This window comes from Giraffa tippelskirchi, chromosome 4 (assembly GCF_054371585.1).
Source record: "Giraffa tippelskirchi isolate mGirTip1 chromosome 4, T2T-mGirTip1v1.2.pri, whole genome shotgun sequence".
NCBI lineage: Eukaryota > Metazoa > Chordata > Mammalia > Artiodactyla > Giraffidae > Giraffa > Giraffa tippelskirchi.
Window position 1 is genome coordinate 128,810,073 of NC_137278.1, and position 139,838 is coordinate 128,949,910.

General features: G+C 47.5%; 7 protein-coding genes and 1 pseudogene across 10 annotated transcripts in view; 7 read left to right on the forward strand and 1 right to left on the reverse strand.

The window, feature by feature from the left end:
• Positions 1–2,950, forward strand: part of KRT79 (keratin 79) — a 10,951-nt gene extending 8,001 nt beyond the window's left edge. Inside the window, exons 6-9 of the mRNA XM_081587351.1 lie at positions 51–176; positions 1,106–1,326; positions 2,027–2,061; positions 2,292–2,950. Coding sequence (XP_081443477.1) covers positions 51–176; positions 1,106–1,326; positions 2,027–2,061; positions 2,292–2,497 — 588 coding nt within the window. The 3' untranslated portion in view covers positions 2,498–2,950. The remainder of the gene's footprint in view (positions 1–50; positions 177–1,105; positions 1,327–2,026; positions 2,062–2,291) is intronic.
• A 6,515-nt stretch (positions 2,951–9,465) lies between these two features.
• KRT4 (keratin 4) lies at positions 9,466–18,457 on the forward strand. Of its 3 annotated transcripts, none has more exons than XM_081587347.1 (10): positions 9,466–9,686; positions 11,146–11,657; positions 13,295–13,509; positions 14,983–15,043; positions 15,374–15,469; positions 16,026–16,190; positions 16,448–16,573; positions 17,129–17,349; positions 17,601–17,635; positions 17,744–18,457. In XM_081587347.1, the coding sequence occupies exons 1-10, from the start codon at positions 9,659–9,661 to the stop codon at positions 17,980–17,982; spliced, it is 1,698 nt and encodes a 565-aa protein (XP_081443473.1). In that variant the 5' UTR covers positions 9,466–9,658; the 3' UTR covers positions 17,983–18,457. The 3 variants fall into 3 exon arrangements, with proteins under 3 accessions (XP_081443473.1, XP_081443472.1, XP_081443475.1); XM_081587346.1 differs by having other exon boundaries at positions 9,636–9,774; XM_081587349.1 differs by lacking the exon at positions 9,466–9,686 and having other exon boundaries at positions 11,148–11,657; positions 16,448–16,579; positions 17,135–17,349.
• Positions 11,631–94,076, forward strand: LOC145544438 (keratin, type II cytoskeletal 3-like). Its single transcript, XM_081587354.1, has 9 exons — positions 11,631–11,657; positions 87,487–87,707; positions 88,594–88,654; positions 89,431–89,526; positions 89,725–89,889; positions 90,964–91,089; positions 91,678–91,898; positions 92,940–92,974; positions 93,312–94,076. The coding sequence occupies exons 2-9, from the start codon at positions 87,676–87,678 to the stop codon at positions 93,629–93,631; spliced, it is 1,056 nt and encodes a 351-aa protein (XP_081443480.1). The 5' UTR covers positions 11,631–11,657; positions 87,487–87,675; the 3' UTR covers positions 93,632–94,076.
• Positions 30,354–36,360, forward strand: KRT3 (keratin 3). Its single transcript, XM_081587345.1, has 9 exons — positions 30,354–30,983; positions 32,021–32,241; positions 32,788–32,848; positions 33,180–33,275; positions 33,558–33,722; positions 34,136–34,261; positions 34,573–34,793; positions 35,142–35,176; positions 35,657–36,360. The coding sequence occupies exons 1-9, from the start codon at positions 30,354–30,356 to the stop codon at positions 35,971–35,973; spliced, it is 1,872 nt and encodes a 623-aa protein (XP_081443471.1). The 3' UTR covers positions 35,974–36,360.
• On the forward strand, positions 45,991–58,753 carry LOC145544435 (keratin, type II cytoskeletal 2 oral-like). Its single transcript, XM_081587350.1, has 9 exons — positions 45,991–50,406; positions 51,480–51,706; positions 52,825–52,885; positions 53,596–53,691; positions 54,503–54,667; positions 54,775–54,900; positions 55,552–55,772; positions 57,413–57,447; positions 57,853–58,753. The coding sequence occupies exons 1-9, from the start codon at positions 49,861–49,863 to the stop codon at positions 58,194–58,196; spliced, it is 1,821 nt and encodes a 606-aa protein (XP_081443476.1). The 5' UTR covers positions 45,991–49,860; the 3' UTR covers positions 58,197–58,753.
• LOC145545646 (ADP-ribosylation factor-like protein 2-binding protein pseudogene) lies at positions 63,441–63,936 on the reverse strand (annotated as a pseudogene).
• Positions 94,077–101,560: 7,484 nt separating the features above from the next.
• Positions 101,561–115,825, forward strand: LOC145503667 (keratin, type II cytoskeletal 1b-like). Its single transcript, XM_081483687.1, has 9 exons — positions 101,561–102,127; positions 107,684–107,898; positions 109,133–109,193; positions 109,695–109,790; positions 110,754–110,918; positions 112,625–112,750; positions 112,867–113,087; positions 113,482–113,516; positions 113,964–115,825. The coding sequence occupies exons 1-9, from the start codon at positions 101,561–101,563 to the stop codon at positions 114,284–114,286; spliced, it is 1,809 nt and encodes a 602-aa protein (XP_081339813.1). The 3' UTR covers positions 114,287–115,825.
• Positions 115,826–124,285: 8,460 nt separating this feature from the next.
• KRT1 (keratin 1) lies at positions 124,286–130,434 on the forward strand. 2 transcript variants are annotated; one of them, XM_081588504.1, is made up of 10 exons: positions 124,286–124,921; positions 126,298–126,512; positions 126,825–126,885; positions 127,263–127,358; positions 127,529–127,693; positions 127,825–127,950; positions 128,504–128,724; positions 129,453–129,487; positions 129,596–129,733; positions 129,782–130,434. In XM_081588504.1, the coding sequence occupies exons 1-10, from the start codon at positions 124,343–124,345 to the stop codon at positions 129,964–129,966; spliced, it is 1,821 nt and encodes a 606-aa protein (XP_081444630.1). In that variant the 5' UTR covers positions 124,286–124,342; the 3' UTR covers positions 129,967–130,434. The 2 variants fall into 2 exon arrangements, with proteins under 2 accessions (XP_081444630.1, XP_081444629.1); XM_081588503.1 differs by having other exon boundaries at positions 129,596–130,434.
• The last annotated feature ends 9,404 nt before the right edge of the window (positions 130,435–139,838 follow it).

Genomic DNA, 139,838 nt, shown 5'->3' on the forward strand with positions numbered 1-139,838 from the left:
GGTGGGCCTGGAATGATTTGACAGCTCACTGCCATTTCTTTGGTCTCCAGTATGAGGAACTGCAGGTGACTGCTGGGAAGCATGGGGACCACCTGAGGGACACCAAGAATGAGATCGCTGAGCTCACCCGCACTGTGCAGAGGCTGCAGGGGGAGGCAGATGCAGTCAGGAAGCAGGTGAGCCTCTGGTGGGGGGCCTGAGAGTCAGGCCTGGGTGTTGGCAGAGGTGTGCTCAGGGTTGAGGCCTGTTCTCCTCATGGATGGGATACGCTCAAATGCTGGACCAATAAGATCAAGAAGCTCCTCTTACAGGAGAGGAAACTGAGGCTCAGAGAGGGACAGGGACTTGCCCAAGTTCACACAGCATATTAGTGGTTGAGTAGCCCCTTCCAAGGAGATTGATCCCATCTCCAGAAGGTCAGAGCAGGAGTCTGAGCATTCAAGAGTCCAGGTCACAGTTGCTGACTTCATCTAAGGCATGGGCTCCTCCTAAGAGGGAATGAAGCATTTGATTAATGGTGAGCTTGTATGATTTATTTTATCTCTTTGTGGCACTGGGGTGAGTTGCAGAAGGAAGGTTTTTTTTTTTTTAAGATTTCTTTCTTTCTTTTATTTTTGGGTGGGTCTTTGTTGCTGCATTTGGGCTTTCTCTAGTTGTAGTGAGCAGGGACTACTCTTCATTGCGGTGCATGGGCTTCTCATTGCGGTGGCTTCTCTTGTTGTGGAACACGGGTTCTAGAGTGCTCAGGCTTGGTAGTTGTGGCACAAGGGCTTAGCTGTTCCTCAGCGCGTGTGATTTTCCCAGACCAGGAATCAAATCCACGTCCTCTGCATTGCAAGGCGGACTCTTAACCACTGAACCACCAGCAAAGCCCCCAGGAGGGTCTTAAGATTAGACTTCAGTAAGAACTTTCCCAGTGGGGCTACATGACCTTGTTAGTATAGTATCACCTCCTCTCTCAGAGGAATATTTCTCTTTTCCTTCATTCTCAGTTGGTTGGGGCGGCAGTCAGGGGAGCTGGGGATGGCGATGTCTGGTTTAAGGGCAGAGAGATGGATGCAATGACCCTGGAGGGTGTGCCCAATACCTCTCATGCCCTGGGCAGTGCCAGCAGCTGCAGACAGCCATCGCGGATGCAGAACAGTGCGGGGAGCTGGCATTAAAAGATGCTCAGAAGAAATTGGGGGACCTGGATGCTGCCCTGTATCAGGCCAAGGAGGACCTGGCTCGGCTGCTGCGTGACTACCAGGCGCTCATGAATGTTAAGCTGGCCCTGGATGTGGAAATTGCCACCTATCACAAGCTGCTGGAGAGTGAGGAGAGCAGGTGGGTGCCCCCCTCTTCCCCTTCCTGATTCTGAGGGCTCCCAGCCCTGCCCTGTGGGAGATCCCATGTAGTTGGTTCTTGTGCCAAGGGTAGAAGGGTAAGGGAGCAACCATGGAGCTGGGCTCGTAACTCATCACATGAGGCTCTCCTGCTTGTGTTCAGCGCCTCACTGTGTGTCTCCTTGGCTGGCACTACCATCAGTAATCCTGATGGTGTCTGCCAACAGTGGACAGGGTTTTCTTTTCCAACACCCGATTCTGACCCTAGTAGAAGCTTTGAAAAAAAATTCATCATCTCTGTTCTTGTGGAAGGCATGAGATGCAGAGAAAGTCATCTTAGCCAGAAAGCGGGCAGCTCTGTTGTGGAGTGGGTTTTGTTTCCCATCCCATCGGAGCAGGGGTTGCTGTTTATGGTCCAAGTGTGGAGGGAGGAGAGGGCAGAAGAAGGATGGAGCTGCCTGGCCTACTGAATCTCTGCTTTCTCTGCTACACTGGCTTTAGGACCTGGCAGAAGGGTGCCTGGCCCAGGGCAGCACTGGGCCAAGGTTTGATCCCCTGGTTTTGTCATGTGGCCCCAGCTCCTGAGAGTCTCAAGGCCCACTGGGTTGATCTATTGCAAAGACAGTGAGAGGGAGAGAGAGGGTTTTCACTTGGGCTCCTGGGACCACTGATCCTTCGCCTGGCCTGTCTGTTTCCCCCAGGATGTCTGGAGAATGTCCCAGTGCTGTCAGCATTTGTGAGTATTTTGCTGCCCCAGGCCCGCCCCCAGTCCTCTGCTCAGTCCGTTCAATCTGTCCTTGAGCCCTGGAGACAGGTTTGGGGGGGTGTCCCAGAGAATGAGCTCCCTGCCCCGGTTTCCTAGGGCACCACTGTCTGAGTTCATTCCTATCACTCACTGATGTCTGGAAGCCCTGGATTCTCTCCTGACATGGCTGCCCCGCCTCACCCAGGCCCTTTCTCTTGCAGCGGTGACGGGCAACTCCACCACTGTGTGCGGAGGCGGCACGGCTGGCTTCGGGGGTGGCATCTCCCTGGGTGGGGGTGGGGGGGCCAGCAAGGGCAGATTCAGCACAAATGCAGGCTACAGCACTGTCAAGGGAGGGCCTGTCTCTGGGGGCACCTCCATCCTGCGGAAGACCACCACGGTCAAGACGTCCAGCCAGAGGTATTAGCTGCTGTCTTGCAAGTCGGGGCCCCTGTACTTCTCTCCCCACTCCCCATCCTCAGGAGCAGGAATAGCCCCAGGACCACTGACCCAGGGTACAGGCATGCCAGACTGCACATGGGATCTGCATTTTGGGAAGGGCTCAAATCTACCCAGGTTTCCTCTTTGGTTCTGCAACAGGATGGGAGGGGTGGTTAAGGCCACCAGTTTGCGGGATGTGTTTGGATGATTTGGGGATGATATTTTGACCACGGAGAGGAGGTTGGATTTCCCCAGGCCATCTCGGCTTCTCTCACCTCTTCTGCTCATCTGCTCTGGGCTCAGGTCAGGCTGAAGGAGGATAAAGGAAAGTCAGAAGTGGTCTCCCGTCTCCCACCAGACCACCCCCTCCCTGAATCTACTTACATCTCCCTCCCCTGTCTGTGCTGTGATGTATCTCAATAAATGGCAATTGCAGCTAGCTGTCTGGGGCTTGTCTGTCCTGCCCAGAGAACAGAAACTGGCAACTGATTAACTCAGTGATGGTTAGGCAGCAACAACCACATGCTCACATTATCTCAATCATGCTAAAAGCACATTAGTTCAGTACCATCACCACCGTAGGCTTTGGCTCTTACTCTTCTCCTGGAGAAAGCTGGAGGGACTATGTAAGTAGCTCACAGCAGGACCCAGCTCCTGGCAGCTGTCTATTGCCCAGCCCCTCCCCTAATGCTACTGCCAACTCTGCTGGGCAGGCAGCATGTGTTCAGTGGAGAGGTCTTGGGCTTCACAGTAGGTTTAAATCCCAACTCTACCACTTATTAGCTGTGTGACCTTGGGGAAATTACTTAGCCTCTTTAGGCCTCACTTTCCTCCTTTGTAAGGGGACAACAGAAGATGAGACAGAGGATGGTTGGATGGCATCACTGACTCGATGGACATGAGTTTGAGCAAACTCTGGGAGCTGGTGATGGACAGGGAAGCCTGGCGTGTTGCAGTCCATGGGGTCTCAGAATCAGACATGACTGAGCAACTGAACTTTCTCCTTTGTAAAAACGGGTGTGATGGAAATGTGTGTAAAGCTTCTGGCTTAGAAGAGCCTTGGCAGGAACTACTTCCCTTACCTCTGGCTTCTGGTTCCCAGCTCATCATCTTGGAGTGAGATGATTTCTCTTTCAGCCCTCACATAAAAACCCACATTTTCCTGCCAATAACAGAATATATGTTCTTCTCAAGTACACATGGAGCATTTTCTGGGATGAATCCTGTGTTAGGCCACAAAATAAATCTTGGAAGGCATCTATGCTCACCACTATATCACCAATGCTGCACATAAAACAAGTCTTGGCAAATTCAAGAAAACTTAAATAATATAAAGCGTATTTGCTGACCACAAAGTATGAAACTAGAAACCAATAACAGAAGGAAAAGTGGAAAATTAATGAGTACATGGCAATTAAACAGTACATTCCAAACAACAACTCCAGTAATCAATAGATCAAAGAAGAAATTTAAAAATGGAAATAAAAAAGTATCTGGAGACAAATGAAAATGGAAACACAACATACCAAAACTTATGAGATGCAGCAAGAGAAGTTCTAAGAGGGAAATTGATAGCTACAAACTCATGTATTGAGAAAATAGAAAGAACCCAAATAAACATCTTAACTTTACACCTCAGGGAACTAGAAAAAGAGCAGAGTAAGTCCAAATTTAGAAGAAGGAAGGAAATAATAAAGATTAGAGCAGAAGTAAATTAAACAGGAAACAGGAAAATAATAGAAAAGACAAAACTCCCTGAGAGTTGGATCTTTGAAGAGGTAAACAAAATTGACAACCTTTAGCTAGACCAACCCAGGAAAAAAGAGAAGGCCCAAATCAATGAAATTATTAAAGAAAGAGGAGACATTACAACTGATACCACAAAAACACATAGGATCAGACTTCCTGGTGGAACAGTGTGTAAGAATCTGCCTGCCAGTGCAGGGGACATGGATTGGATCCCTGGTCTGGGTAGATTCCACATGCTGCAGAGCAGCTAAGCCTGTGTGCCACAACTACTGAGCCCACGTGCTGCAACTTTTGAAGCCCATGTGTCTAGAGCCTGTGCTCCACAACAAGAGAAGCCACTGCAATGAGAAGCTCACACACCACAATGAAGAGTAGCCCCCGCTTGTCACAACTCGATAAATCTCGTGCAAAGCAACGAAGACCCAGCTCAGTCAAAAATAAATAAATAAAATTACAAAAAAATGCATAGGATCATAAGAGGTTGTTATGAACAACTATATGCCAATAAACTGGACAACCTAGAAGAAAGGGATAAATTCTTGGATATATATCACCTACCAAGACTGAATCAGGAACAAACTGGAAATCTGAACCAATCAATTACCAATAAGGCTATTGAATCAGTAATTAAAAGTCTCCCAACAGGGAAGATTCCAGGACCAGATGGCTTCATTGGTAAATTTTTTAGCAAATATTAAAGAAGAATTAACGCCAACGCTTCTCAGACTTCTCCAAACCCCAAAGAGAAGGAAAAACTCCCAAACTCATTTCATGGGATTAGCATCAAAGCCAGATAAGTACACTACAAGGAAAGAAAACTACAGACCAATATCCCTGATGATTATAGATACAAAAAAATTCCCAACAAAATACTAGAAAACTGAATTCCACAGCACATTAAAAGGACAATACACCATGATCAAGTGGGATTCATCCCTGGGATGCAAGTTTGGCTCAACATACACAAATCAATAAGTGTGATACATTAACAGAATAAAAAAATAAAAAAATCATATGATCATCTCTATGTGTGTGCTTTGTCTAAGTCTCTTCAGTCATGCCTGACTCTTTGCGACCCTATGGACTGTAGCCCGCCAGGCTCCTTAGTCCATGGGATTCTCCAGGCAAGAATACTGGAGTGTGCTGCCATGCCCTCCTCCATGGCATCTTCCTGACCCAGGGGTCTGCATCATCATCAGGGTCTTTTCCAATGAGTCAGTTCTTCGCATGAGGTGGCCAAAGTACTAGACTTTTAGCTTTAGCATCAGTCCTTCCAGTGGATATTCAGGACTGATTTCCTTTAGGATTGACAGTCTGTGCCATCAGGAAGCTTCCATAATAAGCCTCTTATCCTTATCTGTCAGACAGAATGAAAACCACAATCACAGAAAACTAATCAAACTGATCACATGGACCACAGCCTTGTCTAACCCAATGAAACTATGAGCCATGCTGTGTAGGCTCGGGCGGGTCATGGTGGAGACTTCTGACACAACGTGATGCACTGGAGAAGAGAATGGCAAACCACTTCAGTATTCTTGCCTTGAGAACCCCATGAACAATATGAAAAGGCAAAAAGATATGAAATTATATTTAGGACTTAAGAAATAGAAACAGTTTCATCATATAACAAAACTCAAAGATTATACCATGGGTCAGGAAGATCCACTAAGGACAATGTGTTATGTTACTTAGAAATACTTGTGTAAATCTGGGAACGGCCCAGACACAGGGGTTTCCAGGCTGAATTTCTAGACTCAGGACCCCAGGGGCTGCTCTCAAGGGGTCTGGGAGAGGCCAGCAGGCAAGAAGGTTCACAGTTCCTTCCTTTGCACCAATCAGAGCATCTCCTCTTTTACCTGTTTTACAAATGGGGCTGTGCGTTTGTTTTTGATGACAAGAATGGTTTTGCTGCCAGAACATGTTGGGTTACCCCTGCTGACACATGCCTGGGGGGCAGGGGAGACCAGAAATGCTCTCCGCCTCTGGGAAAGGGGAGACTTTGTGCACAGACCCTGCTTCCCTATTCTAAGGGCTCCCCACCCTCTCTCTGCCCTCACTGTCCCCATCCCGGAATGCTGACTGTAGAGTTTCTGTAGAGTCCTTCTGTCCTTTCTGTAGAGTTTCTGATCCCCAAATTGGCTCTGGCTCCCCACGGAATGACTCAGGGGTGGCCACAGCTGGGTGGCTGAACAAGGTGAGGGCATCAACCCAGTCAGGGCAGGTGGGGGTGCTTTCCCACACCACACACCAGGTTTGGGGCTAAGAATAAAAGACTTGGGATCCCTGTAATCCCAGGACTGAGTGCCAGGGCTTGCCTCCCTCACCCACAAAGCCCCAGGCAAACACACCCTCTGCTCTGCTCCACACCCCTGTCAGCTGCTCATCCCTCTTTGACAAGATGGGGAACAGCTGCCAGTTGAGGAAGGGTCACAAGGACAAGAGCGGAAGCTGTGGAGGTGGGGCAGGAACTGGATTTTAGCTGTTGTTGCCAGGTAGAGTCACCTGGTCCAGTTTCCTGCCTCTGGCCCAGGGCTGCAGGAGGCATCCTTCCCTTTTTCACAGATGGAAACTCTTCTTTGCCTTTCTCTCTCAGGGGAAAGGGCTCTCTTGTACACTGAGGGCATGCTGCCTTGAGTTTTTCAGGCTATAGTCCGAGGCTTTTGTGAACTTCTGGGAATTCTGACTTTATAATGAGCCACAGAATAGGGCTCTAGTTAGAACTTTCTTTCTATTTGGTTTGGATTCATTGTAGGATTTGTCATTTAACTAGTTTGGACTTAGTTGGAGGACACAGAATCGGCCCCCCAGGACAGGGTCCTATCTTATTGGGTACTTGTAAGGACAGGGCCACATGATCCGATCAACATTCCTTGGCAAAAGCAAGGACAGAACGTTTAGCGTGTTGGCCGAGACCTGTGGCTGCTTTGGTGGACCACAAGCTATGGGTCAAAGTTCCGTATAATTGTTTTTCCTGCAGATTCTGATATAAACCATTGGGGTGTAGAGATCAAGGTCACAGGCTTTGAAGTTAGATGGACAGGGCTGGCCATCTACCTCCACCACTTACTAGCTGTGTGATCTTAGTCAAATTACATAACCTCTCTCAACCTTGGTTGTCTGTAGCTCTAAACAGCCTGGCGACCCCCTTTAGCTGGGTTGTTGTGAGGAAGGGAATTCTTACATGAAAAGCACTCAGCGTTCAGCACATGATGGCAGTTCTCTGGGAGAGTGACTGCTACCTGGAAAGCCAAGCAGCCTTTCCCTCATCTTTCTGTCTGAGGGATGACCTCTGCCTTAACTTAGGATTTGCGTGACGAGAAGTACCTCCATTGAAGATCCATGGTTTGGGTGTCCCACAGGCACAAAATAAGATTGATTATATATTATAGATTATTTCCCTTAAAGTCCCTTCCACCTCCATCGGCTTTCTGTTTTAGACACACCTTAAGGACACAGCATTCTCTTGTATTGGGGTGTCAGAACTATAGACTATAAGACGCAATGGACACATCACAAGACACCATGGGGTTACATCTCTGGGGAGGAAAACCCTCCTCCAAGCCTACAAAAGTCCTCACCAACCCCTAGGGGCAGCCAGGAGGATGGAGCCATGAGTGGGAGGTGAGGCAGGTGAGGGGTCTGAGCCCTGGGTCCTGCCCCTTCCCACCCTCGGGGCAGAAAAGCAGACAATCAGACCCCAGCTCCCCAAGAGGGTGGCTCCAGGTGTTTCCTGCTCCTTTAGCTACAGCTTCAGCCATGCCCACTAGGGTGGAAATTGGTAAACCCTGGGATACTTGCGCACTCAGAGCCCCCTTGACCTGAACTGTTGCTTCAAGGTTTGCTCAGGTGCCCAATTCTGGATTGACTGCTGCACAAATTAGACAAATTGACTTTATATCAGGCAGGATGGTATGCGTGAGAGGACAGGGAGGGCAGAGCCTTTGGGACTAGACTGATGTCAGTTGGGGTCCTAGCTCCATCACTGTGTGACCCTGGGGTTTACTTCACCTCCCCAGGGTCTCCCAAGTCATTATTTGTAAGCACGGTTGTGATGCTGACTACAGAGAGCTTCTAGGAAGATTATATGATCACATGTATATAAAGCAGTCAGCACAGAGCCTGGCACAAAGCTGGCACTCCATAAATACTCACTGAGAGGATGAAAGGATGTCCAGCCCTGACCCTCACAGGAGATGGTCCTGGCTCTAAAATGCTCACCTACTACAGGTGGATGGACCATGGCTCGGGCTTTCTCCAGTGGACCTGTGATGGAGCCCCGGTGGAGGGGGGTGTCTCCTATCCTCCCTGCCATAGCCCTTCCATCCACTCATTTACTTAGAGGCCATCTGGGCAGGTGCATAGAGAGCCCAGCAAAGGCAGAGGTAGATGGGGACAGAGGGTGAGGTGTGGATGAGAAGTCGAGGAAGAGGAGGGCAGGGAGAGGCAATGAAGGTGGGGGTGGGAAGAGAGGAGCTGGCTGGAAGAGAGAGCTCCCAGCCAGTCCAGTCTTCCTGCAGCCTGGTTCCCATGACTTGGATCCATGCAGCACCTTCTCATCCCATGGGCCTCCTCACAGTCTCTTTGCATGGAAAGGGCTGCTCATTTTTTTTTTTTTTAATTATTTTTGGCTGCGCTGGGTCTGTGTTGCTGTGAGGGCTTTCTCCAGTTGCAGCAAGTGGGGGCTACTCTTCTTTGCAGTGTGAGGGTTTCTCATTGTGATGGCTTCTCTTGTTGCGGAGCCTGGACTCTAGAGTGCAGGCTCAGTAGTCGTGGCTCACGGGCTTAGTTGCTCTGTGGCATGGCGGATTGTCTTGGACCAGGGATCGAACCCATGTTCTCTGCATTGGCAGGTGGATTCTTAGCCCCTGGACCTCCAGGGAAGTCTAGGGCTGCTCGTTTTTGCAGTAGCCAGCTTTCATTTGGTCAGGGTCAGCTCGGGCCTGTGGGAATCATGCAGGCCCTCATCACTGCCATTCCCCAGATTCAGGATAGCAGTCTCATTAGGGATTGAGAAGAGAGATGAAAATTCATCTGATTTTTCCTCAAAAGTGACAACACCAAAGCCTGGGCAGGATGTAAGAATGAATGTCTCCAGACCTACTGTGTACCAGGCACTGTAGGTACATCATCGCATGATCTATGAGATCATCTATGATCTATGGGTTCTGTGAGGTTAAGTGACCTGCCCAAGGCTGCACAGCCAGTTAGTAGCAACAGGTGGGATTTGAACATAGATCCACTGCACTCAGTGGGAAAGACTTTAAGTTTGAGCTTAAAACTAGGGTATTATATTTGAAAACATTGCTCTGAGAAGGGGCTCAGGTTTCATTATTCTGCCAAAGGGATTCCCCATCACCCCATTGTTCCAGCTCCTGCCCAGAATGCTGAGACTGTTATGGGAAAACAGAACATGGCCTGTCCTGGTGAGCCAAGCGAATAACTGGGCAGCAAGTGGAGTAGCACGGCACACACAATCAGGACCCAGCCTGGAGAATGCTGACTTAGAATCTGGTAAATGCAGGCTGGAGTCCCAGGAAGGAATGTAAGTCCGGAGAGCCCGAGGCAGAGTCACCTGTATTTCGCCTCCAGCTCCATGCCTGGCAGATAGTAGGTTTTCAATAACTGTGTATCAAGTCAAGCTGAGTCTTTTTAAAAACTATTTATTTATTTTTGGCTGCCCTGGGTCTTTGTTGCTGTGCACAAGCTTTCTCTAGTTACAGAGAGCTGGGGCTACTCTTTGTTGGGGTGCGTGGGATTCTCATTGCAGTGGTTTCTCTTGTCGCGGAGCATGGGCTCTAGGGCATGTGGGCTTCAGTAGCTGCAGTGCATGGACTCGAGAGCTCGGGCTCAGTAATTGTGGTGCCCAGGCTTGTAGTCTGGTGGTATGTGGGATCTCCCTGGACCAGGGATCAAACCCATGTCCCCTGCAATGGCAGGTGGATTCTTAACCACTGTACCACCAAGGAAGTCCCAAGCTGAGTCCTGATCTACAGGCTTGGAAGTCTAGAAGGCTGGACTATGGATTTCCCCTTTTGTATATATATATGTGTGTGTGTGTGTGTGTGTTAGTTGCTTAGTCGTGTCTGACTCTATGTGATCCCATGGACTGTAGCCCACCAGGCTTCTCTGTCCATGGGATTCTCCAGGCAAGAATACTGGAGTGGATTTCCATGTCCTCCTCCAGGGGATCTTCCTGACCCAGGGGTTGAACCTGGGTCTCCTGCATTGCAGGTGGACTCTTTACCATCTGAGACACCAGGGATGCCCTTTTTGGGGCCAAGTGCACACAGAGGAATAGTAATGCTAGTGACAAATATACGTGCAGTCTCTGACAGGTTACAAAGCCCTCATTCCTTGTAATCTCAGGATCTTGACAGAAGGTGAAGGCAAATATTTGTATTGTTTCCAATTTATGGGTGAAGCAACTGAGCACCAGAGAATGGCTTGCTGCAGGTTTGCAGAGTGTGCATTTGAAGTCAGGCTCTCAGGTTCCAAATTCTGTGGAGTGAGCTACAGAGCGACGGTTGTCTTGTCTGGAGCAGGGAGGCCCCTGGAGGCTGGTGAGATTAGAGTGCAGTGTCGGGTGGGGGGGTGGTTGTGACCCAGGAGGCCCTGGGACACTGGTTCAGCTTCTCGGGGAAGAGAGTGTGCCCTCCGAATGACTTCTGTAGGTGTGTTTGTGACATGTTCAGCAGGTGCAAGAAGGATGGGCCAGTGCCAAAGGCCAAGCCCAGAGATGTTTCAGATTTTTCCCTTTATGCCCCTGAAACCAAGCCCTGCTCTCCAGCACATATAAGAGACCCAGGCTGGTGTTGCTGCAGTCAGTGACCTGGCCCTTCTCGCTTCTCCTTGACAACTCTGAGCTTGCTCTTCTCTCTCCAGTCATGATCGCCAGACAACAGTGTGTCCGAGGCGGGCCCCGTGGCTTTAGCTGTGGCTCGGCCATCGTAGGTGGGGTCAAGAAGGCTGCTTTCAGCTCGGTCTCCATGTCTGGGGGTGCAGGCCGCTGCTCCTCTGGGGTCTTTGGCAGCAGAAGCCTCTACAACCTCGGGGGGAACAAGAGCATCTCCATCAGCATGGCCGGGTGCCGGCAGGGTGCCGGCTTCGGGGCTGCAGGTGGCTTTGGGGCTGCTGGAGGTTTTGGGGCTGCTGGAGGTTTTGGCTCTGGTTTTGGTGCCGGCGGCTTTGGCGGTGGATTCGGGGGCTCCTTCAGTGGACGAGGTGGTGCTGGCTTCCCGGTCTGCCCTGCTGGAGGGATTCAGGAGGTCACCATTAACCAGAGCCTGCTGACCCCACTCCACGTGGAGATTGACCCTGAGATCCAGAAGGTCCGGACTGAAGAGCGCGAGCAGATCAAGCTCCTCAACAACAAGTTTGCCTCCTTCATCGACAAGGTGAGTGGCCCCTTGGTCAGATAAGGTGGTAGAAGCCAGGGTTTCTGAGTCCCAGCATCTCATACCTAAGCCTGCTGTAGACTTGGGAAACCTGTGAATTTCTCTGGGCCTCTGTTTCCTACCCAGTTAAGGAGAACCATTACTCTTTCTCTTTTGTCCTGTGGCTGGTGGGAAAATAGGCTGCTCAAAGCAGTTCAATGTTTGAATTTCCCTGAGGTTGCTATGTGCTTCTGGGCAAATCATTCAACTTTTCTGGGCCCAGTCACCCCAGCTATAAAGTGGGTTATTCGTTTCTCTGCTTTTTCTCTAGATTTTGGTTTCAGAAATTACATGGTTAATAATATAGTCAATTCATTCTAGTTAATATGATTGCTTAACTACTGGCACTTCTGATTTTGGAGCAGAAGAAAACCAGGCTGCTTTCTCAAATGAGAAAGGGACTGACTCCAGTGATAGATTCCAGGTCCCATGAGGACCTCAGAAGGTCATTGCGTCCATCCTCCTGACTCTGGGCAAAATTGCTCATTTTGGGGTCTTTTTGAAGAGGGGGTGGGCCGAATCTCTGTCTCTCTCTCTTTTTTTTTTTGTAGTCTACTTTCCTTCTCCATGCAAGGTCTAGAGGTTCAAGACTTTTACGCTGTATGCTATGTTTATGTGTGATGGATGATAGCAAACTGATTAGTTCCAGAGAGTCACTAATCCAAAGATGAATGATTGAATGGATGGGTGTAACACATTTGGCCCAGGGTGCCCTGGTTCTCTGTTCAATGAAGTCTTAGTTCTCTTAGATGAATGGGGCAAGAATGAATGATCTTGGAGTAGATTGAATGGGAATATTTGTTCTTGCTAGCTTGAAGAAATCCCTAGTAGCTTAAAAGGGCTACTTTCATTGTGACTCTAGGACCTACAGATGTAAAAGTAAGACTGACCGTTGGGTGCTTACTTGTCTTATCTCCCATCATCGGTTTAAGTTCAAATCATGATCAGTCACCCTTATGTGCTTTCTTTTCTATTCTGAGGCACATAAAGTGGAAATGTCATGCTACACCTTGGTTTATCTGGCTAGATCTCTTCCTAGAGGGAAAGTTCAAGGAAGTTCCCTTGTAGGACTGAGTCTATGAGACTCAGAATATGTCTAGGGCTTGATCTTAAACATTTTATATGCCATCGTGCACAGGTTCACAGGAACACACGAGGTCCATTTATAAGAAAGCTTGTTTAAAAACATCTTCAGGGAGTTTATCACATTGGGTGAGGTCACATTGAATGCAATAGGACCTAGGCTCTGGTTGTATTTCCTGAATTTGTTTTATTATTTCATAGAAGTCCATTGTTCTTCTCAGCAACTCTTCCTAGGGCTACTGGACCCCTGTGGTCCAGTTGTTCTTGCTGCACAGTCAGGCCCCGATGTGTGGGCTCTGCTCTGTTCTTCCCAACACATGTGACCTACTTGTTTCTGTGGAGGGGGGTTGCTATATTGACTCCAGCAGATGGTGCCTGAAGTTGTAAGGTGGTGGCCTTACTCCAACGGCTCTTGGGCTGCCTGGTTGGCTTGGATTGACTGGGTTGGTGTGGTCCAGCCCTCCTGCCAGAGTTTCAGGCTCTCATCAGTTGATTGGTGCCTTTGTTAAATACAGGTGCGGTTCTTAGAGCAGCAGAACAAGGTGCTAGAGACCAAGTGGAAACTCCTCCAGCAGCAGACGACTACCACATCTGTCAAAAACCTTGAACCCTTCTTTGAGGCTTACATCAATGCCCTGAGGAAGCAGGTGGATACCTTAGCCAATGACAAAGGACGCCTGCAGTCTGAGCTGAAGATCATGCAGGACAGCGTGGAGGACTACAAGACCAAGTATGTAGGGAGAGAACGCCATCCAACAAACCTATCTGAGTATGCCCTAGACCCTAGGCTCCTCTTCAGTCATTTAGAATCTCAGGCTCAGAAGAGACCCTGAAGAGTCAGGGACGACCTCCAGTCTGTTCTCCTGCATCTACATGGTCACTTTTTAAAATAGGATGACATCAACTCTAAGTTGCCCCAAACAGCAAATGAGTGATAGATTTAGGGAGCTGGGCTTGACATATACCAAACAGATGAAAAGTTACACAGCAGGGTGAGAAGAATACAGGCTGTAAAGAGAGATGGACCTGCTTGGCATACTGATTCCTCCACTTACTAAGCTGTGTGATCTTGGCTGACTTGCTTAACCTCTCTGAATCTTGGTTTTCTTCATCTTTATTATTATTTATTGGCAGCACTGTGCAGACTGTGGGATCTTAGTTTCCTGACCTAGGATCAAACCCATGCCCCCCGCAGAGGGAGTGCAGAGTCTTAACCAGTGGACCGCCAAGGAAGTCCTTCTTCATCTTTATTTTATTTATTTATTTTTTAAAATAAATTTATTTATTTTAGTTGGGGGCTAATTACTTTACAATATTGTAGGAGTTTTTGCCATACAGTGAGATGAATCAGCCATGGGTTTACATGTGTTCCCCTTCCTGGACCCCCCTTCCACCTCCCTCCACACTCCATCCCTCTGGGTCATCCCATTGCCCCAGCCCTGAGCATTTGTCTCATGCATCGAACATGGAATGGTGTTATGTTTCACATATGATAATATACATGTTTCAATGCTATTCTCCCAGAACGTCCCACCCTCACCTTCTCCCTCAGAGTCCATAAGACTGTTCTATGCATCTGTGTCTCTTATTCTGTCTCGCATATAGGGTTATCGTTACCATTTTTCAAATTCTCTTCTTCATCTTTAAAATGGGAATAATAGTTCCACCTTATAGGTTGTGAGAATTAAATGTCATTAAATGAGATAGAGAAAGCAGGTAGCATAATGCTGGGCATACAATGAACATTGAATGCATAGTAGCTCTTATTATGCTCATTATGGGATGAAACTGAGAAAAATACCAGCTCCCTCTCTCAATTCACTCTCATACTAAAGAAAGAGAACTGGAGCATTGGCAACTCTTCTAAGAATTCAGTCCACCTAATGGCCAAAGGACAGCTCTTCTACTGAAATTAAAATCAACCAGATCATGCTTATTCTCCTCCTCACATCTTACCTCTTGCAAACAATCTTTTAAAAATTTAGTTTTCACTTGTCTGAATAAACTAGAATCTAGACTGGTATCTCAAACAAGGTCATTACTCAGCAAATGTAAATGAAATTAATATCTGCATGAACATGGGAAAACGTAGCCAATTAGATGGAGTTTTTCCAATAGATGTTTGAAAACCAGCAGGAAAGAGTGAGAAACACTAGCTCCCTGTGGAGCTATTGTCTTTTCTTTCTCATCTTCCCACTCCCAGGTATGAAGATGAAATCAACAAACGCACAACTGCTGAAAATGACTTTGTGGTCCTCAAGAAGGTGAGGGTTGAAGGAGGGTAGGGATGTGCTTCCAATTCTCTCAGGAGTGGTCTTTGGCTTGAATCATGGGTTTGGTTCATCCTGACCGTCTCTCCCCCACCGCCCCTTCCTTGGTACTCTCCAGATCTCATTGAACTAGGAATTAAGGCTGTGAAAAAAGCCCATGTGGATAATTAACTTCCATGTCTGCAGGTGGCTTTAGGGGCAGGACAGGCCAAATAAGGTGAGGCCCTCACCACCTCACCTGGTGCTACCTTTTTGTGTCACATAATGCCCCCTGCCCCTCACTGGAATGCTTGTACCTTGTCTCTTATCCTCCCTTCTCTGCAGGATGTGGATGCTGCCTACATGAACAAGGTGGAACTGGAGGCCAAGGTGGATGCCCTCAACGATGAGATCAACTTCCTGAGGGTCCTCTATGCTGCGGTGAGGACTCCATCTCCAATCCCCTCCATTCAGGGAAGGCCTCCACCTATGAGGCTGCTGGCTGGAATTCACAGTCCTTTGAAAGAACTCCAACTCCCTTCAGGGCCATGGGCTCTCAGCAAGGTCATGGATAGAAAAGGTTGAAGTGAGAGATTCAACTGAAACCGAGAGGTTCTCTAAACCAGAGGTTGTCTTAGAGGATTAGATCTAAAGTTTGCATGGGATAGAAGTGATTGCCGACTAGCATTTCCCCAGTGAGATAGATCGTTATCTTCCCTTCCATGCCAACATACTTGAGCCCCCTTACCTGGAGTGACTTGTGGCCCCCAGGGAGCAGGGAAGACTACAGGTGTTGCTCTTCTGTCCTGAGATGTCACCAACCACTTGATTTCTACATGGAAATTTACCCTCCTCCTCTTCTGTACACTTTGGGAATGCCAAGTCGGCTCCCATCTGAGCCTGTGGCATGGCCGTTTCCATGATGATGGTGGGTCTCTGGTGTCAGAGATTAGGGAAGACCCTCCGGTAGGCCTGATATGAGACATTTTCCCTGCAGGAGCTGTCCCAGATGCAGACCCAGGTCAGTGACACGTCTGTGGTCCTATCCATGGACAACAACCGCAACCTGGATCTGGACAGCATCATTGCTGAGGTCCGGGCCCAGTATGAGGAGATTGCCCAGAGGAGCAAGGCTGAGGCTGAGGCCCTGTACCAGACCAAGGTGAGTGCTGGGGGTTTCTCCGGAGTTGAGGGTGGCTTCTGGGGCTCTGCTTTTGATGTCTGTGAGCAAGCCATCATCAGCTCAAGCCCAAGAGAGGTCAGAGGTAAACTGATTCTTCTGGGCATCACTGATCCTGGTCTGCCTGGAGATTACATGACATTTTGTATTACCCTTGCCACCTGTGGCTATTTCTGCTGAGTTCATTGGAGGATAGACCACACTCAAACAGCCCTGACCCTTGCTTCCCTGGGTCTCAGGTCCAGCAGCTCCAGACCTCAGTGGACCAACATGGAGACAGCCTGAGGAACACCAAGAATGAGATTTCAGAGCTTAACAGGTTGATCCAGAGGCTGCGGGCTGAGATCGAGAATGTCAAGAAGCAGGTAGGTGTCACCTCTACCTGAGAGCCTCACTACAGGGCCAGGGGCCCAAGACATGTCTCCAGAGTAGACAAGCAGACAAGGCATCAGGCTGGAAGATCTTGAGCTGGTCTGCAGGGGATTTGTAGCTCTTTGCATAAGGAAATGGCAACCCACTCCAGTATTCTTGCCTGGGAAATCCCATGGACAGAGGAGCTGGCGGGCTACAGTTCATGGGGTGGCAAAGAGTCGGACACGACTTAGTTACTGAAAACGAACAAGTCATACCCAAATCTTTTCAGCAGTAACCTAGTTAACATGATATGATACCTCAGTAAATAAGGTTTCTTGGCTCTTTTTCATTGGTTTTATTCATTTTTGTTGAATCAATCAGGTGAGGGCATTGGTGGACTCTAGCAGGAGTGAATAAAATGCAAGAGTCAGGGAAGGTGGGGAGAAGGACAGACAGAATCCTAACATCCTAAGCCAAGTAAAGTGGCTACAGGAGAGGGGACAGATTTCGAGGTCTTGACAACAGGCCCCTAATGACTGACTGCCTGTCCTTGCTGTTGTCTTCAGTGCCAGACTCTGCAGGGATCTGTGGCCGATGCAGAGCAGCGTGGGGAGGTGGCTCTAAAAGATGCCTACAGCAAGCGCACAGAGCTAGAGGCTGCCCTGCAGAAGGCCAAGGAGGAGCTGGCCCGGGTGCTGCGAGAGTACCAGGAGCTCATGAGCGTCAAGCTGGCCCTGGACATCGAGATCGCCACCTACCGCAAGCTGCTGGAGGGCGAGGAGTGCCGGTGAGTGGGGAAGGCAGGGTGGGAACAGGGGAAATGGAGAGGGTCCAGAGCCATGGCCAGTCCAGGACGCCTCTGCTGCACTGCTTGCTTCAGTGCTGGTGTGTAATGAACCCGGATGCTATTACATGACAGATTCACAGTCAAGCCTCAATTTGGTTGCTTAACAAGAGGGAGGGTGCTTGCCACCGGCTTGTTGAATGAAGCATGGCTTCAGGCTTGCCGAGGTTCACTGCTCTTTCTCTCCCCTACAGAATGTCTGGAGAATGCCAGAGTGCTGTGAGCATCTGTAAGTACTGTCTGCTCCCTGCTGTGGCCATTTGTTCACCCTGGTTTGGGGTGAGATTCCTGGTACCAATGGTGTTGGAGTAACCTTGTCCTTGCCTTTTTCCCGCAGCTGTGGTTGGTGGTGCTGCCAGCGCAGGAGGCCTCAGTGGAGGGTTAGGAGGCAGTTCTGGATTTGGCCTGGGCTCTAGCTCCAGCGCAGGAGGCCTCGGTGGAGGGTTAGGAGGCAGCTCTGGATTTGGCCTGGGTTCTGGCTCCGGAAGTGGCTTTGGATTCGGTGGTGGCATCGGCGGCAGTTCCAGCGGCAAGATCATCTCTACCACCACCGTGACCAAGAAGTCCTTCCGATAAAGGAGACGGGGGCCCTGCAGCCCTCTGCAGCCAGCCTGTCCAGCCCTGGTGTCTCTGCTTCCTTCACCCCCACCTCCACTCTCCTTTCCTGGGGCTCGTCTCACCAGTGTCACCTCAGTGCTAGGACATGGACTCTGCTCTCTTAGAGTTTGGTAGTTTCCCCCTGATTTTTTGGCTTGTGATCCAGCTGGAATGGGAGAGGTGTCGGCTGACTCTTTACCTCCCATGGAGAGAGGAGAATCCAACCAGGTGCCTCATCTCCAGGATTATCATGGTCATATGTCCCCTCCCAGCCCACCGCTGCCTCCTACCAGACCCCACGTCTCCCTCTACATCAGGACAAAACTCCTTCTCCATCACTGGGCAGCAACCTACCCTGCAAGGTTGGGACAAGAACCCCTGAGTACCCTGTCCACTCTTCTCCTTCCCTTTATCCATCTTTGGTGAATCTTCAATAAAACACCTTTGACATTCATCTTTGAGCAGTTGTGTTGTTCCTTGGGCGAAGTCCCCAGAATTGTGGTGAAAGGGAAAGAGACCGGGGCCCAAGGGATCTGTCTGTCTCTATTAAGGTCATCCGCTAATATCTCAGATCTCTTCTCTTAAATTGCCCAGATTATTGGGAGAGAAGTGTGGTGTGTGGAGCCTGAAGGTTGCCTACAGAATAGGAGCACAGACTCAAAACAGCCAACAGTTGTACAGGCAAGCAGGGCAGTGCCATCTCAGTGCTGAGACCCAGGTGGGAAGGGGTGCAAGTGTGGAGGCGTGGGGCGTAGGGCAGGTATGGGGTCAGGCAGTCGGGTCTCCACTGAATACAGAACAAGAGGTTATGGCGCTTATGGAGAGTTTATGTTCAGCGTCTAGCAAGGCCTCCCTGTCTTCACCGAACTCCAGGCACCGGCTCTCCCTCCAGGTCAGCAAGGCTTTCAGGAACTTGTTGGCATAATCAACAAGGTCACGGTTGTTGGATGGAGCCGTGAAAGCATGTTGCTCTAATAGAGCTCTCGTGCTGAGCTCACTTGCCTCTGTCCTCAGGTGACTCTGTCAGGGTTATCTGAATGGCTGCCCCTGTGTGGTGGGAGAGTAGGGGCAGTAGAAGGTGCCTGACTGGGGCCAGCCCTGGAGGTTCTGGTTGGACAATCGGAGGTGGGGGTCTGGGTATATAGCCTCTGTGGACCCTTTGTTTCTGGACCGATTCCATGATGCCTGAAGCATTACCACCTTCCCTTCTTCAGCAGAAGCTCCCGTGTGCGGTCTGACCTGTATCCTTCTTGCTGTGTTTGCAGATTGCACTCCCCCCACCCCCGCCGGGCTGTCAGTTGGTGCCTCCCACCCTCCATTGCCAGGGAGTGTCTGCAGACCCCAATCGTTCCGCATGGTGCCTCCCACGGGCCCTTACTGTGTGCAGACGGAGGGCACACAGTTTGTCCAGGCCGATCTCTGCTCACAGGCAGGCTTAGGGAGCAGGGCAGAGCAATGAAGGGTGCACCTCAGGGGCTTGTGCTCCCTGGCGGGGGCCTCCTGCCAGGAACAGCCGCTCCCTGGGCTGGCTGGCTGCTCCTTCACAAGTTAATCTCCGCATTGTCTTGGGGCTCACACCGTGGGCAGAGCAGGAAGTCTTGGACTTCTTCCCCTCACTGCACCCCTCCCCTGGGAGGATGCTGAATAGGCCTTTTCGCCGAGTTTCTGGGGTGGAAGGAGGAGTCAAGGGTTGAAAGCAGGGGAGGGGCTTCTCAAGTTCACCCACCAGGAAGCTGCAGGTCACAGTGAGCCACACCAGAAGTTGAAACCCAGAAGCCTGGCAGATTAATGCCTTTCTTGTGCTCTGAGTGGGCGGGAGCACAGGCGTGTCACTGCGGGGCCTCTCAGGGCCTCCTCAGTTGAATTTGACGACTTGCAAAGTTAGATTGTAGAGGAGACATGTACGTGTGTATCTTAGCGTAAACATATTTGCATTTGCAGGCAAGCAGCTACGCAGGTGTGTTTTTTAAATTTATTTAAGAAGACTCCTGTTTAACATAAAAGAGCCGCTCAGGGAGGTGGCTGAGGGACCTGTGACCCCCTTTGTGGCCCCCTCAGGATTCGGTGCTAGGACAAAGGGAAGGGTAGGCGGAGAGAAAAAGGTGCCACTTTAGCACCAGCTCCATCTTTCACTGTGTTGAAGATTGAGACTCAGCAGTAGACTCTTCCTCCCAAGTTGGTGAGGTGGTGGAAGGGGACATGTAGGTGAACTGACAGAGGGCAGGACTCTAATCTTTTCTAAGAGGCAACCCTTTCTTCTAGGAAGTCCCCTGGGAGCCGTTCCACCCTCTTGGCTCACCCTGCTGCTCGGTCTCCCTTAGGCCTCCTGGGGCCTCCTTCTGATCACACTCCCTTCCCTGCATACTGTTCCAAGGCCTGCAGCCTTTCTCTCATCAGACTTGGAGCTTTCTGTCTGAAAATCCACAATCTGAGGACTTCAGCTGGACAGGCATCACTGCGGGACTCTCTCCCTTGGGGAGGACATAGTTTCATGTGACTGTGGGCTCATGAGTATGGGGGTTGTTGGGGAGGCAGACATGCTAATTTCAGACTTCCCATACTTTCATGAGAGTGGTAACAGCAATGGTGTATGTGTTAGTTGCTCAGTCGTTTCTGACTCTTTGCGACCCTATATACTGTAGCCTGTCAGGCGCCTCTGTCTATGGAATTCTCCAGGCAGGAATACTGGAGTGGGTTGCCATTCCCTTCTCCAGGGGATCTTGCCGACCCAGGCTTCGAACCTGGGTGTCCTGGATTGCAGGCATATTCTTTTCCATTTGAGCTACAGGGAAGCAAGCTGCTACTGCTAAGTCGCTTCAGTCGTGTCCGACTCTGTGCGACCCCATAGACGGCAGCCCATCAAGCTCCGCCGTCCCTGGGATTCTCCAGGCAAGAACACTGGAGTGGGTTGCCATTTCTTTCTCCAATGCATGAAAGTGAAAAGTGAAAGTGAAGTCGCTTAGTCGTGTCCGACTCTTCGCCACCCCATGGACTGCAGCCTACCAGGCTCCTCCATCCATGGGATTTTCCAGGCAAGAGTACTGGAGTGGGGTGCCATTGCCTTGAAGCAAGAGCAATGGTAAATGTGAACAATGAAGCTCTGAAATCACAGGCAAGAAGCATTCAGCTTTTAAAAAGAAATATTTTATTATTTGGCTGTTCCAGGTCTTAATTTTGGCATGACAACTCTTAGCTGTGGCATGTGGACTCCCATTTGTGGCATGTGGGATCTAGTTCCCCAACTAGCTATTGAACCCAGGCCCTTTGCATTGGGAGTATAGAGTCTCAACCACTGGATCCCCAGGGAAGTCCCAGAAGCATTCACTTTTGCCAAGAGAATCAAGGGAGGCTTCCTGGAGGAGGTGACCCCTGAGATTAATCTTGAAGCCTGAGAAGGAGTTAACCAGGTGAAAGGGTTGTGGACCTGGAGTTGGGGTGAGGGGCTCAGGGAGGTAGGGTGCTCTAGGCAGTAAGAATACCAGAGTAGAGGCAGGGAAGCGAGGCACCATGCAGCATGTATAAGAACCCACAGCAGCTTGACATCACGCCGAATTAGGAACAGAGAGTGGTGGGAGGGAGGCTGGAAAGCAAGGCCCAGGCCAGGCATGGAGAATGGTGGTTTGGCCCATGATCTGATTTGTACGGGGCTTTGGGTTTGTGTTCCAAGACTAGGCAAGCTCAGAACAAGGCTTGTCTGAGACAGCAGGTCTGAAAGAGACAGAGGGAACTCTGGGGCACCTGCCTTTAGGGAGTGGCCTTTAGGCCCAGGACATGCTTTGGACTCCTGTCTGGGAATGGCCACTTCTGCATCTCACTGCCCTTCCACGTGGCTGTCAGGCTAAGCCTTGTGATGCTCCACCTCCCTCCCCAGTCTTGTTTACCAGGAGGAAATGTTCTTTGCTGTCATTCCCTTGTCTTCTGTCTTCCCCATAGTGATAGTCATTTCTTCAATATTTGTTGAGCATTTGCTTTATGCCAGAGACTGAATCACTATTCCTAAATCTCCTTCGATAACTTACATGGTATCTCATGGTCACCTTATTTCCTCTCATGATCACAGCCTCTGCTTTATGTCCAGCTGGACTCCCTGAAATTCTGCAGTGAAGAGAGAAAGAGCCATGCTTTTAAAAAATCATCATACTGAAAAATCAATTTAAATTTCCCTTTGACTTTCTCTACCCCATGTTAAATGATTGCTTAATGTTTTTTCCTCCTCCTCTTTTTTCCTTTTGTTTCAATCAATTTATTTACTAAATTCCCATTTTTGTTTTGAATTTCCCAGCAAGGACAAGATGTGATTTCTGCTATTTATAACTTTTGGTTTGAGGAGACACACCAGACTAACAAGATTCAGCACAATTATGGTGGAGAGCTCCTATTACACAGAGGAATCTTTCATAAATAAAAGGCTCTATAGGGCGAATCTCGTGTTCAGTTTTTTTTTTTAATTAATTTTTATTGGAGTATATTTGCTTTGCCTCCAGTTTCACTGTCCTGTTGATTGTCGCTGGAATGCTCTGTCGCTGCTGGCCCTTCAGTTTCCTCTTCTAGCAGAAGGTAGAAGTGAGCTGCTTAAAAGCAGAAGGCGGGTTTCTGTTTTGTAAGGTAAGGAAGGTGGAGTAGGTCTCATCAGTTCCCCCTTGACCCCTAGAATCTATCCACAAAGCAGCCGGACTCATTTGTTTAAAAGTCACCTTGTGGCCCACCTTTGCTGAAACCCTTCAATGGCTTCGCCTCTCAGAGTAAAAGCAAGTCTTAGCATGTCAAAGCCACATGTGTGATTGGATTCTACTCCCCCCCAACTCCACCGCCCCCAGCCCCAGAGCTCATCTCTGATGCCTGTTCTCCTCCCTCACTCTGCTTCAGCTCTGCTGGTCCCCTGCTGCTCCACAACACACTCCTCACCTGTCTGCCTCAAGGCCTTTGCACATGCGGTTTCCTCTGCCCAGCACACCCTTTCCTCAGGTGTCTTCACGTCCTTGCCACCTCACTGTGCTCAGCTGTCTGCTCAGACGACTCTCAATGAAATAGCACCCTTCTCATGTCTACCCACCTTTTTTTCTGCTGCCTTTATTTTATAGCACTTTTCACAGCCTGGTATAACGTGTACTTACTTCTTTTAGTAAGTACTTCTTTTAGTTGTATTTCTTCCGACATTAGAAAATACTGTTGAATTTCCAGGAACTGTCCTTAGCTGTGTTGGGTCTTGGTTGTGGCCTGTGGGATCTTTGCTGAATCATGTGGGGTTTTTCTCTAGTTGTGGCATGCAGTCTCAGTAGTTGCTGTGCAAGGGCTTAGTTGCTCTGTGGCATGTGGGATCTTAGTTCCCCGACCAGGGATTGAACCCGTGTCCCCTGCATGGCAAGGTGGATTCTTAACCCCTGGGCCACCAGGGAAGCCCCTGTATTTACTGCTTTACTGTCAGTTTGTTGCTGGCATGTGAGCTCTCGAAGAGCAGGAACTTCATCACTGCATTCATGGTGCCTGAAAACAGTGACTGGAAAATGGCAAGTGTTCAATAAAGATTCATAGTCCCAGGGAAGGCTGATTGGGGCTGATGCTCTGCATCTGAGAAAGAAGAACATGAAGTCAAAAACATGAAGAAAATAAAGTGCTTGGGTCATCACAGGAGCAGTCAATTCACTGAATCGACCTGTGATTTGTCCAGAGCAACAGAAGATTCTATATTATCATATTAGGACAGAAGTACACTCCAAAGTGACATAAAATGACCAATACAAAGTAATAACCAGGGTCCCCCGAGTACTAACAATGTCTAGGCAGCATTCTTCGTGTTTGCCATACATTGTTTAATTCAACCCTCACAACAGCTATGGAAGATTAATCTGTTATTTCCATTTGACAGATGAGGAAACTTAGGTTCTAGAAGGTTTACTGTGTGATCTTGCCTGAGATCCCACAGTAAGTGAGTAAGAGGCAGAGCCAGGATTCAAACCCAGGACGGCCTGACTTACATGATAAAGTCCACGTCTAACCCCTCCACCGGCTCAGGATTGACAGAAGCCTACTGCTAAAGAAGGGCAGGGAATCTTCATCTGCTGGAAGAAGCAGTGCCCACATCACAGACAGTAGGTGTCCCCCTAATAGTTTCAGTGCACCTTATACCATCCCTGATTTTAAAAAATTGAAGTATAGTTAGTTTACAATGTTGTGTTACTTTCAAGTGTACAGAAAAATGATTCAGAGTCTTTTCCATTATAGGTTATTACCCACCTCTGATTATTTTATCTTATTTAGATACCATGATTTTAAGAGCAAAATGGAGTGAAGAGAAACCATGTGTCCTGAAGATCGGGAGAAGCAATTGGGGATATTTAACTGAGAGGACAGTTTCTGGAAATTCAATAGTATTTTCTAATGTTGGAAGAAAATACAGAAACCAAGGAAGCTAGTCTGTGTGACTCTGAAAGGCCAGATGAGAGCAAATCCATTTCACTTCAGGTCACATTGAAGGCCTGCTAGGACCAGATGCTGATGGACAACAGAGGCAAGGAAGACTGGCTGTGACAGCAGTGTAGAGGGTCACAGTCCAGCAGGGCATTTCAGCTGGGGACCGTGAGCCCTGTCTAAAGGACAGAGCTGTCCAACAGAGGAAGAGTCTGGTTGGCAGGAGTTTGAGACCAGAGGCTGACAGGCCTCAGTTAGGATGGCTGCTGTGTTATTGTCAGGGTTCTGAGCATCCACATGTGCACAAACATTTGTAGATTGAATAAACAGTATCTGCTAAGTTGCTTCAGTTGTGTGTGACTCTTTGTGACCCCATGGACTGTAGCCTCCCAGGCTCCTCTGTCTATGGGATTTTCTAGGCAAGAATACCAGAGTGGGTTGCCATTTCCTCCTCCAGGGGATCTTCCTGACCCAAGGATTGAAACTGAATCTCTTATGTCTCCTGCATTGGCAGGTGGGTTCATTACCACCAGTGCCACCTGGGAATAAACAGTATGTCTTCCTATATATGTGTTACCATTTTCAAATGTATGTGATTATAAGATGCAGTTTTATTTAAAAGTATTGCTGAATTCATAGTAAAAAAAAAAAATACATTCTCAAAAGATACTGAAAATGTAAGTTTTGAAGGTCAGGATCATTCCTGATGTTCAAAGGGGCCTTCAGTTCCAGAGAGGGTTGGGTTCCAAATTCACTGATCCCATGAAGAGGAGTCCAGTTCCCACTGGATCAGAAGGCATTAAAACTAGATCTAAGAAGATCTTCTTTAGGTCAGGATGGTGCCTGGCTGGCCTAGGCAAGCAAGAAGATTTGACGAATTGCCTTCCATGGGCATCCTGAATAGGAGAGGCTGCTTGTGTGCGTGTGTATGTGTGTATTTGTGTATGCGGGACTGTCCTGAGGTAGAGGCATGGACTGGCTAGCCTCTTGGCTACAGAGCCCTATGAGGCTTTGATGTTATACATTGCAACACAGTGACTCACTCTTTTCTCTAGGGAGAAGGTACTTAGGCTACTTACTTAAGCTTCATAATCCGGGTGCTGAAATGAGTGTAAGCCAACTCTGATTTCTCAAAATGTTTATTAGGTCCCTCAAGCCTGGAGGGCTGGGCCCAACCATCAAGAATTTCAACTCATGGACTGCTTCCTCCTCTTCTATCATTTGCACCCCTGGTGACTCTCCAATCAGAATCCACACCCTTGTCCTGCTAATGGACTCCCGACCCCTATTTTACTCCCCGTCCCCTAGTGGACAATGTCTTCTCTGCAATCCCGGGTGCAGAATAATAGACTAAACACACTTTGCTGTGAAGCAGAAATTAACACAACCTTGTAAATCAACTATACTTCAATTAAAAAAAGAAAATAGATTAAACTCTTTTTCCCATTTCTTCTACCACCTGTTGGAGAGTTTCCAGATCTGATGACAATGGTGGTTGTGACTTTCCTTCTCAAAGATCCCTCTTCAAGGTAATTCACTTGGAGGAATGACAAATGTGACTTAGGATCAGTGGACTCTATTTGACCCAGTGTGGGGCAGAAAGGTACCTTGCTTCACTTCAGGCCCCATACCTGGTCATGCAGCAGTCTCATTCTCTTTGGCACAAAAGGCAGGCCCTCCATCCTGTCTCACCCACGTCCCCTACATCTTCTACAATCTCATCCTGCTCTAGCCAGGCCTGTCTCATCTCTGTATTTATCACCACTCATATTTGCATATATGAGCATCCATTCTGCCTGAGATGTAAACAGAAAATAATTTATTAAAGCACATTGTTGCTCATGGCCTCTCTGGGGGTTCTGCAGCTTGGAACCACATCCAGCCACCCCTAGAGGCTGCTCTGGAGCAAACATTTTGACCATTGCTGCTGTACCTGTGATGCTCCGGGGAAGTAACAAAACTTCACCTCTGTCCGTGCGTGCAGGTGTGCTCAGTCACTTCAGTTATGTCCAACTCTTTGCGACCCCATGGAGTGTAGCCTGCCAGGCCCCTCTGTCCATGGGATTCTCCAGGTAAGTATACAGGATTGGGTTGCCACACCCTCCTCCAGGGGATTTTCCCAACCTAGGAATTGAACTTGTGTCTCTTGAATCTCCTGCACTGCAGGCAGATTCTTCACCTCAGAGCCACTGGGGAAGCCGCCACCTCTGTCCATCAGGACTCAGATGTCTCCATCAGAATCTAGGTCTCACAAGGGTGTCTCTCATTGAAAGGTTCCAGGCCACAGGCCTGGCTTCTAGCTGTAAAGGAGTCTGGGAATGTGTTTCCTGGATTTTACTCTAAGAAGGTGGGGATCTCACTGTGGGAAATGACCAAAATGAAGGGAAGACATTGAAAGATGTTGTGTAGCCACAGATGACAAAAGTCTACCCAGGTCACCAGATCCTGAACCCAACCATGCTTGCTTTCATGCTGAGCCTTGGCTCATGACCAATTGGGTTGGAACGTCTTTCCTTCTGTCTAGCAAATTCTGCCCTGCTTGAAAGTTTCAGCTCATGTCTCTTCCTGAAGCCTTACCATGCAATTCCCCTTTTTCATTGCATTTCTGATTCTCCATACTCTCAAAACATCTCTAACTTGGGACTTAGTTTTGCACAGTCTTATAATGTTTGGCTTTTCTGCACTGCAAGTTCTTTGGAAACCATTCTTTTTACCACATAGTGATCCGGAGAGTCCATGCTTGGTAAACACATCTCTTATTTGTTCATGGATTTCTCTTTTTTGGGCCAGAAGCTGAGGCCTGCTTCCTCTCACCTCATCATGGAGTTGATGTGGTTCTAGCTATCTGGCCCCATGCTGTTCTCGAATTTCCCTGGGGAATCTCAATGGTTAATTAGCAAATGGAATCATTACTTCATTGGGTTGATTCTTTTGACAGGTATGAAAGCTGAAATTCTCCATATGATTTGCAAACAAAAATAGCTAAAATTAACAGTGAACACTGAACACTTACACTGTGCTAGGTACTTTCCGGACATGACAGTGACTATGAGAGAGGTACTTTTAGCAACTTAATTTTACAGATGAGAAAACCAAGGCACAGAGAAGTTAATGAATTTCCATACAGACACACAGAGACAAAGCTGATATTCAAAAACTGGGACTGTTTCATAGAGAACAGACTTGTGGTTGCCAAGGGGGAGGGGGCAGGGGAGAGATGGATTGGAAGGTTGGGGTTAGTACATGTAAACTATCATATGTAGAATGGATAAACAGTAAAGTCCTACTGTACATCACAGGGAACTATATTCAATATCTTGTGATAAATTATAATGCAAAAAAAGAATTTTAAAAAGAATGTATATATATGTATAGGTGAATCACTTTACTATACAGCAGAAATTAACACAACATTATAGATCAACTATACTTAAATTAAAAAAAATGAAATCAAAGCTGGGTCTGTTTGGTTCTAAAGTGCATACACTTAAACACTAAGAGAGAAAAAAGTATGACCTAATTTTTGCTATACGTTTCACAAAACTCATCCATCTATTATCCTATGAGAACCAGAAGGGTAGAGACTACTGACCATCTTTATCGGTTAAAAATGCTGACACACACAGAATTTAAATAGCCTTGGTCATGGTTAGTCATGGGGAGAGGCTGGCTGGTCCAGCTCTCAGTTTGGTTCATTCTTTAAACTCTGGTTCCTTTGAGGGAGCAAAGCTGAGGAGGGTGTGTGTACAGCCACCCTCTAGGCCTTGAGCTAATTTCTCCTGCCAATAATCCTTGGGTAGCAGTTGTGGAAGATCAGGGGTGTAAGTCAGACCTGCTGCAGAGGGAATCTCAGTACTGGGTAGGAGGCAAATTATGTGACTCAAAGGGCCAGTCCACTTAAACGTGATTCTGTGACAGATTCTTCAACTGATTCTTGATACTGTGATTATATAGCCTTTTTTTTTTTTTTTTGCTGGAGAGGAGATGGCACTCATTTGCACATATATTTTCTTAAACCTGAACACCAAATTCAAGAGGTCTGGATTCTTTATGTTGAGACCTTCTCTGTTAGCTTGGACTACCTTATGTAAAGAAAGAAAGTGAAAGTCACACAGTCGTGTCTGACTCTGTGATCCCATGGACTGTAGCCTACCAGGCTCCTCTGTCCTTGGAATTCTCTAGGCAAGAGTACTGGAGTGGGTTGCCATTTCCTTCTCCAGGGCTTTATGTAATGGGATTTCAATTAACCTTTGACTAGTTTTATTTGGCTGTAATCCAGCAAACAGGCTTAATTCATTCATCAATTGTTCCATTGAGTGACTGATCATTCACTCAACCAACCAACCTTTAGGAGCATATATTATTGGCAAAGTGCTGTGCTAAGAATCAGAGGGTCCAGTATTTTGACAAGACTGTAAGCTCCTGAAAAGTTTATGGTTTTATTCCACGGAAGGGACCACGATGTTGCAGAGCCTGGAGGTAAGGAAGTAGGGAGAGGACACGTGGGAGAATCAGGCCACTGAAAAGAGTATCACTTTCTCTGCACGTGGGCCACCCCCAGCCCAGCCCAGTGAGTGCTGAAGAATCCACCGTCCTTCTCTCCTTCCCCCCATTCTGAGGAGGCTCCTGCCAAGGCCACAGAGGCCATACCCATGGCAGGGCCATCTGTGCAGCAGACAGAAGGAAAAAGTCTTGTGCTGGAGCGATCCATGGCTGACTTGGCAGGCTCCAAACCTGCGCAGAAAGGCTTTCCTCTTGAACAAGACAAGCCCAGTCCCTAAGCCTCTGAAAAACTTTAGACTGGCAGATTCTCAGGTTTTCAGAGTCAGACACGTGTGGCAGTGCTGCCAGCCCTGCTGGGAGTGGGGGTGGGGGTGGGTGTCTTGACACTGAGGTCACAGACCCCCCAGGAGCACTTGTTCCCTTCACCACAGAATGGTTCCTGTGTCTGTCTCCGGTGGCTCATCCAGTGCCTGACACGAGTTAGGTCATCTGTCAATAGGTGTCACATTGGTGTTATAATTGATGTTTGAATTTCCAGTCACCTGGGACTTGGACAGAAACCAGGCAAGTGCCAAAAATGGGGGAAGCAAGAAAGGAAGCTTTAGAGATGTTCTGAAGGTAGGGAATAGTGTATGGCTTTCCTGGGAAGTTTTTGAAATGAACTGGCTTGTTGAATTTTGCTGATGGCTTATCAAACACACAGTGTTAATTCCTTCCTCTTTTTCAAGAAGAGTCATGAATCCAAATGCTGCAGCCTCCTGAACCACAGCTTAGGAGACATGGGGAACCCAGGAGGCAGCTTTGTGATGGTTCTGGTCTTTGTTTCCAGGAAGGGAAGAGGAGAGGTCATCAATTCATCCTCAAATCCGGCATAGAGCTGGGCACACAGTGGGTGCTCTGTGGCCATGTGCATTCTGTGAAGTAGACTGTGTCACCCCTCCTGTTGAGATATTTCCCTGAGCCCTTGGATGGGCTTCACTGTCTCCACCACCCAGACAACCAGAACCACTCCAACCCTCCTTTCACTCCATCCTTTCCAGAGCTGAGCCCTGCTCTGGTAGGACCCAGGACAGCTGGCCAGTAGACAGATTAGTGTGCCTCCTGGGTCCTGCCAGACAAAGCTAGGAGGTGGCTATGCCCAAGCACGGGGCCAAGTCAGGCACCTCTCCCTGCCAGGTAAGCCTGCCACCTTAGCACTTTCACCATTTCAGATTATTTTTAAGGTGTGTTTAGTAGCCTAGAACTAATATTGCCTGGAAGGCAAACCCAACCCATGACTACTTGAGATTAATTATCTCTCCTTCCTTTGAGCGCAGCAGCCTCCTAGATGTATATAAAGGGATTTATCCCGCACAGGTCTTCAGTTTGCTTCTCTCTTCCTCTGGCTCTGAGTGGCCCTGCTTAACTCTTGCACTTTCCCTTCACCGACTTTGCTCACCATGAACAGACAAGTCCACAAGACATCTGGCGGTGGGAGCCAGGGCTTCTCAGGCCACTCTGCCGTGGTCTCTGGCAGTAGCAGGATGAGCTGTGTGGCCCGCTCTGGGGGAGCCGGCGGAGGGGCCTATGGGTTCCGGAGCAGAGCAGGTGGCTTTGGCAGTCGCAGCCTCTACAATCTGGGTGGCAATAAGAGCATCTCCATCAGCATGGCTGGCGGCTCTCGGGCTGGTGGCTTTGGAGGAGGGCGCAGCTGCTATGTCAGTGGCTTTGGGAGTGGTTATGGAGGTGGCTTTGGTGGTGGCAGAGGAATGGGAGGTGGTTTTGGAGGAGCTGGTGGCTTTGGTGGGGCTGGTGGCTTCGGAGGAGCTGGTGGCTTTGGTGGGGCTGGTGGCTTTGGAGGAGCTGGTGGCTTTGGTGGGGCTGGTGGCTTTGGTGGACTCGGTGGCTTTGGTGGCCCTGGTGGCTTTGGCCCAGGTGGCTTCCCTGGGGGAATTCAGGAAGTGACTGTCAACCAGAGCCTCCTGCAGCCCCTCAATGTGGAGATCGATCCCCAGATTGGGCAAGTAAAGACCCAAGAGCGGGAGCAGATCAAGACCCTCAACAACAAGTTTGCCTCTTTCATCGACAAGGTGAGGAAGCCCTGATGCAGCCCCCATTCCTAGGTTGGGGACTTTGAGTTTGATATTTACATACAGTGTTTAGGATCAATCTGGAGTGGTCCAGGCTGGAGGGAAAGGGTTAGGCAGCATTTTTGGCTCTTATGAGGATGTTCAGGGCTGATGAACCTGCCCACTTGGTCATGTGATTGGGAAAGATGATGGTCCCCTATTTGGACCCCCACATCCCCAAGTCCTGCTTGTCTGCCTCTTTGCTCAAGACTTCCACCTGTTGCCTTATCCAGCCTGGGCACGTAGTGCTGGCAGGGCAGGGCGGGGGTCATAACCTCTGACAGGCAAGGGTCTGACCCAGAACTGGGGGCTATTCAAACATGAGTTGCCTTCTGGGGCTTTCCAGGAGGCCTCGTCTCTCTATGGCGATGTGCCAGGCAAAGGAGGCAGGTACCCTAGAGAAGGAATTCAAGAGGCTCAAGGGGGAACCTGAGTCCCAAGGGGCTGCTGAGACCCTAGAAACTCAGTCTGCACCCCAATTAACCTCATCGGGAAGAGGAGGGTGCTCGGGGACCTCCAGAGCAGGGTAGCTCACACTGGCTGTCTCTCTCCTGTCAAAACGATCACTAGCATTTCAACTATGTGAGTTCCTAGCCATTCACATCCTTAGAAGTGAATATCAGTGGGGTGTCAATGGTGTCTTAGATGGAAACAATGCTGTTGAGGTTTAAGCACCTTCTTGCGGTATGCTCTGTGTTTTTGTAATTGGGCTAGAATCATGAAGTCCCCAGGAATACTGAAGGGTCAAGTCTCTCACTTCCAGGCAGGGGTTACTTCCAGTTTCCCCTCCCATTTCTCCTGCTTCTGTAAAGAAGCCATATTGCATCTTCAATGGCCTGACTGCTGTGATGGTCTGTCTGTACCCTCTCCAGCCACAGCGGGAGCTTTCTTAGGCCTTTGTACTGGGAAATGGGGAGATGCAGACACCCAGTTCTGCCCAAGGCAAGACCCTTCTGCTCCAAGCACTGCCTGAGTTTGCTTCTCCCAATGCATTTCAGGTACGGTTCCTGGAGCAACAGAACAAGGTCCTGGAGACCAAGTGGAGTCTGCTCCAGCAGCAGGGCACACATCCCATCACAGGCACCAACAACCTCGAGCCCCTTTTTGAGAACTACATCAGCTCCCTGCGAAGCTACCTGGACAGCATTCAGGGGGAGAGAGGCCGCCTGGACTCAGAGCTGAGGAACATGCAGGACCTAGTGGAAGACTTTAAGAAGAAGTGAGTGACAGGCGCAGGTCGGAAGATGCTGTGGGCCACCCTGTCTTGGAATCCCAGCTTTCACTGCTTTCCCCTTGCCCACTGAGAGGGCTGTCACTTAGCCCACTTTCCTATATCTTCATGGAGGACAGTTTGGTTCATTGGGTTCCTCTTCACCTTCTTTCCTGAAGGATAGTCCTTCACAAAGAAAATTAGAAGGCTAGAGCTGAAGAAGCACTTTCTCATGAGCCAGGCTGGGGAAGATCCTGGTTGTAGGATCTGAAGGATGCTGGGACAACTCACAGGGTGGTGACCAAACATCCAGTCTACTGGGAATGGAGGGGTTTCCCAGCACTTGGAACTTGCCGTGTTAAAACCAGACAGTCTGCCTGAATGAATGGGAATGGTTGGTCCTTCTAACTAACAGGGGGACAGTGAGAGGGTGTGTTTTAAGAGGGGTGGGAGAGGGACAGAGGACAGAACAGAGGTACTTTCAGAGTTCGAGAGAACAGTGGCATTTATGACTACCTTATACTCCAAACAGTGATTTCTTTTTAACTCTTACAGATATGAGGATGAGATCAACAAGCGCACAGCTGCTGAGAATGAATTTGTGACCCTGAAGAAGGTAAGGGCTGTAGTGTGGGGTTTCTAGGGCTTGTAGGCACTGGTTTCCAGCTGGGCTGGGGGGAATCCTTATTCCACTGCCACAGAGCTGCCAAGTTCAGGCAGTTGGGACCAAAAATAAAAGCCAAGTGCATCTTAGTCTGGAGAGATGCCTCAAGAAGTCAGTTCACTCATTTTTTAGCTTTTGAGTAGGACTGAACTTCTGCCATCCCCTTGATGTGAATCCTTCATGTGGAGGCCAGCCTCGGACAAGTACTGGTCTTGCTGCGGCTGCAGCTTGCTGTGCATTTCTTGGAGGAATAAGGCCTTATGTGTTTATCTGTCTTTCTCAGGATGTGGACGCTGCCTACATGAACAAAGTGGAGCTTCAGGCCAAGGTGGATGCCTTAACAGATGAGATCAATTTCTTGACGACCCTCTATGATATGGTGAGGATGTTTCCTACTAGGAGGGGGCAAGAGGGAGGGTGAGATATTTTCAGATTTGATAGGTAGGGCTCAGGAAGACTGAGCCTTGAGATAAGGCCTCTTATTGGGGCTCCCCAGGAGGAACTGCAAGCATGGGGTCACTGAGAGGCTGGCAGGCAGGGCAGAGCCGATCCACCTTCTGAGCTGACTCAGCAGATGGGTCCGTTGATCAGGAGTCTCTTGGGGCTTCTGTGTGCTGGCTGCAGAGGCCCCAACAGTGACTAGGCCCCTCTGCATTGGCAGGAGCTGTCCCAGATGCAGAGCCATGTCAGTGACACGTCCGTGGTCCTGTCCATGGACAACAACCGCAGCCTGGACCTGGACAGCATCATTGCCGAGGTCAAGGCCCAGTATGAGGAGATCGCCCAGAGGAGCAAGGCCGAGGCCGAGGCCCTGTACCAGACCAAGGTGAGAGCCAGGCACCTCTCAGAGGATTCACTGAAGGTCCCAGGGAGGCTGTGGTCCATGGGATGGCTGGGTGGTAGCCATTGGGTGGCCCCTCTCAATTCTCCTCTCGGGAGACATCCTGTCAAGGTTGTTCAATTGCAGAAAGTGCTGCCCCCTAGGGGGAAGTGGTTCCACTGTCCCCTGCCAGACCACATGGGACCCACTCCAGCTTGCTCAGGGATTTCGGGGTGGGAGAATCTTCTACAGCAAACCAGATGTTCTGTTCCCTACTGCCTCAGAGATGTCCCTGCAGAAACATAATTCAATGCATTTAAACACAAGTGCTTACTAACTACCTTGAGTTTGGCTGGATGACATTAGGGATGAGCCAGGCAAAGCTGCATCAACACCTGACCATCCCTTCTATTCTCCAGTTGGGAGAACTGCAGATCACAGCTGGCAGGCATGGGGATGACCTGAAGAGCACCAAGAGTGAGATCTCAGAGCTCAACCGGATGATTCAGAGGCTGCGCGCTGAGATCGAGAATGTCAAGAAGCAGGTAGGACAGCCACGAATGCTGGTGTCTAGGCTGACGGGTGAGGGGTGGGGGCTAGGATCTCAGGACTCCTAGTCTGGGGGAGGGGACTTCTGGGGTTATCTCAGGCAGCACTGGCCTTCAAGGAGTTCAAAGACAAAGCCAGTTTAGATGGCTGGTAAGCCACAGTCATCCATCTGTCTTCTGTGCATGAAGACAGACAGAGGTGCTAACGAAGGGGTGAGGTTGACTGACTTGCTCTGGGATAATCTAGTCTAAGACTCAGAGAACCCTCCTACTGGGCTCATGGTTCCTCCTCCCTCCCCCTGCTCCAGATCGCTAAACTACAGACAGCCATTGCTGAAGCTGAGCAGCGTGGGGAGCTGGCCCTCAAGGATGCTAATGCCAAGCTCCAAGAGCTACAGGCCGCCCTTCAGCAGGCCAAGGATGACCTGGCTCGGCTGCTGCGCGACTACCAGGAGCTGATGAATGTCAAACTGGCCCTGGACGTGGAGATCGCCACCTACCGCAAGCTACTGGAGGGCGAGGAGTGCAGGTAGGCCTCTTACTGCCATCTCCCTGCTTCTCCTGCCCCAAGTCACAGGCTGAGGGCCAGATAAGTGACCAAGGGAATGGGGAGGAGGCCTGTTATAGAGAGAGGCCCCCACATTGCACAGGACTTATAGGCAACCACTTGCCTTTGCCAGTTCACGCCCTCCATAGATGGCCAAGTGCATAGGTAACCAGTGCGCATAGGGGTTCTGTGTTGGCCCATGAACAGTGGAGAAAGAGTACTGATGTGCCAGGCTGCTGAATTCTGTTCTGGTTGTTGTCACCTTCATTCATGGACTTGTTGGAAATTTGCTTTGCGACTGAGCTAGCCTTCTCTTGCTTTCTCATACAGGATGTCTGGAGAGTGCCCGAGTGCTGTTAGCATCTGTAAGTAGCCAAAGAAACCACACAGTGAGAACTGGTTCTGAAATATCTGTACTAATTCAAGGCGATAGTACCTAATTAAAACAATGTTTCCATGGCGGTTGGAGGCGTTTCCTGGGGGGCAGAAGGGGCAGCAGATATGCTTTGGTAATGATTCTGGGCTCAGAGCACTATTAATAGTACTGTATGGAGGGTGGGGGGATATCTAATAGGGAGCTTGTTAATGGGAGGAGAAATTCTGGATCATCTCCTTGGGGGGGTCTTCAAGAGTTGACAGTACGTAGGTAGAAGGAAACATTGGAAAATTCAAACTGACTTAACACTGTGGAGGTGAACACCTCACCACATCAGAACGCAAAACAGTGATCATCAGGTTCAAAGCTGCCTTGATCGCCTCCCAATCATCCTGGGCCTAGGGGATCGTTATGATATAGGGAGGTGGTGGCCGGGAGCTGATCGCTGTTCCTGTGGTCTCCCCTGCAGCCGTGGTCAGCAGCAGCAGCACCACCTCCGCCTCCGCGGGTGGTTTCGGAGGCGGATACGGCGGTGGCGTCGGCGTGGGAGGCGGCGCAGGCAGCGGCTTCGGCCGGGCGGGCGGCAGCGGCTTCGGCGGAGGTAGCGGATTCAGTGGCAGCAGCGGATTCGGCGGCAGCAGCGGCGGATTCGGCGGCAGCAGCGGCGGATTCGGCTCTGGCTCCGGGGGTCGCTCTGGGGTCAGCGGTGGAGGCTTCAGCAGCTCTGGCAGCAGCCGGGGCGGCAGCGTCAGGTTCTCCCAGTCCTCCCAGCGCACCTCCAAATAAAATACTGCGCAGGGCACCGCAGCCGCCCCAGCGCCGCCCGTCGTTCCCATCCGCTCTTCAGTTCTCACGTCTGCAGCCTCCTCAGCGCCCTCCCACCCCCCTGCCTCTTCCCACTCCAGTCCCCGCCGGCAGCCGCTTTTTGGGGCTAAAAGACGGGGCCTCTTGTCCTTCAAGCATCCAGATTCCGGAATAAGAACAGCCAGGAGAATTTCAGACTCTCTTTCTGGCCCCAGCCTGAGCCTGTGATTGTCTAGATGTGGCCTCAGCCACCATCTTCGCTGCCCTTGGGGCCTCCTCCCGGGGTGCAATGGTCACCACAGTTCTGATGTATATAACACACAGGTCCCTCTGCCCATCCGTTCTGTCGCCAATAAAGTGCATTGTGTTTAAGTCTGGCCTCTGAGTCCCTCTGGATGCCTTTCTCCCCCACTGAACTGACTTTTTCCATCCTGTCCCATGTGGGCCGTCCCTTATACAGGATGGCTGAGTACTACTCTGAAACCCAGACAGTTACTCTCTATTGTCCATCGTATGGGATCTGAATGGGCGAGATCTGGTTGTTCCTTTATTCTCTGAGCACTGGGACGACTGAGCGGCTGGGAGAGGTGGGAGTGGGGAGTGGGGAGGGGGAGGATGGGGCCACACTCCAGGAGCCTGGCGGGGAGTTCTTGGTGGAGTCCCAAGCGTGCAGACATTCCTTCTCCAGTTTGGGGGAACCTAAGAGGGCCTTGAGGTGCTTGGGGACAGATTTCTTTCCTTGGTGCTGGTCCCCATTCCAGCTGACCCCCTGAAACCTTTCTGCCTATCAAGGTGCACCTGGGAAGGTGTGAGCTGAAAGAACCCCAGGGCTACTTCCCAACGGCCACCTGTTTCAAAGTCTGACCCACAACCCGCCGCCCTCTCCCCCTCCAACACACACACAAAGGGTTCCACGTTCATTGAATCTTTCGTCTTTGGAGCACCTATTAGAGGTTCTGAGAAGTCTTGTAGGAAAGAATTACCTGTTATCTGTAACCCAGAATTTTCTACACTCCCTTCCTGGTAAACAATTATTAACATCCCTCAGAAAAGGTCCTGTTTCTGAGCATGCAGGCATGCACTCTGGGTCCCTGGGGTGTGTGTGGCAGCTGTGGAAGTTCCCGGCGGCTGCCCTACACCAGGAAGCCCTGATAATGTGGTTGTTGGCCTTGGGAGGACTGTCTGGAAGGTCATGGCTGGAAGGGATTTAGGCAGGAGGAGTGGCCTGCTTAGGGTCCAAGAGCATCCGAGGGGCTGAGCTGGGAGCGAGCGCACAGGAGGATCCTGAATCTGGAGCTCCTCCACTTCCTCACACTTATCTGTGAGGCTGTGGCTGCTGCCCTCCAGGCAAGGCTGGTTGCCTGGGTACCCAGGGAAGATACAGATGATGGAGTGGGACGTTTGGCCAGGCCAGGAAAGCAGTTATTTCCATCCTAGGCCAAAGCTGAATTTATTTCAGAGGATGGAAATGACAGTTCAAGAAACAAATAAAACTGGCTACTGGGGTGCAAAGAGATTCATATAGAAATTCCACATCCAGGCTTGGCAGAGCAATGCAGTCAGTGGCAATTCTCTGATCTCCCAGGAGGCTCTCTGAAGGAGATGGGATTCAGTCATTGCTGTTCCATTCTGGGGCAGGGTGGAACTTTTTCTTGTTGGTATCCCTCCATGGAAAAGGAGTGGGAAAGATAGGTGGGGAGACTCAATGCTGGCCCTGCCCAGACTTGATGCCAGGCCAGCTATGGGGCAAGTGCTTCACCCTGGATGAAGTCATCATTTATGGATGCTTTCCTTCCTTCCTTCAGCTCGTCTTCATTAAGTTAAGTGTTTACTTTCTGGCCCTAGGCTAAATGTTGGACTTACATTGGTGAGCGAAATATCATTTCTCATTTTGGTAAGGGAGCCCCCAAACAACCACAAAGTAAACAAATAAAATAGCTTTAAGCTGTGATAAGACTATGAAGAGAAGAAACTGGGGGCTGCAGTGAGAATGAGAGGACTTCTGAATGGAGTGGATGAGGCGGTAAATAGAGGGAAGATTCATCGTGATGCACAGTTTCCCAGCAGGAGCAACTGGGTGGCTGGGGTGATGCCAAGTGCTGAGGTAGAGGGGTGTGTGTGGAGGTGGGATGGGTCTGAGGAGGGACTTCAGTAGCTCTGCTCTAGATAAGTTTGAGTTGCTTATGGGACAGCTGAGTGGAGATCTCCTGACTGCACTTGTGGATTTAGAGGGAAGCCTGTCAGGGCTGGAGACTCCCATTTGGACAGCACTGCATCAGGCTGGTTAGAGTGGTTCCTAAGCCGTGGGAACTGATGAGAGAGAGGAGGGAAGAGGGCCCAGGTGAGCTCCAAGAAAGCCTGGCGTTCAGAATCAGGAAGAGGAGGAGAGAGCCAGGCTATAGAGCCTGGTCCAGGTTTTCCAAAATGCCTCCATCTAAGAGGTCAAGGGGTTTCTAAATGGGCTCTAAGGGAAGCCCAGATTGGGTCCAGTCTTCCTGGGGACACCGTCCACTAGTTTCAAGTCTCATATTCAGATGGGGACTTCTTGCTTTTGCTGCTTCTCTCTAGACTCTAACTTATATCCACAGGGCCTTGTTCATCCTGGGCGGGTGGTTTACAGGAGACCATGGGAGAAATCCATGCAGTTTCTTCTTTTCTTAAAAATAAAACATTTGTTTGTTTATTTTTGGCTGTGTCGGGTCTTAGTTTTGGCACTCAGACTTCTTTTTAGTTGTGGCATGCAGGCTTAGTTGCCCTGAGGCATGTGGGAATCTTAGTTCCCCTACCAGGAATGGAACCCACATCCCCTGCATTGAAAGGTGGATTCTCAACCATTAGACCACCAGGGAAGTCCCCCTGCAGCTTCCTTTTCTAAAAAGAATCCATTTATTTTATTTATCTTTTGGCTGTACTGGGTCTTTGTTGCTGTGTGCAGGCTTTCTCTAGTTGCGGAGAGCAGGGGCTACTCTCTCATTGCGGGGTGTGGGCTTCTCATTGAGGTGGCTTCTCTTGTTGTGGAGCATGAGCTCTAGGGCGTGTGGGCTTTAGTAGTTGCTGCACATGGGCTCGTAGTTGTGGTGCATGGGCCCAGTTGCCCCTTGGCATGTAGAATCTTCCTGGACCAGGGATCGAACCGGTGTCCCCTGCACTGCAAGGTGGATTCTTTGCTGGTCCACCAGGGAAGGCCCCTCCCTCTGCCACCCCATGCAGCTTCTTAAAGGAGAGAATAACCAAGTGTTGCCTAGCTCAGAGGGGATGGCACCATGGAAAGGGCTATCTCCCTGTTGTGTCATTCACTGTCCCAGAGGAATGGCCAGACAGGTGAGCTTGGTGCGGGACCTGAGACAGAAGGAGTTAATCCCATACTTGCCTGGATCTCAGCCCATTTCTAATCCAGACTGACAGCACCTCTAGGGAACTTTGCCTGATTATTATCCTCTTTCTTTCACCTCAACATACACATCATTTGTTTGTGAAGATTGATGTTGATTTTTCAAGTGCTCTTCAATCCCTGGCCTTGGGCCTGCTTGTACTTGACTCTCCATTCTTTGAGCATGCAGCCAGTTGGTGCTGTGTCGTTCGTTCCATTTCCTGTCTTCTAAGGCATATTTTCTTGCCCACAGAGGAACCCACAGAGATTGTTGAATGATGCTGACTTGTGTGCTGGATCCTAAACCGGGATTTAGGGTCATGGGTCAATGATAAAGTATTTATGTTTTCTTTTCATTATTTAAAGGGACTTCTCTGTAGCTAAGATGGTAAAGAATCTGCCTGCAATGCAGAAGACCTGGGTTTGATCCCTGGGTCTGGAAGATCTCCTGGAGAAGGAAATGGCAACCCACTCTAATATTCTTGCCTGGAGGAGCCTAGCAGTCTAGAGTCCATGGGATTGCAAAGAGCTGGACACAACTGAGTGACTAACACACACACACACTCATGGGTCAATGATCAAGTATTTATTTTTTCATTATTTAAATTTTTTTTAAATTGAAGGATAATTGCTTTAAAGAATTGTGTTGGTTTCTGCCCAACATTAACATGAACCAGCCATAGGTATACCTATGTTCTCACTCTCTTGAACCTCCCTCCCACCTCCCTTGCTCCTCTGTTTTGCTCCATCTCTCTCTTGCTTGGGCGTGGAGTGGTATCACTTCCTGTGAGGACACACAGAACCCCAGCTGTATCCTCCACCATATTCCCATCGCCATCCATTCCTCTCTGCCTAGTCCCCTCATGCCTCAGTTGGAAAGAATGCTCAAGACAGTACCTTCCTGTTCTCAGAGCTTATTGACTCACATCTTGATGTTAAGGAGAGCAAGACATATTTTTAGATTTCAGGTTATTCCCTTCTATCTCCTCCTGGGATGTGGGCTACGTGCCAGAGAAAGTATCGACAGCGATGGTGACACAGCTATAGAAGGCTCCGTGAAGGAAATCAGGGGATTGCTTCCCAAAAGAATCTGTCTGTGGATAATCCAGACTTGACTGCTGATGATCAAGTCTGCATATAAAATTCTGGGTACTTGGTAGGTCAATCTCTATATGACTCTCCCCTGTTTTGCCTTAGAGTTGGGTGGGGTTTTGTTAGCCAATCATCAGAGATCTCATCTTTTGGGATGTGGGTTGCCCCTTCCCTCTGCCTTCTCAACACCTTAATCCAGGAACATTCTGCCACCAAGACCAGAAATGTGGACCCTTTGTAAGTCTCAGGATGACTGAAAAAGACTCATTTGAGTTCTGAAAATACTTTACATATTTCATCTATATTTTATCTATATCCCTCCTGTTAGGCAGGAATGATCAAGAGCAATGAGAGGTGGCCCCTCTGGCTGAACATCCAATGGGCCACCTAATCCCACCAAATTATTTACCAACCCCACCACCAAATGCCCCCATCACCACTCCAAAATAGTCAGGGGACAGGAAAAATCCCCCACTGGTTGACTGGAGGAACTTTCTCTACTCTGGCACATAAACGCACACCTCACACTGTCATGTACTTAGATAACCTTTGGCAGCCATTTGGCTCATTAAATAATCATAAATATTCTATGGATACACACATCTAATTATAACAGACTGAATTATGAGAAGTATATGCACAGTAGAACCTCTTGTTATGTAACCTGCAGCTGTCAATCAAGACTGTCAATCAGCAACTTCCTGGATTATGCACATAACCTTGCCTTAAAAACTCTACACCCCAGCCCTCCAGGGCCATTGTCTCCCTTGGCCCAGCCCGTCTCTCTCTTGAGGTAGTCTCTCTTTCCTTGTCTTCAGTAAATTCTCTTGTAATGGGTAAGAACTCAGATTCTTCTTTGCGTCCTTACCAAAAACCGAGGCCCATGGGAGGCGGGGTCTCCAGACTCTCCTTCACTAACACACCCAAGCCCTTCTGGCCTGCCAATCGCACAGATGCACATCTCTGCTGTGGTTAAGATCAAGCTCATCAGCACCAGCCTTTCCAGCCCAGACCAAGTTGGGAGGCTAGCTGGTCCTCCTAGGAAACTACTGACAAAGGTATAGTGGGAGCAATTCATACCTTGGAATCCATGGTGACATCACCAAATGGTGACAGCTTTATCAACCCTGAGAGAAGACAGGGGGCTTGAAAGGATGATTCTGGATGCAATAAAACAGTGATTCTCAGTGGTGGCAATTCCCACCCTCCCTCACCCCGCAGAACATATGACAATGTCTAGTAACATTTTTGGCTGTCATAACTGGAGAAGTGTGTGTGTGCTACGTCGGTTCTGCTGCTAAGTCACCTCAGTCATGTCCGACTCTGTGCGACCCCATAGACGGCAGCTCACCAGGCTCCGCCGTCCCTGGGATTCTCCAGGCAAGAACACTGGAGTGGGTTGCCATTTCCTTCTCCAGGGAATCTTTGTGACCCAGGGATTGAATCCGCATTTCTTATGTCTAACCTGCATTGGCAGGTGGGGTTCTTTACCACTGGTGCCACCTGGGAAGCCAGTGGTAAAAAACCTGTAGGAGAGTCACTTCTGGTATCTAGAGGGTAGAGGCCAGGATGTTACTAAATATCCTACAATGCACAGGACAGGCCCCATAGCAAAGAATCATCCAACCTGAGATGTCAACAGAGCTGCTATTGAGAAAACTGCAGCCATGCAGAAGGCCACTTTACTGTCCTCTCTCCTTGGGAAAGGAGCCTTGGCTGGAGTCATAGTGCAGGCAACTGAGCTGAACACAGTCCATTCTAAATTTGAAGGAAGTACATATTTTTATTTTAAAATTTTTATTGGGGTATAGTTGATTTACAATGTTGTATTAGTTTCAGGTGCACAGCAAAGTGAATCTATTATATATGAATGTACACATTTTTAGAAGTTTGTTGGTTTTATATGGGAAATGCCCTTTTACCCTGGGCAAGGACATGGGAAACCAGCCAGGCAGACAGCATAGCCTTCCAAGACCTAAACCAATGGCCTGTGAGGTGCTTGCTGTTCTGCAACAAGCCTGGCTGTGTTAGGCCTCTGTGCCTCTGGTAATCTGTTCCCCTTGCCAGGAATGCTCACCCCACCTCCAATTACTGGGCCAACCCTTACTTCTCACCACAGATCACACCAGCACTGCCTCCTGAAAGCTTTCCTGGATTGCACACATGGCACTAAATGTCTGTTTGGGTTCCTGTCAGGCTCTGTTAATCTCTGTTTATCACTTGTCCTGTTCTATTAAACTGACTCATTTCAGTGGCTGTTCTCCGCTAGAATGGAATTTCCTTGGAGGGTGGGATGTGCCGCCTTCATCTCCGGGCTGCTCTTTGCCCAGCACATCCTAGGCGCTGAGAATTTCAGTGAGCTAATGGGGCATTTTAAAAGGAGAGGACTGGACTCTAAAATGCAATGGCTGTCCTGACAGCCTTAACAAAAACAACACAGCTGAAACAACTCACTTTCATTTGGGGCAAGTCATACACCAGACAGCTTGTGCAAGTCATCTCAGGTAATCCTCATCACTGCCGGAGGGGGCAGGTAGTAAATATCCTCACTTTCCAGATGAGGGAAGCAGGGCTCAGAGTGGCAGGGTAACATGCCCAAGTCAGTGATGGAAATGGCAGATCTGGGCCCCGAATCCAAAGTCTACACCCATAACCCCTGTGCTATGCTGCTGGATGATGCTGGCTGACTTCTTCTCAGTCTCCTGGAGGCCCTCTCTTCCACCATCTCTGACATGTGCTGCTAACAGCTTAATGGAGTCTCGAGGAGCCAGAAACCAAACCTGAAGTTCTGATGTTAGCAGGAGAGGTTTTCCCAGGTGTCTGCTGTGGGCGGGCCCACCTTCAGCTCTGGAGAGTTCCAGTCTCCAGTAGAGGAGTCAGACAGACTGATTGGGGGAAATACCTTGATAATGATGGGTGTCACTCCTTGATGCCAAAGAGGAATTTGTAAGATTTAAAGCTATTTTCATTAACACAAGTGGTTGCTTTGAGGCATATCTATCCATCACCTTCTGTGATGGGTTCTTTAAATGTCAAAGTGGACTTTCCACTCTGGGATGGTGTCATTTGATTTGTTGAAGCCCACACAGATAAAAATGATCCATTGATTTATGACAGGCTTTGGAGTTGCATAGTCTGAGTAAAATCCCATCTCACTCAGCTGATTGTCTTGGGACAAGTTAATTAGCTTCATTAAGCTTATGCCCTTATTTGTAAAATATGAATGAAAATTTCAATCTTGCAGAGTTTTTAGGACAGCTAGAAATGATATTTGTAAATAACCTAACTCCGTGGCTGGTATATGGCTGGCACTCAATGTTAGCCATTTTTATATACTTTCACAGACAGGCGAAAGGAGTAAAGATTTGAAAGAGGAAATTACTTTTACTAAATCATAGTCCTTCCAACTCTGAGAAGTATTCAGTACCTCAATTAACACTTGCTAATTGATGAACTGCTTTACTAATGAGCCCCTGTAGTGGGAAACTGGCTTGGTCAGGCATGGAAGAATGACTTTTAGATGACTCACAAAGATTCTTTGCAATTTTATGCCAAAATCATCAGCCTTTAGTGTCACATGGACCCTAAGATAGGCTACCCCTTAGAACTCCTTCTTCCTCTTCAGCCTCCAAACTGACAACTCCCAGGAGGGCTCCGTATTTTGACATTATCATTGTCATCATCACAAAGGCTGCTGTATGGGGAGACCTGCCCTGTGTAAGGGCTTTCCATCACGCTTTCTATGGTCTTCACTGCAACCTCACAAAGAAGCTGTGGTCACCCCAGTTTTCAGAACAGAAAACTGAGGCCAGACTCCCTGGACTCCATGTAAGTGGAAAGTGGCGAGGCTGGGATTTGAACACAGGTCTACCTTCGAGGCCTCCACGTTTTTCACTCCTCCAACTGCAAGAAAAGAGAGGGAGGAGTTGCCATCATTTGAGTTTCAGAAAATCCAGCACAGGGAAAATCCAAGGGGATGAGGCCCCTTGCCCAGGGTGCTTCCCTAGGGAAGGTCCATGGCTTTTGGAAAGACCCATCAAAATCTGTGGCTGGTGAGAAATAGCGGTTGACAGGAGGAGCATTGGTTCTCATAGACCTTCTCTATTTCCCAGCATCCCAGAGTGCTTCTCCCGCCTCTTCGTCCCGCAGGCCTTAGTCTGCCCACAGCCTTCTCTGTATCACTGGGAGCAAGTGCTTTCTCTCCAGGGATGAGGCGAGTCTCCTTGACTTTAAGTCACCATCCCTTGACTGTCGTCTCCATGCATTCTTTTTTTTTTTTAATTTTAAAAATTAATTTATTTATTTTAATTGGAGGCTAATTACTTTACAATATTGTGGGTTTTGCCATACATTGACATGAATCAGCCATGGGTGTACATGTGTTCCCCATCCTGAACCCCCCTCCCACCTTCCTCCCCATCCCATCCCTCAGGGTCGTCCCAGTAGACTGGCCCTGAGCACCCTGTCTCATGCGTTGAACCTGGGCTGGTGAGCTATTTCACATATGGTAATATACACGTCTCAATGCTATTCTCTCAAATTATCCCACCCTCGCCTTCTCCCACGGAGCCCAAAAGACTGTTCTTTACATCTGTGTCTCTTTTGCTGTCTCACATATAGGGTCATCGTTACCATCTTTCTAAATTCCATATATATGCGTTAGTATACTGTATTGGTGTTTTTCTTTCTGGCTTACTTCACTCTGTATAACAGGCTCCAGTTTCATCCACCTCATTAGAACTAATTCAAATGCATTCTTTTTAATAGCTGAGTAATATTCCATTGTGTATACGTACCACAGCTTTCTCATCCATTTGTCTGCCGATGGACATCTAGGTTGCTTCCATGTCCTGACTATTGTAAACAGTGCTGTGATGAACATTGGGGTACACGTGTCTCTTTCAATTCTGATTTCCTCGGTGTGTATGCCCAGCAGTAGGATTGCTGGGTCATATGGCAGTTCTATTTCCAGTTTTTTAAGGACTCTCCACACTGTTCTCCATAGTGGCTGCACTAGTTTGCATTCCCACCAAGACTGTAAGAGGGTTCCCTTTTCTCTACACCCTCTCCAGAATTTATTGTTTGTAGGCTTTTTGATAGCAGCCATTCTGACCAGCGTGAGATGGTACCTCATTGTGGTTTTGATTTGCATTTCTCTGATAATGAGTGATGTTGAGCATCTTTTCATGTGTTTGTTAGCCATCTGTATGTCTTCTTTGGAGAAATGTCTGTTTAGTTCTTTGCATTCTTATTTATTTTGGATGCCTGGCTGCATTAGTGCTTCTTTTATTTTATTTTATTTATTTATTTTTTTAGTGTTTCTTTTGAGCAAACTCTGGGAGATAATGGAGGACAGAGGAGCCTGGGATGCTGCAGTCCATGGGGTCACAAAGAGCTGGACACGACTCAGTGACTAAACAACAACAACAACAACAACAAAAGTATATTCAACAGCAAGTTAATAGGGGTTAAGATAGAAAGATTTTGTTGCTAGGTTTGTTTGGGAAGCTCTGATTTAGTAAAAGTAAATGATTCTTTGCACAAGAAATAGGCTTTTAATAGGCAAATAAGCTTTAATAAAAACCTAAGAGAAAGCTAAACAATTTTCATTTCCCAAATTTATTTAACCACAAAACCTTTTAATCAAGGCTAACTTGGGGCTAGACTTCTGCCCTAGATAATCCCTTGGAGAGAATCTAGTACTAGATAAGGATTTAGGGGTGAGTTGAAGAGTATTTTAATCCAATCTGGAGAGGGAACCAGAATTAGAATAAATTGTGATTGCTAATAAGGTTTAGTAACAAAAGGATTTAGCTGTACTTAGGCATTCACTTCTTTATTAAGCTTAAGTGGTTAAGGGGAGCTAGTTCTATAGAGTAATATATTTTTGCTGTTCATTTGTTAAGTAAAGTTATTTCAGTAGTGCCAAGTTTTTATTTTAACATGGTAAAAAGGAGAAAATAATAATTCTTAGTCCAGGGGCAGCAGATCCAGAATGACTGTTTTTTTTTGAAGAACAAATTAATGATTATCTTGAAAATTGGATCTGTGAATCCATATGTAGAAAAGGGCATGTAAGTATCACCCCTTCATCCTTATCTCCTAGATGGAGATGGATGTCTGCTCACTTTGACCTAGAGGTAATGACTACTGTCTCATGATTCATTCTTCCTCTCACAATTACGTTATAGGAAACTCAAGCATTCTCACTGCAGTTGAGTACCAGAGAACAATTTGGTTACAGGGAACAACTCTGCTTCATGAAAACCGTCTTATTTTCTAGGTGAGGAAATAAGGATTCAGAGTGTTCTGCCACTTGACAACCTTACACAGAAGGTTCCAGCAAGTGAGGTATTAAAACTCATACTGTTGGCAGCAGGTAGTTCATTGGAACTGCCCTAGAAGATCAGTAGGAAATATGGCCCAGGATGCTAACTCTGGATATTTTCAGCAGCTTTAGTCAACTGCTGAGAAAACAATCCCAACCGGCTAAATAAGGTGGTCTTTGGCAGGCTCAGGGTATGTGGATTGGGGGAATCCAACTCAAAACTGTGCTTCGGTGACCTGCTCATCACCTCTCTTTATCCCTCTTCTGCAGTATCTACCAGGATGGCAGAAATGAGCCACACAGGAGGCTGCCACCTGCTGCCTCATCACTGGAGCCAAGCGAGGGGAAGGGAGTCAGAGACACTGATGTTTGTACTTGTCTGCTTTGAGCTCTCACTTGGGGCTTTAGGTGAGCCTGGCTCAGCTTTGTTCCCAGGGAGGGCATTTCATCTTCTGCTTTTAAAGGAGTTTCAAAGATTATGAACATAGACCTCATCAAGAGGACTGGCATTCAACTGATGGATGGAGTAAATGTCTCAAAGAAGAACCTGACACAGATCCCCTTCATGAATTGTCTATGGATGGGTAATGTTGACTTAAAAACCCAGTTTGTTGCTGGACGCGATTTAAATCTCAAAACAATCCTGTGAGAGGGACTCATTTTACATATAAAAAGAATCCTCATTTTACATATAAGGGAGGCTAAAGAATTCTAGACTTAGCAACTAAACAACAGCAACAAAGAAGTCAAGTAGCTTGACCAAGGTCATCACATGGTAAGAGGTAGACAAGAGGTTATTTGAACCCAGGTCTTCTGAAGTCCATGATGACAGGCTTTCTGTTAGATCCCAGTTACCTTATTTTGTGTGGCATTTTGTAACTATCAAGGACTTTCAACTTGCATTGTTTCCTTCGAGGCTCATCACAAACCAATTAGGTTGGAAGGGATTTGACAGATTAGAATACAAACTTGTGTGTTGAATCACTGCTCAAGGTCACCCAATCCAAACCATTCTAGCAGAGGTCTTGCTCTCTACTGTCCCAACTTGTTTATCTTACTCTCCACTCACACTCAGCTTCTTTCTCAGGGGTGAAAGTTGTCTTGAGGACAGTCGAGGCCAAACATTAAGTTACTCCCTTCGCCATGTTCCCAAGTAGAATATTAGCAATAAATGAACATAGAGTGCTTACCACGTGTTAAGCACCATAGTAAGCGTTTCATATTTATTTAACTTGTTTAATGCTCGAGTACCTGCTATTATCATCCCCATCTTATAGTTGAGGAAACCAAGACACATACAAATTAAGTAACTTGTTCAAGGTCAAAGAGCTACTGAGCTTCTAACCAAGTGGAATAACTTTAGACAAGAAGCAGAGTAGAGAATTGAGAATTAGCTGCAGAGCACTTAAAATTGCTAAACTTGAGGTCCTTGAGGGTTTTTCAGACCAGTCCTCTGCACCAGACTGCGTTGTCTGGAAACCGTCCCAGAAAGACAGAGTGCATGTTGTCGATTTGACAGAATTCTGGAGATAGACTCACCACCTATTTCTCGGGGTGTGAGAATCTGTCGCTCCTATTTATGCCATAGCTTGTGAAGTCCCATATGTAGGTAACAATATGAGAATTTGTTCTTGCCATGTGTGGTGTGGCTGGGTGTGGAGATGTGTTGGTCCAGGGATGGGGGATGATTGAGCTGTCAAAATTTAGAGCAGTAATGCATCAGTGTACCCTCTCTACTGCCAAGGGTCCTCCATTCCCCTTACTCACTGAGCCCAGAAGGAACACCCATCTTCTAGACCAGGGCTTCCCAAACTTCCCTGATCATAAGGATTACCTGAAGGGCTTGTTAAGAATAGAGACATCCAAACCCTTCCTCTGAAGATTTACATCCCATAAGGCTGGGTCTAGATTATTTATATACTTAGATACTGGTTATCAGTTAACACACATTCTTGGTGTGCTTGCCCTATGCACAGGCTAGAGATTCAGAATGAGTAAGACTCAACTCCTTCTCTTGACAAGCTCAGGACCCACAGGGGTCCTGACAGATAAACAGATAAGGATACTCTGAATCAGGGCCTGGTGTGAAAAGCACAGGTATGGTGGGAAAAGAGGGAGGGGCATCTAACCCAGACCAGGTGGTGGAGGGGGAAGGGGGTCAAAGGCCACCAGATCTGATACAGCTTGCACTGTCATTCTAAGATGATGAATGGGGTCTTTGAGCTGACTCCATCAGCCAACTGGTCCCACATTCTGCCCTCCCTTGCTTTTGGATCCAGAAATCACCTGCTGCTGGTCTAGGATGGTGGGAGAGGGACTTGGTCTGAGACTCCTCTCCGTATGCATCCCCTTCTTCTTTGCAAACTTCACACTTGCTGCATATCTGACCTTCATTGCTCTCACAGGTCAGACATTTTATCTTCACTTGTGTTTCCCCCGTGAGAAGCATCTCTCAGCTCAAGTGACAAGCTGGCTTAAGGGATGATTTGGCAGAGGTGGTGCCAGAGTGGATCCTGTGGGGTCAGTGCACCTCTCATCCCTCCATCCATCCGACCCTAAGCCCTCCTCTGGATATTTCTTTGAAGTATCATGGGCATGCCATGGAGTGGTGGTACTCTGCTTGCAGGGAGGGACTCAGGTCACCTGGAAAATGTTGTCTGGTCCTCAGCCTGGTGTCATGGAGCTCAGTAGCTCCTGATCCCCTGGTATCAAACCCCCGTTCATCCTGCTGGATCAGGTGCTGTTTGAGTTCCCTGAGACCCTTGAGGAAACCCATGGAGGGAGGAGAGCTCCAGTCCTTTGTCAACTGAGGCAAGTTTGGATGATTAAGGTAAGAGAGCAAAGTCACTTTGGTCTGGGGGATTATTTTTGAGGTGTGTTTGCAAAGTGGAAGTAACTTATTGCCTGGGAGGCAAACCAAACCCAAGATGACTCTCAGCTAATTGCTTGCCTCTCCTTCTTCCAAGCCAAACTCCTTGGTATATAAAGACCAGTCTCCTCTGTTGTCCCCATCCTCTGTCCACATCCTTCTCGCAGCTCCTGCTAAGTGATTGCTAGCTTGCCTTTGAGCTCTCTCACCATGAACAGACAAGTCTGCAAGAAATCCGTCAGTGGAGGGAGCCAGGTCTTCTCTATCTGCTCTGCCGTGGTCCCCAGCAGCAGCAGCAGGATGAGCTGTGTGGCTTGCTCTGGAGGAGCTGGTGGAGGGGCCTGTGGGTCCCGTGGCAGAGCAGGCGGCTTTGGCAGTTGCAGCCTCTACAACCTGGGTGGCAATAAGAGCATCTCCATCAGTGTGGCTGGCGGCTCCCGGGCTGGTGGCTTTGGGGGAGGGCGCAGCAGCTGCATCAGTGGCTATGGAGGTGGTTATGGAGGTGGCATTTGTGGAGTCAGAGGAATGGGCAGTGGTTATGGAGAGGTTGGTGGCTTTGGAGGGACTTGTAGCTTTGGTGGGCCTGGTAGCTATGGCTCTAGTGTCTGCCCTGGGGGAATCCAGGAAGTGACCATCAACCAGAGCCTCCTGCAGCCCCTCGATGTGGAGGTCGACCACCAGATTGGGCAAGTAAAGGCCCAGGAGCGGGAGCAGATCAAGGCCCTCAACAACAAGTTCGCCTCCTTCATCGACAAGGTGAAGGCAAAGCCCAGAGGTGTCCTGGAGGGGTTGGCTGCCCAGGGGGATGGTATAGGAAGATGCCCATGGGACCTGCCAGGCTTAGAGGCAGGGGTTCCAGCTTCTTGTGCTGGTTCTACTTTGGCCCCTACAGGACAGTCAGTATGCCTCTCTTGCTCTGTAGGCCCTGTCTTCCCAGCTGTGAAATGGGAGAAGGGTTTCAGCTCCTGATTTTCTTCTTGGGACAGGGCCCAAGAAAGTGAAGTAAGAGTCCAGGAATGCTCTTAGCTCTTTTTAAGAAAGGGGCATTAACCATGATATTATTATAGCTAACTTTCAGTGACTCTTGAGGAGCAATTGCTTGGTAATCCAAACTAGCTGACAACCAAACCTGCACTAGGAGGAATCTCAGGACTGCCCCTCAGTGATGAGTAGTGGCAATTGACTTACATTCTAGATGATGCTATGTTTCAGCCCACATTACACCAAGCTGTCCACGCTCGGGAAAGGAAAGGTGTGCTGGATGTGAAGGAAAGAGCCTGGGATTTGAAGTTAAACTGAAGTCTGCTGTAAGCTGAGTAACTGAAAGGGGAAACAATTAAGGAGAATAAGAAAAACTTAGGAAAAGTTAGACCTCGTTGACTATTTTTCCTGCTTGAAGGGAGGTAAAAAAGCTTTCCTTTAAAAGACGATGATAAACACCTTTATTTGTGTAGGTCTCTTTTAGGTGTATGCTGAAGGATTCCAATAGACTTGATGAGGGCTGGGTTTGTCTCTTAGTTTTGTCACTTAGTAGCCACCTTACTTTGGGCAACTTGGAGCCTCAGTTTCCTTATCTACAAAATGGGGATAACACCTCCTTTATAGGTAGTTGTATGGGAGGATTAAATGAGTTAGACTATGTGAAAACAGCATTCAATGTATCTCTTCCTCCTTTTCTAAGCCGTCATCCTTCTCAAATTCCTGAAAAAACAGAGGCTCTTGCAGATTGGACAACCAGGTTGAGTTTCCACATCTCGAACCCTTTGGGTTGGATGGCCCCACCTGCCTAACTCAAGAAGCTGACTCTTTCTGTACCTCCTCTGCTGCAGGTGCGGTTCCTGGAACAGCAGAACAAGATCCTGGAAACCAAGTGGGACCTGCTCCAGCAGCGGACCGCGGGCTTGGGCTCCACCTTGGGCTCCAGAGGCCTGGAGCCTTTATTTGAAAGCTACATCAACTGCCTGCGCAGGCAGCTGGATTCAGCTCTGGGGGAGAAGGGGAATCTGGAAGGAGAGCTAAGGAACATGCAGGACCTGCTGGAAGACTTCAGAAAGAAGTGAGGGCCCCAGCCTGGGAGTTTCCCCTCCTGGGGGATTAGTAGGGAGGTGTGGTCCCAACTGAGGATTTTTAACTGTTCCTGACTGTACCTTCAGTCAGGACTTATGGATGGATTTATTGAGTGTGTGAGAGGGTGAGGACTGAGACTTCCAAGTGGTTGATGATGCCAGATTTGTCAGTCTCCAGGCAGGGCCCTTCTACACCAGCCCAGATGGACGAGAGAGTCCTCCCAGAGTTCAGAGTCCTTTAGGCTGGAGAGCCCTCCACACTTTACTGTACCAAGGCAGTACCCTGGAAGCCCATCAAAAATGCAAATTCCCTTGCTCTGGTCCTAGATTCTGAACCGGTGGGTGGGGCAGGTCCCAGGGGTTCCAGGCAGACTGCTGTAAAGTGCTCTTCCAATGTGTCCAGCCCAGTCCCATTTCTGCAGCTTCAGTCAGCTCCCTCTTGCATATTTGCAATTATGGCTGACATCCTCTGAGGTCTGCAAGAGGTAAACGGGACCTCTCAAGATGGGAAGGGGGCTCCAGACATCCCCGGGGGTCAGGACCTGCAAGAAGGGGAAAGCCTGTTCTGGGGAGGCCCCATTCCACTCCATATGCACAAGCTTGTGGACACCTGCTCAGATTAATGAAAAGAGAAACAGAGAGAACAGAGGTTGAAACACTCAGCCTGAGCAAATACCTCTCTGGGCTTATCTGCCCACATGCTTCTTGATGTCTCTAGAGCTGAGCTCCTCGAAGTCTTCCCCTCCCCTCCCTGCCACTTCTGGGCGTGTCATTCAGACCTAGAGGGAGGTGGTCGAGGTAGCGGCCTGAGCTCTGAAAGGCCTCTAGGCAGGACTGGCTACATCAGTTTGTGGGTTGAGTGTGAAATGAAAACTCAGGGCCCTTGTCAAAAAATTATTAAGAATTTCAAGATTGGGTCAACAGAGCTTTAAACCAAGCACAAGGACCTTCTGGACCCAGAGCTCTGTGTAACTGCATGGGTCACACACCCTTGAAGCTGGTCCCGTCTCCTGGTGAGATTCTGCCTGAGTTCTTAGGAGCCTCTTTGTTTGTTTTTTTCCAACTTCTGAAAGGTCAATGTCCAAACGTGTGGCTCTTTCTGTCCCAGGTATGAAGATGAGATCAACAAGCGTACTGCTGCAGAAAATGAGATTGTGGGGCTTAGGAAGGTGAGGAATCTGGGACAATGGGGACCTTGGCTCCCTTTCTGGGTGTGGACACCCCCCCCCAGAGGGAGAGCAGAGCCAACTTCTCTGGAGCCCTGTGACCCTATACTTGTGGGCTGTTTACATCTTTTCTTGTATTTTTGGGGAATGAGGTGTTTGATAATGGAAGCTGCTCTGAGTATGTTGCTGGTGGGGATGACATCTTATAATGTGACCAATGAGCTGATTGGTGATGTGAAGTAATAATGCAGGCTTTATCTATAGCATTAACCAAGGTTTTCAGCCTACAAGTGTACCCTGGATGTTATTAATAAAAACAATCAGCAAATACTGGTAGCTTGTGTCAGCCAGTCATCATAAAGATGAAGTTGTGAGAAGAATGCCTTCCTTTCTCTTCAGGAGGCTGGGTTTTGGTCCTACCTAACCAAAGTCACATATTGGATAAATGTGATTTTGCTACCCTTACTCCGTACCTGGCTGATGGAGTTTATGTTTTGTTAAAGCATTGGGATTTGACTGGCCGAGGCAATTAAAAGGAAGAAAACCACTTTTTCTCTTTTTCAGAAAAGAGAAGTCATAATTAGAAAGAGGAATGGCGGGGGGCGGGGCAAAGAAGAACGATGAAGACTCAGAACGGTGCTGTGGGTGGAGGGGGAGCTGACGATCACATTCTTCTGGGTTTCTGACTGCCCTCCTCCCTTCCTCTTGTTCAGGACATGGATGCAGCCTTCATGAACAAGGTGGAGCTTCAGGCCAAGGTGGACGGCCTGACAGACGAACTCAACTTCCTGAAGACCCTCTATGAGACGGTGATTCCTTGCTTGGCCAAGCCGCAGAGCCTTCTTATCTGCATCTTTCCAAGCATGCTTCCCAAGTGTGATATCAGGGGAGAGTCACGTGACAGGATGGGGCTTCCCAGGTGGCTCAGTGGTAAAGAATTTGCCTGCAATGCAGGAGATGCCGGTTTGATACCTGGGTAGGGAAGATGCCCTGGCGGAGGGCATGGCAACCCACTCCAGTGTTCATGCCTGGAGAATCCCATGGACAGAGGAGCCTGGCAGGCTACAGTCCATGGGGTCACAAAGAGTGGGATGCAACTGAGCGACTGAGCACATGCACACACGTGGCAGGACACTCACAAAATCAGCAGTAGTGCTCAGACCTCAGCTCTATTCCACCCAGGAAATGCCAGCTTAACTCCTCACAGTTGCCTAGACCTGGCTCACAGGGCCAGGGTTCCTCTGTGTCCCCTACTTACCCTCTGTAGTTGGCTCTAACCTTCTGGCTCCTAACCCAGTACCAGAGTGAGCTCTTCCAGAGGACCCCTCCTTACTGCAGTCCCCTGGAAACCCATCCAGTAGGGTTCACTGACTTTCCTCAGTGAAATTTCACTGATACTTTCAGGCTGACAATCTTATTATATAAGTCTTGTTCCTTTTTCCTTTTATTTTGTTGTCTGATATCCTTTAAGCTGCAGCTGGGCCTGAAATGCAAGCTGATATTTCTAACTCTCTCACTCCTGGCCCCCTTGTTGGGAGGGTAGAAGATTCTTGGACTTCTTTATTCTCAGCATCTCTTGAGGCCAGGAGATGGTGAAAGCAAGGTCCATGTTTCCCACAGGAACTGACCCAGATGCAGAATCATCTTAATGACATGTCTGTGGTTCTGTCCATGGACAACAACCGCTGCCTGGACCTGGACAGCATCATCAATGAGGTCAAGGACCGGTACGAGGACATCGCCCAGAAGAGCAAGGCCGAGGCTGAGGCCCTGTACAAGACCAAGGTGGGAGCTCTCCTCTGTTTCCACACTCTAGCTTTAGGTCCACTGACCTCCATCAAAAGCGCTCCAACAGTTTGCAAAGTCGTGATGATTGGTTTCTCTTCTGTCAGCTTGGAGAACTGGAGAACAAGGCTGGCAGGCATGGGGACTACCTGAAGAACACCAAGAACGAGATCATGGAGCTCAACCGGATGATCCCGAGGCTGCGGGCTGAGATTGAGAATGTCAAGAAGCAGGTGGGTCTGGGCTGAATGGAAAGTCCTGGAGGTCTTCTGGGCCCTGGGGAGGAGGAGAAGCAACAGCTGGGCCTCTACCACAGGCCTTCTCTCTCCTTTTGTGGTGTTGCCTGTGGGACAGCCTGGTCTCTGGAACACTCTGTTCTCCTCGATTCTCCTCCTGTAGGTTGGGCTTCTCAGAAGGCTCCCTAAGGAGAGACGGTTGTCCATTCTGGTTTACCCAGCACCAAATCTTCCAACTATAAGGGTGGCCTTAAACACTCAGCTCTCAGTAGGATCTGCCCTCAATGAGCTATTTATCACGCACTTCACGTAACCTCGAAGACTAATTTGTATCACTGGAATGAAGTGATTAGGAAAGACAGTCTTTTAACAATCTTAAAAAAAAAGAACCACTCACCACACTACCACCACCTTAACCAGCAAATTGGTGTTCCTTTTCTTGATGAGACATGAGTTAATTTAAAAGGGTCAAAGAATGAACCAACTGTGAAACTGACTTCTGTTATCTGAGTATGCTCCACTGAATTTCTAAGAAGAGGGAGGAAGGGAAAGGGAGAAATTTCTTGGGTGGGTAAGAGATGCTGGGAGGATCAGCTGTTTGCTTTCTGGTCACTAGGCTAAACAGTCTCTTAACTCCCTCTTTCCTAGAATGCCAACCTGCAGAATGCTATTGCTGATGCTGAGCAGCGTGGGGAGCTGGCCCTCAAGGATGCCAACTCCAAGCTCCAAGAACTGCAGGATGCCCTTCAGCAGGCCAAGGATGACCTGGCCTGGCTGGTGCGTGACTACCAGGGGTTGATGAACATCAAACTGGCCCTGGATATGGAGATCGCTACCTACCGCAAGCTGCTGGAGAGTGAGGAGTGCAGGTGAGGTGCTGTGGGGTCATTGTCCTCCAGAAGTGAGTTCAGAGTGACCTTTGATAGTGGAGAAAGGGAACAAGGTTACAGGGAGAGGACAATAGGTAAGGAATCTCTTGAATGACAGAGTTGAGGATTCAGGCCCCACTATATATATATATATATATATATACACATATATATATATATATATATATATATATATATACACATATACAATCAAGCTTATCTCACACTCTGATTTACCTTAGACATCAATATTGCATTACATATCTCTGTTGGGTGACAGAGGATGAGATAGTTGGATAGCATCACTGACTCAATGGACATGAGTTTGAGTAAACTCCAGGAGATAGTGAAGGACAGGGAAGCCTGGTGTGCTGCAGTCCATGGGGTCGCAAAGAGTTGGACATGACTAAGTGACTGAACACCTCTGTTGAGCCTCCTATATGCAAGTGGAAGGGAAAGTCCTTTGGGCTTATAATAAAAGTTATAGTGCTGTCCACTGGACCATTCTCAGATGATGACAATGTCCTATACCTGTGCTATCCAATGCAGTAGCCCTTAGCCACTTGAGCACTTGAAACGTGGCTAGTGCAGCTGAGTTTTACATTTAATTTAATTTAAATAAAATAGCTTCATGTGGGGAGTGGTTACCATGCCAGACAGCTCAGTATAGCTGAGCTAGAATACCCACATCCCTGAGGCTGAGTCTAGATGGGAAGGTGGCTGATACATACATACTCTGGAAAAAAATAACACAATATCAAGTAGCAGATAAGGGCTCAGTGAGTGGATGTCAAATGCCAAAGGGGTGTCAAGAATTGAAAGATCCTTCTAATGACTGGCTGCTCCATGAATCCTGTGTTCAGAGCCTCTGTCTTCAGGCAGCTCCCAATCTGATGGAGGAAGCAGAACTCACACGCGAGAAGAAAACTTAAGGATTTCTTATGTCTCTAAGAAAAGGAGTGAGAGTGCAGATGGAGCTGCGTGTATTGGGAATTGTGGGATGAGGAAGGAGTGAACGACACCGGTGGGGGGCCACATTGGCAAGGTGTGCGGACATGTTCTATGTCAAACATGTGGTCATGCCTGCTCCGTGAACAAGAATGAGGCACAGGAAGATGGGGAGTGTGGGCAGGACATTTCCATCATGTGTTGAGTGTCAGCCCCTCTCACATACTACCCATCTTGCATAACCATTACCGCCACCACCTCCCCAGGAGGGCTCACTGGGGAAGGCTTCCCGGAAGAAGAGAGGTGGGAATAAGAAAGCCAGGCCTGGGTGAAGGAGGGGAAGGGCATAGCTAAGGTGGGAACACGGTCTCAGCAGGGGAGGAGAGGTGAGGATGGGGCTGTTGGGTGATGAGTAGTGTGTCTGGAAGATAATCTGGAAAATTAGTGAAAGATGATGGGAAGATGGAGAGACGGTGATTGGTGGAGCTGCTGGAAGCCTTACTCCCCTGCAGCAGCCCCTTTTCCTGGGGAGATCTGTGTCTGGAAACAGACTTGGAATAGCCTTTCTTCTTTTGGGAGCTTGACCCCTACGAGGACAAACAGAAGGACATGGCTCTAGGGGTTATGAACCCTGAGCTCTTCCGCTAAGGACTCATTGCAGAAATAATCCTCATCTCCTCTTGCTTTTTTAGGATGTCTGGAGAGTGTCAGAGCACTGTGTGCATTTGTAAGTAGCCTTTCAAAAACTTTCTCCCTGGGATGCAAAAAGGGCAACTAGAAACATCCTGACCGACATTTGGGTGGGAGAGCCTGACCCACGCAAGGTGGCCAGGCCACCAAAGCGTCCAGGGTCTCAGGCCATGGCCACACTACTCTGCTCCTAGTGGAACTTGAGCAATTGGCAGGCCAGAGCTGAAGCCCCTGCGGTCCCAGGGAATTCCTTAGGTTGGAAACCAGAAATTCCTGAGGATACTTCTGGCTCTTATTCCTGGGGAAGGGGACCAGAAGGCCAGGGCTGTTTACCCACTGAGGCCTCAGAGAAGTTGAGTAACTTTTTCTGAGTCACACAGCCAAGCAGAGTTAGGATACAGGCCCAGGGCTTGCGCCTGAGTCGAGTGCTTGTTCTCCTTAGCGGTGGTCAGCAACGTCACCAGCACAGGCACCAGCCCTGGTGGAGGCCCAGGGGGATTTGGAGGGGTCACTGGTGGCAGTGGCAGTGGATACAGAGGTGGCGGCGGCAGCAGCGGCAGAGGAGGGAGCAACAGAGGCACCAGTGGCAGCTACGGAGGAGTCAGCGGTGGCAGTGGTGGGGGCAGAGGCAGCAGCGGGGGCTACCAGGCCTGCAGCAATGGGAGTGGCTCTGTGAACCAGAGCAGCATCCAGAGCCCAGGAAGCACTGGCTACAAGTCTGGCGGTGGGGGCGGCACCACCATCTGCTTCACTCAGACCACCAGCTCAAACCAGCTTTGCAAGTGATCCTTTGGGGGGGCCCAATCTCCACGCCCACTGATTTCCCCTCACTTGTGACAGCACTTCTCCCCTCTCTGCTTGGCATCGACAAATGCCAACCCCAACTTTGCTTTTCCTCAAGTTCCTGGGAGAAGCGGTTGAACTTCTTCCTGGCTCCTCCATCCCCAAGACCTCTCCTAGGCTAGGGAGGTCCAGATGCTAGTCTGGGATGATGATGCCACTAGATGCACCCTTGTAAAGGCCCCTGACTTTGGACAGCAGCACCTCAGCCTGGACAAGTGTGGGTCTTCCCAGCACGGCCTGTTCCCGCCCTGGCCCATCTCTCTTCGGAGTTGATGGTCTGAGGCTGGAATGTTTCAGCCCCTGCCTGAGGAGGGCAGTGCAGCGGGGCTGCTGCTAGAGGGTAAATGGTTAAGATCTCCGGACTGTTGGTTCTCAGGGTTCCCGCCCCACAACTGGACATCATATCCTGACTCACCTCTGGCCCCTTAATTCCCTGAGCTGTGGATCCTCTGCTGATGGTTGTTGCACTTTCTTTTCCCAATAAATTGCACTGTATTTCATATTCTGGTGTTTGGCTTTCAAGGAGTCATAGAATAAACCAAGGTCCAAGAATAGATGGCAATCAGGTATGGATGGTGATCTCCTAGAAGGTTAGTAGTAGGTATAAAGGACACTGCATAGTCTTGGCTTCTCCTCTATCCATTTGGTTGTGTTTTTGTGATAGGTCTGGTCAAGAGCATTTATGTTGCTTCAGTGGGGACTGCCCACTCCCAAGGAGGCCTTCCCATCCACCCTCTTGCCCCCACTGGGCCTCCAAGACCCAGTCTTGGTAGAGGAGTGTTTTGCAGTTCATCAATGTAATAGATTCCAGTGGGATTTGGTTCCTTCCAGGTAAGAGGCAAGGGTTTTCCTGGTGGTTCAGATGGTAAAGAATCAGCCTGCAACGCGGGAGACCCAGGTTTGATCTCTGGGTCAGGAAGATCCCCTGGAGAAGGGAACAGCAACCCACTCCAGTATTCTTGCCTGGAGAATTCTATGGACAGAGGAACCTCATCCATGGGGTCACAAAGAGTCAGACACAACTGAGACACTAACACTTTCACTTTCTTTCAGGTAAGAGGCAGGAGTGCTACACTAGTGAGGCTCACACCAGATAGATGTAAAATTACGAATGGGGAAGATGCATGTCTACCCTTACACCAACATTTCCCAGTCATTCTCAGAAAGCTGAATCCCAAACCCAGGAAGGATCAGGGGAATAAGACAGACATTGATGGAAACCAGAGAGACTGAGAGAGTCTGTGGAGATGGCAATTAGAGTCTCCATTCCTTCCCCCACCTGCCAAACCAATCCCTTCTGCAGGCCTTTGAGTGTGATAAAACTCTGGTTTGTAAGTCACTGTAGGTCATGCATTACCACCCAGAAGTGAGATCAGAGCTGAACTAATGAGAAGGCAATGGTACATTTGTCTGATGGTCCAAGGAGATTACCAGGAGATTGCTCAAGATTCATGTTCTAGAGCCTGATCTGATCTCATATGTTCACCCCAAGTATAGCAGCTCTGGAGAAGGAGACATTTCAAAGTTCCTACAATTGAGAGTTCAGTAAATCTATGCCCATCTTTTTAAGGTCTACAGGCAGAAGGTAGACCTCTTTTCCATTTATCCCTGGAACAGCTCTGGGGATTTGGGGAGCAGGGCAGGCCATTCTGGATTACTGCTCTTACTGGCCCTTTAGAGACATTCCAAGAAACTTCACTAATTTAGGAAAACGCCCCAGATGCTCTGCTCCATGTGTTGCTTAGTTTACTGTGAAGAGTCCTGGATTAACCCAGCTTTTCACTACACTGGAGCAGCAGGGTCGAGGGTAGACGCTGCAGTCTTTCTGTCTCTTTTTAAACTTTTAATTTTGTATTGGATTATATCCAATTAACAAAACACTGTGGTAGTTTCAGGTGAACAGCGAAGGGACTCAGCCATACATATATGTGTATCCATTCTCCCCCAAACTCCCATCCCATCCAGGCTGCCGCATAACACTGAACAGAGTTCCACGAGTCTCTGTAGTCCTTTATCCATCTGCTCCATGTGTGAAAATCTTGGTGTGGTGTGCTGTCTCAGGGCCCTGCACAGGGTGTGGGGCACTGAGTAAAAGTTTGGTGGTCAATTGAAAGAATGAATTGAAATGAATAAGGAGAACAGAACCTCCCTCCTCCCAGGCTGACAGGAAGATGGGATAGATCACACTGCAAGGCAGGATGGAGCTGAAAGTTAAGCCTAGGACCCTCTTGTAAACTCTTTTGAGAAGAGTTGGCAGAGGGGGCTCTTGAGGGAGGTGGTGAAAGACTGGGAGAGGAAGCCTGGAGCTGGCCTAGGAAGGAGAGAGAGTTTGGGCCACATAAAGGAAGGACAGAGATACAGGGCAGATACCATACCAACTCCTTGGAGAATTCCAGGACTGGCATCATGTCCCATGCTCTTGACATAGACTGGGACTAAACCATGTGTTAGTGGACCATGGAGGCTTTCAGGGTGAGGGCATGATGTTTCAGGCCAGAGTAAGGGTGAGAGAGGATGGAATATTTCTAAGTCTATTGGAGGCTGGCAATTCCAGGCTTTCTGAACCTTCAGGAGTCCCTCAAACTCACCTCCTATTTGAAGCTAAAGCTCTTTGTCTTTGAAAGAAGCCAGGGTAGATAGAGTAGGTACTTACCCATGTGGAATGGTCAGAGGGTGACAGGATTCTTGAAATCCTATCAGTTATACCTTTAGCAGTAAATTTATCTCCTAGTGTCAATGCTTCTTTTTTCTCCATTCTTTATTGTTAATCCTTTTTATCCTTCACCCTTCACCCTCTCCTTCTAAAGATCTTCTCCCAGATTAAAAAAGGAACATATAGCAAAAGTGCAAAACATTTAACAAAGTAAAAAAAAGAAAAGATGATCTGTAATTCTACCACCCTGTAATATTTTCCTTTGTGTAATCATGTGTATGCACACACACATATACAAAATGTACATGTAAATACACTTTACAATGGAGAGTCTTACAATACATATGGCTTTATAACCTGGTTTTCATTTAATCTACTGTGAAATTTACTCATTTAGTCACTCAATGGCTGAATTGAGTGCCTACCACTTTCTAGTCGCTATGCTAGGCCCAGAAATAGAGCAGAGAACACAAAACGCCTCTGCTCTCATAGAATTTATAGTCTAACTGGGAAGAAATTTACTGAATAACATCTTTCCATACAATAAATATAAAAGGCTGAATGCCAAAGAATTGATGCTTTTGAACTGTGGTGCTGGAGAAGACTCTTGAGAGTCCCTTGGACTGCAGGGAGAGCAAACCAGTCAATCCTAAAGCAAATCAACCCTGAATATTCATTGCAAGGACTGATTTGAAGCTGAAGCTCCAATACGTTCGTCACCTGATGCGAAGAGCTGAGTCACTGGAAAAAACCCTGATGCTGGGAAAGATTGAAGGCAGGAGGAGAAGGGGACAACAGAGGATGAGGTGGTTGAATGGCATCACTGACTCGATGGATGTGAGTTTGAGCAAGCTCTGGGAGATGGTGAAGGACAGGGAAGCCTGGTGTGCTGCAGTCCTTGGGGCTGCAAAGAGTCAGACATGACTGAGTGACTGAACAACAACAATACAGTAAATATGGATAGAAATCATTATTTTTTTCAATGCAGATTTTAATTTTTACATTAAAAAATAAAAGGCACACATTGGGAATTAAACTACTATATTTTTTTCTACCTAGAGGTGTGATATACATGTTTTCTGGTCTGTAATATTCTACCAAACATTTTCCTAAACCAAACCCAGACGGAAGATCAAAAATCAAAACTCCCTTCTTTCTCTGGCTGGGTTAGACCATTGGAACATGATTTTGATAGGAAGAATAGACTTGGAAGTGCAGAGCTTGAAGAATCACATTTTTATCAAACCTATCCCCAACCCAGGACTTCCCAGGTGGTGCTAGTGGCAAAGAACCTGCCTGCCAATGCAGGAGACATAAAAGATGCAGGTTCGATCCCTGGGTTGGGAAGATCCCCTGGAGGAGGGCAGGGCAACCCATTCCAGTATTCCTGCTTGAAGAATCCCAAGGACAAAGGAGCCTGGCAGGCTACAGTCCATTGGGTTGCAAAGAGTCGGACATGACTGAAGTGACTTACTACCACAACTGCCACCATTCCCAACTCAATCTGAAACTAACCAACTGATTTATACAGAAGGATTCTAAGTAAACTTGCACAAATACACTTAATATACTACAAGAAAAGGATGTCTTTTAGTCTATTTACAGAGTATAGCATATATTCATTGGCATTAGGGAAAGTAGTAACACCGGGGAATAACATCACACCAGTAACATCAGTAACACCATCATAGCACTAACACCTAAAAATTACAACCACTTAATACTTAGATTGAAAGTGGTTAATCACAGAAATTCTAAGATCAAATCTAATAGATGAATTAGAGTATTCATCTACGATTTTTCTCCAAAAATGATTCTAGAAAAAAAGAGGCTTCTCTCAAAACACGGAGTCTATATCAGAACTAGAAGACAGTGATAGAAGAACTGCAAACCCAAGACTAGGAAGTTGATTCTCACATGCAGCTTCTGGATAAAGGAAATCTTTTCCAGTCTATTTCCACAGCCAAAGCTAGTTCTAATTTCCCCATGATGGCAGGCAGAAAATAGAGTTTCAGAACTTTGAAGACAGGGGCAGTTATTTTAACACCCTACGTAAGTACTGCCCAAATCACAAAAGATCCCACATAGGGGGCCACTGCATTTGAAGGACTGAAAGGTTTACCCGAGTGAAGGAGCTATGAGTACATGAAAGGTTCAGGCAAAGCCCGCCTGTAGTGTTTGGTGTTTGGGACATGGTGTTATTCCACTTTGTTGACACAGGTACATATATGCTGGAGTAGGGGCCTTCCAGGTGGAATGCTTGACACAGCCTTGCTCCGGAGCAGCCAGATTCTCAACAGCACATGAAGAAGTTATTCACTTTAGCAGGGATTATTTAATGGAAAATGTTTCAGAAAAAGTCCTGGGAAAGTCAGGTAATTATCTTTTTGACCCATTAATATCTAAAATTAATAAATTGCTGCAGAACAGAGCTAGTCTCTCCAAGATGTACTCTCCTGTCATCGCGAGCAGAAGTCTCTTCCAGATGATTTGGCTCATGATGTCAGAAGGCTTCCACTGCCTGGAGGGAGGAGCTAGTGCTGCGTGTTGTTCTGGGAAGCTGATTTGCACAAGGAAGTCACCACTAAACCATTGCATTAAGTCCAGTCCTCGGCCTTCTTTTTCTGCTCTATATTCTAGAAACATCTCTTTAAATGCCAGAAACTCTGTGAATGTGATCATGTTGAATATGTCATGAATCACTTTATCATTATGGTGCTTTAACGTTGTGGTGAAAATTGCCATGTTGTATCCGGGTATCTGCTCCAGGAGCTGATTTTCAATATACTTTTCTATGAAAGAAAGGTTTTCGTTAAAAATTGCCGTGTAGGTGAGTTTATTCTCTTCTGTGTTTTTAAACTCCTGGTAGTATTTGTCCATGAAATTTCTCTGCAGTACTTGGAATTTGGCATCCATGATAATGTCCTCCATAGAGCCAACTACAGCATCAAATTCAGCTTCAGTGGCGGAAGAAGCGGACACTGCAAAACTCTGTTCCTTCAAGACTTCCGTCACTTCCGCTTTATCCATTCCATGGCCTTTCGCCAGTCTGAGGCCCAGCCAAGTCTGGGTCTGAGCAGCGCACCCAGGAACTCCATGCCCTACTCGCCACTCTGGGCCTGGCTCCCATTACTGACTTCCGGGATTCACGCCTTGCTTCCTGTAACCACAGCTGACACATTGTTCTTAATGACTGAGCAATATTCTGTTATATGCTTGTAGCATAGCATTTTGATGCATATGTTATTTCTGTTATTTTCCAGTATAATAAACATGGCTGCAATTAACACATATCTCTGAGCACTCATCCTGTTCATTGTTTAAGATACCTTCCTAGGTGTGGAATTTCTAGGACACTTTAAAATTTTGATTCATATTGTCAAACTTCTGTCTAGAAACATTGTACCAATTGATACTTTTATAAATAATATATGATTTCTTGTTTCTCCAGTCTTATGAACACTTTGTGATATTCTTTTTGAATTTTTCACTGTTTTTTCAGGTTTTATTTTCATTTCTTTGATTAGTAATGAGGTTGAATATTATAAATCTGCTTATTAATTCTTTAACTTTCACTTTCCGTGAATTTTTTCTTCTTTTGTTTAATCCATCTTCTCTTTGGGTGGATATTTTGTTTTTCTTATTAATCTGCTTGTCTGAGGCAAGGATTCCAACAGCACTTGAGCCACTCAGTTCAGTTCAGTTCAGTTCAGTCGCTCAGTTGTGTCTGACTCTTTGCGACCCCATGAATTGCAGCACACCAGGCCTCCCTGTCCATCACCAACTCCCGGAGTCTATCCAAACCCATGTCCATCGAGTCGGTGATGCCATCCAGCCATCTCATCCTCTGTCGTCCCCTTCTCCTCCTGACTTCAATCCTTCCCAGCATCAGGGTCTTTTCCAATGAGTCAACTCTTTGCATCAGGTGGCCAAAGTATTGGAGTTTCAGCTTCAACATCAGTCCTTCCAATGAACACCCAGGACTGATCTCCTTTAGGATGGACTGGTTGGATCTCATTGCAGTCCAAGGGACTCTCAAGAGTCTTCTCCAACACCACAGTTCAAAAGCGTCAATTCTTTGGCGCTCAGCTTTCTTTATAGTCCAACTCTCACATCCATACATGACCACTGGAAAAACCACAGCCTTGACTAGATGGGCCTTTGTTGGCAAAGTAATGTCTCTGCCTTTTAATATGCTACCTAGGTTGGTCATAACTTTCCTTCCAAGAAGTAAGCGTCTTTTAATTTCATGGCTGAAATCACCATCTGCAGTCATTTTGGAGCCCAGAAAAATAAAGACAGCCACTGTTTCTACTGTTTCCCCATCTATCTGCCATGAAGTGATGGAACCAGATGCCATGATCTTAGTTTTCTGAATGTTGAGCTTTAAGCCAACTTTTTCACTCTCCTCTTTCACTTTCATCAAGAGCCTCTTTAGTTCTTCACTTTCTGCCATAAGGGTGGTGTCATCTGCATATCTGAGGTTATTGATGTTTCTCCTGGCAATCTTGATTCCAGCTTGTGCATCCTCCAGCCCAGCATTTTTCATGATGTACTCTGCATATAAGTTAAATAAGCAGGGTGACAATATACAGCCTTGACGTACTCCTTTTCCTATTTGGAACCAGTCTGTTGTTCCATGTCCAGTTCTGTTACTTCCTGACCTGCATACAGGTTTCTCAAGAGGCAGGTCAGGTGGTCTGGTATGCCTATGTCTTTCAGAATTTTCCACAGTTTATTGTGATCCACACAGTCAAAGGCTTTGGCATAGTCGATAAAGCAGAAATAAATGTTTTTCTGGAACTCTCTTGCTTTTTCAACGATCCAGAAGATGTTGGCAATTTGATCTCTGGTTCCTCTGCCTTTTCTAAAACCAGCTTGAACATCTGGAAGTTCATGGTCCACGTGAACTGTGAACCTTGCTGAAGCCTGGCTTGGAGAATTTTAAGCATTACTTTACTAGTGTGTGAGATGAGTGCAATTGTGTGGTAGTTTGAGCATTCTTTGGCATTGCCTTTCTTTGGGATTGGAATGAAAACTGACCTTTTCCAGTCCTGTGGCCACTGCTGAGTTTTCCAGATTTGCTGGCATATTGAGCGCAGCACTTTCACAGCATCATCTTTCAGGATTTGAAATAGCTCAACTGGAATTCCATCACCTCCACTAGCTTTGTTCATAGTGATGCTTCCTAAGGCCCACTTCACATTCCAGGATGTCTGGCTCTAGGTGAGTGATCACACCATCGTGGTTATCTGGGTCGTGAAGATCTTTTTTGTACAGTTCTTCTGTGTATTCTTGCCACCTCTTCTTTATATCTTCTGCTTCTGTTAGGTCCATACCATTTCTGTCGTTTATTGAGCCCATCTTTGCATGAAATGTTCCCTTGGTATCTCTAATTTTCTTGAAGAGATCTCTAGTCTTTCCCATTCTATTGTTTTCCTCTATTTCTTTGCACTGATTGCCGAGGAAGGCTTTCTTGTCTCTCCTTTACTATTCTTTGAAACTCTGCATTCAAATGGGAATATCTTTCCTTTTCTCCTTTGCTTTTTGCTTCCTGTCTTTTCACAGCTATTTGTAAGGCCTCCTCACACAGCCATTTTGCTTTTTTGTATTTCTTTTTCTTGGAGATGGTCTTTGTTCCTGTCTCCTGTACAATGTCATGAACCTCCATCCATAGTTCATCAGGAACTCTGTCTATCAGATCTAGTCCCTTAAATATATTTCTCACTTCCACTGTATAATCATAAGGGATTTGATTTACGTCATACCTGAATAGTCTAGTGGTTTTCTCCACTTTCTTCAATTTCAGTCTGAATTTGGCAATAAGGAGTTCATGATCCGAGCCACAGTCAGCTCCCGGTCTTGTTTTTGCTGACTGTATAGAGCTTCTCCATCTTTGGCTGCAAAAATATAATCAATCTGATTTCAGTGTCGACCATATGGTGATGTCCATGTGTAGAGTCTTCTCTTGTGTTATTGGAAGAGGGTGTTTGCTATGACCAGTGTGTTATGTGTGTGTATATATATATACATGTATCCATTCAGGAGTTTGGAATGGACACATACACACTGCTATATCTAAAATTGATAGCCAACAAGGACCTACTGTATAGCACATGGAACTCTTCTCAATGTTATGTGGCAGCCTGGATAGGAGGGGAGTTTGGGAGATAACTCATTTAGTCTTCATAATGATCCCATGAAGTAGGTGTGTTTATCCTCATTTTACACAGAGGAAAGGGGGCACAGAGAGATAAAGTTCACACTGTGGTAAAGGTCACAGTTAGCAAGTGGTAGAGCCAGGGTTTGAACAAGTGTTGTTGGACCCCAGAATCCCTGCTTGTAACCTCCATACTTTATTAATAACACATATGTAGTTTTATTTCTTCACAATAAGTTTGGGCAGTGAGGTGTCTCTGATTTTTGATGGCAGCCTGCTTGCATGCATGTTGAGTCATGTCCAACTCTTTGGATCCAATGGACTATATCTGCCAGGCAAACACAAATCTCTAGTGTCTCCTGCACTGGCAGGCAGATTCTTTACCACTGCGCCACTTGGGAAACCTTTTGATGGCAGTTGTTATTTAGTCTCTAAGTCATGTCCGACTCTTTTGTGACCCCATGGACTGTAGCCTGCCAGTCTTTGCAGTGGCCTACTTTTATTCAGAGCCCTGCTCTGTCCTTGGTGCTGAAATCTGGTCCAGATGCCTAGGGGACTCTTCTGTTTTGGGAAGCTGATGCTCACCATTGCTCCCTCTAAACTTGATTTCTCCCAGCCCCTCCTTTAGCTTGGATCTGCTCACAGATTTTCTGCTTAAAATCAAATAAAGTCTGCTCCAAAGCTCAACTTTATTTTTTTTAATTTTTTTTTCAAAGCTCAACTTTAAAATAGTCCCAGACTTTGTCCATTTTGTTATGTTTACTTTAAAACTAAGACAAAACACAAAAACAAAAATACCCAAAAGACTCTCACAGTTCTTATGGATAATAAAACTTAGATAATTTAGCACAACTTTATTTTTTGTTTCATCTGCTAGGGAATATATATCACTGGGTGATTAGAATCCTTTTTTAAAACTTAGATTATAATTTTTAATTTAATTCCTTTATTATTGGGGTGAGAGGGGTTTAAAAATAAAAAGCTAATCTTCTCTTGTTTGAGGATAGGATCATACTGAGCAACACAAGAAACAGACACTCACAGAAGAGAGCAATTAAAAATATTAGCTATTAGCTTTTATGTCGAGTGCATATTAAAAAGCAGAGACATCACATTGCCGACAAAGGTCCATCTAGTCAAAGCTATGATTTTTCCACTAGTCATGTATGGGTATGAGAGTTGGACCAGAAGGAAGGCTGAGTGCTGAAGAATTGATACTTTTGAACTGTGGTGCTGGAGAAGACTCTTGAGAGTCCCTTGGACTTCAAGGAGATCAAGCCAGTCAATCCTAAAGGAAATGAATCCTGAATATTCATTAGAAGGACTGGTGCTGAAGCTGAAGCTCCAATACTTTGGCCACCTGATGTGAAGAGATAACTCGTTAGAAAAGATTCTGATGCTGGGAAAGATAGAAGGCAGGAGGAGAAGGGGACAACAGAGGATGAGACAGAGGTTGGATGGCATCACTGACTCCATGGACATGAGCAGGCTGTGGGAGATGGTGGTGGACAGGGAAGCCTGGCATGTTGCAGTCCATGGGGTTGTGAAGAGTTGGAAATGACTGAGCGACTGAACAATGACAGCAACAATGTGGTAATAAAAATAAAATCTGTCTCTTCAGGGATGTTTCAAGGAATACATGAAAAGCACTTTATAGAATGAAAGATATTTATACAGCTATTGTACTACAGATATGAAAATTTTGATCAGCAACTAGATTACAAACTCTTTAAAGAGAGGGACTATGTCATATACTGTTTGTATCTTGCTTACTACTGGATAGAAAATGTGTACTTCATAGCACTTGATGATTGATGAACTGACTAAATAATTGAATGCATGCTAGAGTTGGCACAGCTCCCAGAACAAGGTAAGTACTCAATAAATCTATGATATTACCATCATTATTTTTAGAGTTATTTCTGTTTATTGATTTCTGAAGAATCAGACTCTTAAGGCTAGAAATGACTTCAGAGGCCATTAAGAGGAGCCCCATTTAGATGCTGGAGTCCTCACCAAAACCAGTTCTCTAACTGTCAATCCACCCTTGGTGGGGTCCTCCTCTCTCTCACAGAAGATGCTAAGCTTTGTCCTACCTTGTAAATTCTACCCATTGGTCCAAGCTTTCCCCTCTGTGACCATAGGGAGCAAGTCTTCCTGTGCATGAGAATCTCTAAATGTTTGAGGATGGTTGTCTGTTTATCAGATTCCTTCTCCAAGCTGAACACTTCCATTTCCTCCTATGCTTTGGCATGCTCCCTCCCAGGCATGTCATACTGTGGATATTGGGAATACAGCCCAACCCGCTAGATGAGGATTAACTAGCTCATGAAAAGCGTGAACATGGGGACTACTTTTTGTGCATCCTCCAGCCTTACAGGTGAGTCTGGCAGTCCTTTCCTGCTGCTGAGTCATCCTGAGCTGGCGCCACTTTATAAAAGCTATTGTGAATCTCCCCATGCTGAACCATACAGCTTGTTTTGTTTTAATATCTAAGGTTTTGATTTACATTAATCTCTGTTAAATCTTTCTTGTTAGATTTGGCTCAAGCCCCAAACTGCCAAATTGTTTTTGGATTTTGACCTTACCACCCAACTTCTTATTATAGTGGCTAGGTTTGGGCAAGTTACAAATTTGAGTTATATGCAATAATGTCCTCATTTGGGTGTACTGGAAGGAAAACTGCTATTTAAAGCAAAAATTGCTCTTTTATCATAGAGAAGAAAAGTGTTGTATTTAGTCTTATGGGAAGTAGCTATTTAAAAATCTTTTTCTTATGGAAAATTTCAAACAAATTTCAAAATTTCTCTTATGAAAATGAGAGTAGAGTAGTCAGTGCTTCTGGACCCTTCATCCAGGTCAGCAGTCAACTCATTATTTTGTTTTATCTTTATTCTACCCACTCCTCTTACCCCTCCTGATTATGGTGAAGCAAATCCTGATGTCATATCATTTTATTCATAAAGTTTTTTGTAAGTTTCTCTCAAAGATAAGGACCCTTTAAATAGTGTAACCATAGTAACATTATGAGATGGTTGGATGGCATCAGTGACTCAATGGACACGAGTTTGAGCAAGCTCTGGGAGTTGGTGATGGACAGGGAAGCCTGGCATGCTGCAGTCCATGGGGTTGCAAAGAGTCAGACATGACTGAGTGACTGAACTGACTGAATAACATTATGACCCTTTGTGGGATGAACATTAACTCCTTAGTAATATGATCAACTATTCAGTCTCAGTTCACATTTCCCATAATGCTTCATCAATGTTTTCATTCAAAGTGCGTGTTTGAATCAGTCCTAAATAATGTTTATGCATTGTCACTGGCTCACAGGTACAGATTTCCACCCCTCCTTTTCATTCCTTGTAATTTATTTATCTAAAAATATTTATTTATTTATATTTTTGGCTGTGTTGAGTCTTAGTTGCAGCATGGTAGGGTTCATTGCGGCATGCGGGCTCTTTGTTGGGACATGTGGGCTTCTTTCTAATTGTGATGAGTGGGCTCCAGAGTGCGTGGACCCAGTAGTCATGGACTTTCTCTAAGGAGGACCATACTTTGTACACAATTTCTAGAGACAAAGTTCTCCTACAAACCTTTTCCTTAAAAGCTGGGATCTGAGTGACAAGAGCCAATGATCCAGGTCACTGAAGATGAGACGAGCATGGAAAGTCATTAAGCAGATCCCTTGAAGTTTAGGGTTGGACCCCCTTAGGGAGCAGCTCATCCATAAGACAGCCTAAGTGCTTTTCTGCTTTGGATCTGGTGAAGGCAAAATGAGACTAATGTCGGCGTGAAAGTGTGAAAGTGTTTGTTGCTCAGTCGTGTCCAACTCTTTGTGACCTCATGGACTGTAGCCTTCCAGGCTCCTCTGTTCTTGGAATTCTCCAGGCAAGAATACTGGAATGGGTAGCCATTCCCTTGTCCAGGGGATCTTCCTGACCCAGGAATCAAATCTGGGTCTCCTTTATTGCAGGCAGATTCTTTAATGTCTGAGCCACCAGGGAAGCATTAATGTCAGAGAAATCAAAGCATCTTGTGACTCCAGGATTTCAGCTAAGATATGCTCAAGATCTGAGACACTGACCCATTCTAGCTAGAAAAATCAAGCATAAGAAATTATCCAGTTAATGAATCAATTCACTGGAATTTATAAAAATGCCCACCCTTCTCCCTGTGTCAGAAGGCCCTTTCCTCGAAGACTTTCTGAAAACAAGCCAGCCATCCAGCAGGCCATCCCAGGCCACTAAGGGCTCCAGCTGTCTCTCTGCAATTCCAGTGTCTGGCCAGAGCTGTCATTTCTACCATCCCAGTCAGTCTTTACAGCCTGCGTCATGAGAAGGGTGCCTCTGGTAGCAGAAGCCAGTATAACCTTGGCAGGAGAGGGTGATAGAAGTTCTTACTCAGTGTGGCTGGATGTGCTGTCCAGGCTGGGAGCTTGGCACAGAGGTGTTTGGGTGCCTTCGGACGGAGCTGGAGTGGGGGACATGAGAGGTGGCTTTGGAAGACCTTCTTTCAGAGTTGGAGGGAGACCCGGGGATATGCAAGATGAGAATCTGCCCAGCACATCCCATTCACCTTGCCCTCTACCATCAGGATCTCCCTCTGCCCACCAAACTGACTGTGCACCCACTAAAGTCTCCAGGGACAACCTCATAGTCCACATGGTGGCCTATTTTTAGTCATTTCCCTAAACCCTCTGAAGCTCTGACTCTGTTCACCCTTTTTACCCTTATTTTCTTGTGGCTGCTTTTGCCCTGCCTTCTCAATCTCTTCTGTGGCTTTCTCTTCCTCAGTCTACTCATTAAATGCTGGAGTTCTGCAACATTTAAAAAAACTTCTTATTTGACTGTAATATACATACAGAAAAGAGCACAGACATCAAGTATTCAGCCTCATGAGTTTTCACAAATTGAACCCACTCATGTAACCAGCATAGAACATCCATTCCCATGACCCTAGAAGCCCGCATGCCCAGCTCCCTTCCAACCACTTCCTCTCCCACCCTACCCCAAGAAAAAACTGATTTCTAATAGCAGAAGTTAGTTTTTTAAAAATGTATTATTTATTTTTGGCTGTGCTGGATCTTTGTTGCTATGTGTGGGCTTTCTCTAGTTGCAGTGAGTAGAGACTACTCTCCGGTTCTGGTGCACAGGCTTCTCACTGCAGTGGCTTCTCTTGTTGCAGAGCACATGTTCTAGGGTCATGGGTTTCAGCAGTTGTGGCTCATAGGCTTAGTTGCCCTGTGTAATGTGGAATCTTCCTAGACCAGGGGTTGAACCCATGTCCGCTGCCTTGGCAGGCAGATTCTTAACCACTGGACCACCAGGGAATTCCCATAGGTTAAGTTTTAATGTGTTTGTATTTTACATAAGCAGAAGCATATGGTTTGTGCCCGGACTCTTCTGCTTAACACAATATATGAAGAATCATCCCAAACCAGTTGTGCAGTTGAAAGTCGTTCATTCTAATCAGCATGCTATCCCCAGTTTATTTGTGTTCTCTGTTGTGATGGGGCATTGGATTCATATTTTCAGCTGTTATGAACAACATGTCAATGAATATTCCAGCCCATGTCTTTTGGTGAATACATGTGTGCTCTCGATGGCTTTGTGAATATCTACTAGTGAGATCTCCAAGTTCATAGGGTACTGATGTGCTAAGTTATGATAGATACTCCAAATAATTTCCCTAGATAGCCATTCTAGTAGTACACGTGAGTTCCAGTTGTTCCATATTTTTGCTAACATTTGGTAGTTTCTTTTGTATTTTGGGCTTCCCCTGTGGCTCAGCTGGTGAAGAATCTGCCTGCAATGTGGGAAACCTGGTTCTATTCCTGGGTTGGGAAGATCCCCTGGAGAAGGGAAAGGCTACCCACTCCAGTATTCTGGCATGGAGAATTCCATGGACTGTATAGTCCACGGGGTGGCAAAGAGTCAGACACGGCTGAGCGACTTTCACTTTCACTTTTCTTTTGTATTTTAGCTGTTTGAAAGGAAGCATTATTGTGTGTCTTGGTGGTTTTAATTTGTATGTCCCATAGTGGTTAATGATGCTGGGCTCCTCTTACATATTTATTGCCATTCGGATACCATCTTCCATACCTGTCTTCTGCCCATTTTTCTATTGAGTGGGTTGTCTGTCTGTCTTGTTGATTTATAGGGGTTCTTTATATGTTCTGGATATTAGCCCTTTGTTTATGTATGAATACTGTTTCCCACTCTGTAGGTTACCTTTTCACTCTTTAGTGGAGCTTTTTGATAAAATAGTTACTTTATTTCATAAGCTCATCATATTTTTCTTTTGCGTGGTGCTTTTCATGTCCTATACTCTGCTCTATACCCTAAGGTCATGATGATATTCTCTGGTGTTTTCTAAAAGGTTTACTGTTGTAAATCTCATTCACATTCAGATCTGCAGTTGACTTTTGTGTACGCTTTTTTCCCCCACATGGTCATCAAACTGAGGATTCTACAACACTTTAAAAGAGAGATGTCCATCTGGTTAACCTTGATGGTGAACACATAGGTGTTTGCTATATTGTTTTCTGTATGATTTAAATATTTTATAGTTAAAAATAAAATGAAAAGTATTTAAGTACTGATGTTTTCTTGGGTGCCTTCTTTGATCTACTGTTCTTTTCATGTTACATATTCTTCCTGGGTGAGTTATTTATCCATTTACTTAAATTTCATTGAGTACCAATGTACCATGAGGTTGCCTGGCTATGGAGAAGCATAACATGGCTGTTGCCTTAAGGAACCATGGCCTGGTATATATAGGGACAAATCAATAAAGCAAAGTTCCTTGGAATACTATTCTAAAGAATAGCCCAGAGCTCATCTTATCTTTAACATGAGTATTCTGTCCTTCCTGTCTCCTCTTCCTATTTCCCTTTTAAAATCAACTTCTTTGAGGTACAATTTACATACAGTAACAATGCACCCATTTCAATCAATTTTGATAAATGTATATACCAGGATAACTACTGCCACAATCAAAATCTAGGTCATCTTCCAAAATGCTCCCCTGCCCCTTTGCAGTCATTCACCCACCAGCCCTCAGGCCCAGGCTGGGCTTGCTTTCTGTCACAGTAGGTTAGTTTTGTCTCTTTTAAAATTTCATACAAACGGAATCATATAGCACATATTCTTTTCACGTCTGACTTCTTCATTGCATTAGGATGTTTTTGAGATCCATCAGATGTATGTATCATGCATATTTTGCCCGGGGCTCTGGTTTGCATTTTCTTGTTCTCAACGATGTGTTTTGAAGCTCCCTGCCCCCTTTTAACAGCTCTGGGTGCCTTGCAGTCATCAGCATTTGCAGCTGTATCTAAAGGCTGAGTGTCTGGTCCAGCCTCTTGGACTAGATGAAACTCTGTGTCTGGTTTGAGGGCAGAATAGGTGATTCTCTTATTGTTACCCAGCCCTTCATAAAAACATGAAATTTTCCTCCTTTGATAAAGTTCCTTTTGTTATGAAAATTAGTCCATCAAAAGCAAAGCAAACTGGAGCTTTACAAAAGTACAAGTTTCTGGGCCACATTCCCTAAGATTCTGACTCCAGAAGTCAGGACTAGAGTTTGCAGATCTGGATTTTAAAAAGCTATCCATTTCTTGGAACTGGAGGAATCAACCTGCCTGACTGCTCTACTGCAAAGCCACAGTCATCAAGACAATATGGTACTGGCACAAAGACAGAAATATAGATCAATGGAACAACATAGAAAGCCCAAAGATAAATCCACACACCTATGGACACCTTATCTTCGACAAAGGAGGCAAGAATATACAATGGAAAAAAGACAATCTCTTTAACAAGTGCTGCTGGGAAAACTAGTCAACCACTTATAAAAGAAAGAAATTAGAACACTTTCTAACACCATACACAAAAATTAACTCAAAATGGATTAAAGATCTAAACGTAAGACCAGAAACTATAAAACTCCTAGAGGAAAATATAGGCAAAACACTCTCCAACATAAACCACAGCAGGATCCTCTATGACCCACCTCCCAGAATATTGGAAGTAAAAGCAAAAATAAACAAATGGGACCTAATTAAACTTAAAAGCTTTTGCACAACAAAGGAAACTATAAGCAAGGTGAAAAGACAGCCTTCAGAATGGGAGAAAATAATAGCAAACGAAGCAATGGACAAACAATTAATCTCAAAAATATACAAGCAACTCCTGCAGCTCAATTCCAGAAAAATAAGCGACTCAATCAAAAAGTGGGCCAAAGAACTAAACAGACATTTCTCCAAAGAAGACATACAGATGGCTAACAAACACATGAAAAGATGCTCAACATCACTCATTATTAGAGAAATGCAAATCAAAACCACAATGAGGTACCATTTCACGCCAGTCAGAATGGCTGCTATCCAAAAGTCTACAAACAGTAAATGCTGGAGAGGGTGTGGAGAAAAGGGAACCCTCTTGTACTGTTGGTGGGAATGCAAACTAGTACAGCCACTATGGAGAACAGTGTGGAGATTCCTCAAAAAACTGGACATAGAACTGCCGTATGACCCAGCAATCCCACTGCTGGGCATACACACCGAGGAAATCAGAATTGAAAGAGACACGTGTACCCCAGTGTTCATCACAGCACTATTTATAATAGCCAGGACATGGAAGCAACCTAGATGTCCATCAGCAGACAAATGGATAAGGAAGCTGTGGTACATATACACAATGGAATATTACTCAGCCATTAAAAAGAATACATTTGAATCAGTTCTATTGAGATGGATGAAACTGGAGCCCATTATACAGAGTGAAGTAAGCCAGAAAGAAAAACACCAAAACAGTATCAGTTCAGTTCAGTTCAGTCGCTCAGTCGTGTCCGACTCTCTGCGACCCCATGAATTGCAGCACGCCAGGCCTCTCTGTCCATCACCAACTCCCGGAGTCTACCCAAACCCATGTTCATCGAGTCGGTGATGCCATCCAACCATCTCATCCTCTGTCGTCCCCTTCTCCTCCCGCCCCCAATCCTACCCAGCATTAGGGTCTTTTCCAATGAGTCAACCCTTCACATGAGGTGGCCAAAGTATTGGAGTTTCAGCTTCAACATCAGACCTTCCAATGAACACCCAGGATTGATCTCTTTTAGGATGGATTGATTGGATCTCCTTGCAGTCCAAGGGACTCTCAAGAGTCTTCTCCAACACCACAGCTCAAAAACATCAATTCTGCGGCGCTCAGCTTTCTTCACCGTCCAACTCTCACATCCATACATGACCACTGGAAAAACCATAGCCTTGACTAGACGGATTTTTGTTGGCAAAGTAATGTCTCTGCTTTTAAATATTCTATCTAGGTTGGCCATAACCTTCCTTCCAAGGAGTAAGCGTCTCTCAATTTCATGCTGCAGTCACCATCAGCAGTGATTCTGGAGCCCAAAAAAATAAAGTCTGACACTGTTTCCACTGTTTCCCCATCTATTTCCCATGAAGTGATGGGACCAGATGCCATGATCTTAGTTTTATGAATGTTGAGCTTTAAGCCAACTTTTTCACTCTCCTCCTTCACCTTCAACAAGAGGCTCCTTAGTTCTTCTTCACTCTCTGCCATAAGGGTGGTGTCATCCGCATATCTGAGGTTATTGATATTTCTCCCGGCAATCTTGATTCCAGCTTGTGTTTCTTCCAGCCCAGCGTTTCTCATGATGTACTCTGCATATAAGTTAAATAAGCAGGGTGACAATATACAGCCTTGACGTACTCCTTTTTCTATTTGGAACCAGTCTGTTGTTCCATGACTAGTTCTAACTGTTGCTTCCTGACCTGCATACAGGTTTCTCAAGAGACAGGTCAGATGGTCTGGTATTCCCATCTCTTTCAGAATTTTCCACAGTTTATTGTGATCCACACAGTCAAAGGCTTTGGCATAGTCAATAAAGCAGAAATAGATGTTTTTCTGGAACTCTCTTGCTTTTTCGATGATCCAGCGGATATTGGCAATTTGATCTCTGGTTCCTCTGCCTTTTTTAAAACCAGCTTGAACATCTGGAAGTTCACGGTTCACGTATTGCTGAAGCCTGGCTTGGAGAATTTTGAGCATTACTTTACTAGCCTGTGAGATGAGTGCAATTGTGCGGTAGTTTGAGCATTCTTTGGCATTGCCTTTCTTTGGGATTGGAATGAAAACTGACCTTTTCCAGTCCTGTGGCCACTGCTGAGTTTTCCAAATTTGCTGGCATATTGAGTGCAGCACTTTCACAGCATCACCTTTGAGGATTTGAAATAGCTCAACTGGAATTCCATCACCTCCACTCGCTTTATTCATAGTGATGCTTTCCAAGGCCCACTTGACTTCACATTCCAGGATGTCTGGCTCTAGGTGAGTGATCACACCATCGTCATTATCTGGGTCATGAAGATCTTTTTTGTACAGTTCTTCTGTGTATTCTTGCCACCTCTTCTTAATATCTTCTGCTTCTGTTAGGTCCATACCATTTCTGTCCTTTATCGAGCCTATCTTTGCATGAAATGTTCCTTTGGTATCTCTAATTTTCTTGAAGAGATCTCTAGTCTTTCCCATTTTGTTGTTTTCCTCTATTTCTTTGCACTGATCGCTGAGGAAGGATACTAATGCGTATATATGGAATTTGAAATATGGTAACAATAACCCTATATGCAAGACAGAAAAAGAGACACAGATGCATAGAACAGTCTTATGGACTCTCTAGGAGAAGGTGAGGGTGGGACGATCTGAGAGAATAGCATTGAAACATGTATATTATCATATGTGAAACAGAACACCATTCCAGGTTCAATGCATGAGACAAATGCTCAGGGCTGGGGCAATGGGATGACCCAGAGGGATGGGATGGGGAGGGAGGTGGGAGAGGGTTCAGGATGGGGAACACATGTAAACCCATGGCTGATTCATGTCAATGTATGGCAAAAAAAAAGTAATTAGCCCCCAACTAAAAAAAATAAAAATAAAAAAGCTATCCATTTCTTTCAGGTTGCCCAGTTGCAGGGCAACAATGGAGACACAGACATAGAGAGCAGACTTATGGACACGGTGCGGGGGGCGGGGAGGAAGGAGAGGGTGGGATGTTTGGAGAGAGTAACATGGAAACATACATTACCATACATAAAATAGATAGCCAATAGGAAATTGCTGTATGACTCAGGGAACTCAAATTGGGGCTCTGTAACAATCTGGAAGGGTGGGATGGAGAGGGAGGCTCAAGAAGGAGAATAGGTATACCTATGGCTGATTCATGTTGATGTCTGGCAGAAACCAACATAATACTGTAAAGCAATTATCCTTCATTTAAAAATAAATTTAAAAAAAAGAAAAAAAAGCTATTTAGTGGTCTGATGTGCACTCAGCACTGAGGGCCACTGTTCACAGACTGAAGTCCCAATTTTGCAGCATGGCACAGAGAGATCATTACCATCAGTTTCAACCTATACATCCAGCTCTTTCTTATCACCTGTCCCCCTCCTCCATGTCTCCTGTTCTACAAGCATGTGGGATCTCTCACCAACTCTCTCCCCTCACCAACATTTGAAATGTTTTCCTCTCTACGTGGGGTATATTTCTCCTATTGTCCACCCACTGAACCCACTCCTACTCATCCCTCAACACTCCACTCAAAATGGCCTTCTCTCTGATGCCGTCCATAGCCTTTATTCATCTTCTGCTCATAGCACTCTATTTGATCTGCTGTCAAAAATGCTGACCCCAAAGTACTATAAGGAGTTGTTTACGTGACTGATCCCTTCCTTCAATACAATTGGAAGCTTTTCCAAATCTTGGACCCTGTCTTGCGTATCATTGTGTTCCTATTGGGTAGCCTGGGACCAGCTATATGTAGGCATTTAACAATGATTACTGAGAGAATGAATGGATGTTTGGAGAGATGACTGAATGGATAGTCGTCCATGTTGGATCCCTTGGAGAGAATGAAGTCTTAAGGAAACAGAGTCTGGACACTTTCTGGGTCCTGTGAACACTGTGCCTGACCTTCACTTCCTGTTCTAATCTTCATGCCTTTTAGCAGAAAGCAGAATCAGCGGGTAGGTTGGGACAGAATCTACCTCCTGACTGCATCAGTCTTCAAACTCAGTTCATGCTTAATGCTTTTGTCATTTCCATTTGGGGTCACAGGTTGTATGAAAGTGCTTTGTCTGTGAGTCACAGGAGGGTGTGTATCTCTAAGTGGTGTTTTTGCCCATTTGTCTGTCGAGTCAGATAAGTGACAGGGTTTTAAAAAGTTGAAGACACTCTACAAATGTCAGATACTCTTAAGTGCTGGCAGGTATGCCTATGAGGCTGTGGCTTGGCTTTTACAGGGAACCAAGAACTTCCCGAGTTGTACAAAGCTGGTTGGGTGCTGGGGGACAGAGGACTGTCCCAAGTATGAGGGCTGCCCTCCAAGGGCTTTCACACTGGTTGAAGGGAGGGAAGATGCTCTCATTTGACTTATGGATGTGGTAGGGGCGACAGGCGTGCCAGGTACTATAGGACTGAAGAGGCCAAGGGGCCAGCCTGGTCATATGAAGCATTGTGATGGGGCTGGGCTGCTCCTAAATGATGTATCAGTTTGGGGTGTAAAGGGAAGGGGGAGGGGGCTTTAAGTCTGAGGACTCTTCATGATCCCTAGGACAGAGGGAGAGTGGGTGAGAAGAGGTCAGGGTAGTACTCGGCACAGAGAGGTGCTCAGGAAGTGGTGGCTGGGCACGGGTGAGGGGGGCGGTTCGCACTAGGGCCTCATTCAGAGGGTGAGGGAGGCAACGGTCACCAGCTGTGAACTGCTTAGTGTCTCAGTGGTCCATGGCTCCAGACTGGGGTCCACCAGTTTGCAAAATCTGGCCCATGGGCCTGACCAGGAAGGAGGGGGATAGTTCAGCACAAACTGTAGCCTCTGCGGGGAGAAATAACGCAAAGCGCCCTCCTGGGGACCATCGCTGGACAAATGTGTGGTGGTCTTTGTGACTCTTCTCCCCATTCCACTCTCTGGTTTTACCTGCCATTTCCAGAATGTGATCAAATCCCATCAACTGTTCAGAGTCAGGGCTTGCTCCATGCACTGAGCTCTGGGCAGGAACAGACGCAGAATGCCCTGTGGGGCCACAGGCATGGCCTCCAGATTGGGACAGAACTGAGTCGGAGGCTTGGCTTTGCACTTGTGGTCTTGGACAAGTTACTTAATTTCCAGGCCCCAGTTTTCCTCATCTGTAAAATGGAGCCACAAATCTTCCCTATAGGATTGCAATGAGGGTCAAGTGGGGAGAAGTCTGTAGAGTGTTGATTATGGAGCCTGCCACCCAGCCAGCACCCCCATGACTTTTTTTTCTGCTATTAGAACCCCCTGAGTTAACACAGGACTCCTGCTCTTCAGTTTATAAAGCCCTTTACTGTACTTAACTCACCTCCCATCCTCTCTACTCAATCAAGAGAGCAGAGGTGTATCAGCTCTATTTCATGACTGGCTAACTGGAGGGCCAGAGGGGTCTGGAGCCTGGGGCTCAGACCTCCTGCTTCTGGCCGGGAGCCTCCTGTGGCATCGCTCTGACAGACTCCTGGGTAGGAGAGTCTGGGCACTGTGAGGAAGCCATCCTGTCCCTCAGGGCCCTTTCCTTCAGGACTGAGCTTGTTATAGCCACGCGTTTTGGGAAACAAACTCACTCAGAAGGACAATGCAGGTAATGGAGTGCAGTTTATTATACCGGCGGGCCCAAGGCAGAGTCTCCTCTTAGCCAAGGACCCTGACCAGAATTTGTGAAAATCTTTTATACCCCATGTGTACGTGTCCGAACTCACCACCCCAAATTCCTTGAGACATAAACAAAGGAAAGGTAAATACGATCACAATAATCTCATCATCTAGGTGTTATGTGTTCAAACAGTTAAACAATTGGCCAATAATCAATAAGCCCGAGGTTACACTCTGATAGGTACAGAAAAATTTACGGCCTGTCCAGAGACAGGGGTGATTAGTGTATGTTTTCTCTTAGGCGATGAGTAACCTGGATAGGATCTTCAAGGTTCCCCTGTCCGGAGGGGGTCTTATCCTTCTATTGTCGTTTCCACAGGCACTAAGCACAGAGTTCAGAGTCCATTAGAGAGGTGGCCAAGCATGATCAGCACGAACAGGCCTGAGATGGAGTCCAGGCCCCATGAATTCCTTCTTCAAGCTAAGTTGAAGACTGCAGCTGCTGAGCCCTAGACTTTTTCTCCTGAGCTCCAGATGCTACAGGGCTGGCCCCTCCCTGGGGAGACTCGGCTCAGCGCTCACCTGGTGTCAAGGAATGGTTCCTTGTGGAGCAGCGTGCTCTCCGACTGCAGACCTTAGGGCCGACTCTGCCCAAGACACCATCCACCCAGCCCTTCCTGTCAGGCTTCCCGGCCTGTGGTCCCCCATCTTGGTGCAGCCCCATCTCCTTCTCCCTCTTTGGCTCTTTCCCACCTGCTGTCCTTGGCCCAGCTGCTGTGCCTTATGTTGCCAAGCCTGTCCTTAGCCCTGAGCACCCGCATCTGAGTGCACTGGTCCCTGGAAAAGCCGGGGCTGCCTGTGGGCAGGAGCAATTCCTCCTCCTCCTCCTTAGTTCTCCCAGTGAGGGCCCAGCTTCCCCATAGCAGAGGCAGCCTTGGTCATGGCGCCATCCTGGGAAGCACAGCCATGACCATGGAGATGAGGTGGTGCAGGGCCCCGTGTCTGTCCTGGGACCCCTGTGCATTCACATCCTAGAAAGATCCACCTACTGCTTTCAGTAGTGGCACCTCCCGGGCAGTAGCACACCATTTCTCTCCCTAAGAGGTGTCAGAGGAGAGCGGCTGGGCTTTTATAGTCTGTGGGTGTGGGGGATTAGAGTGGGATTTGTCAGGAATAAGAGATTTGGGCTGGGCCCTCATTAGAGTCCCAGATTTCCACCTCAAGCTCTTTGGACTTTGTTCTCAATGTTTAAAATGCAAACTGACTTCTCAGCATATTCAAACTGGGCCCTGGCATTGGCAGCCGCCAAGGGGTGGAAATCAACTAATTGTTCTGAAGAATTTCTCTGTGATAGCACCAAAAACCACGGCAGGTGGGACAGGAAGACGTGTGGGACATTTCCTCATTCATTCTCAGGGTCTTTTTGGATGAGGGCATCAGCCACACTTGAATCCAAAACACTATTTGGATTTTGGAGTCAGGATCAACCTCACTTGTCAGCAATGATAGTGACTTTATGTGCTGTGTTGTAAAGTCCCTGTCTCCCAACCCAGTCACCAGGCCACCCTCCCCACTCTCGCCAAGTGGACTATCCTTCATGGATGTCAGCAGACTGAGATGGCAGTGGCCACGACACTAGGGCACTGCCCGCTGCTGCCCCTTCCTCCTGCCCCCGTCCTCCTCTGAACCCTGGGCTTCAGTAGGTCTGCATGAATCCCTTGCTCAGGTGTGCCTCCCTCCTTGTGTGGAAGAGGCGGCTGAGCAGCAGAGAGAAGACTCGGATGGTGGCTGAGTCAGGGTAGGACCCAGGCTGCCTAACTCTCAGCCTGTGCCTTTGTTTGGACCCACTTGCTGTATCTTGGTTTCTCAGATTAGTGAGATGCTTTGGGCAAGAATCAGGGCCATGAGGGAACGAGGCAGGCAACGAGGTTTAGAAGACAAAGCGGGGGATGCCCATTTGTGACATCAAGGGCTTCTTGGGGAAGAGAGTGCTGGGCAGGGAACCGTGTTGAGAGCATGTGTCTGCGTGTATGTGAGTGGCTTTGTGAGTATGTACACATGTATGTGTGGTTACTGTGAATGCAGAGTACATGTTGTGTTTTGCTCCTGTGTGTGTGTGTGTGTGTGTGTGTGTGCGCATGTGTGTATGTAGAAAGTTCAGTAGTCTGAGGACACTGAATTCTGTGATCCAAGGAGACCTGGATCACACAGAACTTCCACTTGCCACCCTGTCTGAGGCCACTTGACTTGAGGGTCTTTGTGTGCTTGAAGGAAACAGGAGCAAAGTTCCTAGAACTAAGATTTGATGGGTCACTGGTTTAAACTGGCTCGATTCCCAGTGAGCTTGTAGGGGAGCAATTACCCGGCACTCTTGGTTGAAAGCACATATGCTGAGCAGCCAGAAGGTGAGGGGTGAACAAAGGGGCTGGGTGAGATAAATGAGGAGGGATTCCTGGAGGAGCAGGTATCTGGGGACACAGAAGGCCAAATTAGAAGAGGAAAGAGAAGTCTCCTTTCTCTTTCTCTTTAAGTAAAGACATTTTCCGGAGCACCTGGAGGTCTGCTTTCAGCCTCGGAATAATTAAGACTGGTCTTTGAAATGTTGTAACAGTGATTAAACATTCATACCACACATGATAAGTGATATGACAATTTGCTTTTCTCATAATCATCCTCTCAATAACCTTACAAATAGCAATCATTCTTTTTTTTTTTTTAGAACCTTGATGGTGATAAGAAAAGGGAAATTGGCAGATTAAATGATTTTTCTGTAGAATTCATGGATTTTAGCCAACAATGTACCCTGGAAAAAGAGTCAGAGATAAGAGGAAAGAACACAACAGGACAGTGGGAAATACTGATGATACATCCCGAGAACTTGGAACACTGAGTCAAAAGATACCTGAAACTTTTTTTCTAATATGAAATACAGAGTAATGCAAAGAATATTGGGGAAAAAATCTACAAGATCATGATGTGATTGGAAGTAATTAGCTCTATCATATATATCGTGATGATAAATAGAAATACATTTTAGAAAACTGATGATGGAAAGAGCCTTCACTTGCCTATGGTCTGAGTCAAGTTAAATGGACCCTGCCCAGCTGCAGGTGGATGTTGTTTATAGCCATCCCAGGGAGCCACTCAAGCTTCCTAGGTGGTGTAGGTGGTGTATCTTAGGGGAGCTGAGAGGAGAAATGAGAACTCCTGGATTAGTTTCTCTAATGTGAGCTTGGAATAGGAAAGGTTGGTGGTCTCTCTGACCTGGACCAGGTAGTCTGCACACTCTTCCTTCCGGATTGGTCTTCCCCCAGCTTTCTTTTCCCCACAGGTCCCCCTCCCTATCTGTTGCCTTCCTCAAAGTCCTCGGCTATGGTCTGTGTGTGCGTGTGTGTGTGTGTGTTCTTAGGTGCTTCAGTCATGTCCGACTCTTTGAGACCCTAGGACCGTAGCCTACCAGGCTCCTTTGTCCATGAGATTCTCCAGGTATGAATACTGGAGTGCACTGCCATGCCTCCTCTAGGGGATCTTCCAGACCCAGGGATCAAACACCTGTCTCCTGCATTTCCTGCACTGCAGGCAGATTCTTTACCGCCGAGCCACTGGGAAAGCCCTGGCTATGGTCTGTACTTCCTTTCAGTCCACTGTATATCCCTCTGTTTCTCAGCCTGAGCCCCCTGCACCCTATTTTCCCAACTCCCCAACCAGCTCTCCATCCAAGGCCCACATGGTCAAGAACACATCCTGTTGTGTGATTCAGATGTCTACCTTTTCCTGCCTGGATGGTAAGAGCCCCAGAGGGATGCTATAGCTTCTCTCACTCTTGCATTTTCCATCTCCTCATCCTCCTTCTCCTTCACAGCCCTCCCCTTTCTTCCCTCAGGTCCTCACTGAGGCTCTGCACCCACCCTGTAAACTTCTGAGGCTTGATGGGCTGGCAGAGTGGCTGTGGGGACACAGAGGAGGTATGGAAATGCTGATTTGTCACTCCCGGGATGGGAGGGTATGTCTCTTGGGGATTAGGGCTGTGTCCAGCCCTGCAGGATGGCCCCTCTCCCAACTTAAGCTTACTTCAGATGAGTAACCGTGGGGAGACAAAGCAATTTGGAAGTTTAGGGTGATTACCAAGGTGTGTTTCGAGTTTTGAACGTGACCTCTTTCTGCCAGGCAAACCAAAGCTGATAATACCTCAATTAGTTGGCTGGCGCCATCAGCCAGCCAAGCTCCCAGGCCTATATAAGAGCCATCTCTGGCCCAGGGTTTCAGAAGGTCTCCGAGATTCCACCAAACTTCTTGTCCGCCCTCCTTTTGGAATACCTTGCTGCCCATCATGAGTCATCAGGCCGGCTACAGCCAACAGTCCTGTAGGTCTTCCAGTGGGAGCCACCGTCAGGGCTTCAGCGGGCACTCAGCTGTGGTGTCAGGCCAGAGCCGGGTCACCTCCACCAAGTCCTCCTTGGCCTCCCGCTCAGGCGAGGGTGGCGGTGGGTCTGCCTCTTGTGCTGTGATGGGAGGAGGCTTTGGCAGCAGGAGTCTCTACAACCTGGAGGGGAACAAGAAGATCTCCATTAGCATTGCTGGAGGCAGCATCCGGGCTGGAGGGTTTGGGAGCACCAGTGGGGGATATTCAGGAGGCAGCGGTTTTGGAGGTGGTGGAAGAGGGATGGGCGGGGGCTTTGGTGGAAGAGCTGGGGGCTTTGGAGGGGGAGTTGGTGGCTTTGGAGGAAGGGCTGGTGGCTTTGGTGGCTCTGGTGGCTTTGGTGGTCCTGGTGGTTTTGGAGGACCCGGTGGTTTTGGTGGCCCTGGTGGCTTTGGCCCAGGTGGCTTCCCTGGGGGAATCCAGGAAGTGACTGTCAACCAGAGCCTCCTGCAGCCCCTCAATGTGGAGATTGACCCCCAGATTGGGCAAGTAAAGGCTCAGGAGCGGGAGCAGATCAAGACCCTCAACAACAAGTTCGCCTCCTTCATCGACAAGGTGAGCCCACCTCGGGACAGCCGGACAGGGAGAAAGTTTGTCCTAATGAGGTTGGCCTTTTCTTCCTCTTTTCCTTTTGCAATCAAGGAAGGACTTGCAGGTTCATCCTCTACCTCCAGCCCTCTGGGGTGGGCCCGCTTAAGGGAGTGGCAGATAATGAAAAGATCTCAGGTTCCTTAGTGGATGGAGCTACTACTTTTTCTATAAGTCCCATCACTGCAACTCTGTGAAGTGCCTCTGGAACTGCTGAGACTGTTGCCATCATGAATGTCCCCTCACTGTTGCCTTCTGTACCCAAACACAGAACTCCTTCTCCATCTCAGGAAAACTGTGAATTGCTCCTCTTTGAAAGAGAGACCAACTCTGCCAAAGCTGGATATTTACCTGAGTGATGAATTAATCTACCATCAGCCTAAGGAGAGGGATGCAGAGTGTTTTTTGGGGGTGGGAGGGGGTAAGGGTAAGGGGTACCTCCACCTGGGTGGTTCTCATAGGAAGACTTCGGCATGAAGAGCTGTGAATATTAGGCCACTGACCTTTGTACACAAGTGTCTGTGTGCAGGTGAGGCTGAAGCGAGGTTTTATAGGGCTTTCTGTGCTCTGACTGCTCCATGCAGGGGACACTACGACAACAGTTGTGGTGACTAGAGAGTATTCAGGCTTGATCAGCTGCTAACTGAGGGTTTTAGCAGTATTTCTGAGCATGAAGTGTTGCGATCTCTTTGTGACCATGGGATAGTATCAGGTCTTAAAGAAAGGGTTTGTAGGGACTTGTTGGGGGTCCTCTCACCATACGTAAGAGGCATGGGCAAAGCTGAAGCTGAAGTTGATCTTAACACTGGAATATCACACTTTGCAGAGGGGAAGCTCTTCAAAGCCTAGTGACCCACTAGTTCCTGGCAGACACCTGGGTGTCCAGATAAATTATTCACAGAGAGGTAGAAAGTGATGTGAAAAAACTGTTCTCCACAGAAGGTGGAGAACTGTCCAAGACCTTCTCAGCAGGATTTCTCGTCATCTTTGAAGGGGGATTCCCAGGTCCTGGGGTCCTCAGTGGCCAGTATAAGGCATGGTGCATGCCTGGTGCTCTGAAAATGTTTGTTGAATGGTCAATTGATTGATATTTATTCCATCTGTTTATTATACAGTTGGCTTTGAGCTTGTGTACAGAAATGTTTTGTAGCAAATGAAAGTTTGAGACATCTTTAGCTAGTGGTTCAATTTAAATGCAACTGAGCCCTACATTTAACCAGACTTGGCAGCAAGGGCCCATTCTCAGTGCATCTGGGCCCTTGTTCCTAGGACTAGGGCAACCCAAGTGCCATTTCTCTATGGTTTTCTCTACTTCTCACCTTAGTGCAGGGCACCCTCTTCCTGGAAACTACATCTGCTGTAGGTTCTCAGATCTCCTGCTATTTATTGAGTACTGAATGATTGAGGAATGAATGAATGAATGATACAGTGGGAAGATCATCCAGTCTGGGTATCAAGAAACCTCAGTTTTGGTTTGTTACTAGCTTGTAGTGTGACCGTGGTTACCCTGGACCTCAGTTTCCTTATCTGCACAGCAGGGCTCCACCTCCGTTGTAGGACACTGATGCTGCTATCTACATGGGGTTAGTACTGAAATATTGTAGCAGGCAAAATGCAACCCAACAGGAGGGACTGGGAGACCCCGGGGAACTTTGTTTCTAGGAAAGTCATCCAAGACTGGAGTTGGCTGCAGACTGCTCCCTGATGTCCTTTTCCTATTGGATGGCAGGTGCGGTTCCTGGAGCAGCAGAACAAGGTCCTGGAGACCAAGTGGAGCCTCCTGCAGGAGCAGGGCTCTGGCACTAACACTAACAACCACAACCTGGAGCCTTTTTTTGAGAACTACATCAGCAGCCTCAGGGCCTTTCTGGATGGTCTGCACGTTGAGAAGGACAAGCTGCACGAGGAGCTGAGGAGCATGGAGGGGATGGCGGAGGACTTCAAGAAGAGGTATGTGCTGCTCAGTTCCTGGGGCAGGGGGTGGGGCAGGGTGGGTTGGAGGGTGGGAGGGGCCAACTCTGTTCCAGCTGGCTACATGTTGGGCAGAATTTACCCCCCACCTTCTTCGACTTTCAAGATCCCAGTCTTTAAAATAATGGCTCATGGTTTGTTTGGGGCAGAAACCCTTTTAAGAATTTAATGAAAGGGTGTATCTGTATAAGTTTGGTGGGGATGTTCCAAGACACTCTGAAGTTCATTCACAAACCACATAGACTCAGACAACACCCTCCATCCTCCCTGGACTAGATCATCTCCAAGTTCCTCTCCAAATATGGGTTGTATTTCCCTTGTCAATAGGCTTCTGAATGAGAGGCAGCTTACTTTAAAGTTAAGAGTACAGTCTCTGGGGTCCGAGTGCCTTGGGCAAGGTCTATTCCACCACTTTCAGCTCTGTGATCTTGGACTAACTCCTTAGCTTCTCTGTGCCTCAGTCTTCTCATCTGTAAAATGGAGACAGTGATAGTATTTATTCACTGTAGTGAGGGCTGAATGAGTTAATACAAGTGTCACTCACAGAACAAGACCTGGCACATTTGTAGTGCCATTCTTGGTTTTCATGAATTCAGGAAGTACTTACCAAGAGCCCATGAGGCTACCATTCTTGCTGCACATAGAGCTGGTTCCAGGCCCTACCCTCTGAGAGCACACAGAGCTCAGTGAAGCCTGTAGAAAAACCAGGTCTCACCTGAACCTGGAAGGTGGTGCACTGCAAGGGCACAGGCTTTGAGCTAAAGGGCAGGACAAGAAGCTGAGTCTGCGTTACTTATGGGAAGTGCTCTGAGGCCATGGTTACCTCCTGGGGGAGATGGGCCAGAAAGTGCCTCTTTTCTCACAGATATGAAGAGGAGACCAACAAGCGCACTGCGGCAGAGAATGACTTCGTCGTCTTGAAGAAGGTGAAGGGTCTTTCCCCCACCTCCCACCCCAGAGCCCTGCTGAATAGGGTGCTATGAGGATAAGGGGAGAAAAAGTCCAGTCCTCTTATTTTGAGGGTCTCTTTCAGGCCATGTAGGTGAGGGAGAGCCACAGAGGGAGCCAGGGAGCCCCTCCACCCCAGCAAGCTGGGAGGGGCTGGGCCTGGCGCCTCAGGGCCTGGTGGCTCCCCTCCTGGGAGGAGGGTCCAAAGGGTCCACTAGACTTTGCCATGTGGCTCCCTCCAGATGGGCCTGTGGGTCTATGAATCCCATTAGATCTTGAGTTGTGATCAGAAAATGGACGAAGGGAAGGAATATATATTAGTATATATATTCCCCACCCCCTCCCCGACCCCAGGAGTGTATTCCCAGGGGCAATTTAAAGAGAGCCTTTGGGAAAAAAAAGAGAACCTTTGAGTGTTGCTGATGTGGATTCTCCCCCAGACCCTCCTCACAAATTCTCCTCACCCAGTCTCAGTGTAACGGCCCCGGCCCAGCCCTTGCTCTTCTTTTTACCCTCACAGCCTCTTTGGCTGTTTTCTGAGAAGGGTCCTCCAGCCCAGCCTGAAAGGCAGCCTATTTGGTAATGTTAGGCCAGGTCTGCCTGTGCCCAGGTGGGCATCTCATTTCCCCTGAGTGGGAGCTCCGGGGGGCAGGGGGCAGGCCCCTGTGGCCCCTTTGCCCCGCTCCTTCCCTCAGTGCCCAGGACTGGGCTAAGCCCACAGGTCAGAGTGGACCATGACTGAATTCTCTCCCAGGACATTGATGCTGCCTACATGACCAAAGTGGAACTGGAAGCCAAGGTGGACAGTGTGACAGATGAGATCAACTTCTTGAAGGCCCTCTATGATGCTGTAAATCTGCCCCTCACCCCAAGCCTCATGACCCACCTGCCTTCTACCTCCTAGAGAAAAAGGTTCACCTCTCTGTCCTTCTGACAAAAGTGACACCTTCTCACCTGTCCCTCAGTTGGCCCAGAACTCTCCCTACTGAGCTGGTGGCTTGTGTCCCCTGGTGAGCTCAGGAGGGGTCATGTCTGCCTGGCCCTGCAGGAGCTGTCCCAGATGCAGTCAGACATGGGCGACACGTCCGTGGTCCTGTCCATGGACAACAACCGCTGCCTGGACCTGGACAGCATCATCGCCGAGGTCCGCACCCAGTACGAGGCCATCGCCCAGAGGAGCAAGGCTGAGGCTGAGGCTCTGTACCAGTCCAAGGTGGGTGACACCATCACGCCTCCCCAGGAGGGCCGCGTCTGCTCCAGAGTCTTTCTTCTCTGCATTTCCAGCATGGTGGCTCATCTCCCTCCTACTAGGCTGGTTTGCTACCAGACATCTCCCTTCCTAATCAGAGAGCTCGGACATTGCTCTAACCTGGTGCTTCTCAACCAGGGGGGAAGGTATGCTTTTGCCCCAGGAGACACGTGGCAATGTGTGAAGACAGGTCTGAACGTCACACCTAGGGGTGGGGGTAGGGTGCTACTGGAGTGTGGTGGGTAGAGGCCAGAGATGCTGCTAAACATTCTACAATGCATGAGACACCATTCTCCCACCAAACAAAAAATTACTCTGTCTGAAATGTCACTAGTGCCAAGCTTGAGAAATCCTTAACCTAAAGCCCTCTGGCTGCATATCTTTTATTGTTGGAGATACTTCCATTGTGCTTGCACCCAGTTGGGCCCTGTCATGCTTGCTTCTGATCTGATCACACTGAGGGGTTGAAGCCAGTGTCTGAAAGGAAGTGGCGGGAGAGCAAGGGAGACTGAGGAAAGTTAGAGGACAGGGGAATTCTGTACACCTTTCTCCCATCCCCAAATCTGAGTGGGGCCCAAGCTAGCCCTTAAGCATCAGACTCTTCTGAGTTTTCTGCCCCAGAAGTATAGCCTGCTGGGTAAGAGATGGCTCCAGCATCTAAAATGTTTGCATTCACGCTCCAGCCCTCTTACTTGATACCTCGGAGAGTTTAGTCATGGTACTCAAGCAATCTGTGTCTCAGTTTTCCCATTCATAAGATAGGGATAATAATTCCTTCCTCACCAGGGAGCTGTGAGGTTCTATGAGGTAAAGCACAGGGCTTGGGGCAAAGTAAACACTCAAAAAGATCCCAGCAGCGACTGTGCTGGAAGACGTGTCCCTGACACAGAGGACAGAGCACCTGATTCCTCCAGTGGGTGACCTTGCACAGGTGCTAACTCTGTTTTGGTTTTCCTGTTTGTGATGCAGAAGGTTTGGAGTAGGGGACCATAGTAGGCCCTGCCGGCCTTTTGAATGTGTGACTCTTTTCGGATACAGCTGGGTGAGTTGCAGACCACAGCCGGCATGCATGGGGATGACCTGAAGAGTACCAAGAGTGAGATCATGGAGCTCAACCGGATGATCCAGAGGCTGCAGGCCGAGATTGAGAGCGTCAAGAAGCAGGTGGGAAGGAGGAAGGAGCACTCACCTGAGACTGCAGGCTGATGCCTGCATCATAAACTCAGGGCTCAGCACTCACATCCCAGCCACTTGTGTGCTTCTGGACTATGTCTTATGGACCCATATCCTGTCTGCCTGGAGACTGGAGGCTGATGTGGACCAGAAATGTTGAGTTCAGACATAATTAGGGAGGTCGGAGAAAGAACCTGTGTGAAGACCAAATTGGGAGAATAGCCAAGGTAGCTCACATCGACATGGATTAGGGCAGAGAGATAATTCTTTGGATAATTCAAGAAGACTTCCTGGAGGAGGAGAGCTTTCAGGAGATGCTTAGACTCCTACCATGAGAGAGAAGAGAGGTATAGGAGGAGTCTGACTCCTGAGCTGGCCTAGGTCCTTGAGGCCAGATTGTGTTAATCTCAATCCTTGAGGTACTAGGATTTTGACTGAAGCCCAGGCTTCATCTTCTTGGGTTTTAGTTTCCTCATTTGTCCAACATGAAGTGATCCATGTGTAAGAGCCAAGCACACAGGCAGGCTCTCAGTGAATCTACCTGAACCTAAATTGGACTTCTGGTCCCCTCCAACCCAGAATGCCAACCTGCAGACAGCCATTGGTGATGCAGAGCAGCGCGGGGAAGTGGCCCTCAAGGATGCCAACGCCAAGCTTCAGGACCTCAAGGCTGCCCTGCAGCAGGCCAAGGAGGACCTGGCCCGGCTGCTGAAGGAGTACCAGGAGCTGATGAATGTCAAGCTGGCCCTTGACATTGAGATCGCCACCTACCGGACCCTCCTGGAGGGCGAGGAGTGCAGGTTAGTTGGAATCCCTTTGGTTTCCAGGAGGCTGAGAGGTCTGGTGGCTTTCCTGCCTGAGCACGCACATGTGCACTGCTGGAGATGGTGATAGCCCTCAGCAGGCCCATCCACCCACCCACCCTCCCTCCCACCCCTTTAAGGGCTTTGAGATGCTGCCAATCCTCCAGGAGAACTGTGCTTTCTACGCAATAGTGACACCACCAGAAACTTATCTCGGGCAGATTTTCCCATCTTTCTCATATTTTAGCTGTAACATACATGTATGAAAAGAGGAGGACTCATAGGCATAAGGATTTCCCTGGTAGCTCAGCTGGTAAAGAATCCGCCTGCAACGCAGGAAGCCCCAGTTTGATTCTTGGGTTGGGAAAATCCCCTGGAGAATGGATAGACTACCCACTCCAGTATTCTTGGGCTTACCTGGTAGCTCAGCTGGTAAAGAATCCACCTGTAATGCGGGAGACCTGGGTTCAATCCTTGGGTTGGGAAGATCCCCTGGAGAAGGGAGAGGCTACCCACTCCAGTATTCTGGCCTGGAGAATTCCATGGACTGTATGGTCCAAGGGATCACAAAGAGTCAGACATGACCCAGCGACTTTCACTTTCACAGGCATAAATACTATTTCTAGGTTATTTCTTTATTATTTAAGGCCTTAATAGTAGGTTTCTGAAGAGTGGGTTCCTGTAGGCTGACACTTGGTTATAGGGCTCTGGCCTTTAAAAGTACAGATATAAACATTATTTACCATATAGGCTCCTGAGGAGCAGGAAGAGTATGGGTAGACACCCGAATGACCCTCTGCTCTGATCCTCTTGAAGGTGATGTTAGTGGGGAAAGGTAACAATTTAAGTCCAACTTTACCCAACAGGAGGAGGAATGCATGTCATGGCATTTTGAGCACCTATTTCTTACAGTCAGCATCAGTCAGGAAGGAGCTAGGGGGACCAAGGCTTTCACTGCTGTTGACCTAAGCAAGGTGTATTTAAGCAAAGGAGGCTCCGGCACAGATGCTAACACGGAGGTCTGGTCTTCCCCAACAGGATGTCTGGGGAGTGCCCGAGTTCTGTGAGCATCGGTGAGTACCGGGTTCCTTCTCTGGAAAGGGGCTGGATGCCTTGGGATAATGTTTCTCAAACCGAGGGTGGGGCGGGGACGGGGGAGACTGTGGGCCAGCGCTGGTGGGCTGCACCATTTGCAGGCTGAGAAGAGCCTGTAGGGTGGCGGCGGGGGAGGCCAACCTCCGTTGCCCGGCTGTCTTGAGGCCTGCCCTCACCCGACTCCGCAAAACCTTAGTGGGCGGTACCCAGGGGAGAACCGGTGGGCGGAGGGGATTGGCTCCCGGACTGTGGGCGGGACTGGTGGGCGGTGGACCGGCTTCCCCGAAGCTAGCTGACTCCAAATGCTCTTTGCAGAGATGGTTCACACCACCACCAGCAGCAGCAGCGGCGACAGCGGCGCCCTGGGAGGAGGAGCTGGGGGTCGAGGAGGCCTGGGGAGCAGGGGTCTGGGGAGCGGCAGTCTGGGCAGCGGGGGTCTGGGCAGCGGAGGCCGGGGCAGCGGGGCCAGCCGCGGGGGCCTGGGCTTGAAGGGCAGTTCCGGCGGGAGCTCCGCGGTGCGCGGGGGCTTCTCCAATTCCGGGGGCTCGTGCGCCGTCAGCGGGGGCGGCGGTCGCAGCTCGGTCCGGGTCACACAAAGCTCCTCCCAGAGCCAGCGGTCCCACCGCAAACTCTGAACGTTGTCTCGGACCCACCAGCCCCCTTCACCTGCCGGCACACTCTAGCTCTGTACGCCCTTTCACATACCCGTGGGACCCTTTCCCTACGTAGCTTCTGCGGCTGGCATCGCAGCCCAAAATTTCCTGCGAAGGGTGATCTGGCGGAAAAACCATCTACTCGCATAAGGCCGAGCCGCGGGGCAGTGCCCAGGGGCTGGGCTGTGTCACCGCCCCCGCCCCCGCAGGGGTCCCCACCCCAGCCCATGTTCCACTGTCCTATGGGAAAGCCCCAGCCAGCCCTATGCACACCCGGCTACCCTCCCTCTCTCGGCGCTCCACCCCACCCACCCTGCAATCTCCTGCTGATGTTTTGGTTTCCCTTGAGCAGTACTTTTCCTTTCTTGGCACCAAGATATGTATGAATTTTCTGTTCTGTATCTTCAATAAACCGGATTGATTCAGACACAGTAGTAGACTTTTCCTTCTGGATTCCAAGGTCATTGGGTCTGATATGCATGCCAGTGGCTCACCGCAATGTCTTTCCCATACAGAGTTTCGCCTGAGCTTGAAGCCAGACTCCTACCAGGAAGTTCTGAGAGTTCCCAGGCGGGAGGGGCTGGGTCTTTTATCCACTGAAGACTATGCATGACATGTACCAACTTTCTACGTTGATCAGATTTTCAATTCATAAAAGTTTCATTACACTTGAAAAAAAGTTGTAGGTTTGATTTCTTTGCTTTAGAATCATTCCAGAAATGTCTGAAATTGTCCAGTCATTACAGCTCATCATAATTCAATTAGTTGCTGATCAGTTCAGTTCAGTTCAGTCCCTCAGTCGTGTCCGACTCTTTGCGACCCCATGAATCGCAGCACCCCAGGCCTCCCTGTCCATCACCAACTCCCGTAGTCTACCCAAACCCGTGTCCATCGAGTCGGTGATGCCATCCAGCCATCTTATCCTCTGTCGTCCCCTTCTCCTCCTGCCCCCAATCCTTCCTAGCATTAGGGTCTTTTCCAGTGAGTCAACTCTTTGCATGAGGTGGCCAAAGTATTGGAGTTTCAGCTTCAACATCAGCCCTTCCAGTGAACACCCAGGACTGATCTCCTTTAGGATGGAGTTGCTGATAGTCGTATATTTTCAGAAGCAATTGTAAAAATTTGAGTGTTTTATAACACAAAATTGCATATGTATTTTAACACGTTTGCTATGAAGTGGTGAAAGTGAAAGCGTCAGTCTCTCAGTCGTGTTCAACTTTTTGCGACCCCACGGATTGTAGCCTGCCAGGCACCTCTGTCCATGGAATTCTCCAGGCAAGAATACTGGAGTGGTTTGCCATTCTCTTCTCCAGGTGATCTTTCTGAACCAGGGGTTGAACCCAGGTCTCCTGCATTGAAGGTGAATTCTTTACCATCTGAGCATGGAGCCTTCAAATATAAAGTTAGGAGAACTGTCAAAGACCCTGAATGGCCCTGTGACAGGTCATCCCTGACCCCTACCCCAGGTACAGCACAGAATCAAGGCAGAACCAGGAGGACTTGTGTAGAACACAGGTTCAATGCAGGGTCTGGGAGGTTCAACTCAAACCAGGGACATGCAGGTAGACAAATGTGAGTGTATGCCTGAGTACCTTCTCTTTAAAGTGTGGTCCCCATCAGCATAGATGACTGACAAAGAATGTCGGATAAACAGAAAGAGAGGACTCGCCTTCTGGTGATCCCAGAAACTCTTTGTTAAGTAAACACACAGCTGCCAAATGCTCACTGCCTAAAAAAACACAACATACAACTACAGCTTTGACAGTGAATGTTCTAGCTCTGAAGTGAAAAGCTTACCTGCAATAGTCTGGGGCCGATAGAGAGAAGCCTGGCAACTGCCCACGGCAGCCTGTGCTCCAAGGGGGTGTGGCCTCACCTTTCAAAAGCAAACCCGCCTTTGGCTACACATCCCCCCACGCAGTGATGCAGTGTAACACACCTTTAGCCCAAGGACAGAAGAGATACTTTTGATTTATTTCAAACAGATTAAAAACTTGCCATGTTCCTTTAAGTACATGATTAAAGAAAAGCTTTCCTGTATCTTTTGCAGGCTTAGCAATATATCACAGGGACTTCCCCTGTGATCCAGGGGTTAAGGCTCAGCGCTTCCAATGCAGGGAGTGCAGGTTCAATTTCTGGTTGGGGAGCTAATATCCCACAGGCCGTGCACTGTAGCCTAAAAGAAAAAAAAAGCTGAATTTTTTTTTTTAAACAAGACAAAACAAAACCCACAATATATCACAGATACATGTTTTCCTGCTCACAATGACTTTCCCATTTGTTAAGGGAAGATGGATAGAAAATACAATTTGGTTAATGGGTATGTGTGTATGTTGTGCAGTACCATAATAGTTGTAAAAACGGATGCTTTCTTATTTGCTAGCACTCTGGTAACAGTTTTTAAAGAATTAACTCATTTAATTTTCACAGAGGTAGACAGTGTTCTTCCTTCCACTTTACAAATGAGGAAACGGAGGCAAGAAAGATAAATGAACTTTTCTAGAGTGAGATAATTCAAACTCCAGCAGCCAAACACCAAAGCCGCCCCAAACTGCCTCATGAAGCTGCAAGTACAGTGATTAAGACCCAGGCTTTGGAATCAGGCTGCCTGGGTGTGATCCATCCTAACTACTTGCAGTTTCCCACAAGTATCATATTTCCCCCAATAACTTGGGATTCTGGTGCTCACTCCGCCACCACCACTACCTAGCCCTGAGACCTTGAGTCTTTCTTGTCTCTCAATCTGATCCAACATATAATGGCATCCTCTGCCTAGACAACCCCTGTTTATGGCAGGAGCCCTTCTGTTTCTCTTGGAATTTAATCCACATGTAACCAGCAGCCTTATTTCCCTTCAGGCCCACGTCTGCACAGATGCTCCCTCTCCCTCAGAGACAAGAGAGAGTTGCCAGCTTTACAAACGTGTGTATACATAGTTGAGGCTTCCAGCATGTTGGATGGAGGAGTTAATTTTCCTGAAACAATATTATCTCTAGACCTTAGCCAAGAGAATGTACAGGGCTGCTCTGAGACCTTGTGAGGGCTTCAGGCCCAAGAATACTTCTTAGATTTTATGAGAAAGAAAGACTGGTCCTTAGTTTCCAGGGCAGGATGGTATTCTAGTCAAAAGGATGTCAGAAGTGGGGTCCTGGCTGATTTGGGGCTTCAGGAGGAGATTGAGGCCTTAGTTGCTGCCCCAAACATTCACTCTAAACCAAAATCAGGAGAACACATGGGTGTTCCTGCATGTCTAGCTCCATCCTCCCATCCCTGCAGGAGGGCCAGTTGGAGACTGGAGGTCAAGTTCCCCATGGATCCCATCTTTCCCAGGCTTCAGGAGCCAAGAGGCTGCCAGGAATTTCTCCTAGGCCTCTGGTTCTTTTTTGGATTGGGAGGGAGGCTATTCAAGCTATAGTTCTGGCTGCCCCACCAACTTTCCCCTGTAGCCTATAATACCAAGTCCTTTTCTTTTTTGTACCTATTTCCTCCTCATAAAATTAAGGTGCTGGGCTGATGGTCTTTGTCATCTGTCTAGGTCTGATACTCCACAGGCAGAATATTGTTCTGAGGGTGTGGGAAACCCAGGCTAGGAATTTCAAATCCATCCTAGAGGCTGCTCTCCCTGATCCCTGTCACATTATTGCCTCCCTCTGGTGCTCAGGGTCCCTAAGGCTCTGATTTCAAGATTAAAGGCCCACATAGCCACACTAGGACTGTATCTCTCCCCTCCTCCCCAAGGGGCTGGTATCGAAATTCTCCCTCTGTTCCTTTCCCTGCCCAAGGGGTCCTGCCTCTGTCCTCATGTCCTGCCCCTCTTCCTTGCTGTCCTGTAATATCCACCTCTGGACCTAGGAGATGCAGGGTGAGGTGGGGAGGGTTTTGCAGGGGCTGTCTCAGCCAGTCACACCAGCAACTCCTCTTAAACTCTGCCTCCCACTGCCGCCAGAGGCTGTGATCTGCTAGCTGATAACTGCCCTGGGCCTCACCCTCTTGGCATCCCCTGGGTTTCAGTACTTGGGAGACAGGGAGGGCCAGCTGGAGCCCTCAACTGACTTCCTACTTTCCTTTTAAGGACAGCATTGATGGCAGGTGAGAAGAGATATGGAGAGGAGGTGGGGAACCTGTCTCTCCAAAGACCCTACCTCTTCTGCAGTACCTCTGGGTTTTGGAGTAGGAGTGCCTGGGTTGAAATCTCCATTCCACCACTTTCATCTGTAAGTTCTCAGATAAGCTACTTTATCTCTCCAAGTCTCCTCTTCCCCAACTGTAAAGTGAGGGTAAGAATAAGAATACCTCCCTTATAATGTTGACTTACAGATTTAATGAGATTCATTACAGAACCAGTACAGTGCTTGGTCCATTGAAAGCCCTCGGTGAGAGGTTGACTATTAGTGCTATGATCGTTATTCTTTTGTCCTCGGACTGAATGGAATCTCAATATTCTCAATCATCCTTCTGCTTCCTCCAGGTCAATGGTTCCCAAATTTGTCTGCCCATTTAAACCACCTGGAATTTAAAAATTCCAAAGCCTACACTACTCCCCAAATGAATGAACCAGTCCCTATGGGTGGACATGGGCATCAGTGGTTTTTGAAGTTCCTCAGGTGATTCCAATGTGTAGCAAGTTTAGAAACCATTTCTCTGTGCTGTCCAACCAATTGAAGGATTTTTCTTTGGGGATAGCAATTCGTCCTAGAAACCTCATCTACCGTCTAACATTTTCCCCAGGTCAATCTTCTGGACAAGTAAAATCTTTCTTGTTTCACTTTAAGCCAGTTTTCTTTTATGCTGAGGGAGTAGAATAGTTTTCAGCCTATACCAAAGGCTCGGATAGTAGTATTTGTTGAGCTCCCCTTGCCCCAGCCCTTCAAGGGAGTGACAGTTGCTCACCAGAGGTCAGCCAGCTGTCAGGAGTTAGACAGGGGTGTTGACACTGGATGCTGGCAGCTAGTCACAGCTAGAGACCAAAGGGGTTTTCTAAATTCTGCTTTCTGGGGGTTCCTCTTCTATTTCATCACAATTGACCAAGTACCCGTGTTCAGTATGGGAGTAAATATAAACCTGAGCTTCCTGTTTAGTTGGCGGTAGAGACATACATGAAAGGTTTAATTATGGGCATTCTTCATAATAAGAGTTGAAAGTGAGTGATGCAAAAAGCATCACAGCAGGTGACAAGTCGGCTCACATGGTCTAGAGGCTTCAGGAAAGGCTATGTGGAGGTGAGGGGGCAGGGGTGCCTGAACCCACTTGTATGACTCTGGAGTTTCCATATTTGATCTCAGTTATTCACTAGAGTCACCCTGTGAAGCTAGGGTGATTATCCTTATTTTGTAGACTAGGAAACTGAGGCTCAAGGAGCTAAGTGTTCAAGTCATGGGACCAGGAGCAGGCAGAGGCAGGCCGGATTTTGAGATGCCCAACCCAAGGATCTTCCCCACACCATTGCTGCTTCTTACCTGGGTCCCATCATCTTTTCTCCACTTATCCTGCTTTCTCTGCCTCGACCTGACTCAAAATCCTTGCCTTCAGGCCACTCTCCCACTCTGATCCATCCCAATCCCTGGATCCCCTTTTCTTCCTCTGACTCTACTGGTTTTCTCCTGTCTCTTGGGCCCAGAGGCTGAGGCTTGGCTCATCTTTCTTACCAAGAGTTCCCTGAGGGGGTTAGGATCAGGACTAGGGCTGTGCAGACCTGAGGTGCCCAGACTAAGGTGGCAAGCATCCTGACTTGACTGGGACTGTCCTGGTTTAAGCACTGAAAGTCCAGGTAAAGAGGGGCCATTGGTCAACCTGCCAGGATCCGAGAATAGCTCTATCTATGTTTGTTTAGTATATTATAGTGCTTTGTGTTTTTTCACTTGCCTTATGGGATTGACTCTGTGATGAATAGATACTCTGATTTCTTTACATTTCTGAGGTTTTAAAGGAGGTGACTTGCCTAAGATTACAGGTCAGTGAAAGCAGAGCTGGGTGCTGCAACCAGCTCTGTGACTGTAAATTTTAAGCTCACTTTCTCTTTTACATAGAATCTACTGGAGACTGTCCACTAAGCAATTGCTGAGCATTTAGGAAGGCATGGAGGCTGCCCACGGAGCCCCTCCCAGCCCTGGGATGCTGCTCACTGGTGCTCCCCAGCACTTGTCTTGCTCTAGCTGTTGGCAGCTGGGACTTCAGTCTCAGCTATTGCAAAAGTGTTTACTTATTGCACAAAAACAAAGAAGGACGTAGGAAAAAAAAATCCACATTCAATCTTTAATAAACCAGTTAACTTCCTATGTTACTTTTTAAACCTGCCTTCTTAGCATTCTTAATTTTTATGGGTTCATAGCACAGATACCATTGTGTATTTCCTCATTTAGCATTGTATCATTCTGTAATGATAATTTTAGATAATTGTATCAAAGTGGCAAGCCATCATTTAGTCATTTTTCTGAGTCTGGACGTTTAGGGCTTTTCCTGCTCAATAATATTTGTCATTGTTATAAGTTTTGGATGAAAGTCACCATCCATTTAGTTCCAGAGGCAAACACACATTTTTTTAATAGGCTGACACTGATGCATGTTGAATGAGCTTTGCCCACACTTGCTGTCTGGGGCAAGTGCTTTCCAAAACATGGTCCACAGGTGCTTTGTTAGTGGTTTGAGAGGAGACACATACAAAATATGAGAATAATCACTTAGAAACAAATTGCAAATATTTTTCCTTTTAGCAATGGAACAGTTTTGGGTCCATTTAATCTAAAAATAAAAAAAAATGAGGCTTGTATTTCATATACCTTAAAGAAAATCTCCCTTTGGTTTTCCCAGGTGGTTCAGTGGTAAAGAATCCACCTGTCAATGCAGAAGATGAGGGTCAATGTTGGTTTGATCCATGGGTCAGGAAGATCCCCTGGCTAAGGAAATGATAACCCATTCCAGTACTCTTGTCTGGAAAGCTCCATGGACAGAGGATCCTGGTAGGCTACTGTCCATGGGGTTGCAAACAGTCAGACACGACTGAGCACACGTGCGCACAAAAGAAATCTCCCTTTCAGGGTAATTCATTTTTATCCTATCTCACAAAAGCATTGGTCTACAAGAGATTAGGATGGGAAAAGAAAAAGAAAAAAGAGAGATTTGAGGATAGTTTGTCTCTTGGTATAGAAGACCATGTTAAGTCCTGCGAGATACTCAATGAATCTACAACCACAGACCTTTGGTGCCACAGGACCTCATCTGTCTTGCACTTGAGCAGCCTGAGTGTATGGAGTGACACATGATGCACCCAGAAAGTGTGGACAGCCTTGGGCAGAGTCCCCTACTTTCACTCGCACTCAATGACCACAATACCGTGTTTTTCTGTGATCAAGATTTGGGTGATGATAACAGTGGGGAGCAGAACCAGGGTGTAGGAAGATCATTACTGTTGCCCCACCAGGATAATGCTGATGAAGTCTCCACCCTGGTCCCAGCTGTAGTTGCAAGGCGACTGGACACCCCCTAGATTTGCCCCAGATCTCCTGGACACACCCCCCAAACCAACAACTCAGTGGTGGAGTTTCTTAAGAAGATACCAAGATCTGGGGGGAAAACTGTAGAAGTTTCCAGCTACTTGACCTGCAGAGACTATTGCATTCTGATCTTTAAATGGCAAGAGATGAATGATAAATAATCGAGTTGGGGAAGCTTGTCTGCAGTGTGATTTCTGCAACTCATAGGTGTGAGATTTTAAACAGATATTGCTGGCAAGGCAAACTAAACATAAATACTCCCCTCCCAGGCTTCAGAAGGTGCCCAGCCCAGCAAATGCATGTATATATATAAGGACTGAGTCAGATCCCCCGCCAAAGGAGTCATAGCTCCTTCCCTCCCTGCTCTCTGCCTCCTTTTATTCCCTTTCTCTTATCTGAGTCTCTGGATGCTCCAGGAGCCATGAGCCACCAGTTTAGTTCCCAGTCAGCGTTCAGCTCCAGGAGCAGGCGGGTTTACGGCACTAGTTCCTCTGTGGGCTCTGGTGGTGGGAGCCGGGCTGTGAGGTCCATGTGTCAGGCTCGAGGGAGGTGTGGTAGTGGTGGTGGTGGGTATGGGAGCCATGCAAGGGGGTTTACCTCCAGGAGCCTGTACAATCTGGGTGGCAGTAAAAGCATTTCCATCAGCCTAGTGGGGAGAAGTGCCAGTGGTTTCTGCCATGGTGGGGGAGCAGGAGGGGGGTTTGGAGGAGGCAGGAGCTTTGGAGGTGGTGGTTTTGGGGGTCGTGGCTTTGGAGGTGGTGGCTATGGAGGAGGTGGTCTTGGGGGTGCTGGGTTTAGGGGTGGCAATTTGGGGCTTGGGGGCTTTGGTCCTTCTTGTCCCCCAGGGGGTATCCAAGAAGTGACCATTAACCAGAGTCTCTTACAACCACTTCACCTGGAGGTGGACCCTGAAATTCAGAGGGTTAAGATGCAGGAGCGGGAGCAGATCATGGCTCTGAACAACAAGTTTGCCTCCTTCATTGACAAGGTGAGTGCCCCAGGGGCAGGCAGTCTCTGGGCTCTGACCAAATGACCTTGTACTCTGCCACCTCTCACCACATTGTCTCTGGTGCTGACAGTCACTACCAGTGTGTGTGTCCTGGGACCTTAAGAAAGCACTGACTTCATTTAGACCTCAATTTGACTTCTTGAGGGTTCATCTTTATCTTTTCATTTTGGCAGGAAAGCAGATCCAAGGAATGAAAATACCCATCAGACAAAATACATGATGTAATCTCACTCATCATTTTCACTTTCCATTCATCCATCCATCCATTCATCCACCCACCCATCTATCCATTTACTCATTCATCCATATACCTTTTCACCCATCTACCCATTCACCCACCCATTCTTCCATCCATCCATCCACCTACCCACCTACCTAATTATACAACCCACAAACATTTACTAAGCATCTACTATATGCCAGACACTCCAGGTGTTGCAGGGTGACAAGGACACAGGTCCTGCCCTCAAGGAGCCCCAGATCTAAAGGGAGGAGGATTGTGACAGTGTGTGGGAAGTGTGTTGATAGAGACATCGCTCTCTGGGCCATAGCGCAAAGGAGGGTGTGATGAGCTCTGGGCTGGTAAAGGTCTTGAAGGTGGAGAAAGAGTCAAACAGGTTCTCAAGGCAGAGGCAGTTTCCAGGCAGAAGAACCAGGAGGCCTGAGAGTTTGACGCTTTTAGGAAATTTCAAATGGTTACAATTTCTGGAGAACATGGCACAAGAGAAGAAGGAGGAGGGAAGTGGGGACGGAGACACAGAGCAGGGAGAGAGAAGCAAAATGGGTACACTGCAGCAGAACCAAGTTGAGGACTCTGGTGGGCATTGCTGGGGGTGTAAGTCAATACCCTGTTATATAGGATTCTGTCTGAGTTTCTCATTTTAGCTCATCCAGGGCCAAGAATAGGCCAGATGGAGCCAAAAAAAAAAAACAAAAACAAAAAACCCTTCTCCCTAGTTTAAACCTCAGATTAGATTGGGTCAGGTCCAAACCACCAAGCAGGGGCTAGCAGGAGAGATATGGAAAAGACCTTCCACCAGCATTTCCTTTTGTCCAGAGGTGGTGGAGGCATGGAAGCCACTGGAGGCTCCCCAGAAATTTCTTTACCTTTGGGGATGTAGTGGGAAGCACCCTGGGATCCAGAGACCCCTGCAGGCTCAGTGACATTCCCTCAGGCCTCATAGGAGTTCAGTGTTGAGGCCAAAGCTTGACCTATCTCTGACTGCAGGGTAGCTATCGCCAAAGTCCACCATTGGTCTGTGTACCTGGCCTCTGATATCTGGGTGAAAGCTGGGGCCAGGACACAATGGGTGAGTTGGGGGTGGAGGGATAAGAATGTTGAGGTCCAGAGGCAGCCAAAGAGGAATCCAACAGAGCAAAGTGCTTCTGACTGCTTCTGATCACCTTGGATGAGACATTTGGCTGAATATCATCACACCTCAGGTATAGGCAGGGACTAAGACGGCTTGATGGGAACAAGGAGATGACAGATGAAGGAGACACCACTGAAAGATCAAGGCTAGATCAAAGGCAGGAAGAAGACAGTGTTGGGGATTGTTGAAATGGCCATGGGCAGCTGATCTTCTGAGACTCTGATTTGATGTGGTTCCTGTCATTAACAGGACATCTGTTCAGGTTTATGGCATGTGGCTGAGGGCACAGGCCAAGGTTCAAGTGACTATGGCTTCCTGCCCTTCCCTAAGGGCCTGGACTGTGATGACCACAAGGAGAGTACTTATCCAGGAGGGCTCTGGCCTAGCTGGAAGAAGAGAAGGCTTCTATCACAGTGGCTTCTGACCCTACCTTCTGACCTGATCTTCCTGCTTTTACCTTTAACCTTGTACAGCCTATTCTCAGCACCACACTAGTGCCATCCTTTAAAAACATACCACATCACTCATCCATTTGAACCCTCTGTTGGCTTCCTGTCTCATCAGAAATAATAGCCATGATCTTATAAGGCCCTATATGATCTGGCCCTCTAACCTACAGCTGCTGTTAGTTCCTGGCTTGCATTTGTGAGACTGAGGCCACATTGCTGCTACTGGGTAGAACCACTCTCAAGCTGCAAGGTTTAGTGAACAGAGTGAAAGCAGGAACTTAGCTCACCAAGGTACAACTCAACACAGTGACCCTGTACACCTTCTCTGACTCTACTCCTGTTTTCCTTTTGCTCACTGGCACACTATTACATCCCTCATCCTCCTGTACCCCACCATGGTCCTGCCTCAGGGGCTTTGCACTTGCCCTTCCCTCTGCTTGGAACTCCTCCCTCCAAGGAGTGGTCCAGCTGAACCCCTCATCTCCTTCAGGTCTTTGCTTACACACTGCTGTCTCAGTGAGGCCTCCCTGATCTCCCTACTTAAAGGAGTACCCCATATCAGCATCCCCACCCCCCATCGGTGTGCTACTTTTCTCCATGGCCCCTACAGCCATTCAACACACTGTGTAGTTCACGTTTGTTTCCTTATAGTCATCTCTTCAAACAGATTGTGAACTCCTGGAATGCAGAGATTTTGTCTGTTTTATTTATAGCTGTATCTCCAGCACCCAGAATACTGCCTGGCATCTGATAGCTGCTCAATAAATATGTGTTGAATTAAAAATTGAGTCAACCCTTCAGGTGTCAGACTTGGGCTCTCAGAGAGTGGGAATGGAGACAAAGGCTATTTTTTGTTTTTTTTTTAAGAATCAACGGCAAGGGAAAGGGATCCCAGGAAAAAAGGATCAGGGACCCAGTTCTTCCTACAGAGACAGTGCCCTGGCTTTGTTCAGCTGAGCTTGAATCCTCTGTTCAGGGTAATGAGCAAGGTGGATGGTCTACACTAGCAGCAATGCCAAAGTCTTAGCATTTCATTAGTCCATGGTGTTTATGAACTGTCTTCTCTGTGCTGGGAGCTATGTTTCTATGGGTCTCAGCACCTGGTGTCCACTGGAGAACAAAGCCTGCCTTCCTGGGGTTCACATCCCATTGTGGAGAGGAATGTGCTAAAAAACAAAAGACTGAAATCACGATAGATGCCACAGGGGAAAAGAACAGGGGCTTATGAAGGGGAGACCCCAGGGGGTGCCACCCTAGTTGAGATCTAAAGGGAGACTAGGACTTCACCAGGTGAAGGGTTGGGGAGACCTAGGCTGCTGGAGGCACTAAGAGGTGATTGGAGTGTCATTTGCAGGGGGAGAGGGCCACAGGAGGTCGAGTAGGGTGTGCTTTATCCAGGAAGAAGCTTAACTCAGCATGATGCTAAGTTTGATCTGGGTTACCTGGGCTTCTCTTGAGTACTGCTGCTGGGACACAGCCCAGCAGTGTTTGGGGGCCCCTGGGGAAAGATCATGATGGCTTTCAGTGATTTTTATAGTGGTTAAATCTCATGAAAATTGCCTGGCACTGCCTGAAGTCAGCCTCTGACTCTGCAGTTTGGGTGACCAATGAAAGCCATAGTTTCTTTGCCTGGGGTGGAGGCTCGGGCTAAACCCTTAGCACTCAGAATTGTCCCACTGCCCCCTCATTGTTTGACATGGAGCTTCCTTGTGGGACCATAAGATCCTTTCCTCTGGTCCCCACGACACAGAGCACAGGGCTGCGAACGAGCGCCCAGTCTCTCCCCTCCCTGGGATCGTCACCAGAGTGACAACTGGCCAGGTGGCAGGGATTTCTCATGGGGATGTCACAAACTGGGTGGATAAGCTGTGAGGGCGGCTGCTTTATCTCTTGCTTTGATAAAGCTAACAAAAACGAGCCATGGGAAAGAGTATTTTCTGGGCACATTCCAGCCTAGAGTCAGAGCCAAAGGAAGTTAACAAGGGCTGGCTGCTCAGATGGACAGTCTCAAGGCTGGGAATTCTGTCTCCCCTCAACACCTTAAGCATTGTGGAGAACTATCTTCATGGTTCTGTTTTGACAACACAAAACAGTTTGTTAGCCTCCTCCCCCACCACTCCCCACATCTCCTGGGCGGCTCCTGGAGGGCATGTGTGTATGTGTTTGTGTGTATGTGGGTGGGTATGTGTGGGTGGGTATGTGTATGTGTGTATGTGTGTGTACACACACCTGAGCAAAACATGGAGAAATCCACTGTCCTCACTTAAGGCACAGAAGTGGAGGCTCCCCCTGCAGGTGACCGGTGGAGGTAGGACGCAAACATATCATCATGGGAAGGACAGTCCGGGACTGGATCTGCATAGCCAGCCAGCTTTCTGGAGCCTGTACTTGACCTTCATGTGCACAGCTTTGGGGGAAGAAACAGTGAGAACACAGGGTGAGGCCTATTCTCCATCGTCTGTGCTAATGAAGGAAACTGCAACATGGGGATTTCCCAAATACTAGTTCGAGCCCTGGGTTTGGAAATATAAAAGCGTTTATTGGACAGTAATGACATTAGTTATGGTTCAGATGATAAAGAATCTGCCTGCAATGCAGAAGACCCGGGTTCGATCCCTGAGTTGGGAAGATCCCTTGGAGGACAAAATGGCAACCCGCTCCAGGATTCTTGCCTGGAAAATTCCAGGGACAGAGGAGCCTGGTGAGCTACAGTCCATGGAGTTGCAAAGAGTTGGACACAACTGAGTGCACACACAACTCGCACACCGGCATTGTCAAAGTCCTTACTTTGGGGCATTAGAACGAATCACATAACTTAAAAAATATACTTACTTTAAAAATTCTGTTCAAAATTCTTTTCCCTCTTAGGTTATTACAGAGTATTGAGCAGAGTCCCCTGTACTATACAGTAAGTCCTTGTTGGTACCTATTTTAAATATAGTAGCGTGTAGATGTCAATCCCAAACTCCTGATTCAAGAATTTGAAAAAGAATAGATACATGTATATGTATAACTGAATCACTTTGCTGTACACCTGAAACTAACACAGCATTGTTAATCAACTACACTTCAATATAAAAACATGGCTAAAATTTCATGTTTTTTTTTTTTTAAATTCTGTCTGGGTTATGAGAACATTTAAATGACGTGACCTTCCTGAAAAACACACTGGGCAGCAGTAGAGGTGGTGGGTCGCAGGATGGGGGCACCTGGGCTAGAGTGTTCAGGAATCTGTTTAACATTCGAAGCCAAAATTATTCCTCCCCTCCTCTTATTTTCTCTTCTCCTCAATCACATAAAGTGTTTCAGCCACAGAGAGACATGAGCCGTGGGTGTGCCAGTGTTTCAGATGCTCTGGGTCACCATTTCCTGAGGTTGTCATGGGGAGCTGAGGGCGGAGATAGACAACTCTCCCATGTGAGCTGATAGAACCAAAGGAAACAGGGTACCACTCGGAGGGGACTTGCCTTCAACAGCACAGTTTGATTAGTGTAATTTTTCAGCAGGTTGACCTTACAGTCATTGGTCAACCATCAGAAACCATACTGTATTCATGCATCCTGGTCCTAGAGAAAGAGAGCCTTCTGACCCCCAGAGGGGCATCCTGATGCTCTGAGGTCTGGATATGCTATGGAACTGCACCTGCTTATAACCGTGGGAGTGCTTCTTGGACCCACGGCTTGGGGGTGAACTTGGAGGTTTTCTGTTCTTAGGTGCGATTTCTGGAGCAGCAGAATCAGGTGCTCCAGACAAAATGGGAGCTACTGCAGCAGGTAAACACGTCGACTCAGACCAACAACCTGGAGCCCATCTTTGAAAGCTACATCAGCAAGCTGCAGAGGCAGGTGGATTTTCTCAGAGCGGAGCAGATGCACCAGAGCTTGGAGATCAAGAGCATGCAGGATGTTGTGGATGACTACAAGAACAAGTGAGGCTCCAGGAGGAGCAAAGGGGTGGGGAGGAACAAGGCAGGGGACTGGTTTATGGGGCAAGGCTTACTGTGAATGGTGAGGGGTGGTGGGGCCCTGGACATCAGGTGCAGCCAGCCAGGCTGCACCAGGCTGCACCAGGCAGGCTCTGCACCACTGCACAACTGCATGGGCACCATTTTGCACACGGTAGCCCTGGAGTGATGGTATTGCCAGTCAGCTCTCAATTGTACTGGGTGGGGAGGGGAAGCAGAGGATCTTCATGGATGTTGGAGTCACATAAGCCTGGGTTCCAGTGTGGGTTTCGCCACTTTCTGACTGCCTGCAAGGTCATCTTTCTAAGCTTTTGTTTTTCACATTAGTAAAGTAGGGATAGTGAGTACCCTCTTTGTTGAACTGTTGTGGGGGGGGGGAATCTGTGGCTCTCAAATTTGAGCATGCATCAGCTTGTTGAAATCAGATTGGTCTGTAATGAGCCCAGAGGGCTTTTATTTCTAATACGTTTCCAAGTGATGCTGATGCTGGTAGACTGGGAGCCACATATGGGGAACCACTGGTTTAGATAAAATATTCTTAATAGTTCTTAGATTGTTTTTGCACATATGAAGCACTCGATAAGCACTAGCTATTATTAGTAATAATGGTAGGAGTGACATGACTTGCTTAATTCTAGGTTAGCTGCTCCTGACCCATATAGGCAACTGAGCAGCCTCCCCCCAACCCCCGCCCCCCTTGCTGGGGGTGTAGAGTGCTTCTCTTAACATCACTTTGACGTGCTTACTGCGTTGAGTGGGTAGAGTCACATGTGTGTGAGTCAACAAGGGGGAAGCGAAATGCACACTGAAGGTGATGGGGAGGCAGAATGGCAGGTGAAATTTTTTTCTCTTTTAAAAAATTTAGTAAAAGTGGTTGTTATTTAGGTTCTTATTTAAAAAAATGATTGAACTGGACACATTTACAAAGGTAAGATAGTAAAATAAAAAGGTCATTTTGGGGATGTTCTATGTGGCTCTGGATTTTCCACATTGGGGGGTTGTGCCCTCTGTTGACCTGGAGAGCCAGGAGGTGGCTCCAGCTGCTTGTCAGTGAGAGTGGCAGGCCCTGGCAGGGGACAGCCAGAGTCCAGGACCATAAATGTTTGGGCAATTCCAAGCCTCCCACTGCAAGGAAAAATCTCAAGGAGCCAAGGTCAGCCCTTGCAACCTATCTGTGTTTCTGACCTCCCCCCAACAGGTATGAGGAAGAAATCAACCGGAGGACCAGCAGTGAGAATGACTTTGTTGTCCTGAAGAAGGTGAGGGATGGGGGTGTTCAGAGGGGGACTGTGGGTTCAGGAGGCTGAGAAGAGGCAGGGACTCCTTTGGGATGCAGTAGAACTGAGGGGTGGACAGGTGAGCTTGGGGGCCAGCTTGTCGAGAGTGTTTCCCAAATGCTGGGGCCCTGACCCTGAAACAGTAAGTCTCAAAAGTGTGTTGCTAATATGAATCTTGAAAAGGTTTTGAGTTTTTAATCTCTCCAGAGTCCTGAAAGTGGAATTAAATGAATGGGCAGCATGTGAGTGTGTTGTGTGGGGGCCTTAGGACCTGGGGTGTTTTGCATGACTGGCCAGGATGAGGAGATGATGAACACTTCCTTCTGGCCAGGAAAGCCCAGGTTTGCTGGCCCCTTATTTGAGTGAGGAGAGGAAATTTGCAGGCAAGGAAATAAACCCAGAGAGGCTTTGCCACTTGCCCAAGGCTGCCCAGACAGCTGGTGGCAGGGCAACCAAGTCAGACTGTCTTTGCTTGCTGTTCAGGATGTGGATTCTGCTTATCTGAGCAAAGCAGACCTGCAGTCCAAGGCAGACACTCTGCTTGAGGAGGTCGATTTCCTGAAATATTTATTTCAATCGGTAAGTGAATATCTTAAATATTTCTGTGAGATGATGAGCTCAGTCCTCATAAGAAACCCTTCTCTTTTCTACATCTGTTGGGGGTGTGGGCTGTAAGAGGGGGAGGTCTGACACCCAACCTTGCCCCCTGGGGATGCCTCTCCCCAGTCACCTCAAGTCTGCGGGCCTGGAGTCAGCTATTGTTTCAACCCCCAAAGTTCAGGATTCTGGGTGGGGCCCTGGAGATAGGAGGTGGGAGATGGTGAAACAGTCTCTGCTTCTGTCTGGAAAGGAAGGTTAATGCCCAGGACATATCAGGTAAAACCAACCAGACAGCTTCATCAGCACTGGGGAGCAGATGGGGCCATCAAGGAACTCTGCGGGAGAGGGCAGTGTGGGTCTTAAAGGGAACACAGATGAAGACTGGAGAGGTGGGGAAACACACTCCTCCCAACCCTGGTCTAACTTGGAGGCACCTTCTCTGGACTGGATGCTGTGCTGGGAGCTTTACTGGGTCTTGGGTATCTCCAAGAGAACAGGGACACTGAGAGACTGAGTTCCTTGCTCAGTCACCCAGCTGGTTAGTGGTGGAGCCCAGATGCTAAAGCGAGTCTGAGCATCTACACACATGGAGTCTTTTCTGCTGCCTCTGGGAGCTCATGTGATCTCAAGGAACAAGCCTGCCTGGCTGGAGGTCCAGCTCAAGATGTTGGCCAAGCCAGAGTAAGGAGGGATGGAGGGTCTAGAAAAGGCATGATGGGTGGCTCTGAGTTCAGGCTCCCTTCTTCTCCTCCGAGCCTAGATCCAGATGCCTGTGTCTTTAGTGAAGTTCCCTCTGGGTACACAACAGTGATTCTAAGAGCTTTTCCCAGAGAGCTTTTCTCTCTCAAGGCTTCCCCAGAGAGCCTTGTGGGGGGCAGTAGAGAGAAACTGAAGTCCCAGGAGGGGAGTGGAAGGAGTCAGCTTGTGTTCCATGCCTTGCAGGAGCTGTCTCAGATACAGACCAACATCACCGACACCAATGTCATCCTGTCCATGGACAATAACCGGTCCCTGGATCTAGACAGCATCATCGATGCCGTGAGGATCCAGTACGAGGAGATTGCACAAAGGAGCAAGGACGAGGCTGAGGCCCTGTACCAGACCAAGGTAAGCATCACCATCCCCAGACCAGGCCTGGTACCCTGAACCAAGCATATCCCCAGAACTTGTATTGTCTTTTCCTTATTTCTAAAGTAAAACATGTTTACTATAGAAAATTTCAAGATTACTGCTAAAGATTACTCATATCCCACTACCACTATGAATATGTCAGCATATTTTCCACTCGTTCTTTGTAGCTAGCCTTTATTGAAAACTCACACATATCAGGCACTGCACTAAGTGCTTTTATACATAGAATTTCATTTACTCCTTACAACAATGCTATGAGGTAAAGATTCATTTATTGTTTTACCAATAATAGAGTACGACGTTACCAATTTCCCTTGGCTCTTATATAAGGTTGGGAAGTAGCAGAGGCAGAATTTAATTAAATTCAGGTGCACCATCTACACATCCATGTTCTCAGCCACCATGATGTTTTCTTATTTTTTCATAATGATATCTTTAAAAATATCTTTTTATATTTTTCTCTTCATTTATTACTTGCAAATATCTTTCTCTGACATTAACTATTTGACATAATTTTTAACAGTAGTGTGGTATTTCATGGTAAGAATATGTCTCCAGTTTTCAGATAAACATCTTTGTAGCTAAGTTTTGGGGTACATCCTTGGTGACTTGTTTAACATAAATGGACTCAGAACTTTCTGGAGGGTGAACACTGCAGTTAAGAGTCAAAGGCCAGTCACTAAATTCTGAACACCTGGCGCTTGAGATTTGCTTTGTGGATTACCTGTGGCCAACTCCAATCATGGCTGGCCTCTAACCCACTGTCCTGCAGGCAGGTGTTCTGAGTGCCATGGGGTTTGGCAACAGACTGGGGAGATAGATGGTCAACAGTGAAGACTTCAGAATGCAGAGATGCACTTGAGCCCACCCTCTCCCTTGTTTTCTTCAGAGGCACCCTCCTCTGCTTCCTCTGTAACAGTCATTGAGAGCCTGGTTTTGTTGATGGCCTGCAGGTGGAGGTCCTCTTGATGGGGCCCATAGATACAGGAATGGAGATAGACAGGAAAATGCAAATAAACAGGGAACATGCTGAGGGCCTCTGAAGAATTAAGGTCCTGAGTGTTAGAGAAGTCATTCTGGAAAAGAGGAAGAAGGAATATGGTGGGATGGGAAAAGTGAGAGGGGCCCAGGACTGATGCTGAAGCTGAAGCCCCAATACTTTGGCCACGTGATGAGACAAGCCAACTCATTGGAAAAGAATCTGATGCTGGGAAAGATTGTGGGCAGGAGGAGAAGGGGGCAACAGAGAATGAGATGGTTGGATGGCATCACCAAATCAATGGTGGGCAAAAGTTTAGATGTGGGAAAAGGAGGTAAAAGGGGGCATTAAGAAGCTGGTTGTCTTGTTTGGTCCTGATTCTGAATCTCTGTCTTGAGATATAGGTGTGTGTGTGTGTGTGTGTATGTGGGTGTGTGTGTCTGTGTGTGCATGTGTGTGTGTCTGTGTGTGCATGTCTCTGTGTGTGTGTGTGTGTGTGTGTGTGGTGTCACAGTTCAGATGAAGGAGGTTTGGTACAAGTGTGAGTGTGTGTATGGGGGATCACAGCTCTTGGGAGGCTTACTCTGGGACCTTCCCTAGGGGAGAGCAGCCTTGGACAGGTTCTGGAAAGGCAGACTCACTCCTTCCTGGAGGAGTGTGTGATGAGCAGCAGGCTGACCATGATGCTGCCCTTGACCCTCAGTACCAGGAGCTCCAGATCACAGCGGGAAGACATGGAGACGAGCTGAAGACCAGCAGGACGGAGATCACCGAACTCAACCTCACCATCCAGAGGCTGCAGGCAGAGATTGACAACATCAAAAAGCAGGTGAGATGGATGCTCAGGGGCTGATCAGAGCTTCTACATCCCATGACGCCTTGCCTCATGAAGCTCTGGAAACTCATGCCCCACATGGTTCTTCTCCTTGACTGTCTCCCGAGTAGACTGAGCAGATGCACACGCTCATTTCTGATGCAGAGGAGAGGGGACACCAGGCCCTCCAGGATGCACAGCAGAAGCTGCAGGACCTGGAGGCTGCCCTGCAGCAGTCCAAGGAGGAGCTGGCCCGCCTGCTGCGTGACTACCAGGCACTGCTGGGAGCTAAGCTGTCCCTGGACGTGGAGATTGCCACCTACCGCAAGCTGCTGGAGGGCGAGGAGAGCAGGTGGGCTGTGTTTCCTGGCCAGAGCGCAGGCAGGCTGCAGCCCTGGAGCAGTGGGATTATTTAGAGTCCCTATTTATACAATCCTAGCTTTCCTGGGAAGACTGGTGGTTCAAGTCAGAAGCAGAGGACGTGTGAGTGGGCAGCGTCATTGTCATCATTGTCCTGTTCCCCAGTGCAACGTCCCTAATACCACAACTTAAGCCACTGCAGCTAGGTGGTGACCCCCAATGCTAAAAAGCTTCACGAAAATGCTTCAAATCCCCTCTGCCTGCACTGACTCCCTGACCTTCCTGCTCCCAACACACCTCCCCTGCTCCTGATGTCTCCTGGCTGATGATTGCTTTCCTGCAGGCTTTGCGGATAATGCTGACTGTGTGCACCTTGGTTTTTACAGGATGTCAGGGGAGCTGCAGAGCCAAGTGAGCATCTGTAAGTAGCAGAGCCCAGGAGTGGGGCTGGTTGGGGCTGGGGGAGGGAGGGCCCATGAGAAGACTGGCCAGCAGAAATCTGGCAGCGGGCATTTTTGTGTCCAGTACTACACAAGGAAGAGCAAAGTAAGCAAGGACAACTGCACAGCCCAGAGAAATAGGTTGAAATGATATTCGACCTTAGTTCTCCTTTATTATGATTTTTATGATGCCTAATAATCAGCAGTGGCTTAGAATTCCTCAGGGTGTAGCAACAATGAAAATGCGCCCTGACATCCCTTGGTATGAGGAGGAATACTTCTGAAATGGGGAGACTTGTATCCATCCTTTTGGCAAGTCAGATGCTGCCAGTGATGAAGGATGTAGGGGGCTGCTCCGAGGGTAGGTGCAGGCGGGTCCGCCCTGCCCAGTCCTCTGACCCCGCTGTGGGCTGTCCTTGCCCCCACAGCTGTGCAGAGCAGCCAGCTGACCATCGGTGGAGGTGCCCGGGGTTCTGGAGGTTACAGCGGAGGCGGAGGTTACGGAGGCGGCGGAGGTTATGCAGGCGGCGGCAGCAGTGGAGGCTACAGCGGCGGCGGCTCCCGCGGGGTCTCGGGCGGCTACGGAGGGGGCTCTCTAGGGGGCAGTGGAGGCGGTTATGGGAGCGGCGGTGGGAGCTACCGAGGGAGTAGCAAAAGTAGCAGCAAGTACGCGGGCGGAAGCGGCGGCGCCTCCAGAATACAGATAATCCAAACGTCTACCAGCACCTCCCACAGGCGAATTCTGGAGTAGAGCGCCCGGCGGCGTCTGGGACGTCAGGCTTCTGCAACGCCTCGTGGCTCACAAGCACCACCTCCTGCCCCCCACCCGCCACGCCCTTCCTGACCCCCATCCCCTTACCTTTTCCCGATGGGTCTCAGCAGTTTCACCAATAAATTCCACTCTAGACAGGGAATCAGGTGGATAATCCCAAACGGCAGATCTGTATTTGGAGGACACTGACCGGTAGTCCAAACAACAGCCAGGCACATTCTCAAGTCAGATACCTCAGCTGGCCCTGCTTCTGTCCTTGAGGACACTTGCAGATAATGGAGAGTTGATGTCACTATACCAAGTTTCTCACCCCAGTCTCTTTTTCTCACTCCAGGCTCCCCTTCTTGCTCCTGGGCTTCTCTGTGAATAATAATCCGTTCTTTAGGGCTGGGGTTCCCAATCTCCAGGATCTAATATTAGCCTGATGACCTGAAGTAGAGCTGATATAATAATAATAGAAATAAGATACACAATAAATGTAATGCAGTTGAATCATCCAGAAACCATTTCCCCCCACCCTCTGGTCCAGGGACAAATTGTCTTCCACAAAACCAATCCCTGGTGTCAAAAATGTTGGGGAATGCTACCTTAGGGGACTTGAAAATGAGGTCTTTGGGTGAGTAGCTGAGGAAAAGGCAGGCCAGCTTGGTAAGGAGAACTTCTGTGCCAGGGGTCAATTCCTGCCTCTTAGTCTGTAGCCCCATCCATTGCTATTGCTGGAGAGTGTGAATTTACACATCAGACATCTCTATGTCCTGTCTGGTCCTGATTCTGAATCTCTGTGTCAGGAAACATTATCCCTTGGGTTAACAGCCCAAGACGGGGTATCCAGAGAGCAGAAATGCTTGTCCACAGGGAGGACTGTAACTAGCAGTGAGTGAAGGAGTCGATGGACAGCAGTCTGGTTCATTCTGTCCTGACTTCCTTTGGAAGCTCCATTCTTTGGAAGTGTGGCCCCTCCTGCTCTGCTTCATAATGACCCTCTGGAGAATTGCCCAGCAGGCTGGGCACGTGCAGCCCAGCACTGATCTGTCCAGGTGCCCAAGCCCTGAGGAGTTTGAGAATTACGCTTGGGTCTTGGGAAGGTTCAACCCTGAACTATTCTGCAAGCTGCCGGTTGTTTGCAAGGTACAGCTTCATGCTCTTCCCAGACTGTAAAGTCCCTCCTGACTCCTGTTCTCTGTGATTCTCTCTTTGTGAGACTCTGTTTATTTTGTGTCTCATATAAGATACTTGAGATATGCTGGAGGGGACAGGATGGGGAAAGTATGACCAACTAATGGGGCCTTGTGGGCCTTGAGAGAGAGCCGGCTTTGCTGCTTAGATCTGGATTTACTTCCGCTTGTTCGCGGAATCCTAATACGATGTCCATGTCAGTGAAACTCTTGAGGCATCTGCTGGACTCAGTGTGGGTTCCCTAGGAAGTACTGTGACCTCATCATCTCCTGGTTGAAGGTTATACCTTGAAGGGCTTGACATTTCTGGTGTCTCTACAATAAATTTTCTGTGCTCTCCAAACTGCTGTTTGATCACATGAGTTTATTCTTTTTTTACTTTCTGCAAGCTTCTGAAATTATTCATAATTGAAAAGTAAAGTTTACAGCTTTTATTAGTTTTTTATTGCATGAGTAATAGTTGATTCTCAAAAACCTTGCACACATAATCATACTAATATAAGCCTTAAAGTGGCTAATCTTTGAAAAGTCAGTTACACATTTGTTCAGGAGGAATTTGTTTTGCTCCCATTGTGTGGCAGGCAGCGGCCTATGCACTGGGAATGTGATGTTGAATGAACACATTTCGGAATCTGAAGGCACTCACAACACAAACGGGGAGGGTTCAGTGGGAGAGGAAATTGGAGTTTGGGCCCCCATGGACCCCCTGGCCTGAGGGTGTAAGCAAGGCCATATTGAGGACAGAGGCAGACGCACTGCACAGGAGCAGTGGGGACCGTAGGAGGTGCACATAGTGGGGAAGGGAAGTTTGGTCTCAACAGGCTCTTGAAGGGCTGGAAAGTAGAACAAGTAGGGGAGCAGAGTCAGAGCAGCTGTGGACATGGAGTCAGGAAGGGGCCCTCCAGACAGGGAAATGGTCTGCTCAGAGTTTTGAAGATCAGAAAGTGTGAAAGTGTGTGTGAATGACAGGGGACAGCCAGGTATGAGAAACTGAACTGGAGAGAGAAAAAGCTGAGGCCATTAATTCAGCAGAGCTTATGGTCAGGGGTGTCTTTAACTTATGTCCCCGAGGGAGGCAGAGATGCAGAAATTAAAGGATGGAGCAGGTTAAGCCATCATCTTATCCTCTGTGATACTTCTGAGTCCATGTGAAGGAGTCACGTAAAAGATGTGACCTGCTTTCTCATTCTCTGAAGGAATACAGATGGAATCTGGATATGGGATTCATTTAAATAGAACTGCAACTCATTTTGATGAGACATCGTGTCCGCATGTTACCCCTACATTCTCTTGGAGAAGTTTCTCCCCATCTCACCTGTCTTGGAAGCGGGCCTGTGGGGCAAGAACTGGGAAAGGGAAATGTGGGCAGAGGGGCTGCCCAAAGGGAGGGATAAAGGGAGCAGACAAATACAATTTCTACACTTAAAAGTCAAAAGAGCACAAAGACCAGGATGGGAAGACATGGATAAACAGCAGTGAGTAGAAACATGATTGAAAGTATTCAGCTGAAAGTGACAGCACATGAGAGAGTAGGGTGCACTGGCTTTGAGGAGAGGCATGGGGACCAGGAAGGGTGTAATGTGCAGAGCCTCCTTTTTCTCATCTGTAGAAACAGCCTAGAAGAGATGACTAAGATGGACAGGTGGGAATGCAGCAGATTTGGCTCAATATTAGAAGCATTTTTTAATCAATCCTGATGTGAGAGAGGCCACATGGACTTAGCACATTGTAAGCTGAGGTTGGCTAACCATTTGGCAGGAGGTTGAGGGATGGAGTAAAGGATGGGTGGGGTTGTGTGTATGGCAGCATTTCATGTCTTTGTTGCCCTAAGAGTTTGTGCAATGAAGCCCGAGAAAAAAGGAATTCTACTCTCTATTTTATATTTAGGAAAACTGAGGTCAGATGCCAAGGAAGGATTAAGTCATGGAGAGGCCAAGAGCTCTCTAACTAGGACTGTTTTCTGGCATCACCAGACCTATTTCAGGGTGTGGATTTGATTATCCCTGGGATCATGCACGTGTGTATGATGTGTATGATGTTCTTAGGGAATCCAAATTGGCTCTGGAAAAAAATACAAGGGCAAGGCCAACCAGAGGCCGTCTTTCCCATACTTCTCCTTCTGGGCAGGAGTTGGGATTGACTCAGAAAACACAGCCCTGCCTTTTCTTTTCAGAAGCCCTGACCATCCCCATCATGGAAGACTCGGGGGCAGATGGAGGGAACTATGTGCCTGAATCCTAGGATTCTTGGAACAGAGATTCCACAAAGCAGTGAGGTGTGAAGGCAAAGGAGAAGGAAGGATCTTGGACTCTAAGGAGAAGTTTCACGTGATATTCTGGGGCTGAGCAATGGGGCTGGGCACGAAAAGAGATCAGAGGAGGTTTCCTGGTACAAACATTATTCCTGTTAGAGACAAGGAGAGATCCCATCAGGAGCAAATGCCTCTCATCTTTAGCTCATCCTGGTGAAAAACATGAATGGGTCCACAACCCTTTACTATGTACAAACTGCTTTCACATGCATTCTCTCAGATGACCCTCACTGACATTGGGAAAGTGCTGTGGAGATCACATGTGGTCCCTTCTACAGGCCATAAGGTGCGCCATCCCTGCTTCTGGTCCATGCTATTTCTGCAAGGCAGATACTCAGAGGGAGAGCCAAGCAGACCCATCCATCCACCAGCAGAGGGGCGGACAGGCGGGGGCACGGCACCCAGGGCAGCAAGACTCCCAGGGAAAGTGTGCCAGCTGACCCTCCCTCTGAGAGGCTGGGACAGGGTGGGGAGCTCTGGGAATCTAAATGTAATTCCACTAGCTTCTTATCTACATAGATTTCGATCTTGAGACACGGTGAAGAGGAGGAGCAACCATGGCTCAATAAAATTCTCACTCCGTCTGACAAGGCGTATGTTTCTGGGCTGGAAAAGTCTTTGGTCTAAGGAAGTCTCTCAAGAACGTTGCCTCATCCTCAGTGACCGGCCCTTTGGCCCAGGAGGTGTCTACAAATTATAAGCCAGGTGTTCTGATGGTTCCTCTTCAAGCTCAGTGTAACTCCCATTCTTTTGTTAGAATCACTGCCCTGGTTTTTATCAGCTTTCTGATCAGTCCTGGAAATTGTATGTCTTCAAATTGATTAATGCTATGTTGCAAGGCTGAGTTGGGAACTTGGGATGTTGGGAGCTTCTCCAGCTTGGAGGATCTGTTCCGAACATCCCAGTGCTATGCCTGAATGGCTTTTAGGGGTGTTCCGGTGATGTGGCCCGGCTTCCACACCTGTCTCAGTGTGCCCGGCCCCAGGGATCGTCCCTGCCCAACAAAGCAGGCATCCCACCGGGGGGGTTATTACCAGCCTGGTCTAATTCCCTTCAGCTCAGGTGCACTCAGTGTTCCTTTCTGTAGTGATGGGCCCCTAGCTTCCTATTACAGATTTGTGGACCCCATGATTCCCTTAGGTTTCCACCCACAAGATGCCCTCATTTCAAGAACTTGAACTCCCTTCCCAGGTCTTTTCACTGTTTTCAGTGAAAGATGGGGCTTGTTCCAAAGCTTTTCCTGATTATTATGTCTTCTTTTAGGTCTTTCCAAATGTGAAAGCGAGAGAGAGAATCTCTGCTCCCTCTCTCTATCATCTACTACACTTCAGTTTCCCTGTAAGTTAGATATAGTCTCTATTTTATAGATGAGGAAAGAAAGATCAGAGAGGGTAAGTGACCTGCCTAGGGTCACACAGCTAGAAATTTGCAGTCAGGAGGTAGACTCTATGCCTCAAAGTAAGACAATCTCTACCTCTCTTCTTCCACATACTCATCTTGAACTTCCTCTTTTCTGGCCTCTACTCTGCTCCAGCATTGCCAGTGGGTGACTGCTGGGGGCCTCCTTTGCTGTCAGTCTTGGAACAGGCTGCCCCTAGCTCTTCACCTGTCTCTCCTGTGTAAGGAGCCTCGGCCCTTGCTCTGCTGACAGCCAGCTTTCAACATCTCACCCCGCCTCCCCATTGTCTGTGATTCTCCTTTAGGCCTCCCAGCCTTTAGCTTTCCCCACTGCCCTGCAATTTTCTTCTCCCACATCCCTGGTGGAGTCCCACAGGGCTGGGTGGCTTGTCATTGCATGTCTCTCTTTGATGCTTTTCTCAGTCCCATCCCTCGAAAAGCTCTCAAAATAACACCACACTGCCCTTCTCTCTCCCCTCAGCCTGCCTGTGACAGCCTCATCTGGGTGATCAGTTCTGGGCAGTGTGTGTGAAGATCCTGGGGATTAGAGGTGCTCCAGCACTCTGTCTGGCACTGGTGGGGTTACCCTTCAGGGACAGGAAATCCTGTGGGAAGCTGGGGAAAGAACGGGGCTGAGAAGGCACCCAAAGGCACAGAGGACTTAGTCTTGCTTTCAGAAGGTTTACAAAGCAACTGGGAGACAGCAAACACATATGCACACAAGTGAAAATGAGCCAACTGATACATCAATATGCATTTGAATCTGGCAGCAACTGAGCTTAGGAAAAGAAACCAGTGGAGCAGCTGAGTGGTGTTAATCAAGGAACACTCCCTGGAGGAGTGGGCCTGTCCACTGCTCAATGGAACAGACGAGATATAGGCATCTGTCTTCAAGGCCTGCTAGACCAAAAACAGATATTCAGGCCCCGATGCTGAAGAATTGAGATCTTGACTATGGGCAGGAGTTTGAAGACAGTTGCCAAGACAACTTGAAGGTCTTTCAGAGAAGAGTAGAAGTAGGATTGGAAGATGGAGTGGCACAGAGAAAAAGGGAACAAGAGAATTTGGCCTGGGCAAAACAAGCGAATGGCAAGGTCAACATGTGTGCCCTGGTAAGAGGGTGATAAAGCTGAAAGTGATGCAGGTGGTGGAGGCAGGCCAATGGCAAGATGAGACCCATGGGATGGATGAAGGCAGGCATGTACTTGAGTCTAATGAGCTTGCCTTGTCAGTTACCACCTGGGCACATATTTATGAACATAAAATGTCTTTTTTTTTAAATTGGAAGATAATAATTTTACAATGTTATGTTAATTTCTATTGTACAACAAAGTGAGTCTGCTGTATGTACACATGTATCTCCTTCCTCTTGAACCTCTGTCCTCCTACCCCCTCCCACACCTCTAGGTCATCACAGAGCACCAAGCTGAGCTCCCTGTGCTATACAACAGATTTCTATGATGTCCTTTCTTTAAAATGGGGCTAATAACTCCTGCCACATGGACTTTTTGTGATTTTTAAATGAATTGTAGCTCCTAACACATGACTGGTGCCTGTCAGTGTTAGTGTTTCTTTATGGTTGCACTTTGCCTTTACTTTTATAAATGTAGGGAACACAAACAAGCCAGAAATGAAGGCTTGTGGTTAGCATCTTTCTCCCATCTTTGCTTTTTAATATCACCACACACTCATCACCATCCTGGGGACTTGGAAGGACTTGAACTTGGTTAGCAGGCAGCATTTCAGTTTCCAGTCGTTTGAGGTGACCTCAAAAGTAAGCAGTGAAAAGAGAATGGAAGTTTGATCAGGAATTGCAGGATTCCCAGGAATTGACTGTATGACTTGGGAAATTTTTTTGACATCTCTGGGTCTGCCTTCTCACTTTTTTGATAGGCAGGTTAGATGGTGGCATCTTGGAGTGATTCTCTTCCCACTCATTTATAGGAACCAATTCCTCCAGCCCATCCTTGAGCTCTTCTCCAGTTTCAGAGGAAGGACACTTGAATCAGAACCAGAAAACTCAACTTGTAGTCCCAGATGTTTCTTTTCCGAGCTGGAGTATTTAAGATGCTGAATCCCTCTGAGTCTCAGTTTTATGTTTCATAAAATGGCTTGAAAACAGCATGACTGCCTAGTTCTCAGGACTCTTGTGGGAATCGTGTCTGCATCTGTTCTTGGTGAGGTGTAGGATGCAGATATAAGCTGACGGTTATTTTATGCCTTCTTGTTGCTTCTAGTAGCAGCTAGAGTAAGTTTTGCAGTTCTGTAAATTGTCTATTGACTGTTTGACTCTTTGATTCTTCTCTATGTCAGTTTCTTAGTTTGAGGTTGGAACATGGATCTCTGCAAAGATCAGTTGTGGGCTGGCCGAGGTAAGAATGAACACACACACTCACACACACATACACATATACACACCCCTCCAAACTGCTAGAAGGAATCGATTATGCAGTGATATGTCTCATGAGGGAGTGTGCTGAGCTAAAAGGATTTTGATTGCTTGTTAAAAGATGATTAGGCAACAGGCATCACCCTGCCAAGACCATCCCAAGTCCCATTGTTCCCAGTGAGGGACAAGATCTGGATTACTCATTCCCTTAAGAGATGGTTGCTGTAGCAGCTCAAGAATGGTAGCTTTGGGACAGAGTCTGAGACAACAGTGCCATGGAGATGAGGGGAAGGGGAGCACTGGGGAGGTGAGGGGCACTTTCTGGAGGAGAGTGTAGGGCAAAAACTGTGGAAAAAGAAGGTGGAAAAAGCACAGTGGTGAGGAGCAGGCTGGAGAGGGTGTCCTGGTTCATAACCACAGGGTGATGGGGCCAGATGGTCTTCACTGACATCCTCTCTCCTGCAGAGTTTGTATTCCCCAGTGGAGCCCTCACACTTAAGTCTAGGACTGATCAATATCACTCAGGGTAGCTTAAAGCCAGCTGAAGTCAGAATCCACTGCTCAGAGTCTTCAATTCTGTATTTACATGCCAGGGTGAGGAGCATGCCTGGCTTCTAAGAAGCGTCAGAATGAAAGTCTGTGTAGGGTCCAGGTCTTCCCAGATCCCAGTGCCACTACTGCCCATTAAGACTAACCAAGTGCTGCTCTCCAGGAAGGCCCCTGGGGTTTGTTTCCTGACCCACTGCAATGCATGCTGGGTCCCTTTGCATCTGAATGGCAGCAAAATCCAGATCACCGACTTGATGGACATGAGTTTGAGCAAGCTCCACGAGTTGGTGATGGACAGGGAAGTCTGGCACGCTGCAGTCCATGAGGTCGCAAAAAGTCAGACACGATTGAGCGACATAACCGAACTGGCAGCAAAATCCCTACTGAATTCTGAATCTCTCCTTCTCAGAGTAAACTGGAGAAACATTTTCCAAGCATGTGCACGTGTCTAGAGCCATGGACTCAAAGGGATAAAACAGGCCTTCTGCCGTTGGAGCTCTCTCCAAGGGAGTGGCTTCCCATACTATCTGATTTTACACACAGTGGGCAGCACAGCCTGAATTCAGCTTCTGTGCTGTCATATAATGTGGGTTAGGATCTTGTGCGCTGCAGCTTGGCATCCCCCATTCAAATCCCAGCCACGCTGTTTGCCATCTATGTAAACTTGGCAGGCTGTCCAACCTCTGTGTCTCAGTTTCCTCATTTTAAAAGTGGGTAGCATAGTAGTGTCTATCTCAAAGCATTTATTGAAAGTTAATATATATAAAGCTCTTCCCTGGTGACTCAGTGGTAAAGAATCCACCTGCCAATGCAGGAGACGTGGATTTGATCCCTGCGTCACGAAAAGCCCCTGGAGAAGGAAATGGCAACCTATTCCAGTCTTCTTGCCTGGGAAATCTCATGGACAGAGGAGCCTGGTGGGATACATGGGGGTGCAAAAGAGTTGGATACAACTTTGTAACTAAACAACAACATGTAGACCAGTCCTGGTACCTGGTCAGTTATTGATACATTATTATTAATTAGCTATTTTTATTCTAGCTTGCCATTATAATTACTATCATTATTATTATTGATGTTATTCCTATGGACATTACTGTTGTCCAGAAGCAATTTTAACCTCTCAGGCCAACTTTCCTGACTTCCATCATTGTTCTGTCTTTCAAATCTACATCTGTCTCCTCATACAGTCTAGTGTGAGTCCTGAAACACTCATCAGATCTCACTGCCACTCCTTTGTTTTACAGAATGTATGAAATAACATCTGTTTGTTTATTTCATTCTCCATATGCTTGTGTGTGTGTGTTTGTGTTTGGCCATACCTTGTGGCTTGTGGGATATTAGTTTCTGACCAGGGATTGAACCTGCGCTTTCAGCACTGGACCACCAGGGAATTCCTGCCATACACTTTTTCGACTGGTATTTGCATGCCATCCATTTGCACCTGTTTTCTCTTGCTGATTCTGCCCTTGTTCTGTTCCTGCTCTGGTCAATCTCTGAGGAGAAGGAAAAACCAGAAAGCTAGAAAAGAACAAGCATCTCCCTTCTGGTTTTTTTCAGAGCACATACCCACCCACCCATCCTGTTCCATGATAGTTCCTACTTCTCTGACATTAACGCAGCTCACTTATAAAGTTTACATTTAACAAAAGAGCTTCTTTTAATTTTTCATTTATTAAAGACAGCACTTGATGAGCTCTGAGGTTTGGAGGACAGATCTCAGAAATAGGCTGAAGAGCTCCTTCTGAAACTCAAGTGTGGGGAGCTGCACCTGCCAGGCTCCAGGAGAATGTGCTGAGCAGCTTCTGCGAGCAAGGCACGAATGGAAACTTCCCTATCTCTGTGACAGGAGGTTATGAAATCCTACCAGGAAGCAGCAGGTGGCAGATGTGGGGTCCCATTTTCCTAAGTCGCAAACTCTCAAAGAGAGATTTTGCCTGATAACATGATTACCACACGAGTGATCTTGCGTGTGCAGCAACTTTGAGAGCCATCCTGGGAGCTAGGTGTGTAGTGTTTATCATACTGTTGAGGCTCGTAAATAACTTGTATGGCTGCAGGCAAGCCAAACCTTGGAAAGGCGCTGCATCTCGCTGACTCTAGGGCCAAGCCCAGCTGGCTGCCTGTATATAAGGGGAAGTCTCTGTGCTCCAGGTAGAGGAGTGTTAGCTTCTTTCCTTTCTTGACGTGGCTCCTTCTCTCTCCACGTCAACATGAGTCGACGCTTTAGCTCCAGGTCCGGGTACCGTTGTGGCGGTGGAGGAGGGGGCTTCAGCTCTGGCTCTGCAGGGGTGGTCAGCTACCAGCGCAGGTCCACCAGCAGCTCTGTGCGCCGCAGCGGGGGAGGCGGTGGGAGATTTTCTGGTGGAGTGTGTGGCGGTGGTGCTGGTGGTGGTTTTGGAAGTCGGAGTCTCGTTAACCTTGGTGGCAGCAAAAGCATCTCCATTAGTGTGGCCGGAGGAGGTGGACGTGGCGGTTTCGGTGGTGGTTATGGCGGCGGTTACGGCGGTGGTGGCTTTGGAGGTGGCAGTTTCGGTGGTGGTGGCTTTGGGGGCGGCGGTTTTGGAGGTGGTGGCATTGGGGGTGGCTTTGGGGGTGGTGGTTTTGGCGGAGGTGGTTTTGGTGGGGGCGGTTTTCCTGTCTGCCCTGGTGGCATACAGGAAGTCACCATCAACCAGAGCCTTCTGCAACCCCTCAATGTGGAAATTGACCCTGAGATCCAAAAAATAAAGACTCAAGAAAGGGAGCAGATTAAGTCCCTCAACAACCAGTTTGCCTCCTTCATCGACAAGGTGAGTCTGTCCCTCAGTGCATCCGGAGAGCTGCCCCTGTTCCATGAGGGACTGGCCCTGCCCAGGACTGTTTGAGTTTGAGTCTCAGGTTTCTGTGGTTGGATGGTTAAAAGGATAGTTTGTGGAACTGTCTTCAGGAGATACATTAGAAGTATGTTTGCAATGATGCTGATGACTGACTTCTCTCTTGGGCAAAAAGGTCTGTGGTCCACATAAAGGAAGGTCAATTTGACCTCACCACGAAGTGCTATTTTTTAAAATTCAACTCCTGAGCTGAATTTGGCCTCATAGATGTGGAATAAAGAAAACAGAAATGAGGTTAATTCAACCTTCTAGGATGCAAACCAGAACTCTGGAAAGGCCTTCCTAACCATAAAAAGGGAATTACTTGAGTATAAACAGAGCGCATGGTGATATTGTAGCCAAAAGTGTGCAGTAAGTCAGGGTCAAGCTTCTCTTGCTGTCAGAGGAGAACTGCACCCTGAGAATTTTCCATTGATACTGATCCAGGGTGGAGAACTTTTTGTGCTTGTATTTCCAAGTATCTGCTCTAGAAAAGAATGTAAACTAGTTTTTACTTGATCATCAATAATGTCAACACAATAGATTTGGAATTCACTTTTTGGATTTTCCCAACATACTTTTGAACTATATGTTTGCTCAGGGAAGGCAAAACAATTTTTATGGTACTCTACCTAAAAGAGATCAATCCTGGGTGTTCATTGGAAGGTCTGATGTTGAAGCTGAAACTCCAATACTTTGGCCACCTCATGCGAAGGGTTGACTCATTGGAAAAGACCCTAATGCTGGGTAGGACTGGGGGTGGGAGGAGAAGGGGACGACAGAGGATGAGATGGCTGGATGGCATAATCGACTCGATGGACATGGGTTTGGGTAGACTCTGGGAATTGGTGATGGACAGAGAGGCCTGGCGTGCTGCAATTCATGGGGTCGCAAAGAGTCGGACACAACTGAGCGACTGAACTGAACTGAACTGAACCTAAAACAAAAGAAAAAAGGAAGGTAAATCTCTTAAATATCAAGTATCTGTTTCAAAGTATAATTGCAGTAATTTTATATGTGCTTTGCTATTTGGGTAGCTACTCTCTTCCAAAGTTCCAATGGAAACTTTTAATTGCCATTTCTAATCTCATGGAAACTGAGGCTTCTCTGAGTTCACAGTGAGTTGGGTTTTGTTATGAAGATGATGTTAACTTGATCATCTTCTTCCTACTTTTTTCCTCTTCCATGACTAGGAAAATAAGCATTGAAGTTCTTTCCCAAGTGGTCGGGCCTGGCTATGTGGTAGACCTTGGTACTCAGTGGCCGTAGGACTCATTTCTGTACCAGGGGGTAATGGGGTCTTGTGTTCTTAGGTGAGATTCCTGGAGCAGCAGAACCAGGTGCTGCAAACAAAATGGGAACTGCTGCAGCAGATAAACACCTCCACTAGGACCTACAACTTAGAGCCCATCTTTGAGGCCTACATCAGCAATCTTAGAAGGACTGTGGACCAACTGAAGAGCGACCGATCTCGGCTGGATTCAGAATTGAAGAACATGCAAGATCTGGTGGAAGATTACAGGAGCAAGTAAGGATTACTGGCTGGGCTACTCTTGGCTTTTGTTCTAAAATATTTCCAGAAAATAACAAGCTAAGACTACAAATAGCATGTAACAATACCTTTTCATAGGTTAGAGGAAAGTCAACTTGGCATTTTCAGAAATCTTACTTTTCTCAGATGCTGGTAATAGTTCACTGGTTTTATTGCTTAGGAGGTAAGATGTCTTAGGCTGGTTATGACAGGCAAGGACAATGATAAGCAATGTCACTTCTAGTCTAGAAAGCTAGACGTTGGGCCTCACTTCCCCGAATCTCCTCCTTACTTCTGATTTCCTTGCAGGTACGAGGATGAGATCAACAAGCGGACAAATGCAGAGAATGAGTTTGTGGGCATCAAGAAGGTGAGACAATTCTGTAGGATGCCTATCGCATTTGAAACAAGTAAGAGTGGAGGATGTTCAACACCTAAGCAGAAAGAGGTCATAATGTGGAGAATCAGGTAGTGGGCCTGAGGAACAGCCGAGGTAGAGGTTCCCCCTGCCTGATATTATCACAGACCTGGACTTGTCCAGACATTCTGCTTCTCCAGATCCTTCAGGACTTCCTGGAGTAAGGAGGCAGTTCTCAGCAAGTCAGACAAGATCACTTGTGATACCAAGGGGTGGGGCATTCTAGGGATAAAGAAGTGAAGAAGACCTCTTGGAAAATCCCCTCCTAGCAGGTGAGAGGGACTTGCCCTGAAAAGACTCTGAATTCATGATGTTCATGGTTCTTCTAGGATGTAGATGCTGCTTACATCACCAAGGTGGACCTTCAAGCCAAACTTGACAACTTGCTTCAGGAAATTGATTTCTTCAAAACACTCTACCAAGCTGTAAGTTCTCTAGTTTCATCCAGGTTTACCGAAATAGAGAGCCTTTAAGCCCAAACCCACTCCTATTCAGAAGAACAGAGAAATACCTTTCTTTTCCTGAAACCCTCTCCCTGTCCCAAGTTGTTCTTTAGTTTTAACACGGTAAGTCACTCAACTGTTATGCCTCGCAGGAGCTCTCTCAGATGCAGACTCATATCAGCGATACCAATGTTATCCTTTCCATGGACAACAACCGCAATCTGGACCTGAACAGCATCATTGATGAAGTCAAAAACCAATATGAAGAGATTGCCCAGAGGAGCAAGGCTGAGGCTGAGGCCCTGTACCAGACTAAGGTGAATGGGCTGATGTTTGTCCAGTTTTCCTAAAATGTCTTTTCTTGATATCATGATTTTTCTCTTACATTTGTGTGCATGAGTCATGGTGTATTCTGCCACCTCTGAATGACTTGGTCTACCACATTTAGTATGAAGAGCTCCAGATCACTGCTGGGCAACATGGAGACAGCTTGAAAAATACAAAGATGGAGATTTCTGAGTTGAATCGGGTGATCCAAAGACTTAGATCTGAGATCGACAGTGTCAAGAAGCAGGTACTTGCTTCCTCCTTCAACTACTCAGTTATATGGAATGGGATGGGGTGTCCAGGTTATTGGAGGATGTGTGCCTAATTTTGAGGCTTACAATCCATATGAAGGTTGTATTGTTATCCCTAGTTCTTTGGAGACTATGGTTTCTAGAGTTCGGCCATGATGCTAGGTTCTCTTTGGGGAAATTTATGAAAATGACCTAGTAGAGAAATAGATATAGTGGTCATGAGAGGTCTAGCCCATGGCTCAAAGTGAGACTTAAAAGGTGGTGAGTGAGAGGAAAGGCAACCAGGAGAGTAGGCATCTGGAAGAACATCAAGTCTGTAGGCAGTGAAAGAGTCTCAATTTAGGGCCCAGAGAGGCTGCTGCATCATCTTTATTTAAGGAAGTTGACACAGTGATGTATTATCTCAAGACAGGTGAATGCAGGTCCTGTAACTCTCTGGGAGCCAGAGTACTGGCCTCACAGGGGTGGAGAGATCAATCTGAGACAGAAAAGCCAAGATGGAATTAGGTAATCAGAGAGTGTATAATGTGCTGGATTCTCCTTTTCCAGATCTCTTCACTGCAGCAGGCCATTAGTGATGCTGAGCAACGTGGTGAGAACGCCATTAAGGATGCCCAGAACAAGCTGAATGAGCTGGAGGATGCTCTACAGAGGGCCAAGGAGGACATGGCCCGCTTGTTGCGTGACTACCAGGAACTGATGAATACCAAGCTGGCCCTGGATGTGGAGATCGCCACCTATAGGACCCTCCTGGAAGGAGAGGAAAGCAGGTGAGGAAGGGACCCTGGGCAATTGGCCACTTCCTATGTGCTTCCTCCCTTGGACACTGGTTGCTGTTGAAGATGAAACCACGTGACTGCAACTTGTCCTAGGTATGGGGAAAGGAAGAGCACACAGCACAGGCAGAAAGGCTTGGTTTCACTTTAGGAGCCAGAGTCCCAAGCTTTTCCTTTTTTGAAGGCTGTTGCATCTCTCTGAACTCTTTGAGATAGAGCAATTTATTCTTCACCTGTGTGTGTGTGTGTGTGTTAGTCACTCAGTTGTGTCCACCTCTTTGCAACCCCGTGGACTGGGGCCCACCAGGCTCCTCGGTCCATGGGATTTTCTAGGCAAGAGTATTGAAGTGGGTTGCCATTTCCTTCTCCAGGGGATCTTCCTGACCCAGGGATCGAACCTGGGTCTCCCACATTTCAGGCAGACTCTTTACTGTCTGAGCCACACCTGGGCTGGCTCAAATGTCATCTGACCTAAAGCCAATGCCTTTGGATGTAGTGGGTATATTTACCTTGTCTAATTTACATGGAGATTTTGCCTTGTTAGTACTGATGCTGAGAAAAATGACCGAGTTCGGGAGGCCAGAGGGAATGGGATTAGGTTTCAGATAAAGCAGACTGGGGGACTCTCAGGTGGGGAGACTCTTTAAAGATGGCTGAGAGGGCCTGGGGAGGCAGTCTGTGAAGCTGGCATCATGAATATTATGCTTTTCTTTCTGCTTCAGGATGTCTGGAGAGTGTGTCCCGAACGTGAGTGTGTGTAAGTACAAGCTGATTTCTCAGGGCTTCTTCTCGGGTGCAGGTCTTGCTGGTCTTGCTGGGTTGGAAAGTGAGTTGGGGTTGATGATAACGAAGTGTTCTCTTGCAGCTGTGAGCACCAGTCACACCAGTATCAGCGGCGGCGGTGGCCGAGGAGTCGGTGGTTTTAGCTCCGGTGGCGGAGGCTATGGTTCTGGAGGTGGCGGTGGCTATGGCTCCGGAGGTGGCGGCAGCTACGGCTCCGGAGGTGGCGGCAGCTACGGCTCCGGAGGCGGCAGCATCTATGGCTCCAGAGGTGGCGGCAGCTATGGCTCTGGAGGAGGCAGCAGTGGGAGCCGTAGAGGTGGCTCTGGAGGAGGCGGTGGCGGCTCTGGAGGCAGCTTCAGCTCCTCTGGAGGTCGGGCATCCAGCACCAAGACCTCCGGTGGCAGTTCCAGCGTGAAGTTTGTTTCCACCAGCTATTCCAGAGGGACCAGATAAAGAGGTCCCCTCTCCTCCATTAGCTTTCTCTCTCCATCACTACCAAATATGCTTCCGAGTGCCCCAGCCTTACGGGAGGAAAAAAGCTATGGTTACACTGGCTCATCCTATCCCCTAACTCTGTCCTTTCTGCTCTGATTTCCAAAGAAAAATTTTAAATCAGCGACAATCTCAGTCCCTCAGCTAGGATCCTGCTCTGTACTTTGCCCAAGAAACACTTCAACAATCACTGCTACACACATTACATTTCAAAGCACCTCAAGTCAGCCAAAGGAGAGCTGGTCAGACCCACGGCTTCTTTGCTATGGACAGAGCACAAGCTCTGGACAGCTCCCTAGAATCCTAACTCGCACAACAAGCTCTGTGCTGCTTTGGTTTTGTACATAAGGTGTAAGCCAGTTGTCTTTTGTGGAGAGGTCTTAAACTCCCTGTTTCCTGTGTTGCTGCAATAAACTGCATTTGAAATTCTCTTTGTGTCTCCATCTCCTTTGTTCATAGCACTGTCCATCCTGGATGGGTGTTCTGTGGGGAGAAGAAGACCCTGGAGCCCTGTGGCGTGTGTGTGTGTGGCAGGGGGAGCAGGTTGGGGCACATGAACATGAGCAATGTGGGGATGCTGGTCAGACAACATTTAACTTTAAACATTCAACATTTAACTCAAATGAACTCTTGCCCAGGGGGTGGAGGTGTCATGAGAAATAGAGAGACTAGGGTAGCAGCTTTTACTCATCTGAGAGGGCTCTTTTGAAAAGGGCAGTGAACAAGCAGGTTGGGAAAGAGGAATCTGGCATTGAAAAGAGGGGGATAGTATTATTGGAAAAGCAATTGTTTATGTGGAATACCCAGCGATGATGTTATCAAAGAAAACTTGGGTCCACTTGCCCTTGTGCAGTAAAGCCCATGTACTGACACCAGGTTATGATGAAGGAAAGTACAGTGTTTACGGTAGGTGCCAAACAAGGAGTCTGGGCAACTAACGCTCAAAAGGCCCAGACTTTCTGATGGCTTTCTGGGAAAGGTCTTTTTTTTTCCAGGAAAAGGAAGGATTTAATACTTGCAACAAGTAAGGAGAATATCAGAGATGTTTCCTAAAGCAGTGTCTCCCCCAACAGCGAAATTGGGGAAGTTGTGGAGTTTCTTAAATTAATTTATTTTTAATTGAAGGATAATTGCTTTACAATGTTGTTTTGGTTTATGCCATACGTCAACATGTATCAGCTATAGGTATACATATGTCCCCTCCCTCTTAAACCTCCTTCCTACTTCTTCCCACCCCTCTAGGTTGTTACAGAACCCTAGTTTGAGTTCTCAGGGAAAGGTTCTTAAAGATAGGTTGAGGGAGAGGGTTGCAGGGCATGTGATCAGCTTGTGGACATTCTTCTGATTGGTTGGTGGTGAGGTAATTGGGAGACAACATCATTAACCTTCTGGTTCCAACTGGTGTGGGATCTCCATGCTTGTGGTCAGCACACAGTCCGATTTCTTCCACTTGGTGGGTATTTCAGTATTTGTAGAACAGCTCAAAGTGTATGACTCGGAGTATTATCTACAATCCTTGAGGAGGAACTAAAGGTCCTTGACTTTGTTTAATGGATAAACTAGTCTTATTTTCTCTTGCTGGACTTCTTTCTTTGTTTTTGCATTTTCTCAGTTCTCTAATTAAACTGATCTTTAGAATCTGGGGAAGGGTTAGGAGGCTAGCCTAGGAGGACGCTAAGGTTTTTCTGCAAACAAGAGGCAGGCAGAGGACCTAGGGGAGGGTTCTGTCATGGGAAGGCCCCCTGCTAGAGTCTTGCTTGGCTACAATGAGAGGGGTGTGAGTAACATGGGGTCCACAGCTACTATAGTCGGAATACAGACTTAGGTATGGGGAGTTTAAGAACCAAGAGTGTTAATGGAGAGCTAGACATTCATATCCTCTCTCTTTCAGGCTACCATTCAAAGTTCTGCTTAATGTAAGAAGTTCATTTGTGGATATATAGCCCATACTGCCAAAGTAATACAATGGGATAGCATAGTGGCCAGAAGCATGAATGTTTGGAATCAGATATTCCTGGGTTTGAACCACCACCATTAACGAACTCTGTGATAATGTGTAAGTTATAGACCTCTCTACACCTCAGTTTTATCATCTCTAAAATGGAGATAATAATGCCTTCCTCATGAAAATTACTGTGAGAACAGAATGAGATGCTGAATGAACATGGCTTAGCATATAATAAGCCCTCAGTGAGTTTTAATGATAATGGTGGTGATGGTGATTATCTGGTTGTTGTAACCGTGCTTACTGGCCTCCACATAACTCAGTCGATGTTTGTTCTAAGGAGCATCAGCTTCCTAGCAAAAGCTGAAAAAAAAGAAACCATGTAAAAGTCCGTCAATTTTCTGAGGATCAACTTTCTTAGGTTCCTATTAGGAAAAATGTTTCTAGCTCCAGTGCTAGCCAGGGCTGAAGGGAATAAAGAGGGCATAGATCAACATGAGTATCATTTAAGTATCTATCACTGAACTCTATCCCTTCTTCCTGATCACCTCTCCATCAGAGCTGCTTCTTGTCTGACTATGTGAGAGTCAAGAAGGCTTTATGGTGGATAGAAAGAACAATGAACTTTGATTCAGAGAACCTGGGTTTAATCCACTGTGGTATTTATGGGGCAGACAAAGGAAGATAATCCACAGCTTACTGGACAGGTGGATCCTTGGACAATTCACTTGACCATTATGAGCCTCAAGAGTCTTGTAGATGAAGTGGGGGTGAGGACATTTGCCTCTAGACATCAAGAAGATAAGATATGCAATGTAGAAATGCTTTGTGAACTGTGAGCTTGTCAAACAGTATTTAAATGAAATTAAAAGGAAGTGACGAATGAGTAGAAGAACATGGTTGGTTGTCAGGGCCACCAAGGGGAGAAGTACCTTGACAAGGTCACTGTGGCACAGTGATAGCTTGTAGGGACAAAACATTGATTTTGTTAGTGAACTCAAGTTGAGTCTACTTCTGAGGCCTAGTATTTGTAGGCCAAACATATAAGAGATGGGAACATGAACCAATATCTGTGTATTAGCTTGTGGGAAACCCGTATTTTCAGTGGCTGAAATACCAGAGCCACCCCACCCTGTTATCAAGATGCCTGGGAAACTAAATTAGTCACAAGGGGTGGCTTGGTTCTTGTGAATTTAGAACAATGGGAGTTGGAAGGCCTTGAAGGAAATGGCTTCCTCTCCTCCATGGGAGAATAGACCTCTGAAGTCACTAGATACAGTTCTGGGTACACTGTTGAATGAATAGTGATGTATTCTGGCACTCTGGCAAACACTTCTTAATCTCTAAGTTACAAGTTTCTTTAGTCATATGTCAGTATTGGGGATACCCTTGCTTATTTCTTTTGACCCGAGGTTTTCTTGGTAAGGTCAGACATGAAACCACTACAATTTATAGTGAAACTTATCAAAACTTGTTAGGTCACAGGACTATATGAAATCTCTGTGTTAGTATATAATAAAGAACTAGATGAGATGGTTTGATGGCATCACCAACTCGATGGACCTGAGTTTGAGCAAGCTCTGAGAGTTAGTGATGGACAGGGAAGAAAGGCATGCTGCAGTCCATGGGGTTGCAAAGAGTCGAACATGACTGAGCAAATGAACTGAACTAAACTGAAAGAACTAAAATGAGTATGATCAAGCACTCATATGCATTAGTACTAGAAGGACAGCAAAGGAAAAATCTAGATTCTTATCAGTTCAACAAATAGTTCCCGCACACATACTGTATGTCAGGGACAAGTCAAACATCGGAAATACTCTGATGAGTGAGACATGGTTCTTGCCCTCAAAGGCTTGGGTGATAAGAAGTATGCCAACATGTCATTATGATGCACACAACACACGCAATGATAGAAACACACACAAGGTATGGAAATGGTACATACAGAAGTGAGAGTGATAACAAGTGATGCCTGGCAGGGTTTTAGAGGATAAATAGGAGTTTTTCAGGCAGACAAAGAAGGTCAAGACAGACAATGACATTTAAGGTAGAGGACATTCCAGGGAGAAGGAGTACAAGCAAAGACAAAGACAAGGAAGAGTGAAATTGCATGAAATAATTAAACATCTGAAGGATCATAAGGTTACTGACAATAAATGAAGGCGAAGAGTTAGATTCAATCAAGAAAGGCCTTGTACTCATTCAATAGAGTCTAGACTTTAGACGGTGGGGTCAGAAGTTCTCAGATGGAGTTTTGGGATCTACTGGCTTATTACAACCTACTAAGGGAGGAAAAGGGGTTACATTATGATACTTGAATAAGAATTGAGCATGAACCACAGTTTGTCAACGTACTTGAGTATTTTTGTTGTTCAGTTGCTAAATTGTGTCCGACTCTTTGTGACCCCATGAGCTGCAGCACATCAGGCTTCCTGAGACCTTCACTCTCTCCTGGAGTTTGCTCAAACATGTCCATTGAGTCAGTGATGCCAGCCACCAACTCATCCTCTGTCATCCCCTTCTCCTTCTGTCCTCAATCTTTCTGAGCATCAGGGTCTTTTCCAATGATTTGTGTCTTCACATTAGGTGGCCAAAGTATTGGAGCTTCAGGTTCAGCATCAGTTCTTCTAATGAATATTCAGGGTTGATTTCATGAGTATACCCTAAGAAATTTGGTCTGCCAATGGAAGATCTACTTGTGGAAGTGTCATTTTTTAAAGATATTTTTTGGCTGAGAAGCTGTGACGGATAAGGAAGAGACAATAAAGGAATTTAATGATTGAGTGACATGGTTAGATTGGTATCTTAGGGGGATCACTCAGACCAGATTGAGTGAGTGTGAGCGATAGTTGCTCAGTTGTATCTGATTCTTTGCAGACCCATCGATTATAACCTTCAGACTCCTCTATCCATGGAATTCTCCAGGCAAGAATACTGGAGTGGGTTGCCATTTCCTTCTCCACAGACCCAATTGGAGAGGCCCATATTGAAGGTAGGAAGACTTGTCAGAGGATTATTCCAAAGGTGCAGGCAAAAGACAATCAAGGCTTGCATCTCGGCTCAAGTCCTTAGAGGTGGCAGAGTGGCCAGAAATGAGGATGAGGATCTGCATTCCAGAGGTAGTTAGGAACTGAATCATCAGGGCTTGGTGATGGATTGGATATGGGTTGAGGAGGTGGGTGAGGCAAAGGGAGGAGCAGAGGGTGGTTCCATGTTCCTGGTTTGGATAATAACAGAGAATACAGCAAGAGAGCAGGTGGGGAGAAATGCTGAGTTACTTCTTTTGAGGTGTCTCCACTCTATCCATGTAATTATTGGGACTAGGGATATAAACTGAAGTCATCAAAATTTGAAAGTTAGAGTAAACCATCAGATAACTCAGAAGAAGGAATAGAGGGAGAACTACAGAGAACTTCCAGGAGGAAAGCCAAAAATACATGAGAGAAATGGGCTAAAATGGAGAAAACTTGAAGACCACAAAACCAGTCATAATTCCTCATGAGTTATTCAGCCAAGATACTGAGGTCCCCTGGTCTTAGTGATAACATCTCAAAATCTTAGACTCCTTATTTCATCCCTGGGTAGGTGCAGTGTGGATTAGATGCTTGCAGCTTATTCAAGTAATAATATTCAGGAGGGAAACCCACTAATACAACTGTGTGATAAAAAGTCTTCTATCTTCCATCACCAAGATCCTTTTCTATGTGGCAACCATAGTTCCTTGGGTATCCATGCACACACAGGCAAAAATGTACATATGTATTTATCCTCCTTTCTCATATGTCCTGTGGAATCTGTTCATATGCCACATCCTATGACCCAGTTTCAGCATTTCACCCTTACCTAGAGATATCTGCACACACCTCCTCTCTCTGGGTCTGGATACATGTATCTTGGCTCCTAGAGTTTCAGCTGGAAGAACAGAGTCCTTCCCTCTGCCCATTGGCTGATGGAGCCTTGGGGCTTCCCTTGGGCCATTATTCTTCCTTGAATGGTCACTAAGTTGCAGGCTTTAGGTCAGTGGATAGAGACTTCCTTCCATAACTGGTCCAAGTTTCTTTCCATAACTGTGTGGCTGTTACACAGCCACCTCTACAATAGAGTTCTGAGAGTCATCTAACTCTAGAGAAGAAAGGACTTTCCTCCTCACACAGTAACTCCCTCCTCTCCCACACTCCTAGGCCTAAGACAACTGTCTAACCCCCCTGGGAAAACAATAGAATCCAGCAACAATTTCTACAGCCTTTGCTTCTCAGATCCTAGTTCAGCTTAGCTCAATTCTGCCACCTTTACTCCTTCCATGTGGGAGGGTCTTCACTAGCCTTCACAAGGGACTGTTCATTAGGCCTTGGAAGAGAGAATTCCAAAAGGTGGCCTTGAACCAGAGACCATGGTTTTGCATTAAATTTTAGAAACCATAACTTTCCAGAACAGTCTTAACTGGAAGGGGGATCTTCTGTTGGTCCCTTGGAGGAACTAAGAGGAAGTCTCATAGTTCTGTGCCCCATTCTATCAAAAACATGCATGGAAATCTTAACAGGAACTTTGTGACATTGCTGAAAGTTTATTTTGAAAAAGAATACTCTTTGTTTAGACTAGCCATTCTAAGGGCATCAGTCTCATTGCCCTCTGTTTTATAACAAAAATAAAATAGCACCCTTTTACGGTGCTAGGAAAAATTTAGACGGTTTATCTTACAATTGTACACAATTAAAACAAATTAACACAATGCTTTAACTGTAATGCAAAGGAGACACAAATTGAAAAAAAAACCTGGTAGTAATACCCTATATATTTCACTTTGTATATTCTCAGGCAGGGCTCTATTAAGAAATGTAAGGAAGCATAAGGTGTTTGCACTGACAGGTAGAATCACCATGTGTTCAACCAGCTACAAATGCAGGCAGATGCAGGTGTGCTGTATATACAATCTAAATACCATTGATGACACAATATTCCAAAAAAAGTGAAAACTCCCATAAACTTCCTAATGAGGGGAAAACACAGACTTCTCTTGATTTACACAGTAGTAGCATTCCTCAACAACTCAATATATCTGCAAACTGAGCATAGCCACTGTGTCTGTGTATGTGACAGACACAGTGGGTTGGGTTCTGAACTGAACCATTATAAAAGGTGGAGCATTCAAAAGCTATTCAGGAGGTCCAGCATAGGGTCATGCTGGGTCATACTCACTAAACCACTAAATGCTCCACAACCCCTGCTCCGACAACCGCCGCCAATATCACAGTGACAAGCAAAAAACTATCTCCACAGATTTCCAAAAGATCCCTATGCTAACACTGCTGCTTTAGGGAATTTTGGGAATGGGAATATTTTTAGAGCATCCAGGGGAGAATATGAGGCACATATTTTCAACTGTACTCTCTCTCCCTCTTTCTCTCACTGTGTGTTGAGGAGGAGGGATTGTGGAAAGGCCATATCTCCTTCTCAGAGTATCTTAAATGCACCCCTGATTTGTGAAACTGTTTTTTTAATTATTATTATTAATTTCTATTTCATTTGACATTAAAGAAATTTATTCTCTTGATAGAGGATTCAAGAACAGAATCTCAAGACCACTCTGCTTAAGGACCAGAGTAAGAAGGAGAAATCAGAAAAGAGCATAAAGGAACAGTCACCATTTATGGGAGAAGCAAGAGAGCATGGTGTCATGGAAACCATGACAAGCACTTTTTAGGAAGAAGAGTCAAGTGTGAGTGGAAGGTTTCTGAGGAAGCTACAAGTTGAGAGGACCTTAGAAATATGGATGGAGTTTGGGCAGGGCTTCCCTTGTAGCTCAGTTGGTAAAGAATCTGCCTGCAATGCAGGAGACCAAGGTTCGATTCCTGGGTTGAGAAGATCCCCTGGAGAAGGAAATGGCAACCCACTCCAGTATTCTTGCTTGGAGAATCCTGTGGACAGAGGAGTCTGGCAGGCTACAGTCCATGGGGTCGCAAGAGTCAGACACGACTTAGCGACTAAACCACCACCACCAAGGGATGCAGGGGACACTCCAAGCCCCTCTCTTTGTGAAGAGGGCATGGCTGACAGGCTGACTACAGTTGGAGGTCAGAGAAGAGGTCTATAATGTTGCTTCCTTGAGGGAGGATAAAGATGCTCAAGAGACATTTGGGTGGTGCAAGCAATATTTGGTTGTTCCTTGGAAAGATGGATGCAGAAGCTGCCCTGGGATGCTATGTGTCACTGTGTTTGCCCCTCCCATATCTGCTGCAGGGAACGAGGCACTCCCTGCCAGCCCATTATCAGAAAAATGGCGCCATCTCAGTTAACTTGTGACCTTCCCAGGTTCACCCAGGGTTATCCTAGGGTTATCCCACCCCTCCCTGGTGCCCACGCCCTGTTTCCAATTTGTCAATAGGCCCTGTTAGTTCTGTCCTGACAGTTTGGAGTGTCCTCTGCTGGTATGAAGGCTCCTTTACACACAGTGCTGGAACCTGTGCTGGTTACCACAAAGCAGAAGCTCCCAGGGACAGTGGGAGTGAAGAGTATGTAATCTGAGTGTTCCAGAAAGCTTCTTGGGAATAATAACAGAATAAAAATAATAAAAAGATTTTTTTCTTGGTTCTCTTCTGTTGATTGTAAAGACATAAAGAAGTAGTTAAATCCTTTTTGGTACAGAGATCTCTGGTGGGAGTAAGTTCTCTCCCTTTAGAAAAGACCCTGATGCTGGGAAAGATTGAAGGCAGGAGGAGAGGGGGATGACAGAGGGACAGATGGTTGGATGGCATCACCAACTAGATGGGCATGAGTTTGAGCAAGCTCTGGGTGTTGGTGATGGACAGGGAAGCCTGGCGTGCTGCAGTTCATGGGGTCACAAAGAGTCGGACACTTCTGAGTGACTGAACTTGGGTGTTGAGTTCAGTCCTGAGTATCTGGAAAGTCCAAATGATCCACTGAAGAGCTAGTGTGAGTTCAGGGGCAAGAACAGGGGCAGAGAAGAGAATTAATCAAGGTGACTGAGGATGCAGGCCACCCTCACTGAAGATGGACCACACCACTGTTGCAGAGTAGAAGTTCAGGGCTGTTCTTGCCTGGAAGTGATAAAAGTCACTCTGAACAATATTCACCAAGGTCCAGTTGTCTGATGGTGGGAGGGGCTGTCCTGTGATGATGAGTTAATTTCCACTGGACATACTAGAGGAGACTAGCCTTTCCCCAGGCAGGCGTGCTTCAGAAAAGTCAAACCCTGGATGGAACCACTTCCAACTTGAGACCCATTCCTTGTCTCCCCATCACCTTCCCAAAGACTCCATATTCATTTTCCTTTCTTTTCCTTCCCTAAGTTTCAGAGTCAACTTCCAAAATATTTTGACCAACTGTTTAAGAAGTATAAAAGTTTGGTCTTGGTCTGAGTTGATCTGATAGGTGATCTGGAGAACATCTTTGCCCAGTTAAGAAAACACTGAAGTTCAGTCCTTGACCCTGGATTGTTCATGGCAGGGTGTGCATGAGACTAGGATTGAGGTGAGGCTGTTATTGCCCCATCCTCTAAGTTATAGTTCCCTAATTAACCTCAACTATTTGGAAGATGAGAGGGGTGTGTCCAGGGTGGGGGCAGGTTCCTGGTTTAGCTTTATAGATCCAACAACCTATACATTCCTCCTCTCTGCTCTGTGTGCAATGAGGCTGTTGATTAGTCCCTTTTGGTGTCAGCTTTAATTTCTCCTGTTGTCAGCACAGTTGATTTCCTTTTGTTCTACACCTAGTGGAGCTGGAAGAATGTTCTGCGCAAGTGGAGAGGACACATAGCGTACCAACTCTATGTCCCTCAAGGAAGCAGGAGATGGTCCTGCAGTTGAAATTACTCTGATCAACAGGTTAACATTTGAGTGTCTCCATTCACACTCTGCTAATTGCAAAG

What these genes read in the sequence shown, in the direction of transcription:
- KRT1 (XM_081588503.1), top strand. Translation starts at nt 124,343, where the DNA reads ATGAGTCGACGCTTTAGCTCCAGGTCCGGGTACCGTTGTGGCGGTGGA. An exon ending in AGTTTGTGGGCATCAAGAAG is followed by an intron (nt 126,886 to 127,262) that starts GTGAGACAATTC and finishes TGGTTCTTCTAG; the next exon opens with GATGTAGATGCTGCTTACAT. An exon ending in TGTCCCGAACGTGAGTGTGT is followed by an intron (nt 129,488 to 129,595) that starts GTAAGTACAAGC and finishes GTTCTCTTGCAG; the next exon opens with CTGTGAGCACCAGTCACACC.
- KRT3 (XM_081587345.1), top strand. Translation starts at nt 30,354, where the DNA reads ATGAACAGACAAGTCCACAAGACATCTGGCGGTGGGAGCCAGGGCTTC. An exon ending in TGACGACCCTCTATGATATG is followed by an intron (nt 33,276 to 33,557) that starts GTGAGGATGTTT and finishes CTGCATTGGCAG; the next exon opens with GAGCTGTCCCAGATGCAGAG. An exon ending in AGGCCCTGTACCAGACCAAG is followed by an intron (nt 33,723 to 34,135) that starts GTGAGAGCCAGG and finishes TCTATTCTCCAG; the next exon opens with TTGGGAGAACTGCAGATCAC.
- KRT4 (XM_081587346.1), top strand. Translation starts at nt 9,645, where the DNA reads ATGCTGAGACTGTTATGGGAAAACAGAACATGGCCTGTCCTGGTGAGC. An exon ending in TCGAGAATGTCAAGAAGCAG is followed by an intron (nt 16,574 to 17,128) that starts GTAGGTGTCACC and finishes TGTTGTCTTCAG; the next exon opens with TGCCAGACTCTGCAGGGATC. An exon ending in CCAGAGTGCTGTGAGCATCT is followed by an intron (nt 17,636 to 17,743) that starts GTAAGTACTGTC and finishes TTTTTCCCGCAG; the next exon opens with CTGTGGTTGGTGGTGCTGCC.
- LOC145503667 (XM_081483687.1), top strand. Translation starts at nt 101,561, where the DNA reads ATGAGCCACCAGTTTAGTTCCCAGTCAGCGTTCAGCTCCAGGAGCAGG. An exon ending in GTGGATGACTACAAGAACAA is followed by an intron (nt 107,899 to 109,132) that starts GTGAGGCTCCAG and finishes TCCCCCCAACAG; the next exon opens with GTATGAGGAAGAAATCAACC. An exon ending in CTGGAGGGCGAGGAGAGCAG is followed by an intron (nt 113,088 to 113,481) that starts GTGGGCTGTGTT and finishes TGGTTTTTACAG; the next exon opens with GATGTCAGGGGAGCTGCAGA.
- LOC145544435 (XM_081587350.1), top strand. Translation starts at nt 49,861, where the DNA reads ATGAACAGACAAGTCTGCAAGAAATCCGTCAGTGGAGGGAGCCAGGTC. An exon ending in TGAAGACCCTCTATGAGACG is followed by an intron (nt 53,692 to 54,502) that starts GTGATTCCTTGC and finishes TGTTTCCCACAG; the next exon opens with GAACTGACCCAGATGCAGAA. An exon ending in TTGAGAATGTCAAGAAGCAG is followed by an intron (nt 54,901 to 55,551) that starts GTGGGTCTGGGC and finishes CCTCTTTCCTAG; the next exon opens with AATGCCAACCTGCAGAATGC.
- LOC145544438 (XM_081587354.1), top strand. Translation starts at nt 87,676, where the DNA reads ATGGAGGGGATGGCGGAGGACTTCAAGAAGAG. An exon ending in ACTTCGTCGTCTTGAAGAAG is followed by an intron (nt 88,655 to 89,430) that starts GTGAAGGGTCTT and finishes ATTCTCTCCCAG; the next exon opens with GACATTGATGCTGCCTACAT. An exon ending in CCCGAGTTCTGTGAGCATCG is followed by an intron (nt 92,975 to 93,311) that starts GTGAGTACCGGG and finishes TGCTCTTTGCAG; the next exon opens with AGATGGTTCACACCACCACC.